We start from the raw sequence: 113,859 nt of genomic DNA, 5'->3' as shown, positions 1-113,859 counted from the left end.
TGTCTTTGTCTCATAGTTTTTGTCGCTGTCGTCATCAGTCTCAAAACGGTCCAGTTCACTTTTAATATCTGAAGTTTATCGGCTAAAAATTACAATTCCTTTTCAGAAAGCCCTGGTTTTTACATACTGCCAAAAACCCAATGGGTTAAATATGTCCCGCTTAAAAGTACCACTGGGGCATTATTGTCCCATTAGCGTTATTCCTAGAAAATGTAGGAATATTTCTATCAAAATACTATATCATATTTAGAATATGGTGTATAAATGCTGAAACTACTGATATAAATGCTGAAACACTGATATAAATGCTGAAAAATATTCACGTACTATTCAAAAATCTCGATGAAAATGGTAAAAAGCGAATGTAACTGACTCCGGAAGTCACCCAGTGTTGCCAATTCAGTTTTATTTTCTTGCTTTTGTCTGTTCTCTGCTAATGATACCACTAAAGAAAAACTACGTTTAAATCAGGACTTATTTGAGCCAGTAAATATGTATAAACTTTAGTGGGTAATATGTATCCCGAGGGGGCCGAAAGGGTTAAGATAGGAAAAATGCCCTCACTGCCAGAATTAAATTTTGTTAATTTTTTCACCACTCCCCTGCCCCTCCCCCTAATTCCAAAAACATATTTTTTTCGTTTTTTTTTTCGGTGAGTTTCAATCAATTTGAAAAATTCAAAAAGTCGCACTCATAGTTAAGGGTTTTACAAAACTTACATATTTCATATAGATCCGTAGGTTGAGTGTAGGGGAAGGGGGGTATGATGGGGTAGCTAAGTAAAATAACAAAAATACAACATAATTACTACGTTTATTACTATTATTAATTGATGGCGCGTTACGTCATTAATCTAACTATGATTTGGTATAATCTTTGGAAAATCAACCTATCACATTTTTCAACAATTAGCCATTAATAAGAACATTATGAAAAATCATCTTGCCCCATACTATGGGGTATGATGGGGTAATGGAATTGGGGCATGATGGTGATGCTAATGAATTCTCACAAAACAAACAAAAATGTGTATTTGCTCCAGATCTTCATTGTCCACCCTAGCACAAGCATTGTGAGCTCAACATCTGCAGATCTGGCAGCCTACCCAGGGTTCTGACGATGTCATTTTATCTATGGCTGTTTTCATAGCATCTCTCGACCACTTTCCTCTTTTTGTTTTTTTCTTGTAAGTACGTACCATGTTATTATCTAAAACAATAATCCAATGTTATGTATTAAGAAATTTAAATTAACCCAGACTTACCACCAATGTCCCATCATACCGCGCACCCAATACCCCATCTTGCCTCAAAAGGTAACTTTGAACAAAAAAATAATTCACTAATTAAATGTTTAACGTATTCACACAAACAATATGCCACTATCAAAATAAGAATACTAGTAAACAACGATAAAAAAAACATTAATGAGGTGATCATAATTACCTTAAAATAACGATGGTTGTCCTTGCACAAAATTAGATCAACGGAGCGCTAAAACAGTTTTCCGTTTGTAAACAAAAACGCGTGCACTCTCATTCACTGTTTCTCTTGCAGTGACCGTTAGTTGAATGACTCTTCCTATTCAATTACTGCATGCTATTCACCAACGTGTAGTTTCTTGTTTGTGTGCGGTACCCCGTGTTACCTCGCGACCCCGTCATGCCCCCCATTCCCCTATGTACATAACCTAAAACTACATTTACTTGTTTTGGCTATCTGTTGTAATGAAACACATAATACGTACTATTTAAGAAATAAATATATTTTACAAAAGTTTAAAACATTCTTATTTATAAAGTATTTCCAGGGGCGTACTCCAAAATTCTGCCATAAATGATTTTGCTCTATAGATATAAATAAAATACAGAATGAGGTTTGAACATCTATATCTTTTTCGTCAATCTATAAATTTGTGTTGGTAACTCTTTTAGTATACAATATTTTGGCAATTTTTGTTCGCATTCCTTACTTACTTTTCCAAGCTACGCCGCTGGATATAGAAAAAAACATTATATTATTTTACAAAAATTATATATTTGCTGCTTAAATCATTAATATGCAGGGAGATTCAATTAGAACGTTTTAGAGAAACACGTTTTCCTGATTTATCCCCTTTAGTTTATTTCATTTGGGGATTTATTACACAAAGAAGGCACCATGAAAATAATTAGGGATGAATTTCAGTCACTATCACCAGTGCAGTTTAGGGCAGCTCTATCAAAATGGGTTTATATGGGTATGATTTAGACAACTTCCGGTATACTGAAAGTGCTAGGAGGCTCTAAATATTTTAAAATAATTGAGCATGTTTAAAAACCTCTCATCCTAAATGTTCTGACCTGTTTTTCTTTATGTGCCGTGATCGATTATCGAGCGTTGGCTATCAAATTGGCTATAGTAATGTTGTTGACGGCAGCTCAGAAAAGAGATGCAGACTATCTGTTAAACCATTCTCTCGGGTTTTTAAACCATGGCGTTCTTCTTCGACCTGGCCCTCTTCTTCGGTCTACCTTGCCTTGTATTATTAAATGGAGTATATTATATCTATATGGGTGGCGCAAAACATGGCCAAAATATTTAAGTTTTCGATTTTTAACTGTTCTGACGACTTCCGTAACTTTTCCTATCCAATGCAAAACAACTTCGTTACGAACTCTACCAACCCAACTTATTCGTAAAATTCTTCGATAAACCCTGATTTCAAAGGCTTCCAGTTTCTTGAGAAGTATATCCGTTGAAGTCCAACACTCGACACCATACAATGGAGTAGAGAACACATAACATCTCACTAAACTAATTTTCAGACTCAAAGTAATATTTTTTACACAACATAATACTCTAAACTAATACTACTTATAAACATAATATTCCACATATAACAGTTCCTTCAACTTAAAGAATGCAGCTCTGATTTTTCAGATATTTATGTCAAATTTCTCTAAAATGTCTAACTGAAACTCCGAAAGAATCACCCTGTAGATGTATAAATTTTCTAGCATCAATGCTAATAATTTAGGTGGTGTCCAAATATTGCTCTAGGTTTTAGAACATTTTAAAAAATTGTTTCAATAAAATCATTCTAATGGTAACAGCCTTGGTAATTGAAATAGTTGCATTGTCCCTAACTGTCAGATTTGATAAAACAATCGTCCAAAAAGCTTTCCAATGTGTGATAGAGGTGTGGACGGACTGAGCCTAAGCTATGATCTTCATCAGGATAGCTCTAAAAAATAACAAAAAAAATAAACACACAAGTAGTCATTTAAAAGAATATGTATTTCAATTTTATCATATTTTTTTTTGAAAAATGGCTTTGGCAGAGCCAGTTAGCCAGACTTGTTTGTGATTGATTGCAGATTCATAGTCATAAATTTCTTATAAACATAATAAACTGGGAGATATTAACAGAAGTTCAACCACGATTTTCTAAGTCCTGCCCTTTGCAATATTGGAAGCTTAGAGAAGGTACTTACAATGTGTGGAAAAATCCACGGGTTTCCTGTGACATTTTCCTGTGAAAATTAGATTTTCCATGAAGAAAAAAATTGGGAGTTGCGATGAATTTTTAAGTCCTGCCATATCCATAGAATAACAGGATACTATCTATTTTATGAAGAAAATTTTTTGGGCAGGACGGTTGCAAAAGGACTAAGGGAGTATACAGATATACAAACATGTAATGAAAATGATGAAATTTTCATAATTTTCTAAGTCCTGCCAACTTAATAAATTAATCATACTTATTTCAAAATGACCAAAAAAAATGTTGGCATGACGTCACCTAATGTTTAACTGCACTTGTTTCTTGGAAAATTCTGTATAAAATTTTCACTCTGGTTCCGTGATTTTCTAAGCCATAAAATAAATTTTGTTATAAAATAAATAATTTCAGTAGATATTATTCAAAATGGCAGGATGTTTAGTTACACCTTTTTTACTATATATAGTTAAACAATTTGTAAGAAAATTCGTGGAAAATTACACGATTTTCTAAGTCATGCCATTTCGCACATATCTCAAGAAGGTTAATATGAATCTATTTTCAAAGAGGCAGGATGGTTGTATAGTTATTTCGTATAAAAAAAATTAAATTGTGTGTCTGTAAAATGATTTCAGGGTGTTATACAAACATATTCATATCACCACAATTTCCTGAGTCATACCATGTCGAGTTCCGTGAAAAGCTAGAGCTCTTTAAAGATGGCGTCTTGTAATTCATCATCGTCATAATTCAACCAGGATCTATCCAAGAACAGATCCGGGATATAGGTCTCCCTCAGTCTTCTCCATGCATTTCTGTTCTGTGCTGTCTGCATCAAGTTTCTGTCGATCCGTTTGATGTCATCAGACCATCTGGTTGGAGGGCGACCTCTACTTCGATATGCTTCGTCTAGAAGAAGCATATCGAAGTCTTGTAATTAGTTTCTTTAAAATAGCTGCAAAACGCTATTATTTGGAAAAACGAAAACTGGTACACTTATTTATCTTCCAGAGGTCAATTGTCAAATGTCAATTATCAATTGTCAATTTTTAGTACCCGTCATAGGGGTCCGTGTTGGGTACGGAAACGGATATTTTATCAAATAACTTTTCTGTCTAACTTTTAAGCATTTCTGACACTGGATTATTAAATTCTGGGATAGTTTTGTACTAAAAGGTACTTTTGTTTTAACTCAGAAGAATACTCAGTTTTAGAAAAATCGATTTAAAAAATTTCTCGTTTTTTGGTTTTTTGAGTTTAAAAGAATTTAGAAAAATTATATTTAGGAAAATGAAAACTGCTACGTTTATTTCTCTTCCACAGATGAATCGATATTATCAATTGTGAATTTCTAGTACTGGTCATAGGCATCCGTCTTAGGTAGATCAACGGATATTTTATCTCATAACTTATTGGTCTTTAAATTTTTAGACATTTTTGAGAGTAGAGTATTAAATTATGAGGTATTCTAGTACTAAAAGTTACTCTTGCTTTAAGTCGGCAAATACACCGTTTTTTTTTATTTTTTTTTTAAATTTTCTTCAAATTCAACAAACGAAAAATTTTAAAATTGATTTTTCCAGAAAACCGTGCATCCTGCTGACTTAAAGCAGGAGTACCTTTTAGTACTAGAATACCTCACAATTTAATAATCTAGTGTCAAAAACACCTAAAAGGGAAAGACAAAAAAGATTCCTATGACCGGTACTAGAGATTCGCAATTGATGGAATCGATTTATCTCTGGAATAAAAAAAGGCGGACCAGTTTTTGTTTTTCGAATTGGAAGCGTTCTGGAAATACAAAAAAAACTAATTACAACGCGCCATCTGTAAAGAGCTTTAGCTCCCTTAGGCAGGCAATTTCATGTTCAGCACACACAAAACTCCTCGAGTAATCTACTTGCATCACTTTAGTGTCTGAAAGCCTCGAAATTTAAGAATATGGCGTGTATATTAGTCACCCCGAGCACTAGGTAAAGATCTGTTCTAATGTGACATTCTTGTTCAGAAACCCCAAAAACCACCTGATTAATCTGTCTGTATCAATTAACTGCCGAAATTAATATATAAATATGGTATAGAAAATGCTTAACAAATAAAAAGGTATCATAAAATATCATTTTATTATAATACTAAAATACAGGGTGTCCCATTTAAGAAAACTCAGAAAATACTCATTCTGAGTTTCAACCAACCCCGTATACTAAAATTAAACATTTTGGTATACTATTAATAACTGACAATAGTAGACTATATTAAAAATCGTTTAAAAATAAATTAATAGAAGTTTGGATATCAAATCACTAACAATATGTATAGGGTTTGAATGTTCCTACAAAATTAACAAAAAAACGTAATTATATTTTAAACTACCTCGTATAATATTTCAAAACACTATATTTTATTAAAGAGAACATCGAGTAGAATCCAAAAATGTAAAAATATACAGGGTATTCCATTTAAAAAAACATAAATTTGTGTCACCCTGTGAAAACGGGTAGCCCTGTATATTAGAAAATACTGTTAAATCATAGTCCTATATGTGGCTCATGTTTTACCTAAATAACTTTTTTCGTATATCTTATCTATAACGACAAACGAGTAATTGGACTTTGTCGCACTAATGCCCCACCCTGTATACAAAATAACCATAAAACCATCCTGCCTCTTTGTAAATAGACTTATATTAAGATTCTTGAAACATGTGCAAAATGGCATGACTCAGAAAATCGTTGACTTTTTCACGAATTTTCTTACAAATCTAGGACTCCTGCCGTCTTACAAGAACCGTTTAACCTTCCTGCCGAGTACCGAAAAGGTATTGATTGTATTTGAGTATTATAACTTTTTAAAGGCAGGACTAAGAAAATCACGGAGTCAGGGTGAAAATTTTCCGCAGAATGTTCCAAGGGACAAGTATACTTAAACATTAGGAGACGTCATGCCAATATTTTTCTTGATCATTTTGAAATAAATATGTTTAGTTTATTTAGTTGGCAGGACCTAGAAAATCATGAAAATTTCATTATTTTCCTTACATGTTTGTATACATATATACTCCGTTACCCCGTTTGCAACCCTCCTGCCCAAAAAATTTTCTTCATAAAATCGATAGTATCCTGTCTATCTACGGATATGGCAGGACTTAGAAATTCATCGCAAAACCCAATTTTTATTTTTTGGGAAAATCTAATTTTTACAGGAAAATGTCAAAGGAAATTTGTGGATGTTTCCACAGATTGTAAGTACATCGTCTACCCTTCCAGTATTGCAAAAGGCAGGACTTAGAAAATCGTGGCTGAACTTCTGTATAATATCTCCCGGTCCATAAGTACATTCTACAATATTATTTTTATAGATACATTGGTACATTGTGTAGCTTTTTTTTTATTTTGTTTTTTTTTTTAATTATTTTACTGCTTTTTTAATATATATTTTAATTTGTGCGAAACACTTTTTTTTACTTCTTTTTTTTTATTCTTTTTTTTATTTTTGTTTCTATTTTTTTTTTTCTTTTTTTTTTATTTATTATTTTTTTGTTATTATTTTATAATGTTTTTTGTTTTATACATTATTTTTTTAAATTTTTTCAAACCACATTAACAAATTAGGCCTATTATATTATGTTTACAACTTGTATTTACATAATTTAACATGTTTATAAATGAGATAAAGAATTTCCATATCATTTGTAAATATTAAAGTATTAAGGTTTATTGGGAAAAAACATTTTAAATCTTTTAATTCCTTATAAAGGTCGTTTATGTTATTTATGTTTAAATGACATTCTAATATGACATGTGTTAGATCTCCGATTTTGCCACAAGTACAATTGGGAGTATCTGACAAGCCGATTATATGCATGTAATATGGCGTAAGAGCATGATTGACTCTCAGCCGATTAATGGTCTTTATAAAATGTCTGTTATGTTCTGTGTAAAACCATCTTTTTGAGAATATCCTAGGGTTACAATGAGCAAAATTTGAGTCAGTATTACATTCTCTGTAATGCAATTGCCAATTATTTTTAAGTTTTTGTCTGCTAAAAGTATCAATATCTGAAGCTGGAATTAAATTTTTGTTTATTTTTTCTCCGATTACATAAGCTGATTTAGCAAAATTGTCAACTATTTCATTGCCTTTTATTCCCGAATGACCCTTAATCCAAGCAATTGTTACATTTACTCCTAATTGTGTAATTTCAAACAGAGTTTTAAGTATATTCAATTCAATGTGGTTTATGTGTTTGACTGTTTGAATGTTATTTAATCTGTCCACCACGCTTTTACTGTCAGTAAATATAACATAATTGCTAGTTGGATTCAGTAGTACATACTGAACAGCAAACATTACTGCTATCATTTCTGCTGTGTATATTGAGCATTCAATAGGTAGGCTATATTGATGATGGTAATTTTTATTTTCGTGGAATACTGCACAGCAGCCCGTTCCATTTGCGTCTTTTGACCCATCGGTAAATATGTACTGAAAATTTGACCATTTTTCTCTAATAAGTATATCAAACATATTTGGCGGTAAATGTGAGTTTAAATAACATGTTTTAACCTTGTTAGAAAATAATGTTTTTGTCATTGCACTGTAGTAAGGCGGAATTTGGCTTTTATAGATAACTTCACTGTACTTTATCGTACTTAGATAACTTTCTACCAAAGGTATAGATTTTTTAGTTCTCCAGTACCTATGAGTGAGGTCTAAAACTGATAGCTCATGTAGATATTGAAGGTATTTACATTTTTTGGAGAGAATTCGAGTTGTAAATTTATCACTGAGAAATTGGCGGCGTAAATGCAATGGAGGTTCCACTGCTTCATTTTCCATTATTTGGACTGGAGTGGATTTTAAATAACCTAGGCATAATCTTAAGCATTTATTTTTTTGAATTTCAAGTTTATTTAGAAGTGTATTGGTCGCTGATCCAAATAAATGACAGCTATAGTCGAGAATGGGTCTGATCATGTTACGGTAAAACATCAAAGCAATATTTGGGTCTGCTCCCCAATTTGTTTTACAGAAAGCTCTTAAAATATTTATTGAGTTTTCCGATTTTTTAACAATATGATGAATGTGATCTTTCCAAGACAATTTCCTGTCTAGATAGGTACCAAGATACTTAACACAGCTTTTAATTGGAAAATTAAATTTTCCAACGTTAAGATTGCCTTGTGGAACTCTACGCTTTTTTGTAAAGTAACACACCTCAGTTTTTGTGTCAGAAATTGATAATCCTACTTCTTCGTAGCACTGATTTACGATTTCTAATGCGACTTTTAAATTATCCTCACATCTACTTAACAATTTTCCTTCTGTATATAAAACAACATCATCAGCATATTGAAGAATTTTTGTATTGTTGGGTATATTAACTTCAAGATCTATGTTGTACAGGATGTATAAAATCGGGCTTAAAATACTCTCCTGTGGCAATCCAATATTAGTTAGTCGAGGATATGAAAATTCATCATTATTAATTTTTAAATTAGTTAATCTGTTGGAATATAAGGATTTTAAAAAGAGAGCAAATGAATTAGGGATTCCAATATACAACATTTTTTTGTAAAGAATGTCTAAATTAACATTATCAAAAGCATGATTAACATGATCAATTTTATCATATCATAACATGAATATTGAATAAAAATAAATATATAAATAGTTTGCGCATACATATCTCATAAAAATTATTATTATTACTCTTTATTTTTCATATTTAAACAAATACGGTAGTCAGGTAAGCGAGAGACGGTTCCCCAATAGGAAGACGATCAGTGGGAAGACCACGAAAACGATGGAACGAAAACTTACTAGAGACACATTGAAAAAACAGACAGAGTCATGTCTATACCAAAAGAAGAAGAAGAGAAATATTTTTCTTGTTCATTTTCTTTTGTCTTGGTTTTGATTGCATATGTTAAACCGGTTTTATAGCATTATACGCCTCTGTTCCTAATCTCCACTCCCTTCTTCTATTGTGGCAGTCTTCATCTGTTAAATTTATTTCCGACATCGCCTTGGAGATTCCCTATATCCATGTAGTTGCTGCTCTTCCTCGTTTTAGCTTTTCTGTGGGGTTCCATTCTAACACTTTTTTGGGGATTCTTCAATTCACCAATTGCAGATTGGAATTGTCTTCTGTTCCAAATTCAAGTTCTCCGTACTTTCCTTTCCTATGCATATCGTGTTTCGTTTTGATATTTACCTCCAGACCCCATTTTCTATATTCCTCTATTAGTTTTCTTGCCATATATATTTTCTTGCGATTTTAATAGGTTTATGATGTTCCTTGTCATGTGCAATTACAATTTGGTCATCTACATATATGAAGTTTAGCGTGTAGAGTACATATCGTATCCCCTATCGGTAGTCCTAGTCCATTGTACTTCTTCCTCCACTGTCCCAGGGCTTCATCAATATATAGATTAAAAATACTTAGTCCTTCAGTAACAAGGAAACCTTTTGATATACATCTTCTAATTTTAATTTTGGTCGAGTTTCTATATAGTCTTCTCATATCTTTTTTACCTTCGTTGCTTCATTTTGACCTCGGTCTTCCTGTTCTCTTTTTGCCTACCAATGCACTATATAGTACTTCTTCTTCTTCTTCTTCTTCTTCTTCTTCTTTTATATAGGCAGTACTGCCTGTTTTTCTTCAACGGTGCCTTTCATTCTGCCCCTAAGTTGTCATTACATCTTTTCCTTGGGCGTCCTATACTTCTCCTGCCTAACGGTGACTTGTCCCTGGCTATTCTTACTATCCTTGATTCAGACATCCTGCTTATGTGCTCATTCCACTCTTCTTTTCTGTTCTTTACCCAGGTATTTATATTGTCTACTCCACATATGCGTCTGATTTCCTCACTTCTTACCCTATCCTGTAGTCCTTTTCCAGCAATCCTTCTTAAGATCTTCATTTCGTTAGTTTCCAGATGTCTTCGTGTTTTGCTTGTATCCGGTCTTGTTTCGGCCGTGTAAGTCATAACTGGCCTAATAACTGACTTATATATTCGGGCCTTTGTTTCCAATCTTAGGTGTTTGTTTTTCCAAATTGTGTCGTTTAGGCATCCGGCCGTTCTACTGGCTTTAATTATTTGGTCTTTTACCTCTTCTTCGATATTTTTGTCGGCTGATAGATTAATTCCCAGATATTTGAAAGTCATTACTTGTTGTATAATTTGATTGTCTACTCCAATTTGCATCTTATTGGTTCTTTGGCAATTACTAAGCTTTTTGTTTTTTGGACTGATATTTTCATTGGAGCTTTACCACGCTGCAGACGGGGGTTGTGAGTTGCATAGTGTAGAATTCCTTCCCTTTAGTCTTCACTGCAGCATGCATTTGGCTTGCATATTGTAGAAGCCTTGGAGGTTGTCACCAGGAAATGGGCCAATAAAGTTTTTCAATTAAAAATCTTTTAAAAATATTTAATTTACAAATATTTTTATTAGGTTGAAAAACTTAGTCTTTTATTTAGCAGATGCCGCTAGGCACCTACTACCATCTCGTCAGTTGCGGTGGGAGATGGATATGTCGAAGATTTTTACCTGGGCCAGAGAAAAGCAGCCTATGCAGTCTCTGATGAACCTCTAACAAGAGGTGAAATCGTCGATAAGAGTGCTGGCTGCACTCTCTGATCTGAGTAAAAATTAAGACAGTTTTGGTTTCGCACCGCAACTGAATGAATAAAAATGGTATACATTTTTATTTTTGATATTTTCATATTCATTTCTTTTGCGTTAATGTTGAACTCGTGCAATAATCTTTGTAGGTCGTCTTCGCACTCTGCTACTAACACGGTGTCATCAGCGTAACAGAGTATTTTTATCTCTCTATTGCCCATTTTGTACCCTCTTTTTTCCTCACTTGTTTTATTATTGCATCCAATATTATGTTAAACAGTAGAGGGCTTAGTGAATCTCCTTGCCGGATTCCTGTGTTTGTTTCTGTGGGTTCTGTTATTATTCCATTGACTTTCATCTCTATTTTATTTCTTACATATATATTTTCTATCAGTTTTATGATATCCAGTGGTAAATTTTTCTCATATAGAAGGTGTATCACATCTTTTAATTGGATTCTATCAAACGCTTTCTCTAGGTCTATGAAACAGAAAAAGGCTGGTTTGTTATATTCTAATGATTTCTCCGCTATTTGCCTTATCACAAAAACTGCATCGTTACATGATCTTCCACTTCTAAATCCATGAGTATTTTTGTTGTGAGTTTCAGTATAGTGCTCAGTAAATTTATCCCTCTATAGTTACTGGGGTCTGCCCTATCACCTTTCTTAAATAACGCTATCATTTGAGTGGTTCTCCATTCTTCTGGAATTCTATATAGTACCAATCTGGGAATTCTAGATGGAGTCATTATTTGCACATTGCTCCACCATCTAAGTCTTTGCGCCTTAATTACCACTAATTTGTTAGGTTGTTGATAGAGCACAGTTAGCTCGTTGTTTGTTCTTCTTATCCATTGTCCATTTAAGTAAAGAAACACTAGGTATTCAAACAGTTAAAAAGAGATGTACTTACTTGTTGCCTGAATAAAACATCATTGAATTCGAGTATTTTTGACCATAACATTGACTGTTGGTAATGGACGTTATCATCATGAGTTCCATGTATGAGAAAATACTTCTTGTTTCTTATCCCTTCGTACTTTCGAAGCAATTGTGCCTTTTGATATCCCGCAAAATTATCGGACATTGTTGGAAGGCCCATGTATCGTTCAGTGTAAATTGAATCTGTAATATAAAATAATATCTGCTAAATCTCAAATTCAAACTCAAAGCAATGTCCAATAAACATTTTGTTGTGTTAGGAAATTTGTTGCCAATGAAGATGTTACTAATGATACAAATGTTGCAAATAAAGAATTTGATAAGTAGTTGGTAAAAAATATGACCTATATGAACGTATCCATTATGGAGAAAGGCTAACACAATTCTAATAGGATAAAAAAAACTTCGAAAAGCTTACCATATAGAGTCCAATCAGTTACAGGAGCTACTGATATTGCACATTTGAAGATACCCTCGGTATCCGTTGCCAGAGCCATACCGGACGCATATCCTCCATAACTCCAGCCCCAAATGGCGGTTCTTGAGGAATCAACGTAAGGTAATGTTTTCTGCAACAGCCTAAAAAATACCATAATATGTAAAAGAGATGAGAACGCAATATAAAAATATGAATGGGATTGTGGAGATATTGGAAAGAAAAATTTAGTGAGATGTATAGAGACCAATAGACTGAGATTGGCAGGACAGGTGATACGCAGTAACGACAATCACTTTATAAACAATGTGTTTTGAGAAAGACCAGATGGTAGAAGGTCTATAGGATGGCCTAGTAAAAGGTAGAAAGTTGTAGTCAAAAAGGATCTAGAGAAAATGGGAGTGACACAATGAAAAATAGTGGCACATGGCTGACAAATATGAAAAGCAATAGCAAACATGACAAAGATTCTCGAAGTGTTGTTACACCATTGATGATGATGACAATGATGATAATGGATATAGTTAAAAAGGCTGAGTTTTTTCGGAATTCCTAGTTTGAAAAAAGCGCTGTAGATAAGGACGGGGAAAACAGATCTATCCAAATTTGAATGGCTGGAGACAGAAAAGTGTTTGCAATTATAATTGCCAACCTCCTTTCAGGAAGGGACACTTTAAGAAGAAGAAAAAGATGAAAACAGAGTATTTGGAATGCAGTGGCGGCTCGTGATTTTTACAATAAGGGAGGCTATACCTAACTGTAAAATATCTCTAGACAAATTTGTACTAGCAAAAAAAATCCGCAAAAATTCTAATTTAAGGCCCCATTTGTTTGATCGTTTTTTATTTACATTTTACAATATCATCGTAATTCAAAATTTCATGATATCATATTATTTTAAAAATAGTTTGTCTAATAATTGTAAAGTGTATTACCAAAGTTTGTGTCGTTTATTTATTAACAATTTTATAGTAAGTAGATATGCATATCAAAATAAATACAGATTTGAAGTTTTGCAGTCCATACAGGTTGAAAGTTCACATTTTTTAAGACACTCAACTGAATTTTTTTAATTCTGAAAGCGGCCTACTGCGAATCCAAAAACACGGTAAATTACCGATATTTTGCTTTGCATTACAGATATAGGAAAAAGTTATTTAAACAAGTGGCTCCAAATATTGTTCTAATCCCACATACTAAATTTCATCACAAAATTCGCACTTTTAGTTTTTTCATTATTTGTAGTCAGGATCCTGAAATTGCAGAGGAGGCTGCTGGCCGATTAGCCGCCCTTGTCCAATCTCCGGACAGCGTGTGCGTTAAGCGATAATGCAGCTCTAAGGAGACCGGGTCTCCTTAAACCATCCTTAAACGTTGCTGGGCTGCGCTGAGCATTAACAAGTGAGATTTTCCGGCCAGCAGCCTCCTCTGCGATTTTAGGATCCTGACTACAAATAATGAAAAAACTAAAAGTGCGAATTTTGTGATGAAACTTGGTATGTGGGGTTAGAACATTATTTGGAACAACTTCTTCAAGTAACTTTTTCCGATATCTCTAACGCGAAGAAAAATAGCAAAGTAAACAAAACAGTGTAACATGTGTAAAAAATTTATGGGGAGGCTAAGCCTCCCTTACCTCCTCTGACCAGCCGCCACTGTGGAATGTGTATTTAAAAGTGAAAGGAAAGTTGTACATAACACTGTGTACATAATACAGTAAAACCTGTCAATAACGGTCAATAAAAATGGCAGAACTATTGGCCGATATAAAAAGGTTGCCGCTAATACCAGGTTTTGTAGTCCACAAATTTTGGTTTGGGGTACTTTGAAATTGGCCGGCTAGTACAGGTGGCCAGTTTTGACAGGTGGCCGTTAACACAGGTTTTACTATATGTGAAACTAAAGGAAAGTTCTATAAAACTGCAAACTCCAGCTGCGCTTGAAGAACTGACTTCAGGAACCGAATATTGGGCACTTAAAAGGAAAGATTGACGGAAATGAGCGTACTTAGGTGGATAAGTGGGGTAACAAAAAAGAATAAAGTTAAGAATGAGTATAGGTACTAGGGATAGTCTAAGGATGACACCAATTGATGCCAAACTGAAAGAACACATATGCGTTTTGGTATGTTCAAAGTTGAGACGCAAATCACTGATAGGACGCATGCGCAGGACATATCATTATAATTAATAAAAGGCATTGATATTGGTATAACCCAATATAAAATCTTATGAAGAAATGTGTTTACGGAAACCTATCCAGCATAGTTGGATTATGACGAAAATCAGAAGTGGCTGATGCAGTAGAGAAGATAGCAACACTGAAATGGAACTGGACAGGTCACGTAGCTCGAATGACATATAACAGATGGACAAAGCGGATACTGAAATGGAGACCAAGAGATGATGCCTACCGTAGCAGAGGTCCAACACCTTGGACTGATGACCTCAAACGTTGTCCAGCAGTGGACAAGCGAAGAATGAATGATGATTCATCATAGGAATAAAGGCAAAGCTAATGATAATGATTATAAGAGGTACTGAAATTCTGATCACTTACTTTGTAACATTTATTTGGTCGATAACTTCAACAGTTCCCAAGTTTCTGTATCCTGCAAATAACAGATTATCTCCACGTAAACCAGAACCTCGGGCATCTATAGCTGCATAGATCACACTTTTATTGGCCGCCAAGTAACTACCCCAGTCTAAGGCGAATTTGTCTATGACTTGGTAGGTATCTGGTCCTCCATATCTATAAAAAGAAGAATATAAACGAAAAATTAGTTATACAACTTTCAAATGATGAAAGGGTTGCCAATGTGTGTCCATTATACAAGTGGATATAGAAATTGAGTCAATACTCGCAATTTTAAAGTTTGTATTTATTAGTTTTTACAAATTATGGGGCAACCGGTTCGAGGCTTGCATTATTTGCCTCATCATCAGGCCCCAGTACATACAGTGAAGACTATGCCTGGGCCTGATGATGAAGCAAATAATTTAAGCCTCGAAACCGGTGGCCCCATAATGTGTAACAACTAATAAATACAAACTTTAAGATTGCGAGTATTAACTCAATTTCCATATCCAATATTATACAACTTTGTTTATGAAGTCTTTGATTTTTTAAAGTATTTTTATATTGATGTAAAATAGATAATGTAGCTAAATTATTAGCTTTTTCGGAGCCAGAAGTGCCAGAAGAAGCTCACTATAGTGATCGGGTATGACTTCACTACCGGTGATTCAGTCATCGTGATTTATAAATCACTGAAAACTATCGTTCCTGTCTAAGATAAAAAAATTGTGGAGATTTATTTTTGGAAGAAACCTAAACGTCTTGGTGATTTGTGTTCATGGTTTGAATATTCCTGCAAATCCTCGCTTCCAAATAAACTAGACTAAATTTACAATCAAGATGCAGTAGAAATAAACAAACCAAGACACGTTAAATGCTACTAGGAGCACTCCCGAATCATAATTTACAATGTATAAACTTTGGAAATCATGATTTGAGATTTACAATGCATATACATTGTAAATGATGATTCGGGAGTAGGGATGGGGAAAACCTACCGGTTTAAACCTAAAACCGGTTTTTTTACTTTGCAATAACCGGTTTTACCGGTTGTTTTTTGTCCCGGTTATAACCGGTTTTTTTCTTTTTAAAGTAAAAACCGGTTATTAGGTTTTCACGGTGATTAGGATTAGGTTAGGTATTATTTTGGATCCCAATCATAATTATTATTCTCAAGTAATTATTCCAAACAAAACCATAATTTAAATTTTATTTTATTTTATAAATACAGAAGCAAACTGAAAGTGCAATCTCACATCGGCCAGAAACAATTTATAAGTGTTATTATAATATTTCCTTGAAAAGGTATTTGTAATCATAATATTTACATAAGAAGTGATCTGGTTGAAGACGAAAACATCATCAATTTTTCACACTTAACTCTTGACATTGAAAGTGGGTGAATTACTTTTTCTGATTACCAAAAATAATGCTCTGACTATGAATATCAAATTACTGATTACGAATACGAATCTTCTACGAATTTCCTACGTTTCAAAATGATACACCCATACAGGAAGTATTAAATGAGTTAAAATATATGTACCTATTCTACAAATATACAAACGTGTTAAAAGTAATACATGATAAATTTTTTTTGATGGTAGTAAAAATAAAAGATAAATTGCATTTTCCAATTTATTTTTAATAAAATATTTAGGTTTATATTATTTTTTTTTAATGCCATTTCAGTCCGGGAAATTTTTTATAAGTTGAAATGGTTGGGGATTGTTTTGGGTTTGGGAGGAGAGGAAAATTGGTGGGTATTTTAGAGGATTATATTTTTAAATGGTAAATTAAATTTGCATCATTAATTGAATACAATAATTGCATATTATATTCTACTCTCATAATATATTCAATGACGATAGAACCTGAATTATTTCAGCGCTCTCTGTTGAGCAGTAGTATAATAATAATTTTGGTTTACTGTTCTCTACATCTGAGTACTGAAATTCACAAATCTTTGGGATTCACACAAATCAAATTTTATTTCGATCCAATGTATATATTAATCTTACGCTATATTATATTTAATAATAATCAATAAATATATAATAATAATAAAATAATAAATAAATATATTAATTAATAGAATAAAATGGTTTTATTAAAAATAGTGTTTTATTTATATTGATATTAATTTATGTTCTTTCGATAGTACTAATTTTGATCATGTTGATATGGGCATTGTAAATGTAACTTTGTAACCTATTTAATTAAAAAAACCGAAAATCGGTTTTTCCAAAAACCGGTTTTTTTGGCCGGTTATAACCGCCAGGTTAAACCGTAAGCAAAAAACCGGTATAACCGAAAACCGGTGTTTTGTCAAAAACCGCCATCCCTATTCGGGAGTGCTCCTAGTAGCATTTAACGTGTCTTGGTTTGTTTATTTCTACTGCATCTTGAATTTAAATTTATTATAGATATAAAGGTCATCAGTACTAGGTACACTTTTGTGAAAAACACAAATTCCAAAAATATTGAAATAGTAATAAAAATATGTGCTACCTATTGTTAAATGAGACTTTCATAAGCAGCTATAAAAATACAGCCTATTAAAATTAAACTGTAAAATAGGTGTTAGCTACTCATAAAACATTTTATTTCTTTTTAAATGCTTGTTTTCGCATTATATCAAGTAAATAATTTAATGTTTCCGCACTAAACTGACAAGTCCATTTATAAGTGGATTTTTGTTATAAATTTGTAACAGATAAACAAAACCAATAAAAACTGTAAAATCAATTTAATGTGGATAATGAATTAGTCATCCTAAATTTTATTTCGTCAGGTTTTTTATAGATAAGGGCATTTAGCACTAAAACACCAAAATAAATCGATTTTTAAATAAAGTTCATAGAAATTTGTAACTTTTTGCATTGTATTCAGGATGATGTCAGGAAAAAAGTCTACAATAGAAAAATGGGTTGAATTCATAATTGCATTTTATTCTAAAATTGTCAAAATAAATGTATTAAGAACCATATTTTGTTACTCAAGGGTTTTTGGGGACGTTGAACACGATTACTCCATCAGAACCGACCCCCTGAGCTAGGGATGGCGGTTTTTGAGAAAACACCGGTTTTCGGTTATACCGGTTTTTTTGCTTAACCGGCAAAAAAAAAGGTTTTTGGAAAAACCGGTTTTCGGTTTTTTTAATCCAATAGATTACAAAGTTACATTTACAATACACTTTAGTTTGCGATACTCCATTCGACTCGATATCAATATGATCAAAATTAGTACTATCGAAAGGACGTGTATTACTTTTAACACATTTGTATATTTGTAGAATAGGTACATTTTAACTCATTTAATACTTCCTGTATGAGTGTATCGTTTTGAAAACGTAGCGAAATTCTTGGAGATTCGTATTCGTAATCAGTAATTCGATATTCATAGTCAGAGCAATATTTTTGGTAATCAGAAAGAGTCATTCACCCACTTTCAGTGTCAAGAGTCAAGTGTGAAAAATAGATGATGTTTGCGTCTAATTTAACCAGATCACTTGTTATGTAAATATTATGATTACAAATACCTTTTCAAGGCAATATTATAATAAAACTTAATAATTAATTGTTTCTGGCTGATGTGAGATTGAACTTTCATTCTGCTTCTCTATTTTATGAAATAAAATAAAATATGAATTATGGTTTTGTTTGGAATAATTACTTGAGAATAATAATTATGATTGGGATCCGAAATAATACCTAACCTAATCCTAATCACCGCAAAAACCTAATAACCGGTTTTTACTTTAAAAAGAAAAAACCGGTTATAACCGGGACAAAAAAACAACCGGTAAAACCGGTTATTGCGAAGTAAAAAAACCGGTTTTTATGTTTAAACCGGTAGGTTTTTCCCATCCCTACCCTGAGCACATGGTGTCCAGAGTTACTGCTAAAGCGCGTCATCTGGACGTTCAAAGTTTATCGGCAGTAAATTGATGCAAATAGATTACTTGGAGGTTTTTGAAGTCGCTGAATACGAATACGCCATCAGAACCGGCTTCCGGAGCACCTGGTGCCTAGCTGGTCACTGCTTAGGTACGTCATCATGTGGAATTTTGAGGATATTCGGCATTAAATTGATGCAAACAAACTATTCAAGGGGTTTTGAGGTTGCTAAAAGCGAATACGCCATTAGAACCGACACCTGAAGCACCTGGTATCTAGGGTCACGTGGTTTTCTGGAGTTTCGAAGGAATTCGGGCTTTAAGTTGATGCAAACAGATTACAAGGGGGGTTTTAGTAGTTGCTGAATACGCATACGCGAACAGAACCGATTACCGGCACAATTGGTGGCCACGGTCACTACTAAGGTCATCTTCTGGAGTTTTGAATGTTTTCGGCACTAAATGAATGCAAAAATAGATTACTAGAAACAAATTCGAAATAATTCGAAAAGAAAGCATTTATCGAAAGAAAATACCAAGAGAGAAAAGGTGTTTATTTCGTTGTCTAAATTTTTTTTTTCGAAGCCATTAGGTGAATTGATATGGGAGAAGGTCTGTGGGACGGTCACATTTCAATTCAAAATATGTCTATTATCGAAAAATACCCTTTAATTGAAAAAAATATATATAACTTACACATTAACCAACATTGGATACTTCACTTGTCCACTGGTGTCCATATTTGGAGGAAGTCGCAACATAACGTTAGCTTTAAATCCACCAGCTATATCGAAAGACATTTTCTTTATTATCGGATGTTGTTTTTTCTGTAAATATGCAGCAAGTTCTTTGTTTTCATTCCATAGAAGTGTTTTTTGGTCTGAAAACCAATTTATAACTAAAGTAAATATAAAGGGTACTCCCGTGAAGATAGGCAAAATGCCCCCACCCCCAAAATTCATTTTTTTTTCATTTTTTACGTAACTATTTACTATGTGATTGAATAATATCAGTGCAATTGTTACCAAATACTCCCCACCCCCTTTCCCTAAAATGTTATTTTTTCGTGTATATCTATTTTTTTTTCGGTGGGTTGCAGTTAATTTAACAAACTCAAAAAATTCACAGGGATAGCTAAAATTAGAGTCTTATTTTTTAAACACAAAAACGTAAACACATGAAATAACACGCAAAAATTCTTAAAAACTTTAATAAAACATAGTTTTTTGGAGACTTAATGTTGTTTCGTCCAATTTTTTAATGCCTTATAGGACTCGGTTACTTCAAATTACATTAAATTTATATAAAATCGTTGAGTTAATCAATTTTGCAGTCTATAAAATAGAGAAAATCCTCCAAAATATTACAGATCTTACAGAAAAATCTTTAAAAAAATCACAAATATGTATATTTTTTGATAAAATACAAAAGATAGAGAGCCATCTCCATATATGCTTAAAAAATAATAAAAAATACTTTACCATTTTTATCAAAAATTATTGTTTGTGGAACATCTGGACCAGCGCAAGTTAGCACGTAGAAAGATCCATTTTTGCTAAAATCTGCTGTATTATAAGAACAAGGAAGAGAAGAATTATGTTGTGATTTTAGTTGACAGGACAAACATGTCACGTTTTTTGTAAGAGGAGAAACCGTATACAGATGTTGGACTGTAGAATCTTCTTCTGTGTTTGCGAGGTAGTATCTAAAAAATAATATTCTTTTTATTAAGTCTTTATATCATATGTAAACTTAGACCACAGATATGTTAAAAAAATAATGCAGATAACAAGTTCATTTACACCAAACCAGTTTGCTATCAAAAATAATATCAGAGCTCTACTCAGTTCTAAAAATGTTTTTTTTTTACATAGGTGGAAAGCATATTGTGGATATTGTGGATGATAAAGGAGAGCACAGACGCTCCACCACAACAAGAAAATATCAGTTTTGAAACAGAACCTGACGTACCCAAAAATGAAGTTGAAGCAGCAAATATGAAGCAAGCAACTCGTAAAGCTGCTAGATTGAGCTAGCTGCTAGCTGCTAGTAAAGCCCTACATGACGTTGAAGTGGATATTATAGTACATCAAGTTTGTCAAAAGATGTGGGAGACAGGTAATGCACCTGAATTTAGAACAACATCACTGTATATGTCTATCCCTATATACATAAAAATGGAGCAAAATATTTAGGTAACAAATATAGCACAATTGTTTTAATTGCGCGCTGCAGTAAGATAATTTTACAGACAATTCTTAAAACAATTTTTACTTTCTGAAATTGCTTAAGAACAAGCAGGCTTCATCCCGAGACTAGGTACTAGGGATAAAATTTTAAACGTACACCAGTTTATAAAAAAAAATCTAGAGAATTCAATATCGCAACATAGATTATAGTACAGCTTTCGACATAGTCAACTGGAGTAAAACGAGGCAGGTTTTGTCTGAAATGGGAGTCGCGAATCATCTGATACCTACTGCTAATTAAAAGCATATACGAAAACAATTATGCCAGAGTTAGAGTAAATCTGTAACTAACCTAAAGTTTCAGGGTCACTATGAGCATGATACAAGGCCCCATATTAAGCCCAATTCTATTTAACATACTTATATGGTGAATAGATAATGCAAAAAGCTACGGAGGACTGGAACGATAGCGTAACTATTGAAGGGAAGAAGATTTGCAACTTGAGATATGCAGATGATACAACCATCCTCGCTAGTTATGTATATTAACGATGGGTCTTAAAATAAACGGAGACAAAACGAGAATCATGATAATTGACAGAGCTAACAACAATTAAAACCATCTAACGATGATAAACAATATCGCTGTTGTAGGTAAATTTGTGTATATGTGCTATTTAATAATTAACAAAAGATCTGTACTGAATTATAAAGTACTGGTCATCATCATCATCATCATCAACCCGTACGCGTCCACTGCTGGACATAGGTCTCCCTCAGCTCTTTCCATCTTTCTCTGTTTTGTGCGGCTTGCATCAAGTTGCCGACAATACGTTTCAGATCGTCAGCCCAATCTGGTTGGTGGTCGTCCTCTGCTCCGTAGTGCTTCTTCTCGTGGGTCCACTTGACAATACTTTTGTCCATCGGTTGTCTGACAATCTGGCGACGTGTCCTGCCCAATTCCACTTGAGCGACGCGATTCTTTCGACGGCGCGGCGTCCGCTGTTTTTGTTCTACGACGTATTTCTTCGTTTGGGATTCGGTCCCTCAGGGAGACACCCAACATCTGGCGCTCCATAGCCCTTTGAGTTATGCGAATCTTGTTCACTACCTTTTTTGTGAGTGTTAATGTTTCCGCTCCATAAGTGAGTACAGGCAATACACACTGGTCAAAGATTTTCCTTTTCAGGCATATGGGTAAGTCCGATTTAAATACATAGCTCAGTTTACCAAACGCTGCCCAGGCTAATCCTATGCGACGTGGGAGCTCGCACGTCTGGTTATCTATTCCCAATCGAATTTCATGTCCCAAGTACTTATAAGATGCAGTCTGCTCAATATTCATTCCATCAAGAACAATATTACGATTTAGCACCAGATTAGTCATTATTTGCGTCTTGTTGATATTAATCTTTAGTCCGACCTCTAAGGAAGCGTGATATAACTTGTTCAACATTATTATTGCATCATCCATACGATCGGCTATAAGGACGATGTCATCTGCGAATCTCAAATGACTGAGCTTCTCTCCATTTATGTTGATACCTTATTCGTTCAGATCTGCCTTCTTAAAACTGTGTTCTAAAAGGGTTGTGAACAACTTTGGTGAGATGGTGTCTCCTTGCCGTACTCCTCGCTGTATACAGAATTTATTTGTTTGTTGATCAGATAGTCTTACGCTAGCCGTTGCGTTGTGGTAGATATATTTTATCATGTTAGTATAGCGATAATCTATTCGGCATTCTGTCAATGCTTTTAACATTTTCTGCTGGTTTATGGTATCGAACGCTTTCTCGTAGTCCACGAATATCAGTGCCAATGGTTTGTTGTATTCCGCAGACTTCTCGATCAAATTTTATATTACCAGTAAGTGGTCGTTAGTGCTGTATCCGGATCTGAAGCCAGCTTGTTCTCTAGGCTGATAGAAGTCTAACTTAGCCTCCAGTCTCTTTTTGATAATGTTTGTGAAAAGTTTATATATGTGTGATAGCAGACTGATAGGACGGTAGTTTTTTAGATCTGTTATGTCACCTTTCTTGTGCAATAAAACAATGACTGCATTGTTCCATTGAGAAGGCGTTTTTCCTTGGTAAATGCATTCGGTGAAAAGTTTGGCCAAAACCTGGATAATTTTATTTCCACCTTGTTTGATTGCCTCGATCACTACTCCGTCATCGCCAGGGGATTTATTATTTTTCATTTCTGAAAGTGTCTTTTTAACTTCGTATGGTGTTACTTCTGGCATTAATTCTGATCCCTGGTTTGTGATTTTGGACAGGAGCTGATCTTGCCTTGCGTTGGTGCTCTCATACATTTCGCGATAAAACGATTCGACAACCTTAAGGATTTCGGCTCTATCCGTAGCAACGCTGTTGTTTTTATTTCTTATTCTGTACATATTTTTGTTGCCAATGTTATTCGTATTTCGCCGCAAAACTTTTAAACTTTTGTGTTCTTGAATTATTTGAGTTATTTCTCTTGTATTGTTTTCTCTTATGCCTTTCGGATTGACCGGTGGATATCTTTATTTAATTTCTTCAGTGTTGTGTAGTTGGAGTCGTATTTTTCCGTCAGTTGTCTTCTTTTACTTATTAACTCTTTGGTATTTTGGCTTAATTTTTCTTTATGGGTCACGACCGTCGGGCAGCACTCCCTTTCGGTTTCTTTAAGTGCCTCCGTTATGAGATTATTTGCTAGTTCGATGTCTTCTATTTCGTTTTCTAAGTCTTGTATACGTCTGGTTAGTATATCTTCATAGAGGTCGTTGTTTTGTGGGGGAATCCATTTCTTCTTTCGTGTTTTGAAGATCATCTTTGTTCTTTCCAAGTTGACATTTAATTGTATCCTTGCTAGGATTAATCTGTGGTCGCTTCCTATCGAAAATTTGTTAAGTACTTCAATATCTTTAATTATTTCTTTTCTGTTCGTTATGATAAAATCTATCTCATTTTTGACCTTCCATCTGGGCTTATCCATGTCCATTTACGCTGAGGCTTTTTATCGAAAAAAGAGTTCATCACGGATAAATTTTCCTGGTGTAAGAAGTTAAGCAGTCTTTGCCCTCGTTCATTTCTTTCGCCGTACCCATACTTGCCCATTGCTACTTCTGCATCATCTTGTTTAAAGCCCATTTTCGCATTAAAGTCGCCCATAACTATTGTGTAGTATGCTGGTGTAGTATGTAATGCTGTTTGTAGGTCGTCATAAAATATTTCAGTTTCTTCATCCGAGTGGCTAGTCGTTGGAGCATATGTCTGGATTATCTTAAGGTTATATCTTGCATTTAGTTTAAAGATGAGGTACACAATCCTGGGACTTATGCTGTTAATTTTAGTTATATTTTGGGCGTGCTTTCTATGTATAATGAATCCTACTCCACCATTTGAAGTGTCTTCTTCTCCTCTAAAATGAAATAAGTGCCCCGATTTAAGGGTAATTTGCGCTTCTCCTCTTCGTCTGATTTCACTGAGGCCGATGATGTCCCATTTTATTGTTTTCAGTTCTTCCTCCAGTTCCATCATCTTCTGGTCCGATATAAGAGTTCTAACATTATATGAGGTGATACGCATTTGTCGTTCTTTTTGGTAGCCTGATCTTTTCCGGGGATTCTTAGCACCCTCTGCTCCAACCCTTTTCCACCCGCTACCTTGGCTGGGGGTGTTGAAGCCGCCGGAGACTGAGGGCCGTTCAGTAGTTTCGTCTTTCATGGAAATTTGCCTTTGGGGTTTTAGCCATTAAAACGCCACGCTTGGCTAGTGCGTGTTGGCGAGTTGGTTAGGATGTGGAAGGAGGAAATGGTGGAGATAGGAATGCTTTGGGTTTGGACATGGTTTCCCCGGTAAAGGGATGTTGGGGAAATCCATGAGCTCGCGTAGGGCAGGTGTGCTATTCCTGAAGTAGATCTATTCCCTACCGGGATCGCAGAGAAGTATCTACCAGCTACCACTGGTAGCGGGTAGATACCGGTCAGCAATTAAAAAATCTTTATGGCAAAATTAACAAAAATTTGGAAAGGCCATGAAATACATTCAATAGAAAAATGAGACTCGTAACATGTCTGGTTTTTCCAGTTTTCACCTATGTATCGGAATCCCTTGTGGAAAAAGATAAACAGATTATAGATTTATTTGAGATGTACTGCTGGAGACGAATGCTGTGAATATCATGGATGGCCCGAATAACAAATGAATCTATACTGAACTCGATAAACATAAAGAAAAGACTTATTATCATTCTCTTTGCCTCATCCCTATCCGGGGTCGGCTTTCCTAATTGTATTTCTCCACACAATATTAATTCCCTTTACCAACATGTCCTGACTTATTGTCTCCCCCCAGATATTCTTTGGTTTTTCTCTCCTACTCTTTCCAGGAATCTGCACTTCAGCTATTCTTCGTATTAAAAATAATCTTGAAAAACTTACCATCCAGGTAAAGATAGAAGGTAAAAAAAATCGAGGTAGATCGTCCACACGATATACGGACCATATTGTTGCTACTATTGTTGGTTCATTGTCAGCATGTGCGAGAATGGCAGTAGATAGACAGAAATGGAAGAACATTGGAAAAATTAGCTAATAGCTTCCTGATATCATGATACCTACATTAGGTTAACGACTAAGAAGAAGAAGAATAAAAAACTAATATTTCAAACTTATCAAAAGTTGCTTATCAAATTTATTAAATTACCACTAACTTGCAACAAACGTGTTTAAATGCTGATACTCAAAACAGTTGTAAAAAACATATCAGTAACACTAACATTTTTGAACATTGATAACTATTTTCCGGCAAAATAAATTCTCTGTACAAATCTCTCTGTTTTATTTTTAATAATAATAAAAAAATCTATTACCTACATCAAGTCTTTCTCAAAATTCCATCCCACAATGCCCGTAACAACAAATTTTCCTGAGGTCAGCGCTTGTGCTTCTGCATTTTCGGTTACATTATATAGTACAATATGCCTGTAGCCTCCTGCGTTGTTCTCCTGATCTTGAGAAAGGATCATTACAAAACTGTCTCCGTTTTTGGAAAATAGAGGTGGAGTGAATAGTTCCAACCAACCATGCTCTGACTTCAAATGTTTTATCTACAAAAATAAAAAGATTGATGGTTATTTAAACATTACTTGACAGTGTCGTTAAGAGTTATCAGGAAGCAGGTATGGATCTGAACATAGGAAAAACTAAAATACCCGTAAAAGTAAACAACAGAATATAAAACCGTCTATATTATGAAAATGGTACCAAACTTGAGCAAGTTGATCAATTTTTTTACATTAGATATCAGTCAAACTGTAATGCATAGAGTCACGGTGAAAGTAGATCCAGAATTGAGCATTCCAGAGCCGCTTTTAGAAGAATATTTAAGATATTATCTAACAGAGACCTAAAATTGGTATTGTGGATCCTTCTACTTCGCTGTTACATATTCTCGGTCTTACTTTATGGTGACGAGTCTTGGATTGAGAATAAAAGTGATATAAATCGCCTTAGGGCTTTCAAAGTGTGGTGCTGTAGAAGAATTTTAAGTTTTTTGGGTGGAGAAGATTCTCCACAATACTAGAATGTACCAGCAAGAATACTGAGATTACATAAAGAGTCAAGAAGAGAAAAATGGAGTACTTCGGACATGTAATGAGAGGTCCCAAATATAGGTTGCTAAAAAATATTGTGCAAGAGAAAATAGTAGGCAAATGCAGTTCAAGAGGAAGAAAGACTTCATGGTTAAAGCATTTTATTTAGAGTGGTAGTGAATAAAATTAAGATAACTATGATGGTAATCGACGTTCTGAATGGACGTGGTACATGCAGAAGAAGAATGATTATTTTATTATATTAAAATAAAATGACTGTACCGTGGTTGTAACGGGTGAAGTTGTAGTTGTATTGTATGCCAAAATAACTGCTTCGTTTTGTATTCTGTTCATCCAAATGGCTGTTACCACATCATCGTTAGCCCATTCTACTGTAGATAAGATGTTCTCCCTAAAAAGTATTTTATATAGCAAGTGATAAAAGTTTTGGGTTCTTGTAATAATTTGACTTACTTGCTAAAATTGTCGGGTGTACTAAGCTCGTATGTAATGCTTGTATCTTCCAAATTAACGTAATGCAGGCTAACAACTGGATTATGTGTGCCACTCTGAAAAGGGTAATATGTATTAGAAAAGGAAATTACTACAATATATAACGTCTCCACTATATCTATCTACTATCATTATTATCAGTGGTTCTACAGTCTTAGTGGAAACTTGAGCTTCCTCAGTCTATTTTGCCAGTTGTTTCTGTTCATCTCCAATCGTTGTTAGTTTGCTGCGCCGATCTTCCTCGTGTCTTCATCCACACCGCTCCTTCATCTCAGTCTTGGTCTGCCCCTGCTCCTATTTGTTATTGGTACCGCTAATAGTGTTAATCTTGGTAGGTAATTTTCATTTGCTATTGACACATATGTCCAACCCATCTGCCTAGCTATTTTTTGGAAAGACGTTACATCTCTACCATTTACTATTTCTACTTCTCCTATAATTGAAAGATATATTGTTGTCCAAATACCGTTCTCATAGACTGCACCCATTAATCTTGTGAATATCTTCCTTTCAAAGTTATATTTTTTAATTTACAAGTTGTCCCAAAAGTAGCAGAACGGTTGAATATTTCGCGAAATGAACATCGTTTCGAAAAACTGAAAATACGTGTTCAACAATTTTCAAAAGTCTATCGAATGGCACCAAACACGACCTCCACTCCACCTCCTTGAGGTGGGGTGGGGGTAACTTAAGAATCTTAAATAGGAACCCCCATTTTTATTGCAGATTTGGATTCCACATTCCACATGCAAAAATAGGTAACGTTTATTCGAAACATTTTGAAGTTATACTTCTTTACGATCGAGGGTGAAATTTTATAATTCCCTGGCGCATGCGCAGACAGACACTATGTAGTTCGTTGCTAATCTTTCAAATTGTGTACGTATTAGCGCAAATAAGTCATTAAAAGAATATATATTAGTGTTCTTAGTAAATGTATTATTTATTATAATTTTTGTGTCTTTGGATTTGCCTTCCTCGGGCGTAAGATAATAAAATATCTATTTTTATACTTCACTTTGATCTGTTTGTCACCGTGATGTGTAATTGTATCCGACACATCAATAGCACGGGGCTTGATAGCTCGGTTGGTATAGCATTGGACCAGAGATCGAGAGATCGCGGGTTCAAATCCCGGACGATTCATATTCATTTTTTTTTATTTTTGGTATTGTTAAGTTTTGGTTAATTTTTGGTAATTATTGTTAATTTTTGGTATTGTAACTATTAAGTATATTTATTTCGTTGAAATTATATGTACAATAGAAGTATAACTTCTTACGTGCGTACAAAGTACACACACATTCTTTTTTTAAGAATTATTGACAGATGGCGCTATAATCGAAAAAATACGATTTATTAGGGCCATCTATCAACAATTCTAAAAAATGTTTCGAATAAATGTTACTTATTCTTTCATGAGGAATCCAAAACTGCAATAAAAAATGGGGATCCTTTTTAAGATTTTCCTACCCCACCTCCAGGGTGCGGAGTGAAATTTTTGAAAATTATTGAGCACTGTATTTTTCAGTTTTTCGATCCGATGTTCATTTCGCGAAATATTCGACCGTTCCACTAATTTTGGGATACCCTATATAATAATTTGCTATATAATTGTTGCATTACCTTTGGATATTTAATAACATTTGCTCTGGGATATTGAAATATAAGCTTTCCGGGTTCTCCATATATTGGTATTACCATAAGAGGTACTTCCGTATCGTTGTATCTACCATACGCAATTCTTTTGCCATCAGTTGAAAACCATATCGCTGTGTTGGAACTTAGCACTTCCTCTAAAAGTAAAGAGTATTATTAAATACTAAACTAAATAAATACTAAACTAAATGTGTGTAAATATACATACAAGGAAAAAACCGCTAAACGCCGTAAAAATGAGTGGCGCATACAATATTCCAGCTACAAAAGATCTGATATGAATATCACGTGGCGCGAAAATGTATTTTCATTTTGATGCAAAACAAAATTCTAGTTTTATTTTAAAAGATTTTTGATGTAAAACGCGTCACAAAAGAGTAACTTTGATACAGTTTGAATTTTGAAACTCTTTTGTGGCGCGCTTACTTCAAATTTAGCAAATATTATGGAAAAATCTTTTAAAGTAAAATTAGAATTTTGTTTTGCATCAAAATGAAAATACATTTTCGCGCCACGTAATATTCATATCAGATCTTTTGTAGCTGGAATATTGTATGCGCCACTCATTTTTACGGCGTTTATCGGTTTTTTATTCTTGTATCAGGAGTTTTCAAAGTTATTTATAAATTAAATGTATGCAGTTGAATGCAATGTTTCTCGATTACACGTTAAGCTTTATAAATGGTCGCCTTTGTCGCATTCCCTCCCAAATGATGTAGTGTCCATCGAATGTACACTCAATTTTTTTTCTATTCGAAATAGATTGAAAAAAAAACATTGGGATGGCCGGTAAATAAACTCGGATTCCCCGTTGCCAGATCAAATTTAGCGTCGTAATCGCTACAACTACATAAACCATTTCGGGAATAATCTATTATCTACATTTTTTTCTATAAGAGATTTTGGTCTAAAACTTTCCAGAAAACTCCTTTGTAGGTACTATATATTATATATTTTAACATAAAGGTGATTAAAAAGGTAAATTTCAAAGTTCGTCACTCAACCTCAAAGAATCTTTACCTTTTACTTTAAAAAATTCATAAGTTTTATTAAAATGATATAAGTTAATATTACTAATAGAACATTTTTTTTTATTAATGGTATAATTTTGTAGCTTAATAACTTCTAAACGGCTTAACCGATGTTGATCACTAAACATGAGTTTGAAACGTATTGACAAGTAGTATCTAATGCATCTAAGGTCAAGTATGATCTGACTGAAGTTATTACAGGAATTATTAAGCTTGAAAACCGTTTTTTCCCATAGATAATAGATTTGATCATATTTATGAAGCATATAACTTAAAAATTCGAATTTTCCCGGATATAAGGTATACACCGTTAGATTCGTTTAGAGTCCCTCTACAAACGCTCAGTCGTTGGCGCAATTCGTAGGTTGAAATTTTGAGTAATTGTCGAAAAACCAAAATTTTCAAAGTTTAATTTTCAGTTTTTCGGCTATACTGAGCCGTGTGTATGTCTGACCCTGACGGCTTACACACCACTTGAAAGCTTAACTCAACACTATTGATTTAGTGTATATGCGGTTCTCCTGTCTCTTCTTGAACCGAAGATATATATATACCCCCAAAAAATATGCCGTTTTGTACCTACCAAGTCCTGTAGCTGGCTTATGGGTGGTCAAAAGTTGCAAACTACACCGGTTCTGATTTGGCCCTGACCCCCTCTTTAAACACAGAAAAAAAATTCAGACCGGTTTAACTTTTCCACGCACATACACATATACATAATACATACATATCCACAAACATTTTCCCTTTTTTAAATATAAATTGAGTCATATTTCTGAGCTCGGTAACTTTTGAACGGTATAACTGATTTTCAAAATTAGATATGCGTTGGAAAGGTAATGATCAGTAGTATGTATTAGAAGCCGCAAAGGCTGGACTTAAATTTTCGAAGTTTTTGGGAATTTTGGGGACGAGAACAAAAAACGGGACCTAAATAGGAAGGGCCGTAAAATCCACACACTTGGACCAAAATGGATGGTTGACATATGAATGGGTGAGTCTTTCTCTGAACTTTAAGATGGGAGTTGGCCCAATTTTCAATTCAGTCAGATTTATAAAATCGAAAATTTCGTGTATATATAGTGTCGCGTGTGGGGGGGTGTGTGTGTGCCAGGAAACGACACATGCCCCAGTGTGTTTTTCGGACTGTTTGCTTTTGCGGCCATTTTTTCGTTGTTCACTCAATACATTCACTACAAACCCTGAAGAGGACAAAATCCTAAACGGGGACTCTCATTGATAGCATTTCCACATAGCATTTAATCTATACACGCAAATCAAACAATGAGATGATGATGATGGGGGTGTGGGTGTGCGCCACTGGCGAGAACTGCCGTTCTCTGGTAATTCGGAATTTTGGCAGATATTGGACTCACTTCCTATATACATTCCCACTGCGCTTCAACTTTTTTCCAAATTGACCATAGAGGTCCGGATGCATGGAGAATTGAGTATGACACGAAACTTAAGAGCTGTTGTGTTGGCTTCCAGCGTTTGTCCATTGTAGGTTGCAAATTGGGTATGCAGCCTGTGACGTTCCAAACACACAACTTCCAAAGATTAGGACTTCGATTATGAATCTAGATATAATGAATTTTTCACTTTAAAAAAGATCTGATACGAAGAATGTGTTAAAAATCTACACGGTTCCTTTGCCATTTGGCTGGTCGATGTTCTCAAAAGGAAAGTTTTGTTAGGAACAGATCCTTATGGTGTGAGACCTCTTTTCAAAGTGATAAATACTAGCGATGTCCTAAGAATCTGATCGGAGGCCAAAGAGTTGGTATTGAGAAAAATCTAAACGAATAATCGAAGAAAATAGAACCATTCCCTCTTGGAACTTTTGAAGAATACGATTTACCAGTAAACGATAAGTAAAGCTACTCAGAAGCCAAATGTACATTTTGCCTGGAGATACATCATCGTTCAAACCGTTTTTGTCGTATGAAGGCTTAATCCCACCAAACATCAAGCTAATTTAGCAAACTATTGTAAATGTCTAAAAAAATGGTTGATGGCAGAAAGAAAGATAGAAAACTCTATATGTAATCTGAAAGTCTGGATTTTTCATTGATAACAGCAGTAGGTACTGGTAAATTAAACATCGTGTAACATTTTTTTAACTAATTAATTAATAACTAATAGATTAATTGTCAGTAGTAATTGCACAAGAGCTCTAAAATTATTGAATAGGGCTTTTCATCGATTGTCATTTGTTTCGAGCTTCTGTCATGTGTCACATAATATTCATATATCTACGTCATACGTCTTTGGTTTGTATCATTTGTATATATAATAACGTATGACGTGGATATATTAATATTATATGGCACATGACAGAAGCTCTAAACAAATGACTGTGAATGAAAAGCCCTATTGTTCCCGAGTGACACTTTGACAGTTTTAATTTCACGAGCCGAAGGCGAGTGAAATTATGTCAAAGTGTCACGAGGGCAAAAATTCTATATTAATTTTAGAGATCGAGTGCAATTTGTTGCGATTATTTCATGAATAAAACTGTTCAAAACCAAAATTTTATTGTAATTTATTTATGTAAGTATAAATTAGTACAATTAAACAAACAGTTGTTATAAATATTTGACGGTTGAAATCATTTTATAATTTTTAAAACATTAATTGTCATTAATGTCACTTAATGTATTTTTTCATAGCAACGAAGGGCATCTGACGTAATATACTTGACGACGGGAAATTATCAAAAATTATCAGTTTAATTTTTATTTCTGTAGCTTTCTATTGGTCAGAATCTCCTATGAATGAAATAATCAGAATAATTTTTAATCGTAAATGTTAGACTCCAAATATCCGATTATAAACTATAAACATCCGAAAATTATTATAAGGCACAAAAAATATGATTTTACAGGATATTGCATTTTACTGTAGATAACATATTCCTAAAACACGTATTATTCAATAACAATAATAATTAAGATTATACCATAAATAAATAGTTTCTAAGCAGCCAAGGTCAAACGCCTAGTTGAATATACAAATAATACAATAATATAAATCACAGAATCCACAAGGTAAATAATATCCCCTAGTAATGTAGGTATACCATTTACCACAAAAAAAAATTATAAAATCCTTTGTAAAAGGTATATTTTACTTAAAAAAAACCTTAAAGGGCTACATCAGAGAACGTTCTGAAACTAAAAACTTCATCATCAGTGCTGTTGACAGGTTTTTAACGTGCTTGAGCCAAAAAAACATATGGGTGAAAACCTTTTAAATGGTGTACAAATATAGAAAGTTTACGTGTTATATTTAATTGAATGTGATGTTTAAGACAATACTAGATTTAACATCAGGCAACACAGAACTCCCGACACAATACGTGTGTTGCTTTTCCAGAGGGTAGATACTCACATTACGGCCTGTGAGTAGTCAGTTACTACTTACAGCTCACCCACACGTCTATTGTCTCATGTCTATTAATTTTGATGGTATACCAAATTCTTGCAATAGAGTTAGGGAGTATTGTTCTATCTGTTTAATCATAGGTTTCCTTAAACTCTACAAAGAGATTGTAAACGTCTATGTCATATTCCCATGCTTTGGCTAGTATTTGTTTAACTGTAAATAGTTGGTAGAGGTTGAAGTCTTCGATTAAGGATGTTTGCAAGTATTTTGTATCCAGAACAAAATAAAGAGATGCCTCTATAATTCAGATGTAAAGATGTAACAGTTTGTCTCCTTTTTTATAAATACGGCAGATTACACTTTTCTTCCATTGTTGGGTGATTTTTTCTTCTCTCCATGTTTCTTCTATTAGCTGGTACATCTTTTCTATCAAATTTTTTCTGTTTTTCTTGAGTAGTTCTGCCGGTATTTTATCTACTCCCGGCGCTTTTCGGCTTTTTTGTATTTGGATTGCAGGTCTAGCTAATTCATTAACTTTTCTACATATTACCTTTTAAAAATAATTTTACTATTTTTTTTATAAATCACCAACTTACCTTCGTAAACCCAATCTGGAACTCCGTTCGATATGTATCCAACTGTTGAAGTAATTTGAACAGTTTTATCATTCTTGGCTGATTCTTTATAATAAATGTTATTTTCTTTGACGTACACAAAACCGTTACCAACTGGTGACCAAACAACTAATTGTGCAGGTGAATTGTCTTTAATTGCTTCCATTTTTGCTCCTGTACTTAGCTCAATAATGACGTAATTGGCGATAAAGCTATGTCGAAATAACTGAAAAGCAAGTAAACAATTAAACAGTAGAAAAGCGGTAGGAAAAAAGAAAAAATGAATTTTCATCATTCCATGTTATCCTGTATATAAATTGTAAAACTTTCCAACGTTTCCATCAAAAAACCTAATTTAAATATCAATAACTTATTGAAATATTTTGAGGAATAGGTCAAGATTGTACTATATCTGCATTACTACTGATAGTATTTTTAAAACATATAATTACCTTTTGGTAGTTTAGAGCCACCAATAAATAGAGACCGTCTGCAGAGAGTCTGAAGTCAAAGGCAGTAAGAAGAATCTAAAAATAAAATTAAAAATAAATGATAGTATACTTACTGCTATTGTTAATATTACGAAACTGCTGGTTCTTATGAATTATTGCTTGTATTAGCATTCGTAGTGTCCTAAATGCAGAGAATGCGGACGAGGACCTCTCAGAGTTGAAAATAAGTCTGAAAATGACAGAAAGGAACAGATGTGGGGCTAGATCAAGAACTAGCTAAAGGATGCTTAGACGGTGGCACATGGTAGTGGGTCAAAGTCTAAATCTGGCACTTCCGTCACGAGTCTGTATTATACAGAGTTAGTTTCCCTCCATAAAGTAAGTGGGTTGTCACTGGATTTACGTGGGACACCGTTGTATTATTTTGATGGTCTAGGGCAGTGGTCGCCAACCCCTTCAATGTGTTGAGCTACTTTGTTAATTTTGGAATAAACAGCGAGCTACCGACACGGAAGCCACGTAACGCAACGTAAATGAAATAATCCACAGTTAATTTATCATTATATGTATGTATTTTACTATTTAACTGGTAATACATAATACATAGGTACTAATAATAAACTAATATTACTAGTACGTACTTGTTCATAGCTACATTCCTACCTATCAAACGAAGGTGTTTGAAAAATAAACACAAACTTTTATCCAGCCACAACGGCATGTCACGTATGATTTAAAAATAGTTAATAATAACAACAAAAAAGTAACGCACTACCATAAACATAAACATTGAAAAATAAAAAAGCACGTTCAATGAGAAGGCTGACACTCAGACTCACCGATAATTTTTTTAATGTTTGCAGTATAATTTGATGCAGCCATTCGAATACAATTATCCAAATGTTCATCTGTAAGTCGATTGCGATATTTGTTCTTAATAAACTTCATATTGGAAAAAGAAGATTCACACAAATAGGTTGAACTGAATAATGCTTTCACTTTCAAGGCAACACGGCATAGAACTGAATATTTGTCTTTACTTACAATAGGCCAGATACATTCAGTACTTGAGACTAACGATTTTAAGGCTAAATCATTTTGAAACTCAATGACTTCCATTTCTGTTGCAGCGATGTCTTCGCCAAAGTTCTGCATAACACAAGCTGCAAACTGTTGGATATCAATTTCCATAAACGGTGAAACAACAAACTGCGCTACTAAAGCCATTTCATTGAAATCCTTAAAACGATCTTTGAAGTTACTCTTCAGGGTAGAAATTATTTCTACATGATATTTGTTGTCATAGGGTTCTAATGGATTTTGAGATATTTTTTCTGAAAGAATAGGAAAATGCTTGGAATCGCTGTTAATTAGGTTTTGTTCCCAAAACTCCAGCTTTTTGATAAATGCTTTTATATCAGAAATCATTTCCGCTAGTTTTTGTCTCTCCCCTGAAGCTGCAAATTAAGTTCGTTTAATTTCTCTGTAATGTCCACGAGAAAACCAAAATCCCTAAGCTAGATTGAATTTTCTAGTTCCGGAGTCGGTTCATCGCGTTGTTTGAAAAATTGAACTATGCCAGATAGGACATCATTAAAACGTTTCAGCACCTTCCTCTACTTAACCATCGGATTTCAGAGTGAAGGAGTAGGTCCCCGTATTGACAGTCAACTTCATCGACCAAGGTTCTGAATAATCTTCTTTGTAACGCTTGAGCTCTAATCTTGTTCACAATTTTTACCACCAGTTTCATAACGTTGTTTAGTTTCAGGAAATTTCCACATAATGCTTGCTGTTGGATAATGCAGTGGTAACAGAGAAATTGCGGAAAAGTTTCATCTTTACGACATAACGCCACCAGACCCTTATCACAACCCACCATAGCTGGAGCGCTATGGGTTGTAAAGCCTACCATTTTCGATATTGGAATTTTCTCGGAAGAAATAATATTTTTTAAATGAGAAAACAACTCCTGTCCAGTAGTGTGTCCTTTCAGTGGAATGAACTTCAAAAGATCTTCTTTAATCGTAAAATCACTAAAAACCATCCTGACGAACACGGCCATCTGGGCAGTGTCAACGACATCTGTTGATTCATCTAGTTGAAGTGAAAAATAAACACAGTTATCTAAGTCAGTTCTTAACTGTAAAAAATATCATTGCTTATTACTTCTACACGTCTCATCACTGTATTAGCAGAAAGTTGCATAGATTTTATAGCTGAAACTATCTCGTCTTTATTTCTAAAGTTGGCAAGTAACGACTCAGCAGCTTCTAAAAACGCCTGTTTTATCATTTCCCCGTCTTCATATGGTTTCTTTTTTTGTGCAATTATCTGGGACCACGGTACGATGCTTCAGTTGCAGCCTTATTTTTGTCGACTGTTCTTAAAAATATTGATTGTTGTCGAATTAACTGTTTTTTAACTGTTTCAGTTTCTCCTTTCTGGCGGCAGAATGTAGTGGGAATGATTTTTCAAAATTAGAATGTACAGTTTTATGATGTCTCTCAATATTTCCTTTTTTTAGCAACGGAGACCGAAGTACTACATAACAAACACACATTTTTATCTTTAACTTCTGTAAAAAAGTATTGGTCTTCCCATTCCGAATGAAAGTGGTATGTCTTTACCTTCTTACAACTGCTTGCCATAATATTATTTTTGTTGTTCTCTATTAACCCAACCGCTGGACGTTGGTTACGCGTTCAGTTTTAAACTAAGCGCAACGTCGCCGCGCCGTGCGTATTTATCCCGTTCAAAGCAATCCAGATCGTTCTCTAACATTAACGCGCTGGTCCGGCAGGTCGGTTCTATCAATAGCCGATTCTAGCTTGATGGCGTCAGCGACAGATCACTCACCGCAACGTTGCCGCTGTTTATGTTTAATATTATGACAATTAGATTTTTTTGTGGAATTTTCGGAAGCTTCTCTGATTTTTGCAGTTTGTATTTTTTAAATTAAAATCGTTATGAGAGCTACCAGAATTGCCTCGCGATCGACAGGTTGGCGACCACTGGTCGAGGGTGTGTGTACCTGGCGATACCAAGCAGATACTGATACGGTTGGGATATGCGAGAATGATTTTGGCTAAGAACCTACTACAAGAGAGTCACCTTTCATACTCCCAAGAAATTTATTGAAGTCGTTCTCAATAGGAACTGATATTTCAAGTAATCTACACGACAACGACTTTCGGTCAGATTTCCCTTAACTGGATTGTATGATCTAAATCTTGATCGTAGATTCAACTGTACTTCTAGGAGTGAAGTGCGATTGAGGTTTCTCCTATGCAACTCCCATATATACATCATAGTAAGATATTATCAGATTACCAGTGAGACGCTGCTGAAGAAGCAAGAAAGATCTAATCCCCAGGGTACCTCAAATTTTTTAAAAAGCTGAGGTTCTTTCCTCGCATCAAAGCTGTAGAGGTCAAAGTCACTGTCACTGGAAATTGCCAGATGCTTGTTCAGATGGCTTCAATGGTGACTGAGGTAGCGATCTTGGCTAAGGTGATGGACATCTGCTGCTGAGATCGTGGTCACTAACGCCTTGCTCCTTCTATAAAAGGAAGCTCTAGGGAACCGATTGTAAAATTTTGTCAGGCTGGTCCTCTCCAGTCGATGGAGCTGTAGAAACGAGGAGGAGTACTCGGGTGATCGATTCTTCTTTCTTTTCTGGTAAGAAGTCTCACCAGGTTTGAATTAACAAAGTCAATCTGCAGTGTCGCCTCAAGTATATTCCTGAAAAGATTTTCCGAGCTGTCAATAACAACAGCACTCATGCAGAAGTAGGGACCGATTATTACAAAGGGCTAATATGAACACATCCATTGGCTAGAGTACATTAGCTCAGATGTATACAGTCCGTCCCATATACATACCGTTGCACGTCATCCGCGTCATAGCTCGTGACGTCACACGATACCAACACGAAACATTTAGGCGGTAAGTCTGTTACTTTTTAGAATCATTTAGCCGAGTACACTGGAATTACAGCCACTGGACATATTTTATTATATATCTACTCGTAGAAATAATATTGGAAGATTTCTATTAATGTACATTTAAAGAAAAATAACTTGTTTCATTTAATTTGTATAAGTAAAGCATTGTTTTGCAAAGCATACTTGTTCGGATTACACTTTAACTGCGATCGAACAAAGGTGACGTTTTGGCATAAAATGGTAACATTTATTTGACACTTGTGGTGATGACATTTCATATTTGTTTTATTCTTTATTATAAGTACTGGTTTTATTATTATTTATTGTTTTTATTATAATTTACTTTAACGTAATGGTAGGGGAGCCCAAGCGGGGATTTTTGCAGTTACTCGAGCGCGTCAGATTATCATATGGGGAGAAACCTGGTACCCTGCAGATGTACATCTACCATATATTGGCTCTTAACACAGGGAAGTTCGTTAAGGGGGTCCGAAAAAAAAATCTATCCTTAAAAATACTCGAAATTGTCAGATTAAGATAGGGTAAGTTAAGTACATGCAAAAAAGTGTAGATTTCAAAAATCTGACGATTTGAGAGGGGCGTAAGGAAATGGGTGAGTCAAAAAGTTTCACAAAAAAAAAGCGAATATTTTGCGAAATGAACGAAAGTCAAAAAAATAAAAAATACGTCCTTAATATCTTTAAAAAATCTATCGAATGGTACTAAACATGACCCCCCACGGAGAGGGGTGGGGAATAAATTTAAAATTTTAAATACACACCCCGCGATATTTCGCAAAATAAACATGAGATCGAAAAATTGCAAAATAGACTTTCAAAATGTTTTTTTTTTTAAATCTATCGAATGATACCAAACACGACACCCCACGGAGGTGGGGTGGGGGTTACTTTAAAATCTTAAATGGGATCCCCAAATTTTAATTGTCGGTTTGGATTCTTTAGGTGAAAATAAGCAACTTTTATTCGAGACATTTTTTTGGATTATGGATAGATGGCGCTATAATCGGAAAAAACAATTGTTGGAAATGGAAAATTTAATTAAAAAGTGGAAAGTCCCCACTAAAATGGAAAAATTTTCTTAACTTTTTTTGGTTTTAGGACCTAATAATCACAACCCAATAGGTACCCATAACGCTCGAGTGACTGCAAATTTAACATACTTTGTTCCCCTACCATAAGATCATAACTTAATTCTTGTTTTCTATTTCTATAAAGTTTATATTTATTTACACTGAATATTAATTTGTTTTGTTGTATCATCCATTCCGCAAAAATTATGTGATATATTTGATTTAAAATGAATTGAAAATTTTTTTGTAATTGGGCAACAAAGCCAACTTAGATCTCTGATGTAGATAATGACCTGCAACGGTATGTATATCGTACGGACTGGATGTGCGTTAGATCCATGTCTACGATATATTATATATAGAACTTGACAGCTAAAATGATACACCAATCAGAAGCTTTAGTTGCTTTGTTGAATAGTATATTGTACCTATTTTTATGTTTTTTTAGACTTACACTATCAGTAGAGTTAAGCAGCATTGAAGAAGTGTTAGTCCTTAAATCCAGGAGGACTAAGTTGCCATTATCACTGTATATTAGTTGATCATCTAAAAATATAACATCTTCAATAACTATATAAAAATATTGAAAAGAGTACGATCATCTAAATACAAAGTAAGTGAGATGAAAACCTCACTGTAACTTAGGTTATCGGCCCAGGAGGAAGAAAAAATGCCGATAACCAAGGAGAATCCTTACATTCTGTGAGATTTTCATCTAACTTACTTTGTGTATACAATATATTATAACTATTACATATAGTTAGTACGTCTATATATCTATCTAATCAGCCCAAAACATCCATCCTTGGATATAGGTCTGCTCTTCCTTCTTTGATGCGTCTCTATCTTGGGCAATTTGCATTCATTTTGACCCAGTGTGTTTCTTCAGGTCATCTGACCATCGCATCTGTGGTCTTCCCTTTTTTCGTTTGGGGTTCCACGGTCTCCAATAGATAATCGCCTTAGTCCATCTTTCATCCTTCTGCCGTAGGGTGTGTCCGGCGACCTTCCATTTAAGCTTTGGTACTTGGGTTGAGACATCTTTCACTTTTGTTTTGTTACGGATCCATTCGTTTCTTTTCCTGTCTGATAGTTTAATGTTCAGCATTTGTCTTTCGATGAATTATTCTTTCTTTGCTATTTTTCCATATTTTCCTTTGTAAACGTCCATGTTTGAGAGCCACATATGAGGACAGGGAGTATACATGGATTGAAGATTCTTGTTTTTAGGTATTGCGGGTATTTTCTGTTCTTTAGAATATTAGACAGTTTTCCGAATAAAGCCCAGTTCAATCATATTCTTCTCTTTATTTCTTCGGCCTCATTTTCTTTATTTACTCTAGTGATTTGTCCTAGATATATATACTCTTTTACTTGTTCTATTCTAGTTTCTACGTATAAACTGAAAATAATATTTAACACTTACTTGCTGTCCATGTTGCATTAAATGGTCTAGGTTGGAACTTTCCATTAAGATAGTCTTCTAAAGTAAGCGCAGCTGCGACACTATTAAGTTTGCTAGTTTTAATATCATCATCATTTTTTGAAAAGAAAATAATGGCAATCACTGCCAGTATAATAAAGAATACTACTATAAATCCAGATATGAGATATTTTCTTTTTTTCGATCTTTTATTGAAAATTATGAGATCCTGAAACAAAAAGGCAGATTAAAACAATAAATTTTACATTCTTCATGTATCTTCTATATACTGTTGTATAATTTTTTCTGGGAAAAATTTAGAAAATAAATTTATATCAGAGACCACGAAATAATAGATTTTCATCGCCCTGTATATGACCAAAAATTGTAAATATTTTAATTTAGTTAGTAAACAGTGTTTTCGCGGAAAGTGAAATCGTTAAGTGATTTGTTAATGGTTGTCTGAACGGACATACAATTATGTGGTAAAATTAGAAACTACATTTATTTCGCTTTGGAATGAACAATGACGTTTTATAAATGTTTCTTAGAAGGATAGGCAGTAAACAAATTTATTGAGTTTAGAATATAAGGTTTTTTGTTAAGCATTTTGAAACAACGAAAGTAATTTAGTATCTCCTAGAATTTAACAAAACGGAAAAGTTGTATACAAAATAAATTGGTTCTTAAGAAATAAAAATATGGATGTAGTGGTTGGAAAGGATGTTTGTGATTGGCGGAAAAAGATGGATGGAAGGGATGAGAGTGTTGAGTCTGATTTTGAGGAGAGAAAAGTTTTTAAAAGTGAGAAGTCGGTTTAAAGTGGTGAAATTGGCCTTTGCGAGCAGAATCGTGGTGAAACGAAATCGTTGACCGAGTTGAGAAGTTAATTTTCCTTGTGTCCGAGAAGATTTCTGTTTTCTGTCTAGAACGAGTAGCCGGTGGGTATCAATTTTCACAAGATATCGAGCAGAGAGAAAACTGAATAGAGATTTCGAGCGAATCCCGTTGTTTGTTTGTTGGTGAAGCAGTTTGGACGAGAAGGACCTTTCGCTACATCCTAGGAGCACGTATGTATGGGAGAATTGAGGACTACGCAATCCAGGAAGAAGAAGTAAAGAAGAAACAAAAAGGTTTGTCAGAATTTTTGTGAAACAGAGAGGGTTTTTTTATATCCACACCATATTTGTTTATTTTTGTATTGAGCAGTTCTATAGCATAATTTAGTCATTCCAAAATTTAAAGAAAAATAAGTAATCAATTCACAAGGAGAGTAGGAGAAAAGTAAGTTTTAGTATATTTTGTAAGAATAGTCTAACGAATTATTTAAATAAAATTTTTGTTAAAACAAAGGAGATATCAGAATTAAAGCCTTATTTATTAGATGAGAAAAAGTTGCAACAGAATTGAATTTTAGTATAATTTTTAAATCTTATATTTATAGTATATTGGATAAATAAAAATATTTATAACATTTATATGACATCGAGTGTGCTTAATTTCCCTGTTTTTTCCCTGGATGAAGTAAGCAACTACAGATACTAGAAGCCACAAACCGAAGGTAATGCAATAAAATTAAAATAGCCCTGAGAATAAGATTTGTTACAAAATTTAATTTAATTTTGGTTTTGTTTTACATAAGTAATAATTAAAATAATTAAGTAATTAACCCTTAAACGCCCAACCTTTTTTAGGTTCCATGTACGCCCAAGGGTGGGTAAAAAATGTCCACCTCGAAAATAGCTAATATATTTATTGAGAGTTGTTGGAAATGGATTAAACTTAAGAATCTTATGCTTAATAAACACAACATCTTCTAAAATATTAATATAAACAATTTACAAACCTTAGAACAAAATTACAATGTACATCAAAATTAACATACCAGTAAAAGCCAGTAATTCAGTTTTGTCGATTTTCTCTACATTCTTCCTTTCAGCCTCCTCATTGGCGGATAATTATGTCGATTATGTAATTATACGTCGATAATTATATGGATTATGTTCCTAACAACGAGAAATTATATAGAAACCTTTAGTAACGAGTTTTACCAAGGGTGTACTTTTTATGCCCACCCATATTTAACTCAAGATAATACTTTTATTTTCAAAAATATCGGTAGAACCAATTTAACATTCGATAAAAGGCTGTCTTTTTAACAATAAATAATTTTTAAAAAAAATTTAAACACGTAATAAATATGTTACAAGGGAATAAGCATTAGGTGGACATTTTTTATCCACCCTTGGGCGTTTAAGGGTTAATCAAAATAAGAATTTGCTGATCAATCTCATAACAGCTGGCTAATTGGCTATGCCAAGGCCATAAAAAATCTCATAACAGAGAAATACAGAGCATAACAATACATACATGTATCTGTATTGTATATTTAATATGTACCACCTGTATACAAAAAAAAACATTCTCTCTCTCTGTCTTTCCCTCCCTGTCTCACTCTCCCCCTCTCTCCCCCTCTTTCTCCCCCTCTCTCTCCCCCTCTCTCTTTCTCTCTGAATGTAAATCTTTCCAAATTGCTTCCATTTTTCTCTATCTTATGCCAATCAAATCTACTGTTTGCTTGCCACTGCTCTTATCAGCTACCCATCTCCTTTTAGGTCTTCAAATGAACCTTGTGGCCCCCCTTGGTCATCATTCTAGGGTTCTCCATGTGCCAGCACCATTTCATTTATGTTATTTTTTCTATGATTTTTCCATGACATCCCTGATCTTCGTACTCCGCCGTATCTCGGTGTTTCTGGTCTGGTTTCTTTGATATTCCAACCATGTTCTGTTCGATCCCTTTGAATTGTTTCTATTTTTTTAACATACTTCTTCATAAGGACACTTTTCTTTAAGTCTGTAGAAATGAAGATGTCTTTCAAAATATTTAAAAACTTGTTTAAGGGGTTGTTTATGATTCGTACAGTAGCCAAAATCCATTTTGAAAATTTTTCAATAAGTACAAGTATTCGAAATATGTATAGAAAAAGCTATTATAGCTATGGAAAAGGCTATGGTTACTTCTCTTTCAAAGAACCGAGTAGCTCAAATCAGTAGACTTATAAATAGACAAATCTTATAAAAGTTTGCTACAATTTTAGTTTACTACAATTTTAGTTTAGTCTCTTTTCGCTGACCAAAATTTTATGTGGTGTAAAATATGGTACTTATTCTATTATTGAGATTTGAAGTTTCACGCCAAGCCTGTTTTAGAATTTTAATAATTTTCTGGAAAAATTTAAAATGGAATTTTGGCTGTTGATTTTGAAGAGATTTAAATTTGATGCAAGTAGATTGGATATATTATACTTTTATATGCACATTGCATAGATTACATCGATAAATATAGGAGAATGGTCGGAAGAAAGGTCAAGGATGTTTATAGATTGATGCAACTATAATTACTTTTTAAATAGAAAAAATCAAACGAGGTCAAGTATTTTATTCCATAGTAAATTATCCTGTCTTAACCATTTGTAATAATTTTTAAAATTTTGTTGAATGAGTAATGGTGTGTTTTCACTTAGTTCAAAACAACAACCATAAATTTATTAGTGTGCAAAATAAAGATTGCCATGATGGTCACCAACATCCTAAACGGATAGGCACTAAAAGAAGAAGAAGAGGTATGTAGGGCAAAATAGAATCTGCTGCACATCTACACACAGAACTACAATAGATAAGTGTTTGCCATAATTGTTTGCCTTATATTTCAGTATATCCGCTTTAAGTTCTCTATTGGCACCGTCATAGCCACCTTTAAGTAAAGGTGGCTATGGCACCGTGCAAGTTCGGAAAAGCGACACCTATTTCTACGCTCTGCACTTTTATTCGCACTTTTGATTATATTGACCAATCATATGGTCCTGGTTACTGGATAATTGTCAAGGCCATAGTCCAAAAAAAAATAATAAGAAGAAAAATAAGATTTAGGTTATGTTATTTAAACGTAAACAATTAGGAATTCCAAATCACGTGATATAATATGGCTGCTGGATGGCGAAACTGTCATCCATAGGCGTATCCAATGTTTAAACCACTTCATATTTACTTTGCTATCACAATTTCACAAATTTCGCTACACAATTAACAAAAAAACAAAACCAAACAGGATATTCTTTACAAATTTGTCAATATTCAATGTAAACATTAGATACGACATGACCACCCCCCTTAACTATGTCTATGGCCATGTCGCTTTAGCCATCCACCGACCACCACTGACAGTTCATTGGAATCCCTATATGTATGTAGTAAATAAAATTAGTTATTAAAATGCAGTACTGCAAACAAAATACAATTAATTAAATTTACCTTTATATAATAATTGCATATCCTATCAATACTGTGGAGCAATATATCATTTTTCTTCTTAAATGAAAATAAGTATAAAATGTACGTCATTTTGACAATTTCAATTGACAATATGAATTATTTAAGAAAGTTGCAATATTTCTCCGCTATTGGCGCACGATCGTTTCGCGTATCCCTTCCAAGTACTTGCACACCGCGAATAGCCTAAAGTCGATTTACTTTGAGTTTACTTTTTGTAAATCAGTTTCTGATTCTATTTGTAATGATTCTATAAATGTTTCTGATTCTATAAATGATTCTATTTGTAAATCAGTTTTCACCTATATCTTCTTCTTTGATTTTGCAGCATGTAGCTACATATAAAATTCATATCATCTCTTGTATGGATCTGACTGTGGAGCACCCAAACGAAACAAGTCCACTGTCAAATTGGATGTCATTGTCAAAAAAAATTCCGGATTCAACATCAAATGATCAAAAGCAAATGTAAAACGTTATTTTTATTACAATCTTCTTCTTCTTCTTCTTCCTACTTTATAAATAGGCTCAGTGCCTGTTTTACTTCGGTTTTAGCCTCAATTGACATTGTCTGAACATATTTTCCTCGGTCGTCCCGATGATCTTCCATTTTAGTCCAGGAACCGAAGCTTTTCACCTCACAATTTTTACAGAATGGATCGATTTGCTTAAAAATTTGAGAATAAGTAGTGGATAGTCCAAGGATCAAAATCTATATGACGTCGAAAGGCGCTTTGACCATGGGGGTGGTTGCCACCCCATCTCTAGGGTGGAAATTTTTTATTATATTTCGACCACAAAAGTTGATAAAACCATTCATTCTAAGCAAAAAATGTTCTATACATTTTTTGATAAAATTAATAGTTTTCGATTTATTTGCTATCGAAAGTGTTCTTTTTATGTCGAAAAAATCAATGTTTTTAGATATACTTACTCATTTACCATTCACTCAATTTTTGCCGTAGAAAATTTTTTTCAAACCAAGTTCTTGGAAATTAAATAAATAACCTACAATTTCATATCTAAACATTTTTTCGTATCTCTGATGCCAATCTTTCTATTCTGAAGAAAATGGCATTTTTACCAAACTACAAAAATTCGTTATTCGCTTTTAACTCCAGTTTTTTAAAAACTGATCATTCTAAGCCAGTTAAGCTTCTGGAATCTATTAATAATACATAAATAAGGAAGAATGAGTAAGGCCAATGACTAAAAACACCGCTCACTTACATTATTATGCTTCCAATTGAATTTCTCCCTTTTTTTTTTCAAAAAAATATATTGATTTTTTTAAACGTAATTTTTTACAAGATTTATAAGCCTATTAATATTAAATCTTTTTAAAATCCTCAGTCTCAAAAAGAGGTGACTTTGAAAGGGTTGGTAAAGATGGTTTTTGCATGTTATTACAAGTTTTAATTGGCAATAGCTCACTAAATTTTTGTCGTAGCAAAAATTTTTGCAAACCATGTTCTTGAGAATTATTTGTTTTCCAAACTACAAAAACTCGTTACTCGCTTTTAACTCCATTTAATTTTAAACTAATCATTCTAAGCCGGTCAAACTTCTAGAACCTATTAATAATACATAAATAAAGAAGACCAAGTAAGGTCAATGACTAATTTTAATTAGGGAGGTGATTAGGGAGTTGCTTCCGATAACTTTTTCGCTGAAAAAAAATAGGGACCGACATTCTTTTCATTATAAGTCACTTAATTTTTGAGCTAGAGACTATTTTTTTTTTATTTCTGGAGATAGATATTTTTCAATACTTTAAATTAGTTTAAACAAGTTATCTTTGAAAAATGCATAGTTTTCCCGTCTTTTGACTTTGAAATAGGGATGGGAAAAACCTACCGGTTTAAACCTAAAACCGGTTTTTTTACCTCGCAATAACCGGTTTTCCCGGTTGTTTTTTTGTCCCGGTTATAACCGGTTTTTTCTTTTTAAAGTAAAAACCGGTTATTAGGTTTTTATGCTGATTAGGATTAGGTTCGGTATTATTTCGGATCCCAATCATAATTATTTTTCTCAAGTAATTATTCCAAACAAAACCATAATTCAAATTTTATTTTATTTTATAAAATACAATATTTCCTTGAAAAGGTATTTGCAATCATAATATTTACATAAGAAGTGATCTGGTTGAATTAAACGCAAACATCATCTATTTTTCACACTTATTTCTTGACATTGAAAGTGCGTGAATGACTTTTTCTGATTATCAAAAATAATTCTCTGACTATGAATATCGAATTACTGATTACGAATACGAATCTCCAAGAATTTCGCTACGTTTTCAAAACGATACACTCATACAGGAAGTATTAAATGAGTTAAAATATATGGTTCAAGTGGAAATCGGTGGGACTGTGCATTTTATCAATGAAATAAGTTATGTCTCAGACATTCTAGAACCCGCTAACGATAAAATGTTTTAACATCGCATTAATCATTGTAAATTACTCGGCGGATATTAGTACAGTGAAAATAATAAGACGAGAACAGGACCATAATGATTATAAAGAATAAATTTTAAAGTTTTTTCTTCTTTAATGACAAAAAAGCAAGCTCATTATCAGAAACCAATTCAAAATTATTTTGCACATCATATGTGAAACATTATTTGGTTGAAAAATCTCATTTTTGTTGGCACAAAAATATATTAATTTGTCTGGACTAAATTACAGTTTTGTTTATCTTGTTACTATCAACATTCACACAGTGTTGAAAAACAGAATTTTGTTATTTTGGGTGTAAATTTTTTCCACGGATCTCCGAGGGTAGATTACCTATTCTACAAATATACAAACGTGTTAAACGTAATACATGTTCTTTCGATAGTACTAATTTTGATCATATTGATATCGAGTCGAATGGAGTATCGCAAACTAAAGTGTATTGTAAATGTAACTTTGTAACCTATTGGATTAAAGAAACCGAAAACCTGTTTTTCCGAAAACCGGTTTTGTTTTGGCCGGTTATAACCGCTAGGTTAAACCGGAAGCAAAAAAAAACGGTATAACCGAAAACCGGTGTTTTTTCATAAACCGCCATCCCTACTTTGAAACTTACCCCAGGCTGTGGGTGAAAAAACGTGATATAATTCAGGAATTTTTGAAACCTATCAGATGTTGTAAAGGACGATGCCAGGAATAACTTATACTAAAATGTGACCAAAAATATTGTGAGCTTTTTTTTTATTGCGATTTTCATTTGTTTTGCAATTTTTAAAGCTTTTTAATTTTGCAGCTTAGGATATTGATTTTAGAGAAAAACTTTTTGATAGAAAGTTGTAGTAAATTAAAAACCTACGATCTGAGCTATGGCAAGTTTAATTTCGTTTATTGGTTATTGCAAAACAGCCTGCGAAAGGTCCAAAATGGCCGTTTTTACAATTGCGTTATTTATTGTACAAATAATTTTTTTTTACTTTTTAAAGCTTTAGAATGAAGATCATTCAGTTCCAAACATAAAAAAAATTGTAATGCCGGATTAACGAATTTGTTGCTTAGATATTATAAATTGTTTATCCCAAGAGGTCAAACGTCGAAGGCTATAACTTTTTGAAAAAAAAAATCGTAGAGAGTTGGTGAAACATCCAATCTCCTTCTAAAGAGTTATATTTTCATATTCTGATGTAAATAAATGCGTAAAACATTTTTAAACCTCTAATTTTTGGGTTTGAAAATAAGGGGGCAAATTTCGTTATAAATATTTAGAGCTGAAGCGGCCCAGTACATCCTATAAGTTTTTAACTTACAGATTATTGTTGCCGAAGACGAAACGAAGATTTATAAAAAAATAAAAAATTTCTACGACCAACTAAAGCCGAGCTAAATGTTGGGTTTGAAAATAAGGGGGCAAATTTCGTTAAAAACATTTAGAGCTGAAGCGGCCCTGTACATCCTATGAGTTTCTAACTTACAGATTATTGTTGTTGAATACGAAGCGAAGATTTATAAAAAAATTAAAAAAATTTACAACCAACTGAAGCCGAGATAATTGTTTATTTTTTCTTAAATCGTAGTGCCTTTATTTATAACAATTAAGAAATTATTTTACAGTCATTGACTAAAGAAAGACTTATATTATCTTAAAATAAAAATAATTGTAACTTAAATTACATTTAATTATTAAAAATTATTTTTAAATCGGTGCTTTTGCGAGCGGCCGAATTTTGCAAATCGCCCGGCTCGCTTCAAATCCGCGCGCTCGGAAAATTTTTACTTTACTTGTATTACATTTTGACCGAAAACAATTTAACAATATTACCATTATAATATACAGTATATTTACCACTGTATTTGTTTTTCTTGATAAACTTTTATATGTGAAATCTTATTTCTGAAGAAATAATATTACAAAAATGATACATATATATGAAATATATAACTATATTTTTAATTTTTTTATTGTTATATAAATATAATAATTATAATGTTACTTTTTATTATACAATATAAAACTTTTTCTTCTTGTAGTGACTATCCGTTTTGGATGTTAGCGATCATCATGGCAATTTGGCAAACCCCATTTGGAAACTGAGAACCAGGAAGGCGAAGGATTACCTTGCTAGAAAATTTACTTACGTCTTTCAACACAACAACTACAAATCTTTTTAGAGCAGCAGTACCGATTTAGTGTGCAAGTAGAGATTGCCATGATGGTCGCCAACATCCAAAACGGATAGTCACTACAAGAAGAAAAAGTTTTATATTGTATAATAAGAAGCAACATTATTATTATTATATTTATATAACAATGAAAAAATTTAAAATATAGTTATATATTTCATATATTATGTATCATTTTTGTAATATTATTTCTTCAGAAATGAGATTTCACGTATAAAAGTTTATCAAGAAAAACAAATACAGTGGTAAATAGACTGTATATTGTATATTATAATGGTAATATTATTAAATTGTTTCCGGTCAAAATTTAACACGTTACGTAAAAATTTTCCGAGCGCGCGGATTTGAAGCGAGCCGGGCGATTTGCAAAATTCGGACGCTCGTAAAAGCACCGATTTTAAAAATAATTTTTAATAATTAAATGCAACCATGTTTTATAATAATTCTTAATTTAAGATAATATAAGACTTTCTTTAGTCAATGACCGTAAAATAATTTCTTAATTGTTATAAATAAAGGCACTACGATTTAAGAAAATGGAAACAATTATCTCGGCTTCAGTTGGTTGTAGAAAATTTTTATTTTTTTATAAATCTTCGTTTCGTCTTCAGCAACAATATTCTGTAAGTTAGAAACTCATAGGATGTACAGAGCCGCTTCAGCTCTAAATGTTTATAACAAAATTTGCCCCCTCATTTTCAAGCCCAACATTTAGCTCGGCTTCAGTTGGTCTTAGAAATTTTTTATTTTTTTATAAATCTTCGTTTCGTCTTTAGCAACAATAATCTGTAAGTTAAAAACTCATACGATGTACATGGCCGCTTCAGCTGTAAATGTTTATAACGAAATTTGCTCCCTTATTTTCAAACCCAAAAATTAGAAGTTTAAAAATGTTTTAACGATTTATTTACATCAAAATATGAAAATATAACTCTTTAGAAGGAGATTGGATGTTTCACCAAGTCTCTACGATTTTTTTCAAAAAGTTATAGCCTTCGACATTTGACCTCTTGGGATAAACAATTTATAATATCTAAGCAACAAATTCGTTAATCCGGCCTTACAATTTTGTTTTATATTTGGAATTGAAATATCTTCATTTTAAAGCTTTAAAAAATAAAAAAAATTATTTGTACAATAAATAACGCAATTGTAAAAAACGGCCATTTTGGACTTTTCGCAGGCTGTTTTGTAATAACCAATAAACGAAATTAAACTTACTATAGCTCAAATTGTAAGTTTTTTAATTTACTACAACTTTCTATTAAAAAGTTTTTCCCTAGAATCAATATCCTAAGCTGCAAAATTAAAAATCTTTAAAAATTGCAAATTTAACAAATGAAAATCGCAATAACAAAAAAAGCTCACAATATTTTTGGTCACATTTTAGTAGAAGTTATTCCTGGCATCGTCCTTTACAACACCTGATAGGTTTCAAAAATTCCTGAATTATATCCTGAAATCGACCTATTTTTCACCCACAGCCTGGAGTAACTACAATATTTAGCATTTGACGAAGAAGAGCTAACATATAATAAAGTATAGCTCGATTACTATTGGACATAAAGAAAATAAAAAAAGGTTTTTATTTATTTTTTTAAAAGGTACATTTTTATTAAGTAAAGTTGTTTTGATAAAACGAAAACTTTTGGAGTTATTAGCAGAAAACTTATTAAAAACATTGATTTTTTCGATATAAAACTAACAATTTCGATAGCGAATAAATCGAAAGCTATTAATTTTATCAAAAAAATATATAGAACATTTTCTGCTTAGAATGAATGTTTTTATCAACTTTTGCGGTCAAAATATAATAAAAATTTTCACCCCCGAGATGGGGTGGCAATCACCCCCATGGTAAAAGCGCCTTTCGGCATCTTGTAGATTTTGATCCTTGGACTATCCACTACTTATTCTCAAATTTTCAAGCAAATCGATACATTCTGTAAAAATTGCGAGGTTTTGTCATATTTTAAGCTTCATTACTTGAACTATTTGGCGATTTATCTCTTGCTATTCGTACTATTCTTATTTCTGTCATTCTTTCTATGTGTTGATTCCATTCTATTTTTCTTTTATTTTGGTCCACATGTTTATTTCTTCTATGGTCCACATCTCGCTCGTATTTCCTCACTTCTTACTCTGTCTCTCACAGTTTGGTTTGTTATTTTTCGTAAGACTTTCATTCCTGCTGTTTCTAGCAGTATTTGTGTTTTGGACTTATTTGCTCTTGTTTTCGCTGTGTACGTCATTATCGGTCTTATTGTTGATTTATATATCCTGGTTTTCGTTTCCATTGTGAGGTATTCGTTTCTCCAGATTGTGGTGTTGAGACATCCTGCTGCTCTGTTCGCCATGTTCACTTGTTTTTGTACTTCTTTTTCCACTTCTCCGTAGCTTGACCGTTTTATTCCCAAGTATTCTGTTTCCATCAATCGGGTCAATCAAATAAATTTTCGATAAATTAAGATCAAAATTTAAGTGCTCTATTTGTGGTTTATGGCGAGAATTTTTGACTCTTGCTTGGGAAATTTCTTTATGTGTTTTTTAATAAAATTTTTACTCTCCTATAGAATGAGCTTTAATTTAGTATGATGCTTTTTTCTCTAATATGGAAACAATCTTATTGCGGATATTGTTCAGTATTTTCTTGGTCTTTGAAAAAATGATTTTCTTGAAAGTAACTATTTAGATGTAAATGTTGTGTATAAGTCGTGTGCTTAGGTTCACTGTTTTTTTTTTTGACAGGTAAGTTAGTTTTTCCTTGGTTGCTTTGACAGATGAAACAACACTGTACATTGATTATTACATTTAAATAATGACATATGTCTCTATCCGTATCAATTCATCTGCATTAAAAAAGATATGGAAATTTCCCTACAATTTGTCGGGTAAAGGGTTAGTTTTTGTTTGATGTTATTTTTTTATTCTATTCTATTATAATCTTATTTTGTCTATTATAGCACAATACAATTTGATATCTACCTTGTTTAACAATAGATACACATTTAGATTGAATTGTCTACAACACATTACAATAGAATCCCACTAGTGACCTTTCCTTTTGTAGCCGTATAATGTTCCTAAGTGTTTCTTCTTACAAATTCAAAGAATAGCAAACTTTAACTAGTGATATTAAATTTGAATGAATACTTTATATTTATAATAACTAATGTATATGGACAAAGAACTACTTTAAATTTTGTGGGACACCTATTAACCCTGTACCTGGTAAAGTCTTTGAGAGTGTATTAAAAAAGGGCAGTGCCTATCTCAACCCAAGAAACAGGTAGGTCTTTTAAAAATGTCCCAAGTCGGCGCAAAGATTAAAACTGCCCGATATAAAATATACCAGCTAGGCTCATGAGATATTAATTGTTACTATCAAATAATTTTACATCTCAATGGAAAAATAGTTATTTATGAAACAGTTCGTGAAGTATGCTTTTTGCGAACGCACGCGATTTTTAGAGCACGAGCGACAACGGAGCGAGTGCTATAAATTGCGTAAGTTCGCAAAAAATACTTCACGCACAGTTTCATACAATATTTTATCTACGATAAACAAATAAAATAAGCTGTAACTTTTCGTCACCGGAATTCATTTCTTTCTACAATTTTTAGAACTTTGACATTTAAAAATTCTAACTACTTTCAAACCACAAAACTGTCAAAACTTTTGTTGTAATTCATTGCTCATATTGTCATCACCATGACAACGCGAAAGTTAAGGACAGTGCGAAAAAGTAAGTCCCATTTAAAATACATTGTTACTTCACGCACACTTTAAATCCTTCAAGCACTGCTATTTATAATGACAGTTTTCACAAACTAAAAACTTATACATAATATGACATAGAGTAGATAAAATACATTTATAAAATAACTTTATCTACTCTATGTCATATTATGTATAAGTTTTTAGTTTGTGAAAACTGTCATTATAGATAGCAGTGCGTGAAGGGTTTTAAGTGTGCGTGAAGTAACAATGTATTTTAAATGGGATTTACTTTTTCGCACACTTTCAATGGGTCTTTTGGCACATTTTCATATAATCAAATATCCTTAATTTCGCGTTGTCATAGTGATGACAATATGAGCAATGACTTACAACACAATTTTTGACAGTTTTGATGTTTGAAAGTAGTTAGGATTTTTAAATATCAAAGTTCTAAAAATTGTAGGATAGTAATGAATTCAAGTGACGAAGCTCTCCGTTGTAGCATGATATATAGCACTCGCTCCGTTGTCGCTCGTGCTCTAAAAATCGCGTGCGTTCGCAAAAAGCATACTTCACGAACTGTTTCATAAATAACTATTATGCAATAGATATACAGGGTGTCCAGAAACTCGACCGACAAACGAAGACAGGAGATTCCTCACATAATTTTATGACAATTTAACCCAATTCACCTAGTCCGAAAATGCTTCCTAAGGGAGCTAGAGCTCTTTGAAGATGGCGCCATGTAATTAGTTTTTCTTAAATACCTCCAGAACGCTTTATTTAGAAAAACGAAAATTGGTATATTCATTTACTTTCCTGAAATGAATCGATTCCATCCATTCCGAATTTCTAGTACCGGTCATAGGCGTACGTTTTGGGTAGGGCAACGGTTATTTTATTGCATAACTTTTTTGTCTTCAACTTTTAAGCATTTTTGATACCAGATTATTAAATTGTGAGGTATTCTAGTACTAAAACGTACCCTTACTTTAAGTCGATAGGATACACCGTTTTCTAGAAAAATCTATTTGAAAGTTTTTAGTTTTGGGAATTTGAAAAAAAAAAGTTAAAAAAAAATTTAAAAAAAAACCGATGTATTTTACCAACTTAAAGCAAGAGTAACTTTTAGTACTCGAATATCTCATAATTGAATAATCTCGTGTCAAAAATACTTAAAAATTAAAGACAATAAAGGTATGCTATAAAATAACTGTTGACCTACCCAAAACGGACGCCTATGACCGGTACTAGAAATTCGCCATTAATGAAATCGATTAATCTCTGGAATATAAATAAATCCCAGCAAACAGACTTGAGCCCATTTACGTGATAATTACGTTAAATTTACGGCAAATTTCAACGAATACGTAACTCGGTGATTTATGACGGGAAAAAAACGTATTTCAGTGCCAAATCATTTACCTATATATAATTGCTTTCTTTATACATGCTTGACATTAGAATAATATAAAATCATAATAACGAATATAGTACATGTTTTTTTTATATTTGTGAATTTTGGTTACATCGCAAAGGTACGTTTATTTCACGTAATAATCACGAAACAGAAATAACTTCCTTTGGTTAAAATTTGAGAAATATTTTGGAAACAAAATTTTACAACGGTGTTGGTTAAATACGTATCGCTTGAATTTTACTCATTGTATTTTATGGACGTCGAAAAATTAGATGTATTTAACGTAAAAGTAATGTAAATAATACCAATATTTAAACAAAATGTTTATGATTTCGCTTTTAAGATCATTTAGCATAACTATTTCAATCCAACCTTGATTTGAGAAGCTATTTTTTTCTTTAAAAATGTCATAGGAGCTAAAATAATGTTGAGTCTTATTTTCAAATCGCGCGCGATGATGAAGTACTACCAATCCTTTCTCCTCCTTTAAATACGATCACGTGACTAACATAGTTGGTTCGAAAACTAAATTAATCGATTTATCGAATAATAGATACGTTTCGATAGGATTATTTTTTTATATTATTCTGGTATTGAAATAGATTTTTAGTAAGACCAATTAGTTACCCAAGTAGCAATTTTTCGACGCATTGGTTGTCAGTACAAACAAATGCATTGTATATAACGTTGCTCGAGAGCATTTTTAGTTGTTTCGGCCAACGTCCCCTACCCCGACTGACATTACGATGTTACAACGTTAAGTAATACCTTTAGTTATACGGGCAACTAATTTATTACCATTGTGACAACTACATATCACAGTTCAGTTTTTTCAACAATCGCAACGAATTAAAAACGTTATAATGCTAAACTAATTTAAGCCCTGGCCGATTTGGGTTTTATGGCCGACTCTGAAGTTGTCTGTCACGACCCTAGGTGTTGTTCTAGGTGTGTGACACCTTTACGGCAACTTCAGAAGGAGAGAAAGAATTTACTTTATAACCTTATTTTTTTCTTATTATTATATGTTTTATTTTGCTGGAAATTTTCGATTTATTTAACAACCTGTTTATTTGTTTTTTTTAGTAGCTGATTTCCATTCCATGGTCCACTGTTTTATCAGTAGATTTGATAACCTTAATCTTTCAATCTTTGTATCAGCTTTGCTAGACGAGGTTGCCAGGTCAGTTTTTACTCTTTCAGTAGTTTTGCTTTCACAAAATCAGTAGATTCTTTTTAGGCCATGTAAAATACAGTATACTTATACAGTAATCTGCATATCCGTCTTAACTATCCCAAGAGGAATTCCAAAAAATTGGAAACCTAATTATTCCAAAGCAACAACTGGTAATTACCATTTTTTAGCTAAAATCTACTAAATCAAAAACTAAAATATACTTAAGGATTTTTGGAATATATTTGGGATTTTTGATAATAAAAACAACAGCTAACTTAAGGGGATAGGCGCAAAATGTCGCCCGTTAAAATGTTCAATGTATTTTAAATGTTTTCATTTTTTGCGAATCCTGAGAAAACTAATAAGTATTTTGAAAAGTTTAAACGCAGAAAGAAAGATTACGTTATTACCGAGGACCGAAAGTCCCTGAAAACTTCTATAATGTTTATTTTAATAAGTTACAGGGGTGAAAAAAAAGACAAAATGTAGTGTCATTTTAATTCCAAATATCTCATTCAAAAGAAACGTTTTGGTTTTTCTAAATAATGCAGTCTTTCATTCTGCGTTCAAGTTTTTCAAAAATACTTATTATAGTTTCCTCATGATTCGAAAAAAATGAATGGGTACATTTGACAACTAGAATATTTTGTCATCCACTAATTTTAACATCTGCATGTCTGGATCAAATTCTTCAAACAATTGTTTCGCATTAGAAACACGTGAACACAACATTTTGTGTTTTGCAAAGTTACATATGTTTAGATATTTTAGTTTTTCATCGTTAGCTTCTAATAGGCTCACCGAATGCCCGAACTCTTCAATAACACCTGAAATACTGCTTGCACTGTTACTTGAAATCTGCAAGTTTGTAACACAAGAATCCAGTTTCCAGTTTAATTTCTCTGTAATATTCATCATCTACGTCCTGAATCTTATTTTCGGTAATGACATTGGGAAATTGTAACCAAATGTCTGAAAATTAATTTAGAAATGGGTAAATACTATTATAAAGCAAATTTTATTTTAGTCATAACAAAATGTTGAAATATACCAAAAATCTACTAAAAAATATTACCTACTAGAATATTTTAAAAAATATCAAAAATCTACCAAAAAAGTAGAAATCTCCTAAATGTGGCAACGCTGTTAAGGAGAATGTTACACTTTTGACACTGGTCACATGACCTCTCTATCACCCAATAAGAGGGTGCGTTCTAAAATGGTTGGAATAGTCAGCGCGGCCGGGTTTGGTTGGCGATTGGACTTCTAAGTTGTCTTATCGGTCTAGGGTTGGTAGTAAGGTATTTTTTTAGTAATATTGGTAATATTGTTTAATGCACCATTTATATAAATTTAAATACCTAATACGATGTCAAAATAGTTACCTTTTTGGTTTTCGCATTCACCATACAGGTGTTAAAAATATAGGTAAAAAAACATAACTCTGTCTGACAAACAGTCTGACTCCTTGAGCAACCATTGCATGCGCAGGTTCTTTTTATAGTCGCTTCAGTTGTCTTATGCAACGCTTACGAAACGATGTTGCTTCATAGGAGGTTGCCTAGGCAACGTCAAGACAACTCAAAAATCGTCCACCAAATTAGTGCAGAATAGGGTCATCTTCTAGGCAATAACAACGTTGTAACAAAACGTTGCCACGCGGTAGACAACGTTGTCGCGTCGACAAATTGCTACTTGGGTAATAGTAGAAGAAATTTAAAAACAAAAAGAAAATTCGTAATACTAATTTAAAGTAAGTAGAATAGTTTAACTGTAATTTAAAAATAATCGATTTTTATAATCGATGATCATTACCTCTAATATCAGCTTCTCTGGCTTCTCACATTTCTCACCACAAAAAGTGAAACGTGAAGAGCTTTATTTCCCTTGTTTTATTTTAGGCGGGTTTATTTATAGTAATGTCTTTCGTATTAACGTTTACCTCACTGCTCGAGGAGAAAAAACAAGAAAGTGTCGAAGTGTCCTCCTCGAAATAAAAAGTGACCTGTGTTGTGTTTTGTGTTGGCAAATTTTTTAATGTGTCTTTAAGTCTCTAAATTCTACTAAATAAATACATTGTTAATACTTTATATGCTTGTTTTATTTATATCATATTATGAGGATAATAATTACGTGATTCATAAGTTAATTAAGGTCGTATTATTTACGTGAACCGAGGACGTATCTTTCACGTGAATACTAATATATACATTCCCTAAAAGATAGATACGTTAATCAACACGTATTTGCAAGGTGAATTTCCCGAAAGATTTTTATTGCTATTTAAGGTAAATAACACGTCTATTGAAGACGAGTTATTCACGTAATTTAAAGACGTATTTTCAATGTGACATTCCAACCAAATTTTCACGTGAAATTCACGTAAGCAATTTACGTATATTGGTGACAAATGTACCCAAAATTCACGTAATTAACACGTCGGTCTGTTTGCTGGGATGTACCAGTTTTCATCTTTCTAAATAGTTTTTTTTAATCTTTTTTTTTTAAATTCAAGGAACGAAAAATTTTCAAATCGATTTTTCTAGAAAACGGTGTGTCCTATCGACTTAAACTAAGAGTACCTTTTAGTACTAGAATAACTCACAATTAAATAATTCAGAGTCAAAAATGCTTAAAAATTAAAGACAAAAAAGTTAGGCGATAAAATAACCGTTGCCCTACCCAAAACGGACGCCTATGACCTGTACTAGAAATTAGCAATGGATGGAATCGATTCATTTCTGGAAAGTAAATGTGTATACCAATTTTCGTTTTTCTAAATAGAAGCCTTCTGGAGGTATTTAAGAAAAACTAATTACATGACGCCATCTTCAAAGAGCTCTAGCTCCCTTAGGAAGCATTTTCGGACTAGGTGAATTGGGTTAAATTATCTTAAAATTATCTGAGGAATCTCCTGTCTTCGTTTGTCGGTAGAGTTTCTGGACACCCTGTATAATTATACATAGCACAATAAAAATAATAACTGGGCTTGAAAGATGTCATTATACTCTATTTTGTCTGGATAGTGAACTAGTAGTAAATTGAAAGATACATTTATTCCACTACGAGATGTCGAGTGAGTAACATCGTTCTGCATTTTGTCGTGCTTTGTAAAACATATAGTCCAGGAACTGAAGCTTTTCACCTCGCAATTTTTACAGAATGGATCGATTTGCTTGAAGATTTGAGAATAAGTAGTGGATAGTCCAAGGATCAAAATCTATATGATTTCGAAAGGCGCTTTTACCATGGGGGTGGTTGCACCCCATCTCCGGGGTGGAAGTTTTTTATTATATTTTGACCGCAAAAGTTGATAAAAACATTCATTCTAAGCAAAAAACGTTCTATACATTTTTTTGATAAAATTAATAGTTTTCGATTTATTCGCTATCGAAAGTGTTAGTTTTATATCTAAGAAATCAATGTTTTTGGTATAGATACTCATTTACAATTCACTCAATTTGTGCCGCAGAAAAAAATTTTTCAAACCAAGTTCTTGGAAAGTAAATAATCTACAATTTCATATCGAATAATTTTTTCATATCTCTGATGCTAATCTTTCTATTCTGAAGAAAATTGCATTTTTTACCAAACTATTAAAATTCGTTATTCGCTTTTAACTCCAGTTTTTTTTAAACTAATCATTATAAGCCACAAACGTCTAGAACCTATTAATAAGAATCTAATAAAGAAGAATGAATAAGACCAATGACTAAAAACACCGCTATCTTACATTATTATGCTTCCAATTGGATTTCTCTTTTCTTTTTTTCAAAAAATATATTGATTTTTTTAACCGTAACCTTTTAATTTTTTATCTTAGAAAGTTTGGTGATAAAGAATTTTATAGGTTTTTATAAGATCTATAAGGCTGTTAATATTAAATCTTTTTAAAGTCCTCAGTCTCAAAAAGAGGTGACTTTGAAAGGGTTGGTAAAGGTGGTTTTTGCATGTTATTACAAGTTTTAATTGTCAATAGCTCACTCAGTTCTTGCCGTAGGAAAATTTTTTTGCAAACCATGTTCTTGAGAATTAAATAAACTACAATTTCATATTAACACATTTTTTCGTATCTCTGATGCTAATCTTTCTATTCCGAAGGAAAAGGAATTTTTTACCCAAACTACAAAAATTAATTACTCGCTTTTAACTCCATTTTATTAAAAACTAATAATTTTAAGCCAGTCAAACCTTTAGAAGCTATTAATAATACATAAATAAAAAAGGAAAAATAGGGCCAGTGACTAATGATAATTAGGCTGGTGATAAGGGGGTTGTTTCCGATAAATTTTTTGCCGAAAAAAATAGGGACTTACATTCTTTTCATTATAAGTTATTTAATTTTTGAGCTAGAGACTTTTTTATTTCTAGAGATAGATATTTTTAAACACTTTAAATTAGTTTCAATGAGTTATCCTCGAAAAATGCATAGATTTCCCGTCGTTTGACTTTGAATCTACAATATTTAGCATTTGACGAAGAAGAGCTAACATATAAAAAGTATAGCTCGATTACTATTGGTTTTAAAAAAAAATTTAAAAAACGATATTTGTTTATTTTTTCAAAAGGTACATTTTTATTAAGCAAAGTTTCGAATGAAGTAGAGGGCTAAAGAAGAATGTTGCAGTTTTTACTGTGGAACTCTGAGAACATCATTTGGAAAAAAATTAATAAAAATATATATATAAAAAATTATAAAAAAAAAATACAAAAATAATTATTTATTAGTAGAATTGTTTATTTTATTAGTATTAGTTTTAGGATAAGATACGAAAAAATGACTAATAAAATAAAAAATAGTAAAATTGGCGAATGGATTTAGTGTCCGCAGTCATATAAACCCAAACAAACAACAACATATTAAGCAAAGTTGTTTTGATAAAACGAAAACTTTTTGAGTTATTAGCAGAAAACTGATTAAAAACATTGATTTTTTCGATATAAAACTAACACTTTCGATAGCGAATAAATGAAAAAGTATTGATTTTATCAAAAAAATGTATAGAACGTTTTTTGCTTAGAATAAATGTTTTTACCAACTTTTGCGGTCTAAATATAATAAAAAATTTCCACCCCGAGATGGGGTGGCAACCACCCCCATGGTAAAAGCGCCTTTTGACATCATATAGATTTTGATTCTTGGACTATCCACTACTTATTCTCAAATTTTCAAGCAAATCCATCCATTCTGTAAAAATTGCGAGGTTTTGTTCTATTCTAAGCTTCATTACTTAGACTAATAGTACAAAAACAGTGACGTTAGTGTACCTTCAACTAGAAATAATTATTTTTGACTACATGAGCAGTGACATAGTAGATACCCAAACAGTCAATATGTCTCAAACATCTAACCAAGCTTTCTTTATCCTATGTATCAGTAGCGAAATCGATTCCACGGCCAAAATTTCCAACCAAGAGAAACTGTTTCTTAAATTCGCAAAGAAACCAAATTTTCTGTACAATATTGAAGAAAGGGGTATTGAGGGTAAGATGTTTTTCTATGTTAATAAGAAATTTTCCCTAGTGTGTAATTCCAAGGTAAAATTATTATTGTACCTACTAATGGGGTACTAATACGTACCTGTTAATCTTCGAGCCGACCTGGGGAGTTTTTAAAATGTACCTGGGGTATGATAAAGGACTAAAGGATTATAGTGAGCCGAGATGGGAGTACCCCTTTAGTCCAGGGCGCATCTGTTTTGAGATGGACGTTGAGAGGTGACTCAATTTTTTTGCAGAAATTGCTTGAAAAGAAATCAAATAATAATATTTGAGTTATCCTAACTCTCAAAAAGGTCCGGAACATTGTTTAAATAATCAAAATGTCAAAAATTGAAGGAAAAATTCGATTTTTTCTTGGTTTTTTGACTATAACATTAAAAGTATTCATCTCCTAGAAAAGCTGTACTGACATAAAAGTTGTGTAATTAAATCTCCTACAATATAGAATTGGTTAAAAATGTAAAAAATAGTCACCCTTGTTGCAAAATAGCAATAATTGCGAAAAAACCATACAAAAACAAGTATTCGCATTTTACGTTTTTCAACCTTTTATGCTACACTTAGGACCTTCATATTTCACTCAGAAAAACTATATAATATCGTAAAATAATACTGTAAATTTCATTAAGATCGGTTTAACAGATTTATCTGCAATAAATCGGTATTTATTGCAAATAAATTTTGCAATCCAGTTTTCGCAAAAAAAATTCATTTTTTCAAAATGTTACAGGACTGAAAATAAAGCAGATAGCAAATTTTGTTTGCTTATAGAAGTGTAATGTACCTTTCATTTTTAATTTTCAAAATTAAAATCGATTAATTACCACAGCGTCAGAAAATTTTTGAAATAAACAATAATTTTTGGTGCTATGCGCAGGACAGCGCATTTCTTCGAAAATTCTTCGAAAATTTCTTCTAATCTTTATCTAATATATTATTTTCTTACTCTATATTTTGTTGTATTTTAATATTTTAATTCCACAAAAATCAAACTAATTTTATTATTGTTTGTGAAATATTGTTTAAACAATTGCATATGTTTAAAAATAATAAATTTTTTGCTAATAAAAGTGTTATTTCAAAGGATAGAGTATGTGTTTTTATTTTGCAATAAGCAAATTTATTTATTTATATCGAAATGTAATACAAATTAATATGTATCAATCATTATCAAAGGTCATTGGAATGCCCAATCAGAGCAAACTATCCGCTGTCCTGCGCGTAGCACCAATAATGAATGTTTATTTAAAAAATTCCTGACGCTGTGGTGTTAATCGATTTAAATTTTGCAAAATTGCAAATGAAAGGTACAGTACACTTCTATATGCAAAAAAATTTTCAACTGGCTATCTGCTTTATTTTCAGTCCTGAAACATTTTGAAAAAATGAATTTTTTTTACGAAAGCTGGATTGCAAAATTTATTTTGCAAAAGCTATTGAACCGATCTTAATTAAATTTACAGAATTGTTTAACTGTATCATAAAGTTTTTCAGGGTAAAATATGAAGGTCCTAAGTGTAGCATAAAAGGTTGAAAAACGTAAAATGCGAATACTTGTTTTTGTATGGTTTTTTCGCAATTATTGCTATTTTGCAACAAGGGTGACTATTTTTTACATTTTTAACCAATTCTATATTGTAGGAAATTTAATTACGCAACTTTTATGTCAGTACAACTTTTCTCGGAAATTAATACTTTTAAAGTTATAATCAAAAAACGAAGAACAAAATCGAATTTTTCCTTAATTTTTTGACATTTTGATTATTTAAACAATGTTCCGGACTTTTTTGAGAGGGAGGATAACTAAAATATTATTATTTGATTTATTTTAAAGCAATTTCTACAAAAAGATTTGAGTCACCTCTCAACGTCCAAATGTACTAATATTTTTACAGATGCGCCCTGGTCTACTTAAAAAATATGATATTTGATTTTCGGTGTCAGTATGGCATCAAAACGATCTTTTTCTTTATCTACCGTGTTCGAATATCGAGCGTTGACTTTCAAATTGACGGTAGTAATAATTTTGTTGACAGCAGCACAGAAAAGGGAGGCAGAGGATCTGTTAAACCATTCTCTCGTGTTTCGAAGCCATAACGTTCTTCGTCGATTCTTCCGTCTACCTTGCCTTGTATTATTACAGTAGGAGTAGGTATATTATATCCCTCTGGTGGCGCATAACGTGATCAAAATATTCTATTACGTCATCACGTCCAGACGGATGACGTCACTAGTATGATATATATATATATATATATATATATATATATATATATATATATATATATATATATATATATATATATATATACATCCTACTATCAATTTGGCATCGATACATTATGCATTTACCATCGATTTGGCATCGTCTTGCAAAGTGGCATCTGTATATCGATGCCACTTTACACTACCTTAATAACTTTATTCCTGTACTTGCTACCAGAAGTCTAATCAGCTCGGTAGTTAGAGATTTGATTCCTTGATGTTACTTTAATATATCAGCTTTCCTTGTTTACCTCTTACTAAGTTATATAAGTTTATTCCATAAAATGTTTGAGTCCAAAATGATCGTACAGTGAAAATATTATATACATTTAGTTCAGTGTTTTACCGTTTTGTCGCTGCCGTTATATACATGAAAACGTATATCCCACTTTCATTATCAATCATTTTGGCATCAGAAATTTGGCATCACTGTTGAATACAATATTATTCACAACGAAAAATAGACAATTTGAGAATGTATATATTATTTTCATAAAGAAATCAGTCTGGCATCATGTTTTATTGTTTTCACCCAATTTTGAAAAAATGTGAAAACTTTGTATTATCCACGTCCGTCTGTCCGTCTGTCTGTAACCACAACTCCTCCGTCAATATACCAGCTAGAATGACAAATGAGGTATCAAATGAAAGCTGATAATCCAAGGATGGTACTAAAGGTGAGATATTTGACCTTGGCGGTCTGTCCGTCGGTCTTTACGACCGCGAATATAACTCCTCCATCATTATACCAGGTAGAATGACAAATGAGGTGTCAAATGAAAGCATATAATCCAAGGATGGTACTAACGGTGAGATATTTGACCTAGGCTGTCTTTCCGTCGGTCCCTCCGACCGCAAATATAACTCCTCCGTCATTATACCAGGTAGAATGACAAATGAGGTGTCAAAAGAAAGCTTATAATACAAGGATGGTACTAAAGGTGAGATATTTAACTTAGGCGATCTGTGCGCCGGTCCCTCCGACCGCCAATATAACTCCTCCATCATTATACCAGGTAGAATGACAAATGAGGTGTCAAATGAAAGCTTATATTCCAAGGATGGTAATAAAGGTGAGATATTTGACCTAGGCTGTCTTTCCGACGGTCCGTACGACCGGGAATATAACTCCTCCGTCATTATACCATGTAGAATGAGAAATGAGGTGTCAAATGAAGGCTGATATTCCAAGGATGGTACTAAAGGTGAGATATTTGACCTACACGGTCTGTCCGTCGGTCCGTCCGACCGCGAGTATAACTCCTCAATCATTATACCAGGCAGAATGATAAATGAGGTGTCAAATGAAAGCTTATAATCCAAGGATGGTACTAAAGGTGAGATATTTGGCCTAGGCAATCTTTCTGTCGGTCCGTACGACCGCGAATATAACTTCTCCGTCATTATACCAGGTAGAATGACAAATGAGGTGTCAAATGAAAGCTTATATTCCAAGGATGGTACTAAAGGTGAGATATTTGACCCAGGCTGTCTTTCCGTCGGTCCGTACGACCGCGCATATAACCCCTCCGTCGTTATACCAGGTAGAATGACAAATGAGGTGTCAAATGAAAGCTGATAATCCAATGATAGTACTACAGGTGAGCGATTTGACCTAGGCTGTCTTTCCGCCGGTCCGTACGACCGCGACTATAACTTCTGCGTCTTTATACCAAGTAGAATGACAAATGAGGTGTCAAATGAAAGCTGATAATCCAATGATGGTACTACAGGTGAGCGATTTGACCTAAGCTGTCTTTCCGCCGGTCCGTACGACCGCGACTATAACTTCTGCGTCTTTATACCAAGTAGAATGATAAATAAGGTGTCAAATGAAAGCTTATAATCCAAGGATGGTACTAAAAGTGAGATATTTGGCCTAGACAATCTTTCTGTCGGTCCGTACGACCGCGAATATAACTTCTCCGTCATTATACCAGGTAGAATGACAAATAAGGTGTCAAATGTAAGCTGGTAATACAAGGATGGTACTAAAGGTGAGATATTTGACCTAGGCGGTCTGTCGGTGGGTCCGTCCGACCGCGAATGTAACTCCTCTATCATTATACCAGCTATAATAATAAATGAGGTGTCAAATGAAAGCTTATAATCCAAGGATGGTACTAAAGGTGAGATATTTGAGCTGGGTACTCTTTCTGTCGGTCCGTACGACCGCCAATATAACTCCTCCGCCATTATACCGGGTAGAATGACAAATGAGGTGTCAAATAAAAGCTTGTGGGTGAAAACCTAGGACTTACGAAGTCCAATTTAACAATAGGGCATATCAGAGATATGCCTTAGACATCATAGAAGACAATGACACAGAAAAATCAAACAAGCAATATGTCAAAAGGGCCTTAGTTATGTATCTTCGGTCCTGTTGGTCCAATCGTGATGTATAGCACCTCAAATGATAGGATTTGACAAACAGAATACAATGAGAGAAAAATCAAATACAACCTCATGTCAAAAGGGCCTTAGTCGCGTATCTTCGGTCCTATAAGACCAATCGTGACGTACGGCATCTCAAATAATAGGACTTGACAAATAAAATACAATGACACAGAAAAATCAAATACAGCAACAAGTCAAAAGGGCCCTAGTTATGTATATCTAGTCCTATTGGTCCAATTGTGACGTACAGCAGCTCAAATGGTAGGGTTTAATGAACAGAATACAATGACACAGAAAAATCAAATACAGCAATATGTCAAAAGGGCCTTATTTACGTATCTTCGCTCCTATTGGTCCAATCGTGGCGTACAGCACCTAAAATAACTGGATTTGACTAATATAATACAATGACGTATGAAAATCAATTACAGCATCATGTCAAAAGGGCCTTAGTCTTGTATCTACGGTTCTATTGGTTCAATCGTGACGTACAGCGTCTGAAATGATGGGATTTAACTGGCAGAATAAGATGGTGTAGACAAATGAAAATGACGGCATGTAATAACACTTTAAAATTGTAGAAATAAAATGGATTAACACACATGGTATGACATATTAGGTGAGAGTATTTAACAAATAGAATACGATTACATACGTCCAGGTTTTGACAAGCGACTTCTCTACATATGATAAACGCGAAAGGGCCCCAACGTTCACTGCTCAACATAGGCCTCCCGTTCACTGCATATACCCACTGCTTTCTGACGCTGTGACTTGAGAGGATAGGATTTAACGAATAGAACGACAAAGAAGACTAAACAAGGCAGCTCACGGGAAAAAACACAACTGTCCGTTTTATACTCTACAGGGAAGCATCAAATATTCAACGTAAGAATATATTAGAGTATAACGGTATGATAAATCTTTTTCTTCTTTTTTTCATTTAGTGCATTCCGTACGTTTTTTAAACATAATCAGGAGAAGTTGTTGAATTTCTGAAGTCTATAAAAGAATTTCTTAACAAACCTTTTTTTAATTGTGTTATGGATTATTTTTAAGAATGTGTTTAAAAGGCAGTTCGCAGGCTTATTGTTCAATGGTCTTATCACTTTCAAGCGCCTGTCTTTTTTGTAGGACTATTAATTGTTACTTGTGATTTCAACCATTCTAGCGGGGCAATGCCTTTTCTATAACTGAAATGAATATTGTTATCCATTTAATTTTTTTCCTCAATTAATTGAATGCCTCCTACTGGTGTTTGGTCTAAGCTTACCGCTTTTCCCCATTTAAGCTAAACTGCTCGTCAAAAGTTAGGGATATAGAAAATTATGCTCATTTTCATAGCTAATTTTTTCGAGAACAGATTAACGGATTCCACTATTTTTTTTTAATATTTTAGATTTTTCTTTAGTATTTACACAGTTGTGCAAAGGTTTACACAAACTTCTTTTTTGTACTTATACCGAGTGGTAGGTATAAGTACAGAAAAGAAGTTTGAGTAAACCTCTTGATAGGTATTAGTTACGTATCTTCACTCCCATTGGTCCCAACGTGTCGTACGGCGGCTCAAATCATTGGAATCAGCCAACAGAATACAATGACTAAGGAGCGGATTTATATGCGATCAATTTTGATGAAATATTCGCATATATATGCGGTTAAAAAATTACGAAATATGCGCAAGATATGCACAAAAATTCAAAAAATGCGCATTTCGGGAAACCACAAATTTTCTGTCTTATTTAGTAATCTTATTTATTATTTTTCAAATAAAATCATTTTTTATATATGCAATTTATTCACAGTTTTTACAAAAACTGCTACCAATAGTTACCTATTTAAAATAAAACAACAATATCACTATAAATATATCTTCGATTATAATTCACTACAATGTGTTTTTCCAAATTCTTTACGAGGAAACATATTCTTTGATCAGACAAAATATTTTTATAACTTGAAAAACTCCTTTCAACATCGATAATTGGTGCGTATTTAAAATAACTTGCTAATTTCCGTTAGAAAATCGTAAAACTTTGGCTAAAGGTGTAAATTCTCTTAACAATAGAGGATTTAAAAAATCACCAGAATTATAGGTAGGTACCTACCCTAATAGCACAAGGACGTCCAATGGACGTCCTTCACGGACTTTAGGGACGTCCATTGGACGTCCGTTTTCGTCCGAGGAACGTCCTTTATACGTCCTATTTTGGTCCAAATGTCGCGCTACCGAACGTCCATTGGACGTCCATCTAATGTCCGAGGGGACATATATTGGATCTTAATCGGACGTAAATTGGACCTTAATCGGACGTCCTAGGGGACGTAAATTGGACCCTAATCGGACGTAAATTGGACCTTAATCGGACGTAAATTGAACCTTAATCGGACGTAAATTGGACCTTAATCGGACGTAAATTGAACCTTAATCGGACGTAAATTGGACTTTAATCGGACGTAAATTGGACCTTAATCGGACGTAAATGGGACCTTAATTGGACGTAAATTGGACCTTAATCGGAGTAAATTGGATCTTAATCGGACGTCTTAGGGGACGTGAATTGGACCTTAACAGGACGTCCAATTTTGGTCCAAATTCCACGTTGCCAAACGCCCAATGGAGGTCCACCTAACGTCCGAAGGGACGTTCGGTGGACGTCAATTGGGCCTTCATAGGACGTCCCAGTTTGGTCCAATGTATTGCTGCCGATCATCCATCTAACGTCCTGGGGGGACGTTCGGTGGACGTCTAGAGACGATATTTATACCTGTGGAGAATGTATTGTGGGAAATAAAAAATATATTTTTTAAGGAACTTATATTACATCTTATATTAATTTACAATTATTGGATATTAGATTATTTACATTAAATTATAATTACATTTCTCCAAGAAATTAACGCACCACCTTAAAAATGGGCCATTTTTGATGTCTCGAATTTCCTAAAGCCATTGTCCCATCTAAGTGATTTTTTTAATAATATTATAGCCTAGGCTATATGGGCTACCTCCATAAGCTTGTCATGCACGGGGAGCTATACTGTAATAATATTATATCACATCGCTGAGGGAACTCTACATTACATATACTTTTCGAATCAAAACTTTTATTCTCTTAATATTATTACTTAAAAAATATATACTACATTCGTCTCGCTAAACTCGAAAAATAACTTATAAACCATAAAAATCTCCAAAAATATAAATGACATAAATGAGAATTGGCACAATTATTATTATGGTTTTAAGTTGATTTTTCGGATTTAACTACAATATTATGCAAAAAATTATGTTATATCGCAGATTTAAAATGGGTTTATCTCGAAAACAGTTATATTAAGTTTAGCGAGATGATTGTAGTACACTTTTTTTAAGTAAAAATATTAAGAGAATAAAAGTAGACTGGTACGCAGTCTGATTTTTGCATAAGAGTTTAATGAAATGGTAACAAATCAATTGGAAGTTCTGTCCGACAAAATACATGGAACGTTTTCGGTAGTCTGATGTTCCAAGTTTTTAACCTGTTCCACAATTAAAACTTCCCCGGTTCCAGTATTCCCGTACATCAAAGTTTGTCCGACTAGACACCGTGAAGCTATTAACAAATTTTCTTGCTTGCTGTTAATCAACTTTTTTTATTACGCGGGATCCAGGTCTATAAATGAATACAATAAATAAGTAGGTAGGTACATATTATACACTTATTTATACGAGTACAATTAATAGTAGAGCTGGTTTTTTGGGGATGTTACAAGCAGCATTTGCATTTCCACAGAGATACTTATGACAGAAATAATAAAATACCGAGACGGACTATTATTATAATAATTTACAATAGGACCCGACGGCCGACGCTATAGGGACAGGTAAAATTTATGACTGAACAATGCACCGAGCATCGATACAAGCAATATGTACCGGTCGAAGGTTATTTTTTATTGTGCCAAATGGACGTACCTATATAGTACCTACCTTTAAAAATCGAATACACAAATTAAAAGATATTTAACAACCATAAAGATTTGTCAAACTCTATCACCGACTTCATGAAAACAAGTATTACTACATTCTTTGATGGTTTTTGCTGTAAATTTTAAAGGATTGACATGAAATTTGGCATACGCATAGCTAACATGCCAAAGAAAAAAAGTGATATTGTGCCAATGTGTGCTATTGCCCTGGGGTGAGTTTCACTCTTTCTCTGGGGTGAAAAACGTTCAAAATAAGTCCGGACTTCGATAAACTGATTAATATTAAGCAACCTTTATTCCATACTTACAAAGTATGTGTACTTACAAATTAGTATGTGAATTTGGGGGGTGAGTTTCACCCCGAGGAGGGGTGATATACAAAATATAGATAGATACACAAAAGATATACAAAAATGTTTCAAAACATCGAAAAAATGTGGTAAAATGCAAATATACATATCATATTATGATAAAATTGCGATTTTGGCGATTTGCCTTTTTGGATAGAATGATGATGATGTTGATTAGGATAAAACTGCGAAGAATTTTTTTATCGAAATATAGTAAAAAATATGAAAAATATACCAAAAAGCTTGAAAAAATATGTAAGTATGTAAGGAAAAACATAAATAATTAAATAAACTTTTGACAACACAACACAAAAGTTTGAAACACTCACTATTTGGATTGGTTGTCCTGGCTTGTGATTTTCTTCTTTGCAGATGACGCTCACGGATCGATGTCAATGTCCAACGGACGTCCGAGCACGGACGTCCAATGGACGTCCACAGGACGTTCATATTTATTCAACACGTAAGTACGTCCAACGTCGGACGTCCGAAGGACGTTCATTTATAGTCCATCCGCATTAGGACTAAAACTGGACCTATTTTGGGCACACGTACGCTCAACTTCAAAAAGATGCTCTCAATATTCATCTGTAGTAAGGATACATTGATAAAAATTATATTTTTGCTTATTAGAATTAACCACCAAACTTCTGTCATCTTGGTAACGGGAATAATAAAACATTATAAAGTCCACTTTACATCAACAATAATTGAACAAGAAATTGACGACAAGTTATTCAAGGTCAAATTTGGCTTATACAAAACACAATTCTACTTCCAATTTTGCCGTGAATAAACAGAAAATAAAGAAATTTGACAAAATAAAACATATCCAATTGTTCTATTTCATCAAATTCCTTCATTTTCTATTACAAATCATACATTTTGTACTCGTCAAATTTGGCCTTGAATAACTTAGTCAATTTCTTGTTCAATTTATTGTTGATGTAGAGTGGACATAACGAATAATTTACCGATCAGATTTTCACACTTTACATAAAAACAAAAACATGTATTAGATATTAAACTACATATACAGTTTTGAATTAAATATGATTTATAATCTTTTCCATTTAAACTATTTTATTAACATAATTAAGTTAATATTTTATTAAATAATTTTGCTGTTTAATCCCCTTATTGGTAGAATATGTCCAATATGGACGATTGGAAAAGGTCCGTATTTCGTCCGAGTACGGACGTCCAAAGGACGTTCATATTTATTCCACCCGAAGGACGTCCAACACCGGACGTCCGAAGGACGTACATATTTAGTCCACCCGAAGGACGTCCAACGCCGGACGTCCAAAGGACGTACATATTTAGTCCACCTGACGGACGTCCAACGCCGGACGTCCAACGCCGGACGTCCAAAGGACGTACATATTTAGTACACCCGAAGTACGTCCAGCGTCGGACGTCCAAAGGACGTCCGTTTATGGTCCATGGACGTTAGGACCAAAAATTGACCTATTTTGGACGTCCAAAGGACGTCGTGTGCTATTAGGGTATTAAATATAACAAAAGTATATAAAATTCGGATTTCCGGGTAAAACATCCTTCGTCATTTTAACATCCTACAATCATTTCATAACGGCGGCGTATTATCCTATAAGTACTTTGTGTAGAGATCGTTTATTTTCTAAGAAAAAATGAAAGGCGGTTAATGAGCTGTCTCTCTTGGTTCTCGAATTAATACAGACCACAGCCTGTGCGTGGAAATATTTTGTCGAATTAAAAAATTTAAATTTTGTTTTGGACTAATGAAATAAAACATTTTAGTAGTTCCAAAATGACACAAAATCTAGGCATCGGATAAAAAAGTTTATTTGAAGAAAGTGTATTTTTTTGTTCTTCTTAATGGCGGTACAGGCTCGTTTTTTTAATATTGTATTTAATTACAGAATAATTTTCAAATATTACCTAATATATTTTTCAAATTGGGCTCTGTACCGCCATTCTTTATTATATTACGGATACGTGTGCCAAATATCTTGAAAAAATATTCAAAATTACAGCCGCAATCTTGGAACGCGTTTTGGCTACCTGTTGATCGCTACTGTATCACCTTAAACAATTTTTTAAACAAATTCACAAAAATAATTTTTTCATTACGAACGATTTTTTAGATAAGTTGGGTTATTCTGAGCAAAAAAGGTATCTTGAGATTTTTCTCTAAAATTGATTTTTGTCGAGTTATATGGCCATTTTCGCATTTTTCAGGTTTTAAATCGCGTATAACTCGACAACAATCAATTTTAGAGAAAATTGACAAGAGACCTTTTTTGTTCAGAATGTCCAAAATTATCTAAAAAAAAAATTGTTCAAAGTGAAAAAATTATTTTTGTGGATTTGTTTAAAAAATTGTTTAAACAATTTTTCGACCACGGCACCTTGTGAATATGTTATAAGGACCTCTTTTTGAGTAATTTTGTGCAAAAAAATCGAATCGGAATAATTTCACTAACAGGGGCGACGATAAATCCGGGACTATAGCGCTAATTATTAATAATTAAAAATAACAGCTTTGTAATAAAATAATGACAAAAATCTCTTAAGGACCTTGAAGCAAGGGTTTGAAACTTGATCTGCTCACTTTTTAATTTCATAATAATAACTTTTAATCGAGTTATTAAGACTTAAAAATGGCCATTTTCGCATTTTTCAAATTTTTAATCGCATATAACTCGACAACAATCAATTTTAAACAAAAATGGCAAGACACCTTTTTTGCCCAGAATGACACAAGTTATCTAAAAAAAATTGTTCGAAATGAAAAAATTGTTTTTGTGAATTTGTTTCAAAAAAATTTTTTAAACAATTTTTCGACCAATGCACCGCCCGGCACCCTTTGGATATGTTATAAGGACCTCTTTTTGAGTAAGTTTGTGCAAAAAAATCGAATCGGAATAATTTCGCTAGCGGGGGCGACGATACTGCCCGGTCTACTTTTGATGCTGATGGTGATAGAATAGATACTTTTTATATAACAAAAATAAAACTTTTTTTAAACTCTTTAAAAAATTTGTGGCGGGTTTTCCCCGAAAAGTGCGTTATTTTTTGGACATTTTACGTTGAACTAGTCGATTTGGAATTTGACGAATAAGAATCAACTTTTGATTAGCTCCAACTCTGTTTTTATTGTGTGTCCAGACTTCATACATACATCATTTTTTTTACTGTTTTATAAGCTTTATATTTGCTAGGAATAGTTTTTCGATCAAATACTTACTTTTTGATTTATTTGCGAAAAACCATCTAAAAACAAAAGTTACAAGGAATTTAATTAGTTTATCCACTTACGGACTTATTTGGACCTATATTTTTTCACACTCGAGAAGGGGGTGGTACTCATCCCCAGAAAAAAAGCACACACTGGCACTCTGATGTTCATTTCGCGAAATATCGCAGGGTTCGTATTTAAAATTTTTAATTTACTCCTCACCCCTTTCCGTGGGGGTTCGTTTTTGGTATCATTCGATAGACTTTTGAAAAATATTGAACACGCATTTTTTAGTTTTTCGATCTGACGTTCATTTCGCGAAATATTCGCTTTTTTGTGAAACTTTGTGACTCGCCCATCATTTCTTCAGATTTGGGAACACTTAATAATCGGAGGGGGCCAAGTCAGGAGAGTAAGCCGCATGAGAAAGTAATTAGAACCCCAACTCGAATTTTTGCTACTGTCACAACGCTCTTGTGAGTCGATGTATTGTCTTAGGTCTTGAGAACACTTTTTTCTTCTGCTTATGGAGTCGTTTTTCATTCATCACATACCGGAACTCACCACATAAATTTTGAAGACCCTGACATCAAAACTGTATTAAATTATATGTGATCTAAGTAAGTTAATGAAAAGTCAGAATAGATAGAGTAGAACACTTATAAAAAAAATTGTAACAAGCAATTGGACATCGTAAGTTCTAATTTTTCACAAAAAGTGACCGGAAGTTGAACCGGCAGTCGATATTTGAACCCTTCGTGTAACTTTTTGTCAGCTGATATGACGGATGAATTTTGTTCACCTACAGATATGGACGAACAGACAGGCATGAAACCGGAAGTATGTATTTGTTCTGGTCTTTCTTAGTCGTGTTGACCAATAGTTTGTACTATTTCGACGAATTTAAAACAGTACTTTCGGTTGCAACTCTGGAACAGGCAGTCCGAGGTCAAACTTCTCACATGTAATATCATATTTTGGTTATAGGCTTTCATTTGACACCTTATTTGTCATTCTTTCTGTCCTACTAATAGACGAGTTGTGTTTATTGACGGACAGACATGGATAATTCTAGGTTTTCACATTTAATGATAAAAACAATAATTATACAATTCAGTTAACCTGACTATATCATTGTGATAATGACTTCTTATCTAAAAGTGACAACGGCAATAATTGCCGTTGTAATAATTATTATTCCATTCACTCACGATAAAATATCGCAAAACCTCCAGATTTTAAAGAACCGCTTGGATTGACATAAAATTTGGCACACACGTAGCTAAAATGCCAAAGAAAAAAGTGAGATTATGCCGATATGTTCTCTTGTCCTGGATGTGACTTTCACCCCTTCTTGGAGGTGAAAAAACATACGTGCAAAATAAGTCCGGAAGTGGATAAACTGACTAATTCTAATTCTAAGCAAATTTTGTTCTATAAAAGTTTTAGGTCAATACTTTTCGAGGTATGTGCGAGTGAATATGTTTATTTTTCATAGAAAAACACGTTTTGGACGGATTTTCGCAAATAACTCAAAAAGTAAGTATGTACATATTTTATCGAAGAAAATATTCCTAGCAATAATATAGCTTATGAAAAAGAGGTGTCAGTATAAGGTCTGTAGACCCAGTAGAAGCAGGGTTGCAGCTAATGAAAAATAGGTTCTTATTCGTCAAATACCAAATCGAATATTTCAACGTAAAATAACCAAAAAAATAAAGCACTTTTCGGGAAACACTCATCATAACTCTTTTAAAGTGTTTAAAAAAAATTTTGTTTGGTGTTTTTAAAACAGTTTCTAGCGTGAAAAGTAAGCAAGTTACGCTGAAAATAAAATCGTTCCCTTTTTTTTGGCAAAAGAAAGTCATGAAAATTAATTGTTACCGCTTCACACGTTACTTTAGATAAATGTATTGTTTATACAGGGTGTCTCCGAAAATAGTGCGTTCCTTTAAGGTGTGGATATAATACACAATTTAGAACAAAAAGGTGTTGTAACATTTTTTCCTAAAGTTAACCGTTTCAACAAAAATTACGTTGTTCTCCATAAGAGTAAATTTTTATTTTCATAAATTTATATGACCTGGCAACATGGCGTAGAAGAACCTGTGACTGTGAAATTTAATCTAATGGGACCCCTTGTTTATTTACTAATTGAGTATCAATTTGCATATCAAAATGTATTTTCGTTTTTTGGTCAAACGGCTGAATTTAGAATAAAATGTTATAAGACTTTTTTGCTCTACATTGTGCTTTCTATCTATACCTTTAAGGAACGCACTATTTTCGGGGAAACCCTGTATATGATCTGTAAGTTGCATTGGTTCAAAATGCTTATTTTTGAAAGGGGTTTTGTTGAAAGGCCTCGAACGAATCACTAGTCACGAGTATGTATATGCAAATTTTGAACAGCCATATCTTAACCAATTTTTGTCTTCCAGAAAATCAAAAAATTCCAAATATTTAAAAAAGCAACACCTACATTTTTTACTCTTTAAGATATTTGGTATCACTAATAATTTTTAAGTTATTTTGACAAAAGTCTTTTTTTCAAAATTAAAGATTTAAAAAAATTTACTTTAAAACCAAATTTTTCCACAAATAAGCACTTTGAACTGATGAAACTTACAAACACAAACAATACATAAAGTTACTTGTGAAGTGGTAACGATTAATTCCATTTGGGCTGTTAATTAGAGGGAGTTTTTAGAATATTTTTAACCAAAAAAAAAGGAACAACTGTATTTTGAGCGTAACCTGCTTACTCTTGCTGCTGGAAACTTAAAAAAAAAATAAAAATAAACGTTTTCTTAAACACTTTAAGAAAGTTGTAATAAGTTTTCCCAGAAAAGTGTTTCATTTTTTTTATTTCACGTTAAAATATTCGATTTGGAATTTGGGATATAAGAGCTTATTTTTCACTATAGTCTGTTTTTAAACAAGAGGAGTCATTCAAATTTCCCGCGCCGTACACCTTGTTTGTAATTGGTACAACCTCAGGCAATTTTACTCATATCAAATTTTGACACTATTGGCATTTCATAGGTTAGTTTATTTATTTTATCAGCAATTTTTGTATTTTCTGCGTTCTTCCTTTTATTTTTAGATTTTTAGTCAAGATTACCGTCAAAGGCCGATATGATCAACCAAAAAAGAAGATTTATCTGATGATATTTCTAGTGACTTTCTTGGGTGTGAATCTGCCATTTAGTTTACCTACTCCTCTTGGTTTTAAAACAAAGCTTAGCAATAACTCTGCTTCTACTGGGTCTACAGACCTGACACACATACCATTTTTTCACTTTTTTATAAGCTATATTTACTATTTGCTAATTTTTTTTCAATAAAGTACCTACTTTTTGAGTTATTTGCGAAAAACCGTATAAAAACGTTTTTTTTTTTTGTTGAAAAATGAACATATTCACTCGCAAATATCTCTAATAGTATTGACTTAGTGAAAAACGCTATAAAATAGAAGTTGCTTAGAATTAGTCAGTTTATCCAATTCCGGACTTATTTGAACGTATTTGTTTTCATACCCTATAACCGACGAAACTCACCTCCAGATCAAAAGCACATATCGGCACAATATCACTTTTTTTCTTTAACATATTAGCTATAGGTACGTGTCCCAAATTTTATGTCAAACCAAGCGTTTCTTCAAAATTCTGACCAAAAACCCTAAGTAAATTAAACGAAAATATAAAATGAATTTTTCAAACAAATATTTTAAGTCGGTATGAGAAATTTTAATTTAACAGATGAAATCAAATATACACAATTCAACTCGTAAAATATTTAGACCCTTGCTTGGTAATCCAGCTGAACAGGTAAAGAACCTACCTTTTATGTAGTTTATAATCTGAGAGGATGGAATATTTTACCAAAATATTCCATCCTCTAAGTTTACAATAGACCTTTTCTACCTGTCCTCAAAAGATCGGTATTTTTAACTCGTGGCAACGTCGAAAAGCGGCAAAATGATGGGAAATACACATTTTTATGTGGTGGAAGTCAAAATGGTTATGAAGTGTAAAAATTTTTGTATATAATTTAAATTTTTAAAATTAAAATTTTAGAAAACTGAGAACGATACAGGGCGTTAAAAAATGCGCTCAACAAACATACACGAATTAAAATTCGAAAATGATAGTATTTCTTGGTGATGCCAAATGACTGCAACATGAAAAGATGACATAATGATAGCGGGATGTATATATATATATATATATATATATATATATATATATATATATATATATATATATATATATATGCCAAAAAATCATAAATTAAAATCAAAAATCGACCTATTTCGTAAATTTCTAACAATGTTGTTTATTTAGCTAATAATGCATTTATGCGTTACTGTATGGACGTAAAATATAAAAAAAAAGTTTTTACATAAATTATTTAACGTAAAATTAGCATAGAATCTACAAAAAAACCCAAAACGTAATATTGGCTGTTTTTAAACAAACATATTGAATTTTTAAAACATTCGTTACATTTATCATTCATCGCGATACTTGCATATAGTTGAAAGGTCATTCAAAACAATTCAAAAACCAAATTACTGTACCGGGTGTCCCAATAAGAATGGCTCTCGGCCATATCTCAGGAACCGTTTATAGTACAGCTTTGAGAAAAAATATTTATAACAAAAGTTGCCTCGGGAAAGCCTGAAAATTATTTTTATAATTGTAGGTCTACCGCTAGAGGGCGTAATTGAATATCAATAATTAAAAAACAAAATTTACCTAATGAAAGGGCACTGGAAATCCAATCATCGTATTCTTCATAAAATTCTGCGCATATTTGATTTCACAAGTTTAAGTCTACCTTTGCAAATAAGAGGTGGGGGTGAGTGGGAACCTTCTTATGAAAAAATGGCTGTAAGTCCGGTTCTGCTAAATCGAATTTTGCATACTTGGTCTTATTGAAAACAGCTCTTTTTCGTCAATGTAAGAGTCTTATTTTCGAAATATTCTAATAAGTAATATGCCAGCTAGTAGGCGTTATTTAATTTATTTTCGGAAATCTAGCTTTCTTTGGAGAATATTAAATACAAGTGTGCATTTTTAATCCTATATTACAAAATTAGACTAAATTAGCAACGTAATACCGAAAACCGCATGTCGATACCTTTTTTCTATATCGAGATATCTTAAGAAACGTGTAAATTTTAAACAACTGTTAATGTCACCGGTAAACAAAGTTAAGGAAAATAGTGTGCTATGGAAAAAACAAAGAAACATTTTCCAGATGTAAACGTATATAATTAATTAAAACAACAATAAGAGAAACATCACTATAAAATATAACAAAGAAATAAAAGCAACTACTTACTTTGTGACGATCTAAATGTTCAAATTGTTGCCGGTCATTTTCGATGCAAGAATTTCCTCTATCAAGGATAGATTCAACAGCAGTCTCAATTTCTGCTTTCGCAATGCTTTCAATGGCGTTTCGTATTCTCTAGATTCTAGATCATGTTTTCTGGAGTAGTGGGCCTAGCAGCAAAAACAAGATCTTTAATCCGTCCCCATAAATAAAAGTGAAACAGTTAAATCTGTTGCTATTCAATCTAATGCTTGCATCGAAATGATGGGCAACAATTTGAACGTTTAGGCAGTCACTAAGACTAAGTAAAGTAGTTGCTTTTATTTCTTTGTTATACTTTATAGTTTTGTTTGTTTTATTATTGTTGTTTTAATTATTTATATACGTTTACATCTGGAAAATATTTATTTGTTTTTTCCATAGCACACTACTTTTCCTTAACCTCGTTTACCGGTGACAGTAACAGTTATGTTTAAAATTTACACATTTCTTAAGATATCTCTAGATAGAAAAAAGGTATCGACATGCGGTTTTCGGTATTATGTTGCTAATTTGGTCTAATTTTGTAATACAGGATTAAAAATGCATACTTGTATTTAATATTTTCCAAAAAAACTAGATTTCTGAAAATAATTAACTAAAGCCTCCTAGCTTGCATATTACTTATTAGGCTATTTGCAAAATAAGACACATTGACGAAAAAGAGCTGTTTTCAACAAGACCAAGTATGCAAAATTCGAGTTCCCACTCACCCCCACCTCTTATTTGCAAAGGTAGACTTAAACATGTGAAATCAAATATGGGCAGAATTGGATTTCCATTGCCCCTTCATTAGGTAATTTTTGTAAAATTTTGATTTTTAAATTACGCCCTCTAGCAGTGGACGTACAATTATGGCAACCTTTTTTATAAATATTTTTTTCCCGAGGCAACTTTTGTTATAAATATTTTTTTCTCAAAGCTGTACTATAAACGGTTCCTGAGATATGGCCGAGAGCCATTCTTATTGGGACACCCGGTACATACGACATTTGCATTGAATGTTTAAAATAATGTGTCATTGTAAAAGGTGACATTGTCTTCTAAAACAATCAATTTACAAACTGTAGAGTACCCCTACCATATATGGACTCTTACTCTTAATACAAGGGCGTGCGTTGGGGGCAGTCCGTAAAAAAATCTATATAGAAAAACTTGAAAACGTCAGATTAAGACAAGGTAACTTAAGTACATAAAGAACAATGTAGGTATATTTCAAAAATCTGATTATTTGAGCTGGGCGTAAGGAAATGACAAAGTCAAAAAGTTTCACAAAAAAAAATATTTTTTGAAATGAACATCAGATGGAAAAACGAAAAATACTTACAATACAATATTTTTCAAAAATCTATCGAATGACACCAAACACGATCCCCACGGAGGTGGGATGGGGGTTTAGTTTAAAATCTTAAATAGGAACCCTCATTTTTTTGCAAATTTGGATTCCTTAAAATTAAGTCAATTTTATTCGAGACATTTTTTTCGAATTATGGATAGATGGCGCTATAATCAGAAAAAACGATTTTTGGAAATGGAAAATGAAAACTTAACTTAATTTTTTTAGGACCTAATCTAGGTTTAGGACCTATTCTTCACAACCCACTAGCTTCCATGACGCTGTAATAACTGAAAATTTAGCACCTAAGGCTTCTCTACTATAAGTTAATTATTATTCTCATTTCATGGAAACTTAGTGAAAACTGTATACTAATAATGATTATATAACAGTCTAAAAGAAGAAGTATATTTTTCAATATTGGTCTATATATCCTCATGTTAATTTTACATTCCAAGAAAATATGATTCAAATCGCTAATAGAAACATTATCATAAAAACAAACTGGTGAATTTACTATTCCTAATTTATGTAGATGTGCCGCATATTTTCCGTGTCGAGATTGTAATCTCACAAGGGTAGAAATAGGGCGTTTTGGTAGGTTATATTTATACACCTTCAGGTGTAAATTTCTTGACATGCTTGAAATATTAGTGGCAATAAATTACAACAAAAACTCTGTAAAAGCTAGATTACATACGACCGATTTTATATTTTTTTAGCTGAGGAAAAAAACTTAGTAAAATTATATAAACAAATGCAATAAACAATAACATCCATCCAAGAGAATGGTCATTTGAAAATGCTCTTTAATTAGCTGAAAAAGCAAAACTGTATGTTTTTAGACAAAATTTTATACAGAAATATAAGAATAATTTCAAACTTATACTATGGCCAAAAAGTAGTAGTGAGAATAGAAGACATAACATAAGAAGAAATAGAAATAGAAAGAGATGTTCGAGAAGGGTGTAGTATACTTTCACAAACTTATTTAATATATACTCGGAAGACATATTAACTAAGGCAATGGATGAACAAAACGTAGGCATTAGAATTAATGGCTTGATCATAAATAACCTAAGATACGCTGATGATACAGTTCTTTTAGCCGAATCACGTGAAGACCTACAGACAGATACTGCTTAATAAAGTGACTGCAGTAAGTGAAGAATATGGACTATCGCTCAACATAAGCAAGACGAAATATATGATAATAACAAAGACAATTCAGAACATTCGTGAGATATATGTACAGAATCAGCCTATTGAAAGAGTAAAAGAAATCAAATATTTAGGAAGAAGAAATCAAATACCATAGACCAGATCTTCGTCCTACGCCAGGTGTTGGAAAAAAACTGGGAATTCAACCGCGATGTACACCAAATCTTCGTGAACTTCAAACAAGCTTACGATTCTATTAGCAGAAAAGCGTTGTGGGAGACTATGGTAGAAATGGGAGTACCTAGAAAGATGGTACGATTAGCAAAGATGAGCACGCAGAACGCTTCCGCACGAATCAGAATTAGCAGCACCATGTCGGAGAAATTCCTCATTGACACCGGGCTTTGACAAGGAGATCCTCTCGCCCCCTTACTGTTTAACTTCGCACTGGAACATGCAGTAAGGAAAGCTCAGCCACAACTGACAAACGGATTTGCCGCCCAAGGATCAAAAATACTATTAGCCTTTGCGGATGACGTGGACACAATTGCACAATCCACCAAAGATGCAAAAGAAGTTTTTAATCTATTCGAGAACGAAGCCAAGGAAGTTGGTCTTAAGGTCAACGAGGACAAGACCAAGTACATGGTGGTTACGAAGAACCCAAGACCAAGGGTTAGACAAAACGTAACAATTAATGAATACAATTTTGAAGTCGTCAAAGAATTTAAGTACCTGGGGGCGATCATAACATCTGAAAATAAATATGAAAAGGACGTGGCAGCCAGGATCATTGCAGGAAACAGGGCATATTACTCATTAGGGACCCTACTTAAATCAAAAATACTCTCAATACCAGCAAAAATAAGAGTACATAAGACATTAATTCGTCTCACAATAACGTATGGGAGCGAAAGATGGACTCTGAATCAGCGAAAAACGACAAAATTACTAGTACTTGAAAGAAAGATACTGCGGACTATCTATGGGCCTTGCAGAGACGAGACAACAGGAGAATGGAGAAGACACAATGATGAACTCCAGACAATATATAAAGATGAAAACATAGTAGCATTACAAAACATTAAAGCAAACAGAATACGATATGCGGGTTACGTGGTAAGATCAAGTGACGAAAGACTTCTGAATGCCACATTCTGGCAGTGGCGGCCCGTGAGGTAGTGCCATAGAGTCATGGCACTACCTTGCTAACTATCCATAAACATATTTTTTATCTTCAAAACTTTTTAATTCCTATTAATTTTTTTGTGTGTATTTCTTTTGATCTTCATAAATTATATAAAATATGGCAACTATGGGCGCAATACAATCCCTGCCGACAGCGGAGAGTATTCGACAGGAGAATCTCCTTCGCGCCGAAGGCAGTACTGGCACGAGTAAAGAGAGAAAGATTTTACGAGCATTATATGTAAGTGACAGAGAAAGAGCTATATTGGACTATTAGTATACCTTAACATTAGAATCTCTGTGCCAGGCACGAGGGTATGAAGCCAGGTCTATTTATTTTGAGTTTCTTTACGTGCTGGTTTGTCGCTTTTATTATGTATATTTTCTGTTAAAAAGTTTTTGTATTTATAATTAAACTTTTGGTGCATCATGATCGTGGGTATTTTGATAATATTTTGATTATTTCTTAAGTTTAATTTATTAATTGATAATAAAGATTAGTATTTTAAAATTTTTTTTGGTGGTTTTTCGCTAGAAAAAAAACTACAAATGTTATAATGTGTTGTAGAGCTATCGAGTTAGCTTTAAGAGGTCACGACGAAAAAGAAAATTCAGAAAATATAGGCATATTTAACGAGCTGGTCAATTTTAGCGCCGAATTAGACAACGACTTAAAGGTTCATATTATTCAAAGTACCAGATCTTTCAAAGGTCTACCTTCTCCGGACATTTAGTTGCTTCTAGTTTATTTATGTCGGAGAAGTTTTCTGCTTATAAGCATCAGTTCTCCGAATCATTTCTTAATGAACCATGGAGACTGGAGACAATTTTAATTTTTAAGCAAAACTCGGTTTAAAACTGAATTAGAAGTAGGTACTGTATTAGCGAGACGAATTAAGTACTACCTCTGGGGCTGTTTCGCTATCGATTTTATTGTAGAGGGAAGGTTCAAAAAGCACATTTGAAGAAACTATTAAACTTTTAAGTATTTTAGTTACCATTCCTATATCAACATCTGAAGCAGAACGCTGTTTTTCGATGTTTACATCGAAACCTAGTGCTTTAGGTATGCTATCTGCAGAAAAGCATTTTGTAAATTGTATTGATAATTTTAATTATAAAGTCATTGAAAACTTTGCAACCAAAAAATAGAAGAATGAACTTCATATATCGTAAACTTTAAAAGTGACATTACAAAAATTTGTGCATGTGTGTGAATAATGAAATAGTATTATTTTTATAAATTGGTAAATAGAGACTAAATCGTAATAACAATTTTCAAGCACTATCAGCAGTAAATGCTGGTGGTAGGTTAAGAGGTTTTTATTATTAATTAATTTACGGAACTGTTTTGATAAATGTTGGACAATTGCTTGGCACCTCAGATCAATAAACTTAAGATATGTACATAAGATAAAAGTATCCGCGCATATTTTTTTTAGTTTTTGTTGTCAGTATACATTTTTTTGACAATATCGTGAATCCGTCACTAAAAATTTTGGCGGCTGCCCGAGTTGTGGCACTACCTTCTTAAAGTGGTACGAGCCGCCACTGCATTCTGGGAAAGTCCCGATGGAAAAAGGTCAGTTGGTCGCCCAAGAAAGAGATGGAAGGACGCAGTAGCCAGTGATCTACGCAAAATGGGAGTACAGCAATGGGAAATAGCTGCTCAGGACCGAAAACAATGGAGGGAAATAGTAAACGCGGCCAAGACTCACATAGAGTTGTAGAGCCAAATAATGATGATGATGATGATGATGAAATACCTAGGTACAACCATTGATGAAAACAATGACAGCTCTCAAGAAATCTGAATCAGAATCGAACAGGCCAGAAGCACATTTACAAGAATAAAGAGGCTTATTTGCTGTCGGGACTTAAACTTTGAGTTAAAAATACGAATGCTGAGGTGCTATGCGCTATCCGTATTATACTACGGGATGGAAGCTTGGATACTGAAGAAAATTGACGTAAGGAGACTGGATGCAATCGAGATGTGGATATATCGAAGAATACTGAAGACCTCATGGGTAGATAAAATAACCAACGTAGAAGTAATGAGGCGTATATGCATAAGGAAAGACAAGTACTTCTAATAATTAAGAGAAGAAAACTGAGATGTATGGGACATGTGATGAGAGGAGGTAAATATCTAATACTCCAAGTAATTATGCAAGGAAAAATACAGGGAAAAAGGTCCATAGGAAGAAGTCGTAACTCATGGTTGAAGAATCTTAGGGAATGATTTGAATGTAGTAACAACGAATTATTTATAGTCCAGAGAAATAAGGTTTTTCTCGTGACACATCCCCCTCCAGGCTGAAACCAAATTTTTCGAGTAATATGGTCATCTATAATAATAACCTATATGTTTCCTGCAGCCGATTTTGATGATATAGATAGTTATAAACAAATGAAGATCGAAAAACAGTAAATTATCGCTTTTTTCGTCTATTACCAAAAAGTTAAGCACTTTAAACAAATTTGAGAGTAAGAAACTCATAAATCGTATAAAAAACTTCAATATGGCATTCGCTGAATATGTCCAACCTTATTGGTTGCTTAGAAAATAAAAAAAATCATAAATATTGAGTTTTTATAAATATTCGTAACTTAGGTAAAAATTAACTTAGAATCTTCTTATTAAGCGGAATGCCGAGACTTCTTGTACTTAAATATATATTTTAAATTTCAAAGCAATTGGTCAAATAGTTTAAAAGTTATTTAATTTACTTTTCCCAAATTCATTTTTTTTGCAACACTATAAGTCAGAAAATTATGAGGTTACAATAATACTTCGGACAGTTAATGAAAGAAGAACATTTATACTATTACCTTAATTAAAAATAAATGACAAAAAATAATTTTAAACAGTGTAAAATTATTTTGCAAAAACATGTCCATTTTTTGCTTATTTATAAACAATTAGAATAACTTTTTAACCGTTACCCGTAGAAAAATTATTTTTTCATATATAGAAAGACTGAATTTTTATACACATTTAGAAAGAAAAACAACTGTTCTAGAACATTTAGGGACAAAGTTAGCCCCCCCATTTTTTTAATTCACATGTTTTTGCAAAATTATTTTGCAATATCTATAATTATTTTTTGTCATTTTTTTTAAATTAAATTAATACTGTAAATTTTCTTCTTTCATAAACTATCCAAAATATTACTGTAACTTCATCATTTTCTGACTTACAGTGTTGCAAAAAAAATTAATTTTGGATAAACAAATTAAATAACTTTTGACTAATTGCTATGGAATTTAGGGTGCAATTTAAGCACCATAAGTCTCAGCATTCCATGTAATAAGAAGGTTCTAAGTTAATTTTTACATAAGTTATGAATATTTATAAAAACTCAAAATTTATTATTTATTTGGCAATTTTCTAAGTAACCAATAAGGATAGACATATTAAGCGAACGCCATATTGAAGTTTTTTATACGGTTTATGAGTTTATTACTCTCAAATTTGTTTAAAATGCCCAATTTTTTAGTAAGAGACGAAAGCGAAAATTTACCGTTTTTTGATCTTCATTTGTTTATAACTATGTATATCATCAAAATCGGCTGCAGGAAACATATAGGTTATTATTATAGATGACCATATTACTCGAAAAATTTGGTTTCAGCCTGGAGGGGGATGTGTCACCAACACGATATATTTTTTTCCTTATTTCTCTGAACTATTAGAGACGCGGTCTCAAAAGAAAAATCGCTCTGATAATTTGCCAACCATTGAAGAGAAGACGGCACCTATAGAAGAAGAATCTTGGAAATCAAACACATAAAAGTATAGAAGACATTTTAAACTTCTCTTATACAAAAAATATAAACCTTGTAGGATATTATTTATACGTACCTAAAAAACCTATTTAAGTAGAGATCTGACATATACACAATAGATAAATTTAAGGACATATAATTCGATATTTTTATGTGATAAATAAATCAGAAACTGCTTCTCATTTTTCTGTATTTATATAAATATTTAAGAGTCTGAATAATTTAAAATAAATTAAAGTTTACATTTTTACTAATTAATATTTTTTGTCCTATTATTTATTATCAATAATCACTAATAATATTTGCCCTAATTAATTTGCATTTGAATGCGATTTCGTTATATTTTGCATAATTCTGATTCATAGTATTATTGTTCTGTCATTATTATGAATTTCTAATTTAATGAACACTATTAAATATTTTATTTAATTTAATTAACACTAATTTTATTTGTCGATAAGAATGAGTCAGATATTAGAAGAATTTTTACCAAGCAACGAAAACAAAATGTGTTTAATTTATTAATATTTTGTAATTTGATAACGATTTCCGTTGTTAGTGGAAATCGAAACGTCAAAAAAACTTAATTTCAAAATAAAATTGTGGCTTATTCTCAGCTAAAATAATTTTTGCCAAACAACCAAAACAAAATGTGTTTAATTTTTTAATGTTTTTTACTTTGATAACGATATCCGGAGCGGATATCAAAACGTCAAATAATCTTAATTCCAAAGAAAAAATTGTGACACTCCCAACTAGAATAATTTATACCAAGCAATCAAAATTTGTTTAATTTTTTAATGTTTTGTATTTTGATAACGATTTCTTGAGCAGAAATCGAAACGTCAAATAATCTTAATTTCAAAGAAAAAATTGTGGCTTTTCCCAGCTACAATAATATATTCTGATTCATGTTTTCAATTTTATCAAAAATTTTGAAACCGTTTTTATTATTCAATTTCTCACCCATGTGAATAATAATATAAATGTATATCAAGGTAAAATCCATTAATTATCATAACCAGTTCATCATTAGCTAATAGTTCACTCTGCCTGCATAATATAGAAAACTTTATTGAAAATAAATTTAGCACAAATTCTACACATGTCTTTATTAATTTTTGTTTATTGAATTAACGTATCTCGATGACAATAATGCTCATTGGCGCAGGTAACAAAAAAATACTAGCTATCATTCATACACTTTTCAACACTAGGAAAACAGAATATAACAATTATTAGTGATTGATATTAGATTATATTACAGATACATAAGCATTATGTATAATATGATTCAGAAAAATAAGGAAAAAAATATCAAAATCCACGAGGAAAATAAACTTCCTGTAGCTGGCTGTATACCATAAATCACAAAAATACCAAGTTTCTTGTAAAAGGTATATATTAAAATACCCTAAATAAGGGTCACAATACAAAACGTTTTCGGATTAAGGAATCCATCATCAGTGTTTAAAAGCCCTAAAATTAAGTATAACCTAATTAAATGAGATAAAAGTTAAAATTGACAGAGGTTTTCAAGAACAAGAGGTCATACTTACAAAATTTGCATGCCTGAGCCACCAAAATGTATAGGGTAAAAACCCTTTAAATGTAAATAATAAAGATATTTTACGTATTTATATAAAATTCATCGGATGTTATAGATAAACCTGGATGTTACCCAGGGCAACACAGGACTCTCCCCACGTGGTTGGAACTTTTTTTGGAGAAAACCTCACATATTGGATTTCAATGGCCAACTGACAAGTGAATTCAAGAGCAACCCGAAATGACATCAAGAACTGTCAATGTAACCTAGTTGTAATATTACTTCAGCCACAACGTTAAAGATTAATTTAAATGTTTTAAGATAAAAAACAGTATCAAATTTACAAATAGTAAAAATAAAAGATGTTCACAAAATATGAAAGATTTTTTTTCCTAGAAATAATGCATTAATTAAGTATTCAAAATAGGGAAATGAAATGTTTACGTTACAGGAAGTTATGCATTCAACAATACCAATAGGTGTTGTATTAGTGGTATGAAATTGTCAATACGATTAGACAAATAATGGTAAAGGCCTTATACTAGGAACACAAAATAGTATGTAATGTGTACATATGTGTACGATTTTAAGAGTATTGATGAAATGATAATTGTTTAATGACTGATAAAGACTACCAAGAAAGTTATCAGTCATTAAACAATTATCATTTCATCAATACTCTTAAAATCGTACACATATGTACACATTACTTACTATTTTGTGTTCCTAGTATAAGGCCTTTACCATTATTTGTCTAATCGTATTGACAATTTCATACCACTAATACAACACCTATTGGTATTGTTGACTGCATAACTTCCTGTAACGTAAACATTTCATTTCCCTATTTTGAATACTTAATTAATGCATTATTTCTAGGAGAAAAAAAAATCTTTCATATTTTGTGAACATCTTCTATTTCTACTATTTGTAAATTTGATACTGTTTTTTATCTTAAAACATTTAAATTAATCTTTAACGTTGTGGCTGAAGTAATATTACAACTAGGTTACATTGACAGTTCTTGATGTCATTTCGGGTTGCTCTTGAATTCACTTGTCAGTTGGCCATTGAAATCCAATATGTGAGGTTTTCTCCAAAAAAAGTTCCAACCACGTGGGGAGAGTCCTGTGTTGCCCTGGGTAACATCCAGGTTTATCTATAACATCCGATGAATTTTATATAAATATGTAAAATATCTTTATTATTTACATTTAAAGGGTTTTTACCCTATACATTTTGGTGGCTCAGGCATGCAAATTTTGTAAGTATGACCTCTTGTTCTTGAAAACCTCTGTCAATTTTAACTTTTATCTCATTTAATTAGGTTATACTTAATTTTAGGGCTTTTAAACACTGATGATGGATTCCTTAATCTGAAAACGTTTTGTATTGTGACCCTTATTTAGGGTATTTTAATATATACCTTTTACAAGAAACTTGGTATTTTTGAAAAAAATATCCTGTTGGTGACATAACCCCCTCCAGGCCGAATCCAAATTTCTTGAGTAGTATGGACTAGGGATGGGAAAAACCTACCGGTTTTATCCTAAAACCGGTTTTTTTACTTCGCAATAACCAGTTTTACCGGTTGTTTTTTGTCCCGGTTATAACCGTTTTTTTTTAAGTAAAAACCGGTTATTAGGTTTTTACGGTGATTGGTATTAGGTTAGGTATAATTTTGGATCCCAATTATAATTAATATTCTCAAGTAATTATTCCAAACAAAACCATAATTCAAATTTTATTTTATAAATACAGAAGCAAACTGAAAGTGCAAACTCACATCAGCCAGAAACAATTAAGTTTTATTATAATATTTCGTTGAAAAGTTATTTGTAATCATAATATTTACATAAGAAGTGATCTGGTTGAAGTAGACGCAAACATCATCTATTTTTCACACTTGACTCTTGATATTGAAAGTGGGTGAATGGCTTTTTCTGACTACCAAAAATAATGTTCTGACTATGAATATCGAATTACGGATTACGAATACGAATCTCCAAGGATTTCCCTACGTTTTCAAAACGATACACCCATACAGGAAGTATTAAATGAGTTAAAATGTACCTATTATACAAATATACAAACGTGTTAAAAGAAATACATGATAAATTTTTTTGATGGTATGTAGTAAAAATAAAAGATAATAGTTATTTATGATATAAGTGTTAAAAGTACACGTTTAAGGCACGCATGTAATTTACATAAGTGCCTAAAAAATGTACTTTTTACTACGCATATCATACACTGTTTTTTCTACAAACGTAATTACAGGACAATATCTACAAAAACTTTTACTTGAACTTGACTGACATTCCATTTTTATATTTTTCTGACATTACATCAAAATTGCCTATACGGTCAATACGAACTGCAGTGCCTTAAAAATTATAAAGCACTAGTGCCTTGAAGTAGCATTTTTAACGCTCGTATGGAGTGCTAAAAATTGCATTTTTAACACGGTTGTAGAAAAATTGCATTATCCAATTTATTTTTAAGTAAAATATTTCTGTTGATATTATTTTTTTTAATTCCATTTGAAAGAGCCTGGGAAATTTTTTATAAGTTGAAATGGTTGGGTTAAATTGTATATTATTGCAATATGTATATAGTAATCTTACGCTATACTATATTTAATAATAATCAATAAATATATAATAATAATAAAATAATAAATAAATATAATAATTAATAGAATAAAATGGTTTTATTAAAAATTGTGTTTTATTTAGATTGATATTGATGTTCTTTCGATAGTACTAATTTTGATCATATTGATATCGAGTATCTAGTCGAGTGGAGTATCGCAAACTAAAGTGCATTGTAAAGGTAACATCGTAACTTATTGGATTAAAAAAACCGAAAACAGGTTTTTGGAAAAACCGGTTTTTTTGGCCGGTTATAACCGCCAGGTTAAACCATAAGCAAAAAAAACTGGTATAACCGAAAACCGATGTTTTGTCAAAAACCGCCATCCCCAGTATGGACATCTATAATAATAACCTATGTATATGTGTCCTGCAGCCGATTTTGATGACATACATAGTTATAAAAAAATGAAGATAAAAAACGGTAAATTTTCGCTTTTTTCGTCTATTACTAAAAAGTTAAGCATTTTAAACAAATTTGAGAGTAAGAAACGCATAAATCGTATCCGCTGTGAGCTCGTAGGTAGAGGGGATATTTACAAATTCTCGAGCGCCAGTAGTGGCAAGTCTGTAAACGTTTACCGGAAATTTGACATAAATGTCAAAGTGATTAATGTAAAATTAAAATTAAAAACATTAATTATAAATAATATTAGTTGGTCAAAGCTGTGGAATATATTTTTACCTTAAATATACTTACGTTTTAAATACTGAATTTAAGTTTTTTTAATGTTCCGTAATATGTAATTATAATTTAATCTAAAAATCTTAGCGCCATCTACACGATAATTGTGAAAGTATCCGAAGTAAGAAATTCATATTTTATCAATAGAACTTCAAAATGATTAGCAAAATCTTAAAAAAATCGATTACAATTTAATTAATTTTTTGCGTTGTAAATGTTAAGCGATAACAATTAAATAATAAATTTAAAAATTACCGGTGAAAGATAATTCCAGTAATCCGCTAGGAGCGCCACCAGCGAAGCTCAGAGCGTATAAAAAATATCAATATGGCGTTCGCTGAATATGTCTATCGTTATTGGTTGCTTAGAAAATTGCAAAATAAATCACAAATTCTGAGTTTTTTTAAATATTCATAACTTATGTAAAAATTAACTAAATTTACTAATCATACCCTAAATTTTAAAGCAATCGGTCCAATAGTTTAAAAGTTATTTAATTTGTTTATCACAAATTAATTTTTATTTGCAACACTATAAGTCAGAAAATGATGAAGCTACAGTAATACTTTGGATAGTTTATGAAAGAGGCAGATTTACACTATTAATTAAAAAAAAATGACAAAAAATATTTCTAAATATTGCAATATTATTTTGCAAGAACATGTGAATTAAAAAAGGGGGGGCTAACTTCGTCCCTAATTCTCCTAGAAAATTTGTTTTTCTTTCTAAATGTGCATAAATATTCAGTCTTTCTAAATGTGAAAATAGTTATTTTCCTAACAAGTGCAGAAAGTCATTATTTTCCGCACGCGACTGCAGTTTGCCGAACGACGCGAAGCGGGAATTCGGCAAGCAGTCGAGTGCGGAAAAGAGACTTTCTGCAAGAATTAGGAACAATATTTTTTCTAAGAGTCTTTCAAAAATTACCAAATCTTAATCAATTAATTTAATTAATATGAAAATACATACACAAATTAATTCTTTGGCAAGGTTGTCAAAACCAAACTTTCAATATAATTAGTTAGCATGACGACGATCTTGGTTTCCATGACGATGATTCAAAACGACTGTTATTGTCTACCGATTTGACTTTCGAATATTATGTCAAAATAATTTTATTTCATCGAATTGTAGCGTTAATTTCATTAAAAAAGGAACACAATAAGATATATTTGAAATAAATTAGTAAATAATATCTAAATATTAGTTTATTGCATGTATTATAATTACTTTAAGGCCATATTAACATATCTAAATTAACACGCGTGCGGAAAAGTAAAAACCGCGTGCGGAAAAGTAACACGCGTGCGGAAAAGTAACACGCGTGCGGGAAAGTGAAACTTTCTAAACTAAAATGCGTGCGCGAAAGTAGACATTTTTGCACGCTTGTAGAAAAAATAATTTTTCCACGGGTTACGGTTAAAAAGTTATTCTATTTATTTATAAGTAAGCAAAAATCGACATGTTTTTGCAAAATAATTTTACACTGTTTAAAATTACTTTTTGTAATTTTTTTAATTACGTTAATAGTATAAATGTTCTTTTTTCATAAACGGTTTAAAGTATTACCGTAACCTCATAATTTTCTGACTTATAGTGTTGCAAAAAATGAATTTGGAATAAACAAATTAAAAACTTTTAAACTATTTGACTAATTGCTTTTAAATTTAAAATATAATTTAAGCACGAGAAGTCTCGGCATTTCGTGTAATAAGAAGTTCTAACTTAATTTTTACATAGGTAATTTATGAAAATTTATAAAATCACAAAATGTATGACTTATTTTTCAATTTTCTAAGCAAAAAATAGGGATAGACATATTCAGCGAACGCCATATTGAAGTTATTTACATGATTTATGAGTTTCTTATTCTCAAATTTGTTTAGAATGCTGCACTTTTTAGTAATAGACGAAAAAAGCAAAAATTTACCGTTTTTTGATCTTCATTTGTTTATAACTAGGTATATCATCAAAATCGGCTGCAGGAAACATATAGGTTAATAATATAGATGTCCATACTACTCAAAAAATTTGGTTTTGACCTGGAGGGAGATGTGTCACGAGAAAAATCTTATTTCTCTGGACTAATATACTACTAGTACTATCGGTTGATAGCGTTCTCCTACGCCTTCCGACTCCTAACCACTATTCTTCTCTATTTAACCATAGACCTGGAGGGATTTCTCTTTTCTCTGGTTCTCTTTAAATACTCTTCCAGCTTCTTCTCGGTCTTCCTCTTTTCCTTCTCCCTTGTGGTGTCCATGCCAAAATCTGTTTAGGAATCCTATCATCTGTCATTCTCTGTACATGGTCGTACCACATTAGTTGTTTTATTTTTGTCATCAATTATTGTATGTGTGACTACCATCACTTCTCGTATTCTCTCATTTGATATCCGATCTCTTCTCGATTTGCCTGCTGCTCTTCTCCAGAAGTCCATTTCTGTTACTGGTAACATTTTTTTCTTCTTTGTTTCAGTGGCCAAACTTCACTACCATATTTATGTGATTACACTTTTAAGTATGGTATTGTATATGAGCTGTTTGTTCGCTATAGATTAATTGTTTCGTCCCACAGAATGCCATTCGTCATGGATATGGCTTTTCTACCCTGCATGCTTCTGTCTCTTATAGCAGAATCGAGTATTCCATCGAATGTTCCATGTGTTTATTATGTTCCATCTATGTATTATTACAGTATTTATATTTTATTGAAAATATTTATATTCTGGAGGTAGCTTATGGTGTGGTGTACATCAGATGATGAATTCAGTGCTTCATTCAGGTTACTCTTGAGTCTATGAACTTGTCGTTCGTGTTGGTATTTTGGACAATCGAAGAGCATATGTTTAACTGACTGACATTTGTAATATTGGCAGTTAGGTGGAGCTTCAGAAGCCATTAAGTAGGTATCCATGTGTTAGTCTGGGATGCCCCATTCTTAGCCTTCTATATCTCGTTTCCCCTTTATTTTACCTTAGATGATCAATTGAGTAATGTAGTGCTGCTATTCGTTACGTAGCAAATAACCAAAATCGCTGCTTTTTCTTATTTTAATCGTGCTTGTTAGTTGTTTTTCTAAATTATTATTTAGTCTATGTAGAACTTCAAGATAACAGTATGGTTTTATAAAAGTATTTACTGTATTTGAAAATTGATGGTAAAGATTTCCAAATATGATACAGGGTGTCTGCGTAACTTGGAACCATATGGGAAACTTTTTTAATATCAATTTTACGAAAAAAAGTCATTCTTTATAAAGTACTCTGCATAGTCTAAAACCTAAGATGCAATCATCAGATATCAAATTTTGTCAACAGTATACGAGGTATGTCAAAAAATATGAATTTCGCTCAAGAGCAAACTACCTTTGTATTTCAAAATATCAAAAAATTTTATTAAGAAAAGTTATTTGTAATTAAAAACCATATTCAAATATGCAATAACAGCCTTCTACTTGAAAAAAAAATTCTGAAATTTTCCTAAATTACCGATTCCAAGCATCATTTTTATTTATTAGACATGTAGTAACTCTTTTATTAATAATTAAAAAAAAAGTTATTCTTCATAAAAATCTGTGCATGGTCTTAACCTCAAGATGCAACCATCAGTTATCCAAGTTTGTTAATTTTATACGAGGTGTGTCAAATACTATGAATTTCTAAATTCTTTCTAAATTCATATTATTTGACGCACCTCGTATAAAATTAACAAACTTGGATAACTGATGGTTGAATCTTGAGGTTAAGACCATGCACAGATTTTTATGAAGAATAACTTTTTTTCCTAAAATTATTAATAAAAGAGTTACTACATGTCTAATAAATAAAAATGATGCTCGAAATCGGTAATTTAGGAAAATTTCAGAATTTTTTTTCAAGTAGAAGGCTGTTATTGGATATTTGAATATGGTTTTTAATTACAAATAACTTTTCATAATAAAATTTTTTGATATTTTGAAATATAAAACTAGTTTGCTCTTGAGCGAACTTCATATTTTTTGACATACCTCGTATACTCTTGACAAAATTTGATATCTGATGATTGCATCTTACGTTTTAGACTATGCAGAGCACTTTATAAAGAATGACTTTTTTTCGTAAAATTGATATTAAAAAAGTTTCCCATATGGTTCCAAGTTACGCAGACACCCTGTATAAATACTTTATAGTGGAATTTTTACCGGACAGATAAAAGTAAAGAAAATATTAACATTGAAACAAAACGGTATAAAGCGCTAAAAAGACTAAAGCTAAATCTTCTGTCACAAAGCTGTTGTATCGTGCATTTCCAAATACAGTATAAATACTTTTATAAAACCAAAAATTGTTATCTTTATGGATATCTATCAAATTTTGCGGTCTTGTTGTTACATTATAATTAACAACTCAATAGATAATTTTGTTGTCGGGAATTTTGTTATACACGTCATGCAACTCAGTGTGGAGATGAAATAAATAAATAATCTTGGATTTTACATGGTAGAAAATGTAAATACCCATCAAGGATTATTAAAATTACCAGTTTTTAATTATTTACTAAGATAACATAGACTTTTTGGCTTCTGTTTGGAGAAATTAAAGGATATGCGTTACTCCAGGAAGAGAAAAATATACTCACAGAAAAAAATATTGTATATTTTATCTTCAATCATTATTTTTTGTTTATTGTTTTATCTTTGAAACGTTATGTATTTTTTATTCCTAAGTGTGTTATGCTGGAATGTTTTTAGGTATTTAGGCCTGGATCCAGCGTACCAAAAAAAGTTTATTAATAGCAAGCTAAAGATTTGTTAATAGCTTAACGATGTCTAGTCGGATAAACTTTGATGTATGGAAACACTGGAACACGGAAAGTTTTAATTGTGGAAAGTGATTTGAGTTGTGGAACGTGTCATTCTGACAAGTTTATGATTGTGAAAACTAGCAGGTTGTTTTTAAGTTTTTTCAATAGAAAACTTTATAATATAATACATATATGAAAAAATGTTTGTCCGGCAAATATGTTGGGCATTTTAATAAGTCCGACTCGTAGAACATGTCAAATGGCAGGAATTATGTTGGTGATAAGTAGCAGTCTGATGTTTGCATGAGAGTTTAATGAAAGGGCCACAAATCAGTTCTGTCCGACAAAATACATGGGAAGTTTTCGTAGTCTGACGTTCGAAATCTGTAACCTGTTCCACAATTAAAACTTACCATGTTCCAGTGTTCCCTAGGGATGGGAAAAATCTACCGGTTATAACCTAAAACCGGTTTTTTTCTTCTGCAATAATCGGTTTTCCCGGTTGTTTCGTGTCACTGTCATAACCGGTTTTTTCTTTTTAAAGTAATAACCGGCGAAAAACCGGGGTAAGTGGAAAAAATACTGAAATCAGAGAAAAAATGTGAAAATTTTTCGCGCAATGGGCGAAAAATTTCTCATTTTTCGCCCACTGCGCGAAAATGAGAAATTTTAAGCTGACTGAAACCGATTTCACAACACTGATGACTGATTGCTATATACTGATATGAACTTATATCCATTCGAATGGAGTATCGCAAACTGAAGTGAAATGTAAATGTAACATATTGGGTATTGGCTGCGAACAAAGAAACCGAACACCGGTTTTTGGAACAACGGTTTTTTGACCGGTTATAACCGGTAGGTTCAACCGTAGCTAAAAAAACCGCCATCCCTAGTGTTCCCTTACACCAGGGGTGGGAAAATACTTTTAAGCGCGGGCCAAAATGAAATTTTCAAAATGTCTCCTGGGCCGGAGGACTATTTATACCCAATGTGTACGCTGCGCACAATGTTTTTGGTTGAGTTTTTTTTTCTGCCCACACAATTTTTTTGACAAAAATACTATAAGTATCATTTTAAAGAATTTGGGCAAAGAAATTTGACTGTTAATAAAAAATAACACTAATAAAAATTTGTCTTCCTTGGGTGTACCTGCGAACAATTTGTGCTCAGTAAAATATGTTACGAAATTTTTAAAGAAATGTGGTCCATACTAAGTCATAGCAAGGATCCAGATAAAAAATGAAATCCGATATCGGATGGTAAAATGTTACCTCCACTCTATTCCCCTTTATTGGATTATCAATGCTGACTTAATGAGAAAGCTGGAAGTTTTTGTCATGTGGCTTTTTAGGAGAATTTTGAAAATACCATGGACCGATCATATTACAAACGAAATGGTGTTGTACAGAATGGGAAGGAACAGAGGACATTTAACCATCATTAAAAGGAGAAAGACGCAGGCATATTTGGGACACATACTCAGAATTGATAAGTACCAGTTGTTGCAGCTGATTATGAAGGGTAAAATCGAAGGAAAGGGTGTTCTGATAGACGACAATATTTTAACACAGAAACTTTTAAAAAAGCAGAAGATAGAGATTCATTATTTATATGAACACTACGAACACTATTGATTTCAACAAAATCGCATAAAAGAGATTAAGAGCGTAGACGCAAAATTTCTGACCAATGCTTTTTAAATGCATTCATTTTTTTTTCGAATCCTGACTCTTCTAAAACTTCTATTTTTGAAAAATTGAAACGCGGAATGAAAGATTACATTATTAGCGAGTTCCGAAAGTTCTTTGGAATCAACAAAAATTTTTTTAATGAGATTTTTACACAAATTTTTTTCGTTTTTCCACCCCTGTAACTTAATAAAACAAACATTATAGAAGTTTTCAGGGACTTTCGGCCCTCGGCATTCTTTATTCTGCTTTAAAATTTTACAATAATACTTACTTATTAGTTTTCTCAGGATTTGAAAAAATGAATGCATTTAAAAAGCATTTCGTAGGCGCAAAATTATCCGGCCCGCGGGCCGGCCTTTGCCCACCCCTGCCTTACACCAAAGTTTGTCCGGCTAGACCAACAAATTTTCAGCTTGCTTTTAATAAACTTTTTTTTTGTACGCGGGATTCAGGTCTAATTTATTATAATAATGTCACAAACTAACAAACATTGAATAGTATGCAAAGTGTGCTTTAGCGACTTAAGGCTGATTTATTTTACGATGGGGACGTGAACGACACGGTTGTCTTACGGGGCACGTTGAAAAATCGTCTGATATGAAAAGCATTGGCTAGTTTATAGTACAACGGAACGGGGCGACAACGGGGACGTGCGCCGTCTATTGTTCTACGGCACGTGCCATCCACGTTCCGTCGTAAGATAAATCAGCCTTTAGAATGACTCTTGTTTTGTTTCTTGGGATTAAAATGTCAGTTGGAGAGTTTTATTTTTTGATTCTGCCGTTTTCTTGCTAATATGCCACATTATGTGTGAATGTAATCTTGTACACAATATTAGCTTTGCTGACTGTCTTATTATGCTATGGGGTGACATTGGTTGGGAGAGTTATATGGAGCTTATTGAGGTGAATATTCGAATGAATGCTAACTGGTACATATGGACCATCCTCAAAGAGCAATGTTTCCTTATGCCGGCTGCATTGGGTATATGATAACTTTATGATAATGCAAATATAGAAGAAACATGGGAATATCTAAAAACCAGCATAATCAAAGCAGCTGAGGAAACTTGCGGGACAGCAAAAATAGCAAATACTAACATGAGGAGAACGGAATGGTGGACGGAAGAAATACGAGAGAAAATAAAGAACAAAAAAGACAAATGGAAGAGATACCTAGGCACAAAACATCCGGAAGATTACGAGGCATATAAACAAAAAGGAAAGAGGTTAAAATAGCGGTGAAAGCAGGAAAGGAAATGTCATGGGAGAGATTTGGACAAAAAATGACAAAAAATTATAGGGCAAACCAAAAATCCTTCTACGGCGCATTAAAACAAATCAGACAAAAGAAAGAGCACACGATGGCGAATATAAAAGACAAGAATGAAAACGTACTAACAGAAGAAAAACAAATAATGGAAAGATGGAGAGAACATTTCAAAGAGCTAACTCATGCAGACATGGACAACATAGGGGAGATACAAGAAAGGAATGAAGAACAACAAGTGGAATCCATAACAAGAGAGGAATTAGAGAAACCAATAGAAAGAGTAAAATTGGGCAAAGCACCAGGCAAGGATCATATCACCCCGGAAATGATAAAATTCATGGGGACAGAGGGAATGGATAGCATGAAATAACTAATTAATGATATCATAAATAGAGCAGAATTACCAAAGGACTGGAAGAAATATATTATATTACCATTACGCAAAAAGGGAGACAAGAGACACTGTAATAATTACAGGAATCACCATATCAAGTATCACTGGGAAGGTATTCACAAGAATATTAGAGACAAGAATAAAAACCTAAATAGAAACAACGATGGAAGACACACAGCGTGGATTTAGGAAGGACAGAAGCACGCAAGACCTAATATTCACATTAAGACAAGTAAGTGAGAAGGTAACCAAGAAGAATACATATTGCTTACATATGTGCATCATTGACCTGGAAAAGGCGTTTGACAGAATCCGAAGAAAGGACGTATGGAAGACACTAAAAGAAAGGGGAGTCGACAGACACATAATAGAAGTAATAAAGGATATGTACAAAAATAATACAAATACAGTAAGAACCAATAACGAGGAATCCAGAGAATTTACTACAAGTCAAGGCGTCAAACAGGGATGCGTGCTGAGTCCACTGCTATTCTCAGTGGTACTGGATGAAGCGATAAAGAAATCCAAGAGAAGAATGAGAAAATTAACATTAGGATACTGGCAAATGAAACGCACTCAACTATAGGAGCTACTATTTGCAGACGACATGGTATTGATAGCAGAAAACAGAGAAGACTTACAGAAAAATTTTGAAATCCTAGAAGAAGAACTATCAAACATAAATATGAAAATTAATACAGAGAAAACCAAAACAATGATAATTTCAAATACGAGGAAGACACACGCAACAGAATTAGACGGGAAACAACTAGAGAAAGTGGAATATTTTAAATACCTAGGAGTAATAATCGAATCAAATGGTAAACAAGACATGGAAATAAACGAGAGAATGGGATGAACAGGAAGCTGATTTAACGCTATGAAAACAACATTTTTGGGGGAAAAAGAGATACCGGAGAAAATAAAAACGGCAGTCGTTAAATCAGTAGTTAGACCAACAATTATGTATAACATCGAGACATGGACATTGACGGGGAGACAAAAATCCAGAGTCAATGCTATGGAAATGAGATTCCTGAGGAAAATAGCAAACAGAAAGAGGACAGACAAAATACAAAACGAAACAATTAGACAAAACCTAAAACTAGAACCAATCAATGAAAAAATAATGGAGGGGCAACTTAGATGGTTCGAACACGTGTGTAGAATGCAGGGGAAAACAAAAGAGAAAGACCAACAGTTATGTGGGTATATGAAATCAGGAAAGAAGTCGAGAAGAAAGTATTGACATTGTAAAGTGCAAGAAACCTAACGCAAGATCGGAAAGCATGGAGACTACAATGCCAAACTCTACTCCACCAGCCTTACACTTAAAGGTAGAAAGCCCCAGGACTAAGTAAAGTAAGTAAGTAAAGTATGCTAATGCATGATAATGCTCGTGCATATACCACAGGAACAGTCATACAATATCTTGAGAGATTCAGACTCTAGATTGGCCAAAAATGAGTCCTCATGCAGAACATGTATGAAACATCCTTAAACGATATATACGAACAAGAAATCCAGCTCCAAACTGAACTGTAGAATGAGGGATTGCTGCACAGGAACAATGGAATCGACTTCCGCAAGAAATCATTCAGAACCTTCTGCGAATGCCTAGAAAGATGCAGGCTATCATTAGAGCTAGAGGAGACAATACTATGTACTAAATTGCTACAATATTTTCGTAGAAAAGTGTTCTAGTATGACAACGTTGAAGCGGTATGGTGGATGGAAGAGTACGTCATTTACTGAAGGATATATGGAGGGTAGTATGCTGGCAGGCATATCCACTGGATCTGACTTTTCCTAACATAAATTTAATACGCAAACAATGAAATGTGAACCAACATTTGCTGCTGGCAATCTATCTATTGCCGGATCTTTCCAGAATTGACAGTTTTACGTAAATTCCACTAGAGACTATAGAATTACTCTAGATGCATTAGCTCATTCTTCAAGAGATGTGGGAAAGGTGTTTTCATCATAACTCGAGGAAAAAACAGATAGTCTGAGCCTTCGAATAAATACATGCTCATAACCAAAAATCCAACATCAAGAGTTAGGCAGAACCTAATTATTAATGACCACAACTTCGAAGTAGTAAAAGAGTTTAAATATCTAGGGGCGGTAATCACAGATGACAAGCACATATAAAAAGAGGTCTCAGCAAGGGCAGCTGCTGGAAACAGAGCATTATCCTCCCTATCATAATTATTAAGATATAAGCTGGTAAAAAGAAAATCTAAATTAAGTCTGTAGATGTCAATTATTCGCCCAGTTGTTACATAAATATGAAAGTACAATATAGACTCTACATCATCAGGAAATAAATAAGCTGCTGTGCTGATGTTTGAAAAGAATGTTCTTATAATGATATTTGGCCTTCAAAGAGATAAATTGGCAGGAGAGTGGAGAAGGTGCCATAATGCTGAATTGGTTACTCTGCATGGTACTGAAAACATTATCAGACATATAAGAGCTAACCGGATAAGAGAGGCAGGTCAGATGATAAGATCAGAAGGGATTAGATCAGAGTGTTAGACATTATTTTTTGAGAGATCAGACGGTAGAAGATCAGTAGGCCGTCCCAGAGAAATATGGAAGGATGATGTTGAAGCCGGATCATCTAGGAATGGGGTATCAATGGGAAATGAACACGCAAGATCGTAGAAATTGCAACACAAAAATAATAAAAAAAACAGAGATGGATGACTTCAGAAATCCTGGAGCTGATGGAGGAAAGAAGGAAACATAAAGGCAGGAGTAAGGCAAAATACAAGGAAATCCAGAGATTAATAGGAAAGAAAATAAAAGAGGACAAATCCACCTGGCTGGCAAATCAATGTAGTGAAATAGAAGAATATTCTAAAAAGTATGGTAGCTTTAACATGCACAAGAAAATAAAGGAAATCACAAATACACATTGAAAAAAGGAAGTTGTCCTTCTTAAAGATATAAATGGAAAAATTATTATAGAAGTCAAAGAGAAATTAAAAAAGTGGAAGACATATATAACAGATCTGTTTGAGGATAATAGACAAGAACCGGAAGAAATCGACAGCGAAACGGGACCAGAGATCATAATGGAGGAAATTGAACAAGCAATACGAAACGCAAAAAACAGAAAAACTGTAGGTCCAGACGAAATAACTGCGGAATTACTGAAATGTCTAGACGGTGAAACTCTACCGGTACTACTGGATCTGTTTAATGAAGTATATAAAACCGGAAAAATCGCTCAGGAATGGTTGGTGTCCACTTTTGTAACAATACCAAAAACAATATGCCAAAGATTGTTCGGACTATAGGACAATATCACTAATAAGCCATACCATCAAAATATTTCTAAAGGTGATTCATGGAAGATTATACAGAAAGCTAGAATATGATATGGATAATACTGATATGATATGGATAATAAAAGAGGCATTGCTTGCGTTTAATGTCCTCTCTCAAAGATGCTTAGATATGAACCTGGATATTTATTCCTGTTTCATCGACAACGAAAAAGCGTTCGACAGGGTACAACATGAAAAACTAATGGAATTATTAAAAAACATAGATATAGACAGATGAGATTTACGAATTATCATCAATCTGTATTGGAATCAAAAGGCCAATATAAAGATAGAAGAACAAGATTCCGAGAATATTGATATAAAGAGAGGAGTAAGACAGGGTTGTGTTCTGTCGCCGCTACTGTTTAACCTGTACAGTGAAGCCATATTTCAGGAAGCGATAGCGGAGCTAAGTGATGGAATCTCTATAAACTGAAGAATAGTAAATAACATAAGATTCGCTGATGACATCGTTATAATGGCAGACACCCTGAAATCGCTACAAGAATTGCTAAATAGAATTAAAGATTATTGCATTCGATACGGACTAAAAATAAACAAGGAAAAAACTAAATTTATGATTGTCTCAAAAACAGAACATGGAAATGAAAGGTTAATGATAGAGCAAACCCAAATAGAAAAAGTTAAGACATACAAATATCTGGGAACCTGGGTTAATGACAAAAATGACCAAAGGAAAGAAATTAAAGTCCGAATTGAAACTGCAAGGCAAGCACTTATAAAAATGAAGACACTGCTTACAAACAAAGACCTTCAGTTGCCTCTAAGATTGAGGATTGAGGGCTCTAAGATGCTACATATTTTCTATATTGCTGTACGGAATGGAAGCTTGGACATTGAAGAGACAACACATATGAAGAATAGAAGCGTTCAAAATGTGGTGTTACGGAAGAATATTGAAAATTCAGTGGGTTCAAAGCATTAAAAACTCTTATAGAAACATGTCACCAATAAATAATATGTTAAAAATATGCAATGAAGTATTCAATAGACTGACTGATGTAGACATATTTAATGTAAAAATCAGGGACCTTAGGACATTGCTTGCACATCAGCGCTAGGTTTAAGGGATTTCATAAAATTTCATAAAACACGAATACTCCCTTCCTTTTTCATTTTCATTTACTTATATTATTAGTTTTAGGTTTATATTCTTAGGTAGTACTACACTTTACATGTAACTACTATTAGTTTATAGTGTTTGTAAAGTTTTAAATAAATAAATAAATAAAATAAAATTACCAATGTTGAAGTGCTACGACGTTTATATAAGGAGTTAGAAATTATGAAGGGTATAAAAACTAGAAAACTAGAATATTTGAGTACATTACCAGAGGAGAAAAATATAAGATGCTGAAATTATTATGCAAGTAAGGGTCCAAGGAAGAAGAAGCATAGGAAGAAGACGCATCTCCTAATTGAGGAACCTTAGAGAATGGTTTAACTGTAGTTCATTACAACTATTCAGAGCAGCAGCCAACAAAGTGACCATAGCCATTATGATATCCAACCTCCGATAGGAGAGGGAACTTTAAGAAGAAGAAGGGGGTGAGACGAAGACTCACCTTGGAGTTGTAAAGACAGTCAAGAAGAAGAAATAGATGTGAATTCCACTAAATAATCTTATGCAGTTATACTAACTGAAATCCATATTGTGTAATTTTAAGTTTAATAAGTTATCAAATTGTTTTTGTTTTTATGCCTGTATGGGCCATAAAGTCTACTTTATGCCTGTAAGAGCATAAATTATACTATTATGTAGTTGTTAATTATGCAATTATAACAGAATAATGATCTAGTAAGAAATAAATAAAGAATTTAGTATTTCACACGGTACAAACATGTAAATACCCATCGGGATTTATTAAAATTACCATTTTTTAACTACTTATTGAGATAAAATAGACTAGGAAATAAGTTACTCCCGGAAGTGAAAAATACATTGACAGTAGAAGTTGTCATTTCAGTCATTGTAGTGATAATCAAATTCTGGCACTCAATAAACACATTGTACAAGGTTAGTTCACACAGCAATGGCTCAAGAGAAAGATATTCATACGACAAGTTAATATAACAAGTTAATATACAAAATGGGTAACCGAACCATGAGAATACTTTGCTACGCAGATGATGCAATCTTAATAGCCGAGAACGAAGATGACTTACAACGCCTACTACAAAAATTCAAAATAACCGCCGAAAAGTATAACCTGACACTATCCAAAGAGAAAACCCAATCGATGGTAATATCCAGGAACCCAATTAGATGTAAGTTAGTAGTGGACGACCATATAATCGAACAGGTAATGGATTGCAGATACTTAGGTGTGGAAATATCTAGCGACAGGCATCTGTGGCAAGAATCAAAACAGCAGGCAATGAAAGCAGCGAGAATATCTGGTTTCCTGAGGGATATAATCTGGCGGAATAAATATATGAGCACCGAAAGCAAAGTCCGCATTTATAAGACATGTGTTAGACCCGTACTGACATACGCAGCTGAGACAAGGGCCGAGACAACAAAGACCAAACAGATAATGAGAACAACAGAGATGAAAACCCTAAAATTCATAAGAGGTATCACACTCAGAGATAGAGTACGAAACGAAGACACATTGTGAGAGCTAGGCGTTCAGGACGTAGTGAGATGGACAAGAGCGCGACGACGCATGTGGAGGGACCACGTAGATCGGATGGACCCTGAACGTATGGCGCATTGGGCGAAAACACAGAAGCCCAACACCAAGCGACCCATAGGAAGACCCAAAAAACGATGGTACGAGAGTTGAAGCTCCGGATCGCAGCAAAGACTGTAACAGAAAAAACAGGACATAGTCCTATTACAAGAAGAAGAAGAAAGAAGAAGAAGTTAATATAAGTGTCAAAAAACAGTGAAGACAAGACTTGAAGAGTTTGGTTTAAATCCAAAACCACCTGCCAGTGTTCAACGGCGTTTCACAAGGCACAAAACCCAACTGTTGCAATTTGCAAAATCCCACCTTATCAGGAACAAGTCTCAATTTTGAAGAGTTCTTTTCACAGATGAAACAAGAAAACAATTATGGAAGCCAAATGGACGTGGTAGATTATGCAGAAGGCTGGTGAACGTTTCGCAGAATGTAATCTTGTACACAATGTTAGCGTTGGTGACAGTTCCATTATACTATGGGGTGCAATTAGTTGAGATAGTCGTACCGAGGTTATTGAGGTGAATATTCGAATTAGTGTTAACTTGTATAGACGGAACATCCTCGAAGAGCATGTTTTTTCTTATGGCGACTTCATTGGTTGTGATAAATTTATGCTAATAAACAGATATGATAATGCCAGTGCACATGCCGCAGGAACAGTCATAGAATATATTGAGGATGTTGGAATTGACGCTCTAGACTGGCCACCAATGAGTCCTGATGCAAATCCCATAGACAATCTATAGGTCAAGAAGTTCACCTACAAATCCAATAAGAGAATTAAGAATTGCTGCACAGAAAAGGTATAATCGACTTCCGTTAGAAACCATCCAAGACCTGCGAAGTATGCCTAGAAGAATGCAGGCTATCGTTCAAACAATAATTCCTAATAAGAGATTACGTGTCTTTACAGCCACGTGGTTGTTCAGAAAAAAGATGTTTTGTGACATATAGTCAAGATCACTTTACTGTACAACCAGTTGGAAAAATACATTTTCTTCATCATTGCAAAATATATGGGTTTGAGCGATATTGACAAGTATACAGATCACGGTCTTTGTCGAACATCGGTAACTCTTCTGGCACACCTTGGAGCCAGTATGACAACGTGAAGCGGTTTGGTGGATGGAAGAGTACGTCAGTTACTGAAGGATATAAAGAGGGTACTTAGTATATCTTCAATAAATAATGGAGGTTTTAGGGATGCTGGGAGGCATACCTTCTAGACATACCTCCTACTTTTGGCTTCTTCTTACATAATTGTTATACATAGACAATGAAATGTGAACCAACATTTGTTGCTGGCAATCTATCCATTACCAGATCTTTCCAGAATTACCAGATTTATGTGAATTCCACTAAATAATATTACATAGTTATTCCCCATTACCGAGTAATGGGGAAATAGATGGAGATGTATGCAATATAATTAGCGTTGGATATATGAAATGGAAGGAAGCTAGTAGTGTGTTGTGCGACAGAAAAATTCCAATGAAGCTGAAGGGAAAATTCTACAAAACAACCATAAGACCGACTTGATGTACGGGACTTAATTGTGTGCAGTTAAAAAGAAAGAGGAACAACTAATGCATGTCGTGGTGGAATGAGAATGCTTAGATGGATGAGTGGAGTGACAAAAAAGGATAACATTCGAAATTAGTATATCAGGGGAAGCCTAGGGGTGACACCAACTGATGCCAAATTGAGGGAGCATATGTTAAGATGGTTTGCAACGTTATTAATGGTTCAACGTCGCAAAGTTTATCACCCACTACAAAGAATTGCTGAACTGGGGGTTCTTGAAAGATGCAGGAGACGTAGACTAAAGATTACCTGGGGGAAACGCTTAAGCAGGACATAGTGGTAAAGGGGATGGATGTTGAAATGACTCAAGATAGAAACTTATGGAGAAATGCAATTAGGGAATCAGACCTCGCATAGGGATGATGGTAAAGATAATGATAAATATTATGTAGTTATAATAATTTACTTCCATATTTTGTAACTTCAATAATAAATGTTGTTAAGAAATTATCAATTTTTTTTGTCTTTATGCCTCTGGCCATAAAATGCACTTTACTCCTGTAAGAATATAAAGTACAACTATTATGTAGTTGTCAAGGGCGCCCATATAAAAATTTTTAGGGGGGGGCCAAACGTGAAGATGTTGCACATTACATTTTGTATATTTCGGATAACAATATATACAGTAGACGCTCTCTATAACGAACACGGATATAACGAGGTTTCGCTTATAACGAGGTACATTAGGTGTCCCATGAAATTCCTATTGAACTATAACGCTCTATAACGAGGCATATTTGGTTATAACGAGGAAAATTTAAATCGAAGAATACTTGTTTTTACCTGTTTTTAGCGTTGTAATGGTCATAAATAAATAAATGCCCCAACTACCTGTACATAGAAATGCCCAACATCTGTCTTATTATCGAGGCCAGTGCCGTAATAAACTCGGCCACCTGTAATAAACATCTGCCTGTTTATCGACCGATATTGAATACTACAGGAAATTTACAATTTATGGCGGCGAAGTCACATATTGTTCACTGTTCAGGTTGACCATCGACATCTAATAAACTACGTAAGAGGCATCAAAACATTTCAATATTATTATTGTTTGATATAACGAGATCCGCTTATAACGAGATAATTAATCCACCATTTCAGTTCTCGTTATAGAGGGAGTCTACTGTAGTTTAAACCACCTAAAAAACCTAGTATGAACCCTGTTGTGAGAAATTATTCATACATTTAAACACTAGACCAAGTTTTTAAATGGAAATGTCATGGGTACCTCAAAAGTTGCACCTCTCTTTAAAACCCGTTTGAAAAGAATACAATGCTTGCAAAGCCTTCCCTTCAACTTTGGCGAGCAGACTAACCATGAGTATGTGTCGAACCAAGTTTTTACTTTAAAATCTTAAAAAGGAGCCCCCTTTATTTTTGCAGATTTAGAATCCTTATGAAAAATAAGGCACACATATTCCAAACATTTTTAGAATCGTTGATAGATGGCGCAAATAAATCGCATTTTCCGAATATAGCGCCATCCGTCAACAATTCTAAAAAAGTTCGAATAAATGTTACTTATTTTTTGAGGAGGAAACTCAATCTGCAAGAAAAAACGGGGGTTCCTATTTAAGATTTTAAAGTTAACTCTCACCCCACCTCCAGAGTGTGGAATGAAAAATCCTGTTTGGTGTCATTCTATAGATTTTTGAAAAATATTAAACACGTGTTTTTTAGTTTTTATTTGGAAGTATATTCTCGAGATATTAGACCGTTTCTATAATTTTGCTATGGTATCACGATATACCGTTTTTTCCGATTATAGCGCTATGTATCCACAATTCGCAAAATGGCTCGAATAAAATTTGCTTATTTTTACAAGGAAAATCCAAATCTGCAACAAAAATTAGGGGTTCCATTTAAGATTTTAAAGTTACCCCCCGCTCCACACCCAGGGGTTGAAGTGGTGGACTTGTTTAGTGTCATCGCATAGATTTTTGAAAATTATTGAACACGTATTTTTCAGTTTTTCGATCCGATGTTCATTTCGCGAATTATTCGACCTTTCCGCTACTTTTGGGACACCCTGTATATAGCACTCATTCATTATGAAAGATCACCTGTTTTTCATTTAAATAAAATTGTTCTGTTCATCATAATGCACACTTTAAAAATAATCTACTTACTAAAAAAATACTTATGCAAACTAAAATTTGACTATGTTCGATAAATTTAAAAAATTATTTTTCAGTATGAATTTATTTCGAAATATAAAATATAATTACTTTATACCAGTTCTCAAAGATTATCGGTCAGAGATCGGATTTCTTGCTGATATGGTTTTTTTTTGCAGTATTATAAATGATTCATTTAAATGATAATTTTGGGTGTCGATTACAGTGTATATTATGTTTCCCACGCCTCTAATCTCTTTCAATGTTTTCGTTAATAGCATACCGTGATTGTGGGAAATGTGTATTATGCACATTCTATATAGACCACTGTCGCAGACACAAAGATTTTCTTAAACTATTAATAACTACCCAATATGTGAATTTTTTTTATTAATAAATATGTTGTTTCCAATTTATCTCTCAAAATTATCCAATAATTTTTTGACAAAAATACGTTTATGTAATATAAATTTAATTTTTGTTCTTTCTCGAAAAGCTAGGGGGGGGCCACGGCCCCCCCCTGCCCGTGTGTATGGGCGCCTATGGTAGTTGTTAACTATGCAATAAAAATAAAATAATGGACTTGTATGACATAAATAAATAAATTTAGTAGTTCACACGGTACAAATAGGTAAACAACCATTGAGAATTATTAAAATTACGATTTTTTAATTAGGTACTTATTGAGATAAAATAGACTTTTAGCTAACTTTTTGAAAAAATAAAGGAAATACGTTACTCCCGGAAGTAAAAAATATATTGATTTTTCCATGTATATTAGATGCAACTACTGACCTGGTTACTATGTTCAAAATCCATATTGTTAGAACTACCATTGACAGTAGAATTTGTAGTTTCAGTCATTGTAGTGATAATCAAATTCTGGCACTCAATAAACACATTGTACAAGGTTAGTTCAAACAAGAATGGTTCAAGAGAAAGTTGGAAAGTGAAATTAGCGGGTTCTCTCGCGTATCTCGATCACACTCTCGGTCACTAATGTTTCGCAGCCGCGTTGAGAATGTGAATGAGATTGAAATTGAAATTCAAATGTTACTACCGCAAGTACACGATATTTTAATTGAGTAGAAGTAGGAGAGCCAACAGCGAGCGATGGTTTAGTATACAGGGTGTTTCGAGTACACCGTACATAACTCTTATTTCAAAAAACAACACCGGCCCACAGTGTTCAAAATTGGTCAAAACGTGATCGAAACTAAATTTGTTTAAACTGTAAAAGTTATCTCGCTGAAAACTTGGAATATTTGAGGTATTATACCGTATAACGAGTATATATATAATAGGGGTCGGTTTTTTTTAGTTTTCATCCCTTCATTAGGAGGTGAATTACTTAAAAAAATATCCTTATACAGGGTGTTTCATTAAGAATGTCCAATCTTTGAGTTGTAGATTCTAGACCTCAAAATATTAGGATTTAACCCAAATCACTTATATAAAATGTGGCTCCTTACAGAGTTACAGGGTGTTTTATTTAAAAATTTAAAAACTATTTTTACTCAGTGGTTTAAAACTTTTCAACGTATCCTTTTCATACTTCGCACAAAGTGTAGGTACTGTACACCCTATAAAATTATGTTAAACAAACGTTTCTGGCTACTACCAGAGGCGTACGACAGGGGACAGTGAATGGTTGACCCTTCCCAAATTCTACGTCACTGGCGGAAATGCCATTTTAGCGCAATTTTTAGATTCTCCAATACTCGTTATGTAAATAACATACACTTCATTCGCAAGGATAAAGTCATTGGTTTTCGAGATATTTGAAGTTAAACATGTAACGGCACAGATATTTGATTAATGTATTGTGCCGCTTAATTTTAATCTACAAATATCTCTAAAATCAATGATTTTATCGTTAAAACTGAAGAGTATATTATTCATTCATAATGATAAAATCATAAGTTTTCGAGATATTTGAAATTAAAAGTTCAGCAGCACAATACATTAATCAAAATATCTGTGCCGGTACTTGTTTTCAAATATGTCGAAAACTAATGATTTTATCGCAAACTTATACGCTACTTATACGCAATGTACTCAGTTGCGCACCTTTGCGCAGTTTGTCTTATATATTTTTTTATTCCTTACATTATAATCTTTCATTTAGTGAAGGATTTAATGTGGCACAAGATGGCAAAATAAACGTAATACGCTGTCAAACATTAATTTTATCAAAAATTGTATATGTTTTTAGACAGCCGATTATATCAAAATCAGAATCACCTTTCCGTAAAGCTAACTATGCTATTTTAATCTTTAAAGTATGTACTTTTATCTCAAATAGTTACTTTTATATTAGCTATCCACATAAATGAAGTAAGAATCCAAGTAAAAGACAGCCTCTGAGGATTTAAGTTTGATGTATAAAATTATATTGAATTTTTTACTTTTGATTATTAATACATCTAGCCGTAACAAACATAAAACAGTTATTCATGAAACAGTTCGTGAAGTATGCTTTTTGCGAACGCACGCGATTTTTAGAGCACGAGCGACAACGGAGCGAGTGCTATAAATCGCGTAAGTTCTCAAAAAGTACTTCACGCACAGTTTCATACAATATTTTATCTACGATAAACAAATAAAAAAAGATGTAACTCTTCGTCACTGGAATTCATTTTTATTCTACAATAATTTTTAGAAGTTTGACATTTAAAAATTCTAACTACTTTCAAACCACAAAACTGTAATTCATTGCTCATATTGTCATCACCATGACAACGCGAAAGTTAAGGATTGTCACCATGACAACGCGAAAGTTAAAAACAGTGCGAAAAAGTAAATCAATCCCATTTAAAATACATTGTTAATTCACGCACACTTTAAATCCTTCACACACTGCTATCTATAATAACAGTTTTTACAAACTAAAATCAATTTATCTACTCTATGTCATAATTTTTGGTAACCTTCTGTTTCAGGGAACACCTTTCCTGATGTCAACCAATAGTTCGACGCTGGATTGTCGACATAGTCTTAGCTGACCTCATTGGGATGTCGCCGGTACAGAGGTTTATCCATCCAGAAGCGCATTTTTTCGTCCTTTGTAAGGTGGTATATGCGCATTTCTGGTTCCACCAGTTTGATTGGTGTTATGTTATCTACTGCGCAAATAGCGCGATGTAGAGTAGACGTATCCGCTTGCATCTAAAAATAAGTTCTTAAATTAGCAATTTGTCCTCTTCCTCCTAGATTCTGTGGTAATATCGTTCTTTCTACTTCACTCCGAGAATGGTGTTTTTGTGCCTATGTGAGGTGTGTTTTTACTTTTCGCTGAAAATTTTCTATATCCGTTTTTGTCCACTTACCAATCATAGTTAGTTACCAACAAGTTAAGGGTGCTTATTTTTTGTTGAAGAAAATAATGGAATGATAGAAAATTATTAGTTGTTGATTATTTTTTACAAATTTTTATAAAATATAAAATGTTGCTTGTTTCCTTATATTAAGCATTCCATATATCTAATTTGGTGCGTTTTAGATAGTACTGAATTATTAATAATATAATCTATGGGAAAGAATTTAAAAACAATTTATTTTTTTTTCTCCTTAAACTATTGTTGCAGATTCAGTACCTATGAGCTTAAGCCCAGATGTAAGTACCTTCTGTATCTGTAGAGTAGGGAGTGTGAGTCAAGTCCCACAGCACTTAGTTCACAATAATTAACCGATTGTACATCCTCCCAGCGGGTTGTTGTTCTTAGCTCATTATCCAAGCTACCATTTTCAGGAAGGTGGGCAAATCACCAGGAGGGATCTCCCCTATGTCGGCAGGTATAGGCCAAGACTCGCCGAACTCATACTCCAGATGTACCTTAGGTAAGGCTCTTGAACAATCAATATAAATACACAGATCCTGAATGGAAGATAAAGCTTTCCTTTATTAAAATTGTAGTTTAACATTATACCAATTTTTCATAACATCCTGTAGAATTCTATCATGTGTGTGTATTTGTTTGAAATGACGGTTCATTGTTTTCCCGCATATTACACAATATAATATATGTTAGGTATTTTAATTTGATAATAATTGTTATTTTATACAGAACAGTATTTATTTTGAAATAACATTTATGACACTATTTTTTTCGCAGATGAAGACCATTTCATAACTATTTAGTTTTTATTCTCGCTTTGTGGAAAGCTGTTAGGCTGTTTATGTAGGTATCAAGGTATGTGTAGCTGTCCACCCTGTCAATTGGTTGTTTGTTCACCAAAAGCTGTATATTTAATAGCTTGCGCTTACTGACTACCATGTAGTTTGTTTTTTTCGGATTGAGTTCAAGTCCGTGTTCACTACTTATATCTGATATGCGCGACATCATCCATTGCAAACCAT

The 113,859-nt window shown here is 33.1% G+C and overlaps 1 protein-coding gene across 1 annotated transcript; it reads right to left on the bottom strand.

Annotated features, from left to right (window-relative positions):
- Positions 1-1,743: 1,743 nt before the first annotated feature.
- On the bottom strand, positions 1,744-110,535 carry LOC126892057 (venom dipeptidyl peptidase 4). Its single transcript, XM_050661489.1, has 15 exons — positions 110,295-110,535; positions 40,860-41,085; positions 39,888-39,979; positions 34,397-34,471; positions 33,927-34,170; positions 28,880-29,049; positions 27,215-27,309; positions 27,023-27,152; positions 26,022-26,254; positions 20,456-20,679; positions 19,671-19,854; positions 15,056-15,250; positions 12,479-12,639; positions 12,032-12,243; positions 1,744-3,225 (listed from the first exon to the last, which is right to left on the bottom strand). Exons 1-15 carry the CDS (start codon positions 110,361-110,363, stop codon positions 3,124-3,126), a joined length of 2,412 nt encoding a protein of 803 aa, XP_050517446.1. The 5' UTR covers positions 110,364-110,535; the 3' UTR covers positions 1,744-3,123.
- Positions 110,536-113,859: the final 3,324 nt, after the last annotated feature.

Source organism: Diabrotica virgifera, chromosome 9 (genome assembly GCF_917563875.1).
Source record: "Diabrotica virgifera virgifera chromosome 9, PGI_DIABVI_V3a".
NCBI classification, from domain to species: domain Eukaryota; kingdom Metazoa; phylum Arthropoda; class Insecta; order Coleoptera; family Chrysomelidae; genus Diabrotica; species Diabrotica virgifera.
The sequence above is the reverse complement of the archived record's forward strand: the minus strand, read 5'-3'. Positions and strand labels throughout refer to the sequence as shown.

Excerpts from the sequence above, each read along its gene's own strand:
- LOC126892057 (XM_050661489.1), bottom strand. The coding sequence starts at position 110,363 with ATGACTGAAACTACAAATTCTACTGTCAATGGTAGTTCTAACAATATG. Across the intron at positions 20,680-26,021 it reads AATTTTGAGAAAGACTTGAT|ATACTACCTCGCAAACACAG; the intron begins GTAGGTAATAGA and ends ATTATTTTTTAG. Across the intron at positions 3,226-12,031 it reads ATGTTTTATTCAGGCAACAA|AGCTATCCTGATGAAGATCA; the intron begins GTAAGTACATCT and ends GTTATTTTTTAG.